Source organism: Lynx canadensis, chromosome C1, assembly GCF_007474595.2.
Source record: "Lynx canadensis isolate LIC74 chromosome C1, mLynCan4.pri.v2, whole genome shotgun sequence".
Taxonomy (NCBI): Eukaryota; Metazoa; Chordata; class Mammalia; order Carnivora; family Felidae; genus Lynx; species Lynx canadensis.
In genome coordinates, this window is record NC_044310.1 from 149,896,466 (window position 1) to 150,040,644 (window position 144,179).

Genomic DNA, 144,179 nt, shown 5'->3' on the forward strand with positions numbered 1-144,179 from the left:
CTTTTATTCTTTACCCTCTCGTTTTAGGTATGTAGGCATTTAAAAAAAGAAAAGAAAAGAAAAACTCATCTGAGGTTTCAGTCAGAGAGAAAAGCACAAGAAAAGCATTTTAGACGTAGTAAAGCAATTTTTCTATGAGTGTCATCAAGGTACAAAGGAGAGAGACAAATTGTGGCATGTTTTATCACTTCAAGATAATTAAGCCAATTTTCACTGATGCTTATAAAAGTTTGCCACTGAAATAAGAAAACTCTCTTAGAGTCAAGTTTTGTGTTAAAACCTTTACTGTATGTGTTCTGCTATGACAAGAATGGATTTTTCATCTCCTTTTTCCCACCTTGGCTCAGACCTGCCTAATCTTGGTGACCACATGCACTCAGGCGGCCAGATTTAGCAAATAAACATACAGGACACCCAGCTCAACTAGAACATCAGGTAAATAAATAATTTTTTGTACAGGTGTGTCCCATGCAACATTTGGGACATACTTAAACTAAAAAAATCATTCTGTTTATGTGAAATTCAAATTTAATTAGGCAACTTCTATTTTCTCTGCCAAACCTAAACATGCTGGGATTTTCTTTATTTTTTTAATGTTTATTTATTTTGAAATAGAGAAAGAATGTGTGGGGGCAAGGGGCAGAGAGAGAGAGAGACAGGGGAGAGAGAGAGAATTCCAACCTGGTTCCAAGCTGTCAGCATAGAGCGTGACATGGGGCCTGATCCCATGAACTGTGACATCATGACCTGAGCCAATATCTTGAGTTGGAGGCTTAACTAACTGAGCCACCCAGGCACCCCCATGCTGGGATTTTCTAACAGACCTGTGGGAGAGAGGCGTCATCAGAGTTTGTCAGAGTTAAAGAAACTAAGGCTGGATGCCTCCCCCCACAAGAAACACCTAAAGGCTATAGTTACCCTTTATTGTGTTCTCACATTTTAAATTTCAGTGAGGGATTATTATTATTATGCTCATATCGTGTTTGATATTTCACCAGTAAAAGAAAAATCAAGATTAAAAGCACTGGCTTTCAAGTCAAACTGACCCAGCTTTGAATCCTGGCTACACCTTCCAACTGTGAGACTTTAAGTTGTGTGAACTCCCTGAATTCAAGTCCCTCATTTGTGAAACAAAGGTAATAATACCACTTCATAGGGATGTGGGCAGGAGTAAACAAGTAATGTCTAAAATTTTTAATATCGTGTCTGCCATAGAGTAAGATCTCAGTAAATAGTGCCTACGTGTTATAAAAAACTTTTGTGAGGGTCAAATTCTTAATCTGAACTGATTATTACACAAGAAGCCTGTTCTCATTGTGGACTTAATGTATTCATTGACAATCTCTGATAAAAAATCCAGAGCAAGTGTTAGACTGGCCCTAATCATTATCATCCTATTAGGGCAAAAAAGCCATTCTAGTCCAATGATTACACTTTCTGCTAGTTAAGCTACAACCCCATAATTACTAACAAGAAAAACCTTCTCTAATGAATGAGCTCTAAATGAAGAAAATCCTTCAACTCAATATAGATATTTGTATTGATCAAAATGAGCTATTTCATTGATTCTTCAATAACACTATATCCAAATGTAAATTCTGCATGATCATAATATTACTGTGAATTTTTTGACAGCTCTTGGGTTTCAAGACTCAGCACATGTAGCACAGTGGCCCTTACCCTGGCTGGACAGAAGCATCATCTGCAGGGCTTTTTAAAAAAGTAAAAACAGGGGCACCTGAGTGGCTCAGTTGGTTGAGCGTCCGACTTTGGCTCAGGTCATGATCTCATGGTTCATGAGTTCAAGCCCCGCATCAGGCTCTGTGCTGACCGCTCAGAGCCTGGAGCCTGCTTCTGATTCTGTGTATCCCTCTCTCTCTCTGCCCTTCCCCCACTCATGCTCTGTCTCTCTCTATCTCTCTCAAAAATAAACATTAAAAAAAATTAAAAAGAATAAATAAAACAAAAACAAATAAGAAAAGGCACCCCTCCCAGACCAATTTAGATTGGAATTAGAACCTTGAGATAAGGCATGAACATCAGTATGTTTTAGGAATTGTCTGATTTTAACAAGAAGCCAGTTTGAAAACATTGGGTAGAGGAAGGAACACGAACTTTTGAGTCTTCCCAAGTTGACCTGAAACCCAAGGCTCTGTATTTGTTAGCTATGACACCTTGTACAATTAACTAATTTCTCAAATCAGTTCTAAGGATCTGTAGAGTTCCTACAAAAACGGAAGTTACTATTTTGGAGTTTCTATAAAGAAGATGGTCTCCTGTAGACAACTCCAGCCAACCAGAGCATTCCTTTCTTTCCATTCAAAAAGACTGGCAAGTTACAGCGTAATAATTTCAAATTTTTCCAGTATTTTTCTTCCTTGACTTTTTTTTTTTTTTTTATTGCATGCTTGGAATCTGCTTCTTGCTGAAAAACAATGTCTTAGTTGAATTATATACTTTTTTCATGTTGCTTTGTTATCTTGGAATTTTCCAGAGCCATTTCTAAAGGCTGGCCATGAAGTGGTACAAACTTTTATTTAAAGAAATTTAAATTGGTTTCACCACACTATAGTTATCATTTCCGTATGCTTCCTTCCTTTGGTCTTAGAGCTGAAGAATTTCTCCTGCTGTGCAATGCTTACCAAAGAGCTTCCACTTTCTCTCTTAATCTCCAATTTCCAAAGTTTGGAAGTTGATTCTAATACTTATCATTTTACTTTATGGTAGTTGCCCTTGCTAAAATTGCTGTCTAATACAGGTTTATTTTAAGTTTTTAATCAATTTTTATATCAGAATATTTTTGCAGAGGTGCCTGGATTAAGTTGGTTAAGTGTCTGACTTTGGCTCAGGTCATGATCTTACTGCTCATGAGTTAGAGCCCCGAGTAAGGCTCTGGGCCAACAGCTCAGAGCCTGGAGCCTGCTTCGGATTCTGTGTCTCCTTCTCTCTCTGCCCCTCTCTTGCTCATGCTTGCTCGCGCTCTCTCTCTCTCTCTCTCAAAAATAAACAAACATTAAAAAAAATTTTTTAAAAAAGAATATTTTTGCAATTTTCCGTGCAGCCCTTGAGGTTCGGGGGTCAAACAAAGGTGTCACGTGGTCAGGGTTAGAAATCCAATTTCCAACTGTCTTAGAGATAAATGGATGTAAAGGTTGTAAACAGACTTGATATTCAAAATACTTAGAAACCAGCTCTATAATATAAAAATAATACAATTAAAAAGAGAATCCCACTTATTTTTTTCAAATGTTGCCATATTTACAGTAAAACTAATTTTTTAAGTTTATTTATTTATTTTGAGAAAGAGAGAGAATCCCAAGCAAGCTCTATGGTGTCAGCAAGGAGCCCTACACGGGGCTCAAACTCACAAACCGTGAGCTTGTTTGCTTGACCGTGGCTGTCACTAGCTATATGACAACCTCATCTGAGCCATAATTTGACTTTAAAAACTTCATCAAACTCCTCCAATGGCTTCTCCATTAAGTAGACTGCCATTAAGTCTCAGGAAAAAAGAGATTTTTTCTTTTTATTTTTTGAAGTTTAGTTATTTATTTTGAGACTGAGAGGGGGCAGAGACAGATTGAGAGAGAGAGAGAGGGAGAGGGAGAGAAAGAATCCCAAGCAGGCTCCACACTGGCAGCACAGAGCCTGATGTGGGGCTCGAACTCATAAACAATTAGATCATGACCTGAGCTAAAACCAACAATCCGACACTTAACCAACTGAGCCACCCAGGCACCCCGAGATTTTTTCTTAATATTAAGGTTATTGCCCATGGGGCTGAGTCTCACAGCCTCAAATTTTTACATTTTAAGTATGTTTTTTAAGTAGTTCTATAAGAAACAGTTAACGTTTCATTAATTATTGTTGTAACTTCAATGTCCTGATTTATAAGCTTTCCAGAAAGTTGTTTCATTTTGGTAGATAAAGGTTTTGCAATAACTAGGAACATAATCACAGATTATCATAATTATCACTTCAAACTCACTTTTTAAAAATTCCATTCAACATCTGTACTTTCTCAGTTTTTTCTTTTAAATTAAGTTTTTAGTTTGGAATAATTTTTGATTTGCAGGATAGTTGCAAAGCTAGTACAGATCTCATACACCCTTCACCCAGTTTCCCATCTTATATAAACATGTTCCATTTGTCAAAAACAAGAAATTAACATTGGTAAAATGTTATTTACCAAACTACAGACTTTATTTGGCTTTCACTGGTACAACTCAAGTCCCCTTTCACTACCAATTCCACATTCCTCCATCAAGGTAACTATAATTACCACTTCCATTTGTGTGCATATTATATACATATAGAAAGACCTACAGAAATATAGTTTTGCTCTGGGATTGTGCTGGATTTTCTTTTTTCATGGAAACATTATTGTATTGTTCAAGTTTTCTTCACTCGAAGACACGTTGTCCAGAAGCAAATGGCTTTTCTTTGTTATCTGTCCCCCAGAGGCCTTAGAGGTGAGAAGTTTCACTGTCTATACCCAGCAACTTAGGCTTTTGTTTCACATGAAAGAGGGCACAGGAAAATGAGCAGTGCTGCACAGCTGGTAACCAATCACACCCTGCAAATTGATGCCCCCGAGGGGGGGAATCTCTCCAGTTTCTTTCCCTACCCCTGGTTTTTCTCATGAGCTCCTAGAAGAGACCTGGGGGAAAGACCTTGAAACCGAGTGTGAACTCCTCTTATGTCTGGGCCTTCCAGGTATTTTAAATTGATCTGTCGGCCTACATTTGCCTTTAGGAATTTGTAAAAATTGTAGCCAATTTTTCCTTATTCTCTTCTCTGGTGGCTACTTCTTCCTCCCACATTCTGCCAAAGGTGAAATAATTCATGTGTATTCATGTGTGCTGCCTCTGAGACTTCAGCCCTGTGATAGCTTCTAGAAACGTTATGATTGAATAAATCATTTGACCTTTTTAGGCTTTTATTCATTGCTAGGCAGGAAGTGAAATTTTCTTGTGACTTTTACATGTTAAATGTAAAACTGAGAATTGGGTAGAACATTCATATACATATTATTCTTTTTCATTGTGGCATTGAATTCTAGAATAATATGTATCATGGCCCAAATGAGTTTATCCCAAATGGTTTAAATAAAGAGACTTTAATGAAGGACTATTCACAGAGGTGTGGACGGGTTTAGGGGAACAGGCAACTTTTGTCAGGATTATAGTATTTGTATTCCTAGATGTATGTGGAAACAGGGACATCATGAACATAGAACAAGTAAGCCTTCTGTTGACTGGATTTCTTTTATATCAAGGCAGTTTTATTAGTCAGGTTCTCTAGAGAAACAGAACCAATAGGATATGTACGTATATGGAGAGATTTATTATTAGGAATGAGCTCACACAGTTATGGAGGCTGACAAATCCCAAGATCTGCTGGGTGAGTCTGAAGGTTGGAGTCACTTTATGCTTTTGTTCCAGTCTGAGTCCAAGGGCCTGAGAACTTGGAGAATCAGTAGTGTAGTTCCAGTCCAAAGACTGGCAAACTCGAGACCCAAAAAGAACAAATGTTTCAGTTTGAGTACAGAGACAGAAAGAAAGCCAATGTTCCCGTTTGAAGGCCAATAGGCAGGAAGAATTCTCTCTTGCTTGGAGATCAGTCTATTTATTCTATTCAAGCCTTCCACTGATTGGATAGAGCCCACTCGTATCAGGAAGAGCAATTTGTTTTACTCAGTCTACTGATTTAAATGTTAATCTCATCCAAAAACATCCTTACAGTAATACCCAGAATGTTTGACCAAATATCTGGGCTCCCTATGGACCAGTCCAGTTGAAACATACAATTAAATATCACGACAAGGAATAGGCCAGCTGCTCATTTTAATTCATGAGGCACTTTATTTGTGAGAATTGTTATTCTTTCCAATCTAAGAGCTGGTGGTGACGTCCTATTTGGGTAATATGTGCTTGTATGCATACAAGGTTATGTGCCTGTAATACATAACATATATGCACATATACATAGCTACAGTTTTTTACAGGAAACACAAGATCTCTGGATCCGAGAACAAACCATTTATCATTCAGTGAGCATCTCAGCCATGAGCTTCAATCCCCATTGAGCAATTCAATGCGGGCCTGATATCACCCCGAACATGCAGCGGAATTTCATCACAGGAAAGGAACCCTTAAATTATGAAACTCGGAGCTTTCATAGGTTGCTCACACATTTGTTCACTTCCCCTCCAGAGAGGGAGTGAGACCTTTACTCTGGAATGTAAACAAATCTTCTCTGGAGAGGAGAGAGAAAGGTCTCTACCTTTTCTTCACTATCCTGGAGTTAAAAAAAAAAATGGTGCCAAGAAAAGTTTTTTAAAAAAAATGGTGCCAGTGGAGGTGAGTCTATAATTTCTCCAGAGCAATACACTGTCTGTCACTTCCAAGTCATGTTTGTCTTTCAAACTTTAAATGCAATGATGTTTCCTGATTTCCTCAGAGTGATTATTAATTACTAAGATTTCAGTTCAGTTAGCAAAATAATCATCTGTAAGATGCTAGAGATCTTTATAAAAATCATAAATAAAGATTTGTTTTTCTTCAGTTAGTTTTCCTAATCCTTTTCCCCACTGATGTGCAATGAATGTAGGTGGCCTTTGGAGGTTCATCTGATTTCTTTCCATAGCTTAGCTGAGAGCTGGCCTAGCCGGACTGAGCCATCAGAAGGATAGCAAAGCCTTTGGTTGATGTCAACATTCTTGGTAGACAAGGTTGTTCCTAGTGTCCAATATGCACACTCCCTAGGGCTTTTTTTGTTCCTAGAGGTTCCTTGAAAGATATATTTACTGCAACTTAGAAAACTTAGATGTTCCCAACCCTTCCTAGGCTAACTTACAAGTAGGTACTATGGTGTGGGGGTAGGACTCATTATTGTTCTTAGAGTGCTTTTTGACTGCCAGCCAAGGCAGGCCCTTCTCTGCTGGGATCTTGTCCATGGTAGATACAGAATATTTATGCCAGGAATGTTCTGTGGAATAATTGAGAGGTCAGGGCTGCATGCTTTTGCTACTTCTCTGTTTTTAAATTTTTTCTCCCCATGAACACAGTTCTATATCTGTTCTGTGCATTGCTGGTTGTATATAACCAAGACCACTCGGCATGACAGTAAATAGTGCAGGTCTGTATATTTTGAATGTCAAAGTAATTTTTTTCTTTGTTTTTCCCAGTACCTTTTTCTGGGAGGCATTTCCTTGTGATCAGAGAGCCCATATTCTTCCTCTTCAGGCTGAAACTGCTTCATTCTACTTACCCTAAATGGAAGTAATGAAATTACTGTTCCCGCTGATACTCTCATTGAAATACTTTGTCATTTAGTTTTCATCAGTTTCTAGAAGGTTCTATGAGTGAGAATTCATCCTTTTGATGGTCCAGTTTTGTGGAGTATGATTTTTTTAAGTATAAAGTTTTTCTTTATGATTACAATTAAGGGCTATCTAAATGTGCTAGAGATAACTGAAACAAAAATCTGTATCATAGCTCAGAATTAACAGAAAATATACTTAAAATGCTAATGCACTCACCGGGCAGGTGGTGTTTGATAGCATTACAAAGAAGTATCATGATAATCATGTCTGCCCAGTAGAAAAGAGGAAGGCCCACTTTTCATTTTATATCCCAAAGTGGAAGCTATTTTTTCTGTGAAAAGGAAAGGATTTATACAATTTTTCCACAGTGGCAGCCAGAGTAAAGGGACTAACTTAAGTTTAGAGCATAAAGGCAACTTGCCCAGGACCACGGAAAGCTCAGCACAGCAAAATAGATGTTGCCAAAGACAGAATCTCTCAAGCAGAAAGAGAGGCTAGACCTGAGTCCCAGCAACATATGTACAGACACATTTGCAGAATGTTTGAAGAAAGAATAGCCCTTTTAACAATAATCTTCAGTTCAGGAAGTGCATGGAATTATAATATTCCTCTTGGTTCCTAAAACCTAGTACAGTGGCTGGGTCACGGTAGGTACTTAACAAGCGCCAGCTGAATGAATGAATGAATGAATGAACCTGAACATACGGCCCAAGGGGTAGCTTGTTTCTCAAAAGAGATTATTCTAAATTCCTTACCTTTCTTAGGCTACATGTTTGGTAGCCTCATTCTTAGTGATAAAGTAAACTTCACCATACACCTACTCTTCCAGGAACAAGTAACCCATCATTGATCCCTCATTACTAGACCAGGACCAGTACCAGAAAGATCTTGGATTGATAGTATTGTTCTAGGAAAGCCACAGAGAATCCTGGAGGACCAATTGGTTGGGGTGAGTTAGAACAACTAAGTGATTCATGAGTAGGGCTGTAGGAACATTCTGGACTCTGGCTAAACTTCTACTGCTATAGTTGAGTCATTCTGAAATTTCAGTGTTGGCCTTGGCAGCAGTGAGTAAGGCACCCTCCCATAAGGAGTATATGTATGTGTGTGTGTGTGTGTGTGTGCGTATGGGTAGTTGGGACATAATTGTTGCTATCATTCCCATTGAGTTGCAAGTCATACCACTCTTGAGTACTTGCTATTCTCCCTCACCTTCCTGAAGGCATTGGTTTCTCCTAGTGTAAGTTTTTTGAGTGCCATCTGGGTGCCAGGCACTGTTCTAGGCTGTTTCTAAGGCATTTGCAACCTTGTGTAGTGGGATAATTAGATAAGATAATATCAGTTAATGACAAATCCCATGAAAAAATTTTAGAAAGGATAGAGAACAACACGTGGAATAAAATAAAGAATAACACTAAATAAGGTGGTTAGAGAGTCCTCCTTAAGCTGGTGCCATTTGAATGGTGAGAAGACATCCATGGAAACGTATCTCAGATGAGAGATTGGGTAGCACCAAGGCCTGGGATGGAAGCAGCCTTCTAAAATGCCTCTGACTGCACTACCATTCCTCTACATGCACCCAGCACCCAGCACTGTCTCCAGCCAAAGCTCATTAGTGCTCCACCGGCTTCCAGGAATCTTTTCCATGACACCTACCCTCCCAGTCACAGAATCCACCCACAGATGAAGTTTTCCAACAGGAAGTGGAAGAGTTGCCCCATGTTAGGAGCACAGAAGTGTGCCCATCAGGCAGTTGCTTTCCTCTCAAAGACTGACCCTTCTGTAAAATTTAGTGAGAGGCTGGTACTCTCCTGGATGCTGTAAACTAGGCTAAATGCTGTCCATTCTGCATCTCATTGGAGTCTCACAACCCCTTTGAAATTGTTTCTATTGTTGATTTCCTTCACTGATAAGGAAAGTGGGGGCGGGGGGGAGGTTAAATAATGTCAAGAGCTCAGAATAATAAGTGGATGGGGCTGACATGGAAAACCATGTGATTCTAGCATGTGTTCTTTTAAGTAACACATAATTCTCTTATGAGTGAAGCCTAGAGAAAGGTTCCTTCAATGCTCCCTTCCTCTCATGGGAACCTAGGTTCTCTTTCAGTGTCGTATCCACTGCCCCTAATTCCAGATCTTCCAAATCAGGTCTTGGAAGTTGGGTTTTTCACTAAAACATAACCTTATTCATATCTAGAAGGATATTGTGCCATGTATTTAACTACTGTCTCTCAGATTCAAATCCATTCTTCTGCATTCTTCTTTGGGATGCTGGGATTCTGATTCAGAAAAACACTTTCCCCAAACAACTTTGCCACCTAGTTCTGCCAACAAGAGGCACTAAGCAGTGGATTGTAACCATCAATCTGTGTCAGAATACCTTGGGAACCTTTGCAAGCTATAGATGACTGGGCCCATACCTCGACAATAGTTTTCAAGTGGTCTGGGGAGCCTAGCTATCACCATTTAACCTCTTTCACAGGTCATTCTAACACCCCAACAGGTATCAGATCTACTGCACCAGAGGGAGATTGGAAAGCAGGAAAAGGAAAGCAGAGAAAGGGACTTCCTTCTTTCTATTTGTTTGAGGTTCCTGATGTCATGGCCCAACACTGGCACTTGGCCTCAGCAACATCAGTGGTTTCAGTGTCCAGCCAGGCAACTATACATTGTAGATGAGGCATCCCCTGTCAGGAAGGGCAGCCCCAGCTGCAGCACAACATCCAGTTATCCTGAGCTCTAATGGTTCCAACTGGATTCTGTGTTAGTTTTTCCACCTTTAACACTCTCTTAGCAGATAATCTCCTCAAAGAAGGAACACCAAATACTGCTCCTACATTCTAAGGATATAAAGCCTTATCTGCCTCTGTCCTTACCTTGACCTGTCTCAATCCACCTCATTTTTACAGCTACCAGTTTCTCCAGCAGTGATAGAAGTCACTTACTACAAGGGGCATGTCTGCCCAAGCTGCTTCCACTTGGACTCTTTTGGAGAATCTAGTCCCTTCCTCATTCCATGGGGACTAGAAATTACTAAGAATCAATAGGACAGATAGAAAATAAGAATGTTGATCCAGAAGAGGGAAAATTGCTGAGAGCTGGGTAGTCCGAGAAGGCTTCATGGAATGGAGGTTTCGGCTGGGTCTTGTATGGGTAAGTGGTTTTGACAGGCAAGGGAAGGGCATTCCAGGCCATGGGAAATAGAGGGGGAAAGTTGGGGACAAAGGCAGGATGAAAATGTTGTCTTCTGAGGAAAATCAGCAGATCAGTCTGACAGATATATGTGTGGGGCAAGAAAGGGAGGAATAGCGAGTGTAGGGTAGGAAAGGTTAAGAGTGTACGACTCAAAAAGGGCTCCATATTTCAAGCTAAAAGGTGAGACTTTATTCTGTGAGTGAGCATATGAAATTTTCAAGTGAGTTTCACAACTAAAACAAGTCCCTTAATAAAACAACAGGATATGATTAACGCAATCAGTAAAAAAAATCCAAACTTCTTACCATAGCCTCCAAGACCCTACATGATCTGCCTACCTCCCAATGTCGTCTCTCCCCAAGGAAGGCTGTCAGTTGGGAGGCTTCTTCCACCGACTTTTCAACAGCTTGGAGACAAATCCTTTCCTGATTAGAATGGGGTATTGCATCTGGATTAGGTATCACAGTGTTCACCACACACATCAGCTTCTGGTTAGTGTTTACCTTGAGCTGTGGGAAAAGGGATGGAGGGATGTGGAACATTAGTTGGACATTTCTTTTAAAGAAAGAAAAGACTAGAAAGTGATCTGGAGCAAATATGGCAAATATGGCAAACTGCTAACAAAGGCAAACTGCTAACAGAGGCAAACTAAGGCAAACTGCTCTTAGATTTACTGATTGACTCATTTCATTACTGAAATCAAGACTTGTTGGAGTCCATTAAATTATTTTCTCTGCTTTTCAATATGCTTGTATACTTGGAATATTTTATACTTATAAATATTTCAGTATTCAGTCAAACACATTTTGATCAAATAGCTAAGTAGAAACTATTAGCAACAAAGCAAAATGATTCATCCTTATAATCAATATCACAGCCATTCATAAGAAATTAATATTCTTCCCAATTTCACTTTTTCTTTTAATGGATATATCAGAAAATCACAATAATTATTTCTAACTTTGAGTTCCATATAACTGGCATCTTTTTTCCCACAAATGTGCTGTGTTCCCCTGGATGGAGCTGTTTACCTGGGGAGATAAAGGGCTATTACAGGCTGAATGTTTGTGCTCCCCCAAGATTCATATGTTGAAGCCCTAACCCTCGTGAGGGACCTTTGAGAGGTAAGTAGGTTTAATGAGGTCATGATGGTGGGGACACCATGATTGAATTAGTGCCCTCAGAAGAAGAGGGAAGACAGAGAGCTCTCTCTCTCTCTCTTCCCGTGTGAGCACAAAGAAGAGATCATACACGCACAGGAAGGAGGCAGCCACCTGCGGGGCAGGAAGCAGGCCCTCACCAAGAACAGATCAGTCAACACCTTGATTTGGAGCTTCCCAGACTCCGGAACTGTGAGAAATAAGGCAGGCAGACTATAGTATTTTGTTGTAGCAGCCCAGGCCGACTAAGAGAAGAGAGTTGAGGTACAGTGGGGAAAAGGAATGCTTCATTCTTTCTCTCCCTTTAAGACACACACTGTGGCCTCTGCCCTTTAAAATGGAAAAATCCTCCTTCCTGCCATCTGCCCTCTGGTTTCTTGCTCTCTTTTGCTTCTTCTTCTTCCCTTTGGATGCCCCTTTTCCTTATCCTGCACAACATTGTGGGGTGAGTATGTGTGTTTAGGATGGGAAGGCAGGAAGCATTTTAATATTTACATTTTCCCCAACTTCCAGAATGGCCAGCAACACTGACTTTTGTTTTCCCAGCTCACTCTTTTATGTTAGTAACCAGATATTTTTGTCATCTTTCTTTGCTAGTTCATAAATGACACAGTAGGTACATTGAGTCCCGTTATATCCTGCTTACTTGTGAGTTTCTTTGGTAACCACATAATTATCTTGGGGAATAATCTGTAGTTTTTTAAATGGGCTATAAAAATCTGGTATAACAGGTTTTCCTTGAATGTGAGTTAAGGTCCCAGCCTTATGAAAGTGTAATAATTGGCACTTGAAGATGCCACCAACTATTTCATGGACTCCTTCTCATTCATCATTGTCAGCTATTTATTGAACACCCAGAGTTCATAATATTGTACAATAGAGCCTAGCACAGGGTCTTAGGCAAAAGACAATAAATCCTGTCAGCTTTTAAAGGGTGATTTACAAGATGCAGTCTCTTAGGGAAAAACGGGTGCCACTTTTTTTAATAGTTTATTTATTATTTGAGAGAAAGAGAGCAGTGGAAGGGCAGAGAGAGAAGGAGAGAAAGAATCTCAAGCAGGCTCCCCACTGTCAGTGCAGAGCCTGATACAGGGCTTGAACTCATGAACCGTGAAATCATGACCTGAGCTGAAATCAAGAGTCAGTCACTTAACCACTTAGTCAACTGAGCCACCCAGGTTCCCCGTAAGGATGCCACTTTTAAGTCAAGTGAAATCTCATAAATTCTACCTTAATTTGTAGGTGTAGTATATGTGTTTGGAGGGGGTGAGAATGTGGTGGGGACAACATGAAAAAATCTGCCTAAAAAGAAGAAATCAACAGTTGAGAATAAATCAAGTTCCACATTTACTTTTAAAAGGTTATTAAACTTTCATTTGAGACTAGTTAGAAATTGGTTAATTCTGCCAGCAGTTACAGGTTTATTTTTTTAATTTGTTTTTTAAAGTTTACTTTTTATTTTGAGAGACAGAGCACGCGCACATGTGTGCACATGTAGGGGAGGGGTAGAAAGAAAGAGAGAGAGAGAGAGAGAGAGAATCCCAAGTAGGCAAATCCTACATGGGGCTCAATCCCATGAACTGTGAGATCATCACCTGAGCTGAAACCGAGAGTCTGACCTATAATGACTGAGCCACCCAAGTGCCCCAGCAGTTAAAGGTTTAAAGCCTAAAGCCATTTTACTTAATAAGTCTTTTTAACATGGGAAATGAGGAAAAGGACCAGGGTTTAAGTACCTCGAGGTACCTTGTACGCTTGGTGGGGGGGGGGGCGGTGCAGACAAGTAGACACTCAAGAGGTTGATTTGATATTTAACAAGGCTATAGGAAGTCTTTTGAATCATTAATTGGGGGGGTCCAGGCCTTAAATGTGGGCCTCAGCAGGGTGTGGTTTTGCAGGATAGGAGTTCTGTTCATTGATGGGCTGGTAATCAGGGTGTGAGTGCTTGACGTCTTCAAGCAGCACTGAAGGATGGCATGGTCTGAGGTTATTTGAGTCCTAGATGACCTTGAAATCCTAAAATTCTATATTCTTTTCATTATTTGGAACAATGCAGAGTCCTAAAATAACAACATATGAGAGGTGGAAAGAGATTTGGGGCCTGTAGGGTCCAACCTTTTCATTTTGAAATAAAGAGACCAGGGCCAAGAATGGGAACCAACTAACCCAGGGCGCCTTTGGTAGTACTGCAGGGTCAGGCCTAGAGACTAGCTGGTGGTTCCAAGGCCTGTGTTCTTCCCAGTCATGCACAATAGGGATGGAAGCACGTGCAGCTTCCTGTTCAGAGCACTCCCGGAGTCCAGTGCCAGTATCCTCCTCCTGCTTTCTCTCCTAACTGGAAAATGTATATGCATAAAAGAAGTACCTAGAGGGGGGGCGGGGAGAGGAATCAGAATTTCTTCTCTAAATCTGTCTTCAGGCATCTACCTGGGTAGACTTTTAATCTCATTATGAAGCCATAACTGGCTGTGATCGAAGTTTATCTTAATGTGGTTATTATAACGGAGTAATATTCTGGTGTGATGAGATCACCTTAATTCACTGTAAAACATCTGTGTGTGGTGCATTGTCTGATGCTCCTGAGTATGAATATTGCTTCTCAAGGTAGAATTCTCAGCATCTCAATTTTCTGTCTGGGTTTTAAATTGTGTCTAATTAAAGGATTTCACATTCCTTCACAATATTGCCTCCTCAAGCAGAAATAAAACGACAGAACCACATTTTGTGTTTTTTCTTATGAAAGACATTCTGTTAATATTTGGGTGGGTTATTTTGCCTGAAGTGTGTTAATTACATTAATTAGCCTTACTTCAAGAACAGTAGCTAGGAGTTGGTGGAATGAGTCTAAGCTGGATCACTGTCATTCAAAAACCTCCTTTCCCCGTTCCCCTACTCCCACCCTGCCCCAGCTTTCCCTACAAAATCACCAGGATATTGGAAAGCCCTACTCACTTGGAATGGCTCTCATGCGTGTTATTTTTGAGTTGAAAGCGCAGACACTACAGGAACAATATTCAATAATTTTATTAATCTCATAAAGAATGATGAAGCTCACAGGATGAGAGCTCCTCAGGAATCATGGACACATTATACAGGATTCTAATCTTAATGAGCAAGGCCACATTGTTCTCTTATTTTCTCCCCATGTGTATTCTCAGGGTCACCTACCTGGAAAAGGGAAGAAAAAATAACCCTCTGTGTGGTGATAGCACCAAGCAGGCTGGGGACAGTGAGATTTCAACCAACTTTATTGAAGCAGAAAATACTGTGTGCTAAACTCGCTCCCCAGACATCACAATTTTGTGGAAACTAGAAAGGACCACACATTTTTTTGTACCCTGGCTGCTGATGGAAAACATTACAAAATCCTGAAAGAATAAAGAACTTGCCGATGTAAACTCTATCACCGTTTCCGCAGCAGCCATGCCCTATGGACTCTGACAAGGGTCACCTCCTATTAAAGCAGGCAAGGAAAAACAATCGTGATGCCAGGTCTCTATTCAAACTTTGCAAAGGTCATTGCCCTCATTCCGGCTCTCAATGAAATGCAGAGATTGTATTTTATCCTCTTGCAGATTCAGTGAAGCCGTCTGCCAGGAAAGTGCTTCTCAGGCCTCAATGTACACATTAAATCATTTGCGGATCCTGCTTAAAAATACAGATTCTGGTTCAATAGGCTTTGGGGATGGACCTGAAATTTTGCATCTCTACCAAGATACCAGAAAGCTGATGCTGTTAGGGCATAGACCATACCTTGAGCAGCAAGAGTCTAGGACAGTGGCTCTTAAAATTTTTTGATCATGACCAACAGTAAGAAATATGTTTTATGTTATACATTATATTTATGCATCTTATGCCATAACTTTATATACATGCATGTTATATATGTCTGAAAATGGATATAAATGGATGAAAAACAGAAACAGCAGCTTCATGGAACAATTCTTACCTTTACTAGCTGTGACATTTGTGAAACTAATTTTATTTCTGGAAATACCCCTGGTTTAGTCGGTGGTTACATGAACCTACACAATGCGATAAAATTGCATACATCTATACATATACACATTCAAATAGGTTCATGTATTGTAAAATCTGTAATGTCACGCAATCTGAATAGCTCTGAACATTGTCCTATGTCAAGACCCTAGTTTTGACATTGTACTAGTCACGCGAGATGTCAGCATTAAACACCGTAAAGGGTCCGTGGGGCCTCTCTGTGAATTTCTTTGCAACTTCCTGTGAATCTAGAGCATGAGTGGAATGTGAAGAGGAAAGGAGGAGACTGGGAAGAGGTTTTCTGAGGGCCTGTTAGGTGGAGGGGGACACAGATAAAGTATCACAGCGCAAGGGGGTAGCCCACAAATGCAGGGGAAATAAGAAACACCAGTATCCACTGGTGGTCCAAATTTTTGTCTCTTGACACTTCCAGCCTTTCAGAGTGGAGCCCATTAAGAGTTTTGTTTTTGTTTTCGTTTGAATGTGTTTTTTAAAATCTGTGGTAATGCAGTGTAAACACAGAGCCCAAGAGGATTTGAAGATGTTTGGAGAGAGAGAGAGAATCTTCGGGGGCTCTAGAGCATCCAGAGTGGGAAATACTTAAACAAAGGCAAGCCTGGGAGAAGGGGGTCAGGACTTGCCATGATTATTAGCCCCAAATTCAGACTGAAGGAATCCAGGAGGCAATTTTATGTATTTAACTTGTCGGGCATTATAACAGAGCAACAGTACTGTGCCAACCACAGAACTGTACAGCCTCATTTTTCTCGGGGTAATATAAATCACAAGAAAAATACAGAGGAAGGAAAGGCTTATTCCTTGGCCAGAGGCTTGTGAATGTAGAATGCGTGAGGGATGTATCTTAATTTCATCAACTACTACCTCAATGTCACCAAATGCTGAAAATATGAATCATACAATTGTTTCAAATTAATACCTAATTGATCTGTCCAAATGTAAGAGTGAACTTATACCATCTTCGTAAGGCTTCCTTTCTTCATTCACTTCTTTTTTGCTAAGATGCATAGTCCTTTTCTAACTAGATAATTCCGAAGCATTATTTTGCTCTTGTAATCCAATTGCAGGTAAATCAGAGATATCTGCAAAGTCGAATTTGGAAGAGAAGAAGGTTTTTTCTGTATGGAATAATAATTCATTTCAATTAGCATGATGAAACAAACTGCAGAGCCATTTTTCACTGAAAATGTTGTGGTGGAGTTCAGGGAAATATTAAAGACATTTCTAGAAGCACAAACAAGCTTACACATGCACTTAGTTGCCCTAAGGAAGAAGAGAAGATTACAAATTATCTCATCATACAGATTAGAGTGCTCTGTCCTCTTCAACACTTTAGGTGAAACAGAATGATCTGTGATTTATTTATAGTCATTCACCGTGTGATCCCAGGACATGTCCCATAAAGCTATCCTTTTACTTGCATTATTTTTCTTTAATGCACTTATCTAAGGAGAAGATAAAATAGAGTCTATTGTGGGTTTTAATAAAAATGTGATAGAAAAATATCCATAAGAACAGATATTGCTTCCAGGAACTGAATGATATTGAATAAAACTGATATAATTAAGGGTTACCAAGAAATTTCTGATACGAGCTTAAGGGGATTTCAAATTTTGTAAATAGGAAATGTAGAAAAATCAATCTATGAAAGATAGAGGTTGTTTCCTATGTGAATGCGCAGGTCTGTGAAGCCTGAATATGTTCGGCCAAATGACTTGGAACAAACTAAAGAATGAAGTAGAAGGAAGCTAAGAGGAGCTGTAAAACTAATTGGGGTCCAATATGTTTTGGGCTGCATTTAATTTTCTTGAGGGGAAGAGAGGTCAGGAATGGAATGAGGCCAATGAGAAGGGGAATAAGACTCACAGGAAAAAGTGAAAAAGCAAAATAGCCAACATTGAAAGGTCAGTGAATATCCTAGAGACAGGAAATGAACTTTAAACAAAATAGAAGGTAGTATTTCTATCTGTGTTTAAGAGTTGTTAAAATTGCTATTTAAAAAGGCAACGTCAATCGCCAGGTGTTGCTTGCATAGAACCTAGTTTGGGTATGTGTTTAACTTATTAGAAATATCAAGATCATAGATATTTTGCCCTGGGCAATAAAATAAATATTTAAACTCACAGCAAAATGCTTGCTATTTACCAAGACTTACTTCCTATTTTACTGTAATATCTTTTCTTGAAAGAAAACAGAAAAAAAGAAGAAAAAAAAAACCCAGCTTCTGAATCATCTCTCCTAAGAAGTCTTCATTATGCTAATGACTATTAGTATAAAACTTTGCCCATAAGTGTGAAATCAAATAAGGTAATTTTCTTCTTTTGTTAAAAACCTACTGCCAGTCAAAACCCTTTGGGGTTGATATTTTACATGCAGCATTTTATACAGGGAAAACGTGATTGCAAGTTTGGTTGGTAGTCTTTTGCATCCACTCTCTTAAGCAGTAGCAATGACTGAATAATGCAAATTCTGAATTAGCATCCAAATGCTTTCCAAAGTAAAACTAAAGCAAATAATTGCTGCTCTGAATTGCCACAACTAAAGGCATCTTTTGTTTCCACAAAGCCTGAGTTTTAAAAATAAATGTTCATGGTCCTATTGAAGGTTAATAATCATTAAAATTAACAACAATTGTTAGGAGGAATAATCTCCTTGAGGAGGCATTCATAATTGTGGTGTATTGGTGCCCATGTCTTCTCCTGCCTTCCTGCCTGATGCTATGAGATTCTGGGAAAGACCATATGATGTAGCAAGATGATGCTGGGGTAACAGACAGTATAAACAGGCTTGTAAAACTCAAACAGGTCGCCAACAGACCGGTGTTGTGCCTAGAGCTTCCAGTAACACTCGTGTTCTCTCTTCCCCCCGGCCCCCCCCCCCACAAGCATTCTGTTAAGCTTTTCCTCATATATCACTATTGCATGTAAATATTTGGACTGGCCCTTTCTGGCACTATACACCTATGTTATGCTTTTAAAACTGTGACTCGTCCTCTTCCACCCACTTGTGGAAAAGACTGTTTTGCCTACATTTTTCCCCCAGTCACACGTATTCTGAATTTTTTTGGCATTGCCGCACAACAGTTTGCTCTAATTTGGCTCTGCAATGGAGTGTTACCAAGGCTTCCTTCCCCCCTCCCTCTAAGTAGAGGAATGAGTTGGAGTGTGTGCTATACTTTGCTGTGTTGGCAAGAGAGCAGGAGGGTCAGAAAGGAACCAGGATGTTCTTTACCCAGGCATGTGGCACTCCCGGCCTTGCTTCCAGAAGCTAAATAGGAAGTTGGACTAGGCTACCACTTCAATGGAATACTGGCCCTGGTGGCATTCATTATAAAGACACGCACCCCAAACTCTCCATAAGTGCTTAAGGGCAGCAATTTAATTGTTGAGGGGACAAAGGGACTTGCCTTGAAGTTGTATTTGTTCCACAAGTGGGCTTTTTTACTTTGATTGTATGTTTATTTAGAAGAATGATGAGGTTTGTGGGGGGAGGGGGAGTTAAAGACCTAGAGGTTTCCCCTCTCCACCCCACCACTGCAAAATAGATTCCCTCAACCCCAGATTCGGCCTGCACAAAAATTTAGCGACATGTGTTTATAAGGTGCTTGAACTAGGAAAATGCAATGACTGTTTACAAACTCTACATATTTTCCCCCTTCGATCCCTTGTCAAGCACATGAATGGCAAACAGAAAGAACTTATCTGAAAAATCAGCAGGGTAGCACTAGCTGGAATGTAATTTTACAAAACCTGGCCATCTTTCAACAAGAGTGGGTGGATTTTTAGCGCTACAAATGTTTGTGTATTATGAAGTATTTGCCATGGTGACAAAGCTGGGAGAAACATCCCATTAGCCACAGACGGGCTACAGATTGTTCTGATTATCCATGTCCAAAATTCAGTCTGGCTATGTCTTTGTGTTATTTTCAGTGTTTATAAGTGCTCCATTCTTTTTTCAACATACTAACCTACAAGTATGTAGGTATTTAAAGTTACCTTTAAGCATGTTGGTAGGGCTTGTTTGTATGACCTGTGTGTAGATTATGTGTGTGTCATCATTACACTTACAGTGGACACGCGTATAGTGTTAAAAAGAATAACCTCTGAAAGAATGAAAGACTTGTGAAAAGTATCCTGGAGCACTCATTAAAAATAAAAAAAGGGTCACGGAGAGAGAATTTGAACAAGGAGCAATGAAATGTCTGCACTAATTTCTTTGCAGGTATTTCTGACGATTGATTTCAGTTTTAAAAATGATAGCTTCTATTTTTAAAAGTGACTTTTACCTCAAGTACATGGGGAGAAATGTGAATTATAAATAGCCAAGAGAAAATATGCCACTGCATGTAAAGAATCCACATTTTTCCTCTTCCAAACACTTCCCTGCTAAGAAAAACATGGGAAGAAAATTTTAATGACTTTTGTTGCCCCTATTTTTGGGCAGAACGTTTATAAGCAAGTGGTGTTTTATGTAGTGGAATGAATCGCCATGCAATAAAACCTAGCATCCGACAGAAGTGCTTTGAAGTTACCCATGGCTGGGCAAGGTAGAAGGCAGGCAGCATAAGGGGAAAAGATAGACAAGAGAGAAAGAATGAAAGAACGAGAGAATGAAAAAAAGAAAGAAAGAAAGAAAGAAGGAGGAAAAACAGAAAAAGAAAAGCTTTAGGGTCATATAAAGGTTAAAGAAAATAGGTCACAGAAAATTAAGCCTTATCATCTGAGTCGCATTGCTGCTAAATTGACCCACAGTGGAAGCAGGAACAGTCTGAAGATTTAGTGAAAAGACATTACACAATTAATTCTGCCACTGCCACATCTCTCAAACTTTCTCTTACTTTTCCGGATGACTTTTAGTGGAGGTGCCGCCGATGTTTCTTTCTCACGTAAACAAGGAAAAACAATTCTAATTTGCTTATTTATCATTCAGTTTTTCAGGGCAGGCGATATAGTAGATCATTTCATGAAACAAGACTGAGGAGAGACATTTTAATGAGGAAGTAAAATGCCTATTACAGGTATTTTGAGCAAACAAAGTTTTGCTGACTCCTTCCAAAAACTGTGCTTTCTCGATTCATTTTGAAAAGTACTAATTCGAGTGCACATCTGTGCAAACTGAATGGTTGTTTCAATAAAATATAGTAAGATTTTCATACTCTCTAAATATGCTTGTGTTCAAAAGTAGATGTACCGATACATTATACAATTTTGGAAGAGGCAAATTAAAGAAACTTAGTTTTATAAAGGCAAAGGGTTCTAAAGTCTTGTTTCTAGGTTATGGAATGGGTCTGTATTAAACATTTCTAACAATCTTATTTCCAAGATTGGTCTGTGTTTGGAGGTCTGATTCTAACACCAGTTATATTTGTTCTTGCCAATATGCATTGGGACTGTACATTCACGACTTCAGCATGTAAGCATCCCAAGTTCCTAACACTACTAAACAATCTCAGTGACCAGGCAGCAGAGAATAAGAATGGGTCACGGGCATCGGGGGCAGTATTTTACTTAGTATTTGGCCATCATCATTTATTTCTAGCCTACATTTGCTTTGGAGTTCACATTTGGCATTTTCCAAAAGACAATCTGGACCACTGCCCTCCAAACTTGAGCTGAGGCATTCGTTGGGGCTTTCTCTATCATATTTTGCTCATGACTAAATAAAACTAGACAGACATAAAAGGCTAAATTCCTGACACATCTCTTATAATGGCAAATTTTCATATTTAAAGAATGCCTGGCACATATTTGTGTTTCAATGGAGCCCTACACATCTGTTACTTATTTTGGAGCAGCCTCTATCACATATGCAAAAGTCTTTTGCAGAGAAATTACTGCATTTCAATCTAAAATTACATAAAAAGGATTTCATTCTTTAGAAGAAAATTCTTTACACAGTTATCACAAAAGGATCATGAGGGTTCCCCACAAAGGAAATAAGCATCACACTGTGTGTGCATAAATGTGCGATCAGTTATTGGAGTCACTGCTATGATAATAGTATGCATGCTTTCTTTATTTGAGGGCACAGATGCAGAGCAACATCCACTGAGGGTATAGGCAAACAAATGCTTCCTATTTGCCGTACAACTCGGGGCCTAGAATTTATAGAGGTTTCTATTTGGAAAATGCATCAGGTACCCACTTCATGCCGCAACTGCTTTCCCAAGGCTTAGTGAGCATCAGCTGGGAGATACTTGCAAGGACTCTTCCTCTGCGTTTGTATTTCCTGCACGCCAGCTTCTCTGCCCCTCCTTCGCACTCAGTAAGCAAAGTACTATTCACCTACCACCCAAAAGGCAAGCTTTTCAAACCAAAGGGAATTTTAAAACCTTGGGAATAGTTCTAGGGGAAATGGCTTCCATCCCTTCTCTCTACTCCCAAGGGAAGAGGAGCAACTTAGCCGATTGGTGAGATTGGAAACAAGGCCATACTGCTTACTAGAGATCCAGCCCGTTTGAAGTTTTCTGGACCTGACTGCCCACACACAACCCACATTCTCCCTTTTGCTTCCTGCTTCCTTGTCGACGCTAACCAGAGCTGCTGCTCTGCCCACCAGCAGACACGGTCAATTCAGGGGGAAGTAAAGCCTACTGGCTTCATGTTTGAGTCACATTCTCCAGTCCATTACTGGCGAGAAAGCCTATTTTTTATTCCTGTCTGACCTCTTTTATTTACTCATCTACCACAAATTCAGAGAGAAGAAGAGGTAAGTTATCCAGGGTCTTGCAAACACCAAGGGCCCTTAACAGCAACTATCCTACTGTTTCAATGTCTGCCTGGCCACATATCTTCTCGCTAGACCATAAGCAACCTGACAGCAAGACCTGTATGGTTTTTTCATCTTTGTAAGCCCTGGCCTAGCATAGAGCACAAGATTCAATTAATGTTGTTTACATCCATCAATCAATGGCACTAGCACCTAATAAAATAGTAATGAAATGATAACCTAGTTTTAAAAGACTTCACTCAAGCAATTACATCAGCTGTATTAATCATCATCAGAGGGAAAGTGCTATGTTGTTTGAATGATTTAATCTAATGAATATTAGAAAGACTGAAGTGTGAGGGTTAAGGCCCCCTCTTGATACTCCCCCTACTCCCCAGTTCCCTCCCACCACACAACACTATTCTAATTTATAGAATGCCTTACTTTTCAACTAGCCATTGTGGAGATTGAGTAAATAATAAGGAACGGAGTATGTAAATATCTCATATATCAGGAATCTCCAGGCTTTTCCTGAAAAATAATACTTTGTCATTTCCCTGAAGTGTTTTCAATTATTTAGGACCCAAGCACTGAGCTGGGAGCTTACTTTCCTACTTCTGACTTCACAAAAAGAAGGGAGGCCCCAGAAGCAAGATGGCATGGATCTCTGAAAGCCTTCACAATCCTCATGGAATTTCCCAAAGTTATACAGACAAGCTTGAAAATATTCTTGACACAAGATTTGAGTCATGCAAAACACCTTTCTCAGAAGTATATGCCGCTTTATGTATGGGCTAATTCAAGCAAGTTGTTGTTCTTAGTAATAAGCATTAAATAGTCATAACTGAACTAGAAAACTTAATTTTAGAGTCACTCTAAAACAAACAGGAGAGTGACCCACTTGAAGGGAACCAAACCAACAAGCATTATAATATCCAGAGAGAGGGTTAAGCAACTGTGAATGGAAAATTACCCTTTTTTGCTTTAACTACTCATGGATGAATCTCCATCTTCCATTTTGTTGTTTTTGCTATTGTTGTTTGGGGGCTTCACACAGTTTCTGACAACAGGTGGGTGTGATAAAGACCCTTCATCATTATGCAAACCTGTGATGCACATATTCTCTCTCAGATAATTAGGATAATCAACAGTTAATTTTTTTCTTGTCAAAAGAGACTACTAAATAAACCTTAAAACCCATGAGCTGCACCAATACTTTCTTTCTCTTGTGTATTATGACCCATTAATTTGACTAAATCCACTCAACTAATCCACTAATCTATTTAACTAAATCAAATCTTTTCAATAACTTGTCTCTAGTCCTCTTATTTATTAGAAGCAAGAATGCATTTGGTTATACAGCTTCTGAGCAGAAGAAAAGATTGAGGGAGTAGAGGTGTTTACCCAAAGAATGCTTTAGGAAAATGGGGGAAAGGCTGCAATCACGGAAGAGGTAATAAGAATAGAAGGGTTTGGAGACTGAGGAAGATGAATGAGAGAGGCCAAGTGTTGAGAGGAAGATGGGAGGCACAGTCAGTGATGGGGACAGGGAATTCTGGGCTGTGACCTGTTGTTAGCAAGGAGGGTTTGGGATTGGCTGACACTGGTGTTCCAAATAGAATGAGCGACAGATCATTTCACAGCTATAGCAAATTCCTCCTAGGCCACCTTCATACTGATGTGAGACAGAACTCCAGTTGAGGGAGAAAAATCAAGCCAACTTCTTTGGTTTTCAAAACAAGGTGTCCCTTTTGCTGCCTGATATTGAAAGTACATGTATATGGCTTCAATACAAAATATATCTACACTCTAGACACTTGTCAGAGAGCTTTACCTGGCCCATTGTGTGTCATTTTATTGTATTTTACTTTGAGTTCTTGTCAGCAGTAACTAAGATATAAATTATAAATAACACAAACTTAAAAACAAACAAACAACCAAAACCCTCCTGCTCTAGGACTGACAGCATGATTAGATATCCCTGGATCAAAAAGAAAATATTCCTTGTACTTTCTTTGCTGTACTTAAGAAGGCAAGAAACTATTGTATATTTTAGAAAGATTTTCATCTACACTTTTACCTTAAAATGTAAAAGTGTTGGCATGAAAACGAGTTGGCTCCAGTTATCTGGAAAACGTGTTTATGTGGAACACTTCATTCCCCAGCAATGTCAACCAAATGATGTGTCATTACAAGAAGCAATGATGCATAACATCAAAGAGAGTTGGACCCACCACATTTCATCACACTTCTGCTAGCATTCCAGAAGACCTTCTTGTTCTGCCTTCTTCACCATTGCTGCAAGAGCTGAATCAAATATCCAGAGCTACCCCAGGGCAATTAAATTGGTAATGTTTTGATTTTTAAATCTCCATTAGAAATTAATGCATGGCAATGTGACAAGAGAAAAGGAAGCAATCATGTGAAAAGCCTAGGTACATTGTGGTGTTATCATTTTATATAAATGTACTTCCATTTTAAAATAGATAGCAATGAGTCACTTGAGCAAAGATATTGTGTCTTGGTATTACAGTGTTACTGAGCTTAATGCTGAATATCTTTTCATCAGCCACAGAAAGCAAGGGAGAGGGCTGGGTTGCTTTTCATTGACCTCCAAGCATTATTCAGGACTATGGCCACATCATGCAAATATTTAATCAGTCCCTGAAAATCATCAGCAAGAGGCAGCATTCTTCGTTATTACCAGCATTGCTGTAATAGTACTCAAGAAATATAGAGGGGCACAGTAATCCCCGTCCCTCAGCTATACTACTGGGAATTCTCATTCCATCAGCAAAATGTGTCTGCCAAAATCAAGATATAAGGTCTTGCAGATCATTTCATTTGCAAAAACATAAAAAAAGGACTAAATGATGGACAAAAGCTATCTTGAAATCTTTTATTGGGGCAGGGAGAATGGAGATTCTCTCAAATAATCCCACTTCCAGGGAAGACAATTTTTAAACCCATGGTATATGAATTATAAATTCAGGGAAAAAAATTAATCTGAATTCCAGCAAAATCAACACTGATAGAATTCAGAATTTGTATGAGAATGAAACTAGTCTCAAAGATGGTTAATTATGTTTAAAGAATAAATGATTGAGAGAAAAATTGCCACATGTTCGGCTGTATAGGGAGAGGATTTGTGCTGACAACTCAAATAAAAGGAGGGATGGAGACCAAATGTCCAGGGAGAAACCAGGCCATGGCATCTGAGCCAGCTGGTCTTCAGGTCAGGAGAGTTCAGTCTACAGGACTGACTTCCTAAGAATCACCACAAGTTAGGGACCTCGAGTATTTAATTGGCAAGCCAGGCAGCCTGGATTAGTCCACAGCAAAGAAGGATAGTCCTTTGCCTTCCCATTTAAGATAGACTCCTGGATGAGGCTCCAGGAAGGGCCAAAGGTAACTTATAAAGGGTTTTTGCTACCCCGTAAACATCCCCGTTGTAATGAGAATATAACAAAGCTCTCATAGCGTCAACATGTCATTATTTTTTCTGGACTATCCGGGATACCCTCTCCAGACCATCATGAACCATGAGGGTACTTCAAACAAATACAGGGGCTTCAGGCCCCAAATCTCAGGACCCCTCTTTTTCATGGCCTTCTTGCAGGTTTGGGCAAAAGCTTTGGGCAACCATGTCAGATAGGGAATAAAAGGGGAAGGCAAAGCTATGTAAAAAATAGGGTTTGCAAATTCAGAGAGTTCTGTTGACCATGAATCCACAAATGCAGACAGGTCACTTAAGAATAAGGAGAACAGGGCTAGCCTGGATGGCTCGTTGGTTAAGTGTCTGACTTTGGCTCAGGTCATGATCTCGTGGTTTGTGAGTTCAAGCCCTGAGTCAGGCTCCAAGCTGATAGCACAGAGCCTGCTCAGGATTCTCTCTCTCTCTCTCTCTCTCTCTCTCTCTCTCTTTCTCTCTCTCCCTCCCTCTCTGTCTCTCTCTGTCTCTCTGCCCCTCCCTTGCTCATTCTCTCTCTCAAAATAAATAAAGAAACTAAAAGAAAAAAAAAAAGAATAAGGAGAACATACAAACTGATCTGCCCAGGACAGTGCCAATTTATAGCTTATATCCTGGAATAATTGTAAATAGTGCCTCATTACCCTTAAATATCCAATTTGGGTTCTATATTATCTGGGCATGCTATTAGAGACACCATTTACAAAAATTACCTTCTGGCTGAAAAAAATGTAAGCAAAAAATATAGATAGCTAAAATAGGTTCTCTTCAGTAAAGAATAAGCTCTCATAAATTGGTAATAAAACGTAGGGTATTAGAGAAATGTTGACCCTTTTAAAAGTTCTATCTTAATTTCTTCATCTTTGTGTGGGCAGTAATGGTAGTAGTGGGGGGAGGTGTGGTATGAGCATGTGTGCATGTGGCGGTGTGTGTGTGTGTGTGTGTGTGTGTGTGTATAATTATTAACGCCTCTTGAAAGGCCTTAGGGCCCTATAAGTAAAGATTTCATGCAAGGTAGTATTATTACAACTTGTCACAATTGATTAAAAAGAATTAAAAAGCAATAATATAAGTTCATTTGAAAAATTCCCAAGCAAAGAGCTAGTCAGGGAAATGGGGGGAGGAGGTAAGTTTGTGAATGGCTGTCAGACATCTCTTCTGTCTGACAGAGAATATAGAACTGCTCTGTGTGGGACCGAACACCCGGGCATATACATACATCCACAATTAACCAAAACCCCACAGGTGTATCAGGGAACAATGAGAAAGTAAACATTTTGTTTAGTGTCTTTGTTTTTTAATTGAGGGGGTGGCAGCAGGTTTAGTGGGACATTATGAAAATTGTGGCAAGGGGAGAAACCTTAACAGCTTTTCGTTCTTTGCAAAGGATGTTCTGCTTTGCCCTGGAGAGTGGGCTAAACTGATAGCAGATCAGACAGCTAAACTACCAGATCAATGTGGGATCGAAGAGTCAATGGTGGTGCTTCAGAGCCCAGAAGCAAAGCAGGAACGCTGCTCCTGGAAGAAGAGAGGTGAGATGGTGAGCCTGTTTCAGTCTTGCTGGGATCTCTTTCACATCCCCTAGTCATTCTGTAAATCACAACTAGCGTGGAAACCACTTTACAATAGCCGTTTTATTTCTCCTTTTGTGTCTATTGCTAAAAAAATGCATGAAAACCTTGTGAACTATAACATGAGAGGATCTAAAATGATGGTGATTTTGTTCCTCTTCATTCAAGAGGTGGGAATAAGCCCAGGAAAGGGTAACAAGCAGAGTGGGAGGTGGGAGGCCCCATTTATTTCCTCGTAATGGCTCCAGCCTAAGTTGCCTTTTATCCACTTAGGCCCACACCACAAGTTCACTCTGGAAATCTCTTCAGTTTGGCTACGTGCAGATGTAATCTGACCTGCTCTGGGCAGTCCTAATTGCAAACACATTTCTCTCCTGTGGCCATTCCTAAGCAAGCGATGGTCAGAGCCTTGCCAGGGTTTTCTGGCATCTTTTTCCTTCTTTGTTTCCAAATCTGCGTTTTTCTATGCGAAAAGATGCACGAGAGATTGTAAACAGGATAATTATATGGCAATATGATTTCCAATGCAGTCTTTCCTTGTGGATTATTTCGAATGTGTAGGGGTTTGTTTTGGTATGTTTTTTTTTTTCCACTCTGCCTGTGAGTCAGGGAGATAAAATGTTGTTTTGAAAGCACCAGTATATGGATCCACTAGGAGCCTCCTACGATGTTGTTCAAAACAATTTGCGAAAGATTATTGAAAGGAACAGCAAACAAGAATGAGAAGGAAGAGCAGGGTAAGGTGCGCAGGTCTCCAGCAGTCAGCCAGCATCACCGTGGACATGGGGTCTGTGCAATGTGTCCTCTTTTTTCTAGAATAGTGTGGAGAAAGAAGAAAAACTATGCACAAACAGCTGCAAGTTTAGATATTACAAAGTTACCGAGTTATCCTGTCTGAGATGACAATGTTTTGGGTGGGGGAGGGGTTGAATGTGAGTCTTTGAAAGGACATGTCCTCCTGTCCTTCCCCTATGTCTCCACTAAACTCTCCACTGCATTTTGTCAAGTCAGATGGCTCAGAATCTACAGATAGATGGATGGGGTAATGTCAAACACATGCCCACCCTTCAAGTTGCACACATAGACACAGCACATTTATTTATTGTGGTACATAAAGTCATGATTTGTGGCAGTTTGAGCTAAGGGGCACATGAGGGCCCCCATGGATGGCCATGCAGGCTGTGTGGCCCAAGTCCAGGCTGTACTGGGCACATGGACTTAGGGTGGAATTGGTGTGCCCCAATTCCCCAGCAAAAAAGCTGGGGATGATCTGTCTTTTGTGCCTAACACACTACCTACCATTATATATTATGTGCCCAATAAATTTTGTTGAAAAAATTGCTAGTCTGCCACCAGAAGGTTGAGCTTTTTAATCATCAAAGTACCCCCAAAAAACATACTATTGATTCATTCTTCCAACAGCCAGGGACACAGGAATAAAGGAAGTACCGTCCCACTCCCGGAAAGCCACAGTTTAAGGAGAAAGGCATATGTACAAGAGTAACGTGAAGAGAGCACACTGATCACCCAGAGAGAAATTAGGAAAGTTTTGACATAGAAGATGATCTTGGCAAAGCAGACTTTGCATTCTACAATCCCAAATATCAAAGAAAACAATGCCAATGTCTGATCTCTGACATTTCCTTCATTTTCAGGAAGAGGGAAAGATTGACACGTTGGAAAGGAAGGATTACTCCAGATATATTAGAATCTCTTCCAGTTGTGAGTAATAGAAACTACCATAATCTCCCTATGTATCTCATTCAAATGTAACAGGTTCTTTTTTTGAAGAAATCTTCTTTCAGATATTGTGAGATAAGCCTCATACTAAAGAGTCAGGCAACTGTAGACTGATGCTTATTAGTTGAGGGGCCTTAAGAACAATATTTATTATATGTGGCGGTCCCTTAACCATCAAATGGAGATAGTATATGTCAAGTGTCCATGAATGCCATCCCCACTTTTACCATACCCCACTTGAAGATACACTTGGCATATTGAGGTGTTTGTAAATAACCTACTTAACCATTAGAATGGTTGGTAACCTTCACATGTAAGCAAATGCAGTGAAGATTCTTAGATTGCTCATAGTTTGCCTCTTTATCTTCTCAAATGTAAAGAGGAGCAACACTATTTCTTTTTCAAGAGCTTCCTGAGGGAGGCATTGAGTGAGACTAAAAAACATCCACCTGAAATATCAATTGTTTACCATTCTTCAAATAAAGAGAATCTTAATATTATCCATAACCACATCAACAAGTATTAACTGACAATGTATATTTTTGTAACCAATAATATTCTTTAGGCACTCCACTGATAACATTAGTAAGGCAAATGAAATTTTTCATGGATTATTTTAAAAATTAAATGTATTTAATATGTTTATTATTTCATGACTCCTAATTACATCTTCATTTTAAAAGTTCTTGACTACTATGTGTATTTTCACTCTAGGAGCAATTAAACATTTTCTGAAGAGTTTCAGGAAAGCACATTTGAGGGAAACACTTGAAAGATGTTCAGCAATCTATTATCCACATAACTAGAGGCAATAAGAAAACTCAGATCAATGACATTTGAGTTGATTCCCATGACACATTTACAGCAAGTTAGTTGACTTCACTTCAACTTTCTTCCTAGAAAACTTTTCTCACAGCTGCTAAGTAACACATTTCCTTTCTTAGTCTGCTAGGTATGGTATTAATTATCAACAGCATCCCCCCACCCAAAAAAATAATAAAACAGAGTAGGAAGAGAAAGTAGAGCCTTATGTAATTAGACTCTAGCTAATACATTGGCTAAATAGCTCGGCTATGACTAATTCTACAGTTAATTCTAGATTACCCATCTACAGATAATGCATAAGGCAATAATTAGAGACCATTTATTGTGTGACATCTGCTTTAGTAGGTACTGAGAAACAAAAACAAATTAAGACTATTACCTCCCGGAAGGCATTTTTTTTTTTTTTACTACTGTATCTACCCTCAGCACCTAGGATGGTATCGAGTACATTGCTGAGTCCCAATAAATATTTGTTAATGTGATAGATGGATTAAAGAAATGACAACATTCCATATTTTCACTGTCTAGGTGGGGAAATTGCCAGGTAGGCCATTAATTCAATATTGCACTGTCCATGGTGGTTTCTTTTCACCCCCTCTTCACAATCTCCAGATTTCCTTTCAGCCACCTTACAAAGTCTTTTTTTAATTAGAGAGTAAAATGGAAAAAACATTTAAAGTAAAAGAGGTTTGATTTTAATTTTCTGTTCCACTACTAGCTGTGTGACTTCAGACAAATTATTTACCGATTTTTATCTTTAATCTTTGATTTATCAAATGGAGGTAAGTCATAGCAATAGGGTAGTCTAGGGAATTAAGTGACATTGTATAAAATCCATCACCCAGGGTTGGTCACACAGTAATTACTTACGTAACTGTGAATCCCGCAGACTGATCCCTCTTTTTCTTCCTTTCTAGCTTTCTCTCCCAGACTGCATCAGCCTGTCCTCAGGACCACTGTCCTCCCAATCACTCTAGTCCAGAGGCTCCCTACCACAGCTGACTTCAGAATCACTGAGACGAGCCTAATTCTAATTCTATGGAATTAGAAGCTTCTGAGTGGGTCTAAAACTCCATAGGAAGCTCATGCTCACCCTCTGATTCTGATCAGCGGTTTGGGAGTCCCCGCTCTCTGTCAGTCCCTCTAGCAGTGGGTCTCAAACTGGAGTGTGTGTCAGAACCACATGGATAGATCGCTGAGTCTCACCCCCGAAATTTCTGATTCAGTAGGTCTAGAGTGGGGCCCAAGAATTTTCATTCCTGACAAGTTTCCAGGGGCTACTGATGCTTCTAATGAGGGACCACACTCTGAGGTCTTGTTTAAAGGTCTTGCCAGTCAAAGTGTGATCTGCTGGCCATCCATACCGCATCATCTTGAAAATGCAAAATCTCAAACCTCACCTCACATTTACATTAAATGAGAAGCACAGGTTTAGGGAAGAGCTTTGTAAAGGGATCTTTTAAAATGGAGTTTCCTGGGCTCCATACACTGGACATTCTGATACAGCCGCAGAATCTACATTTTAATAAGCTCCCCCATGTCATTTGGATACATGCAATTCTTGAAGCACACCTAGAAAACACTGCTCGAGAGGGTTGCTGCAGCAGGTGATTAGCTGTAGAATCAGTCATAGTGTTTCCTACAGAGTATACAACATTGAGTCTGGCCAGCCTTGCTAGTTGTCTTGCTCTAGCAAGGATCCTACCAACCAAGCAATCACATTGTACTTATTTTTTTCTATGTATCAGACAAAAAGATTGTGTGTGCTTCCCAGCAATCTAATTATGACCTACTAGAGTAAGATAAAGATTGAAATGGATTCACTTTGAGACAGATGTCAAGTTTGGAGAAGAATGTCTGCAATCATTATTTATACCCATTAGTCAAGGCTATTGTGATGTTAAGTAACAGAAGCCCTCTCTAGCACGTGTGCTCACACACACAAACACACAAAATGAAAAGACAAGTTTTCTAGAAAGATAAAAAGATACATAATAAAATATAAGGGAAGGAAGTACAGTTGGATCTCATCTCCTAATGGTCCAGAATTGAAGTCATTTATCTAGCAGATTGTATTATCTCAAAATGGCCATAACAATATTTTGTAGCAAATGGCCACAAATGCTCCTTCTGGACTTTGCCACTCTTACTCCAAGAGTTGGGGTCTATGCCCCCCTCTCTTGAAAATGTGCAGGTCTTTGTGACTACCTCATCTAATAGAAGACCATGATGGAAGAGTGCTACATGACTTGTGAAGCAAAACTATGCCATAAAAGGTGACACGGCTTCCACCTGGCTCTCTCTCTTAGAATGTTCCCCTATAATCCTGAGCCTCAATGTCAGAAGTCCAGCTTTCCAGAACTGCCATGTGGGAGAGACCACTTGGAAAGGCCACATGGAGATAGAAAGAAATGCCCAAAGAGCCCAATGTGTTCCAGTCCCTACCTAGCTATTTGAGTCTCCCTACTCCAGGAACCAAAGATGTGAGTAAGGAAGGCCTCAAAATATTTCCAAGGATACAGTCTGACTGCAACCACATGAGGGATTCCCTGTGGAACTAAATCCAGAACCAAGAGAGACATTAATAATTTATTATTGTTGCTTTTACACCCCCATGCAGCAATAGTAATTGAACTAATCTCTCTGTTTGTCTAGAGCTCTGCACATCTGCTTTATTCTCCTCTTTCTGTCTGTAGACCAAGCTCATGCATTTGTTCAGGTACATAAAACAATATGGCTGTTCAGCCAGACTATAAGCCCTACAGAGTGCTTCTTAAGCTTTAATGTACACGAAAATCACATGGACATTTTTTTATAAGACAGATTCAAATTCAGTAGTTTTGTGCTGGTACCTGAGTTTGCATTTCTTAAAAGTTCCCAGGTGATGGATGTCTCTGTGGCTGTGGACCACTAAACTAATCCTTACCATTTGCTCACTCTCTTTCTCATGCTCTCCCTCTCTCTCGTTATCTTAAGTCACTTAAAAACAAGTTGTATGGGGGGTGGGAGGGAGGGGAGGGTGGGTGATGGGTATTGAGGAGGGCACCTTTTGGGATGAGCACTGGGTGCTGTATGGAAACCAATTTGACAATAAATTTCATATATTAAAAAAAAATGAAGATTAAAAAAAAAACAAGTTGTACACATCATGATAGTTCACCACTAGGTCCTTCGACATAACTCTGCTAAGAAAAAGAACATTCTTCCATAAAATCAGGATACTATTATATATGCCAGAAACTTAATTTATAAAAACGGCCTCATCTAAAATATAGTCCGTATTAAAATTTCCTCATTTGTCTCAAAAAATATCTTTCAGAGCAGTTTCTTCCATTTTGATCTAGGATTCAATCAAGGATTATGCATCTCTGTTACCCGATAGTCTAAAATAGCTGCTTTACCTTTTCTTGAAATGTCTTTTATGAAATTGCTATTCTTGAAGAGTGCAGGTCAGCTGCCTGATAAAATGTCCCATAACCTGCGTTTGATTGCTTCTTCATCAATAGATTCGAGTTACCCATTTTTATCAAGAATACTTCCCAGTCACTAATTATGTACTTCACATTGGAATACATCAGGAGACTCATGATATCACTTTGCTCCTTTTTTGGTGATGCTGGGTTGGATCACTTGATTATGGTGTTCTTTTTTTAAGTGCCAAGAAATGTTTTCGAGAGAGGCCCCAGCTGACTCCCCCTCTCATCTCATTGGCCAGAACAGATAACATGGTCACCACTAACCCACTCATTGACCAAGGAGAAGTGTGTCCTCTCACTGGCTTAGGTGAATTATGATTCTATCCCTGGGGATAAGGAACACCCCAGCTTCCCTGGAAGTGGAGGTCTGTCAACATGTGGGAGAGGGGAGCTATTAGCCTGGAAGAGTGGCATTGGATAGACAAACTGCAGTGTTTGCCACACTTACCTAATATTACAGAGCTAGTTAGAGGAAACACTGCTCTCTGATTCTTATTCTAACATAGCATGCTGCCTCCTCAAGAGATTAAGGATTTATTGCTTATAAAATACTTCATAGGCCTCCTGTGAGAAATCCAATATTTATTTGCCCTGTAAGGTAAAAACAGAAATTTATTTTTTCTTATTTTCTTTCAAGCTTTTCTCAATCTATGATTCTTCACAGTGTGATAATGACATGGCCACATATGTCCTCTGAAAAAGAAATAAAAAGCTTTTTTTCCTTACAAAATGAGCCAATAAGTTACACACAGAATAAGTTTATGGAATGTAAGTAGTTTAATTTAAAAACATTTTCCACTCTATTATTCTTTTAAAAAGTTCTAGAGATAGAAAATAAAAAGGAGTTATAATTCTAACAGGACACGAAGCCAAAATTGTGGATGGATGCTTTTACAAAGTTTATCAAGACTATTAATAATAGTCATCCAAACTTTTGGCATCTGCAGAATTGGGTTGGATATGTGTAAAATGTAGTTTTCTTATGAGAATTCTGGTACTTTGAATCTTGTTCCAGCTGGAAATTAGATATGGAAAACATGAGGTTGATTCTGAATCCCAAAAAACATGTGGTTTAATTCTGAAAATCAAATGTAGTGTCTGGGGGCTGGCTACAAAGGCCATTGGTAGAGTCAACCAAGTGATACTTTCCTCCCAGCAATAGTAATCTTTTGTTCTGTGCCTTCAGAAGTAGGAGAGGCAACTCTACAACCTGTGATTTAAGGGGTTCAAAGGCAGGTCTTTTACTAGTTTGTACAGTGCCTGTAAGTTTTACCATAGAAGCATTAAAGTCATTCTTCATCCCACTTCCAGTAAGGATCTCTACCCCCACCCAACTCTGTTGTCACTGGGCCAAAGCTATTTCTCCCTTTTTACTTATATAAGGGACCTCAGAGTTGACTCTGTATGGGCCAAGGCCATTGTTACCCCCACACCTCCCTCTCAAGCATCAGCCAACACTTCAGCAACAGAACTTCAGGTTCCATTGAAGCCTAAGGACACAGAAGCCCAGATGACTGTATGGAGAATGGGGTGTAGGTAGAGAATGAAGCACAGATGTGTGGGGAAATGAAAACGGGGAGAATAATGAAGTCAGTATTTATCTGCTTCCGAATTTTGCCAAAACCGAGCTACCATTTTTAAAGCTCACCAAACTTTCTGTTTTCTACTGACCTCAACCCTTACCAATTTTTTTCTTTCTTTGCTGTAATGTTGACACCAGTAGAATGGCACTTGTGATTTTTGTAACCTTGTTTCACCCCACAACAAAAAACGGGAGATGGCCAAATACCACAGAGAACTGTGGGGTTATTTTTGTATGGGCACCAAACAAGGTTTCTACATAGATTTGTCATCTCTCCCATGCAATGAATGAGTTTTAAAAATGTGGAGAGATTTCTCAGAACTATTACTCCAGCTATTTTGCTCTTTGGCATTTATCCACATACCCCATGAGAGGTAAATATGAAAAAACAATATTTGACCATGTAGCTATAGTTACAAGCCACAGACAGCCAAGGGTGCAGAAATTTAAAGATGAATGTAATATGCAATTTTGCCCTGATTCTGTCTCCCTAGATAAACTCTGCTCACCACTTAAATCTAAGTGTTCCCTAGTCCTAGGTAATTGACAAGAAGTGAGAAAAGGTAAAATCAAGTAGAAATTGAACACTGAATAGAAAAGGACCTCCTTTCCACAAACAAAAATGCCATTTTATTGTGGAATGATGAAAATACCCCATTCTTTTGTTTAGATAAATTTCAATAGTATTTATGCTGATTTCCCCACAGGGAGAAAAAGAGACTATTTCTTTGAAAAGCCATTGGCAGAAAAACACTCAAGTTCAATTTGGTTTCATCCTGAAGGTTTGAAGTAAAATAATTCTTTGTAAGGATTTATAAATAAGACATTCATTAATGAAGTTTCACAATATCACTTTGAAGTGAATACTACTGAATTCATTTAACTAGTGCTGAGACTCCAGCAGAGAAATTGAGCAATTGGACTTATTCAGTAAAGCATGTAAAAGTCTAGAGAAAGAATCCAGGAATTCCCAGTGCCTCATTCTCCATGTTGAAGTACTCTCAGATATGGAATCAGATATGCAACATATATAGGGAACAACATCTGTGACCCAGATACGACTAGAAAGCTAACCTAGACAATTACTCAGAGTATCACCCTTCCACATTTGGAACAGCTGGCCAATACATGTCACATCTATAAGGAGAGGCTTCTGGGAAGTCCCTGAGTGTTTTCAGAATCCTTGCACAGAACTGAACATCTGCCCTGACCTCTTCTCTAGTTCTGAGGTAACCTCAACCCCCCAAGTCAGTGCTGCTACTAAACATCCGATGTGAATGGCCTGAAAGCACCTTGGATATCAAAGCCTTCTCCCCAAGGTCAGCCTAGTGATCTGACTTTGATGTAACTCTGTCTGCCTCTGATTCCTCTCTTTCCACAGCCCACCAATATTCTAACATGTCAGCTCGTTGTTGGCCCCCAAGTCTAGCCAGTTTTTGTTGACACATCCCTTTTCGGTCTTATTCCAGACCCAACTATAGTACTTTGTAACCTACTTCTTCAACACTCCTTTCCTTCATGTCTGTCCTTTGATCTCCTGAAAAAATTTCTGTTGTCTTAGCAGGAAAAATACCTTTACTGCCTGCCCATCACCCTCTGGTCCAAGTCACTTTTTCCCTGAAGTTTCAGGGTCTGCTCCCCTGATGTCTACTATCGCTTTTCTCGTCTCTTACTCAGACAAGCAAACCATCCAGTAGCCCACGCGTCTTTCTTTCACCTTTATGTCTTTGCTACAATCACACATCCCTCTAAAACTTTTTTCATGTATTCAGGATCACTTCATCTACTAAACCTAAACGGAGCCTAATGCCCCATTTCTTGTCCATGCTTTCCTTGTGCCATTACACACATTAATTCAATAAATATTTATTGATAATCTTTTATGTACAAAGTACCATATATAATAAGGAAAATACAAAAATAATTGCAATACGCATCCTGAACTTGAGGACCTTACCATCTGTAGAGCAGTAAGATGCAGAGGGAAAACATAAATCATTCTAATACACAGAGAATATTAAATGAAACTAGAATGATACTGACAAGGTGATATGGTAGTTCAAAATCAGGGAAAATTAGTTCCAAAAAAGAAGAACATGAGCAAAATCAGGAAGATTTCATGGTAGAGGTAGCTTCTTAGTGTAGCCTGTAGACAGATATTTCAGATATAGAAAGGTATTTCAGGTGTTAAGCCTATACCAGCAAAAGCATGGAGTGGGAAGGAAACCAGGATTAACAGACAGGACAAAGTTTAGGCTGGCTAGAACATGGATGGTAGAAAAGGATATTTGGGAAAATAACTATGGAGCCTGGTGCACAGCAGTGGAATGATATGCTAAGGTGTATAAACCGTCGTTTTGAAACCATTTAAAGCTTGTGATGAGGAATCAGATGATCAGAGCTGGACTCTAGAAGAGTAAGCTGGCATTGGTATAGGTGAAAACAAGAAGAAAGAAGTTTTAGGAAACCATTACAACCAACTCCAAGGGAAAAAATAATAATAATAATCAAGAACCTGAACTAGAGCAATGACCGTGGGAAGGAGAAGGATGAAACATATCAAAGAGTCCAAATGTAGAATCAACAGAGATTGGCAACTGACTGGATTAGAAGGGGAGAAAATGACTCCAAGTTTTCATAATAACGTTGGTATAAAGATGCACCAGACAGACAGCTGCTTTTTTTATCCATCAACAAATACTTCTTGAGCACTTACTGTGTGACCAGTGCTAGGCAAAAAACTGGAAATACAGTAGCAAATGAAAAAAAAAAAAAAAAAAAAAGACTCCTGCCATGAGGGAGCTGCCAACCCAAAAGAGCTAGATACATGGAAAAGGTGTTGGAGATACTATGAAAGGAGCTGGCTCAGAATACAGAAGGAGCCCCAGGAAGGGTTGGTTAAGTCACTGTTGGATGGAAAGGTTCTCAGAAACCAGGTTGTGTAAGGCCGGCTGCATATGATCGTATGCGCAACTGCAGAGAAGTCCGCCTCCCCTGAGAACATTCCTTTCCAGCTCCGTGGGTGCCTGCGTCTCAGCTTCAATTGAAATAAATACAAAGATTACACTAAATTCTTTCTTTTATTGTTCATTGTTATCCAAAAAATGTCATTTCTATTGCACTTGTGTTAGGTAACAGTATCAGGTGATGTCGCATGTGGTAGGGAATTAAGACGACTGGCAGGCTGATGCAGTGCAAAGAGCTCTAAATTCAGTCATTAGACTGGACTTGTTTTCTGGCTCTCCCACTGACCAACAGGGTGAACTTGAACGCGTATAAAAACTTCTCTTGGCCTCAGTTTTCTTATTCATAAAATGGTGATTTTCTTTAAAAAAAAAAAAAGCCGCTTTACTTATATCACATTGTATTATAAAGGTCAAAAAATACATATAAAAGCAATTGGCAAAACATAAAATATTATTAGTTATAAAATATTGCTACATATAGTTCTTTCAGATTCCCACTGAAAGCAAATGACACACTCACATTACATTAAAGGAGAGTTTGACAAAGAGACTGCTTACAAAGTATAGGCGGGGTTCTGGGAATAGTAAGTACTCCAGCGCAGGTACATCAAAGGAGCTGTTACCACATCTGGGACTAAAGGGCTGAGAGGCTGAGTCCTTGTAGGGATAGGGAAAGAAAAAGTGGTATCAATCAGAGAAGTCCGTCCGCGGGCAGCATAGCAAAGAGGAAGCCCAGATTATAAATACCTCGGTCATGCTCTTTCTTTCCTCTAATCAGCTTCCAGGGCCCACTGGTCAGAGCCAACCAGAAGGCAGAGATCTGTAATCTGTCTAGGTCAGGCTCTGGGGTCAGTGAGTTGAGTGGAGAAGATATCTGACCCAACATCAGTAATTATCTATTAATCTTCAATGGATATAAGGATCATCAGTGGGAGCTTGTTAGAAATGAAAGTGCTATGCACCCAGTAATGTGGTGTTTCACTGAGCAGCCCACAGATTCTCACGCACATGGTCGATGGTCGCATTTTGAGAACACTGAAGTAGATAGATTAATAAGTCATTTTTAATCAAGTTCTTTTCCCTTTATCATGGGGGTATCTTAGGAGTAAGGTCAGACTAACTCACCAGGAAAGAAGGCACTTGCTCCTCTTCCCAAATGACTTGTATTGGAGACTGGTGTGTGAGCCATGGGGTTTTATAATTTTGCTAGGACTTACCACCTAGCATGGTTCTAACACCTTCCTTTGCTGCTAGTAGGACCCAAATCAGCCCAAAGAGACTCTGGCCACAATACTGTTTCCTCATGCATTTGTTTAAACCAATTGTATAGAATGTCACTCCCACAGGGAAGAGTTTTTAATTTTTTACAACACCCTATCGCACTGGAACTCACTGTGTTTACTCTTTGTATCCCCACTACTGGTACACTGAGTGGATCATAAGCACATCAAAAGCCATCATTTCATTACTGGACAGAAAGGAAAACTGAATGCAGTTTAAATGGATGTTGTAAATTCTATTATGTGTTTCTTTTAAAAAGCAAAAAAAAACCCAAAAACAAAAAAAAAGACTTTCTTTGGAACTTTCATTTAAAACCAAATCCAACAGGGGTGCTTGGGTGGCTCAGTTGGTTAAGCGTCTGACTTTGGCTCAGGTCATGATCTCAACGGTTCGTGAGTTCGAGTCCTGCGTTCGGGTCTCTGCTGACAGCTCAGAGCTTGAAGCCTGATTCAGATTCTGTGTCTCCCTCTCTCTCTGTCCCTCCCCTGCTCACGCTCTGTCTCTCTCTGTCTCTCAAAAATGAATAAATGTAAAAAAAAATTTTTTTAAACCAAATCCAACAAAATTCAAACAAGTTTTTAAGATCATATGCAATTGCAATGTTCATCAAGCATACTGAGTGGGCCCCTGGGAAAGAGAACCCTGAAAATTGCAGTCTTCCATCCTCTTAGGCTCCCACCTACTGTTTTTGCACTTCTGTTTTGTTGTTATTCAAAGTAATTGAAATTTTTTAGAAAGTATAAACTTTTTGCAAATGGCAAGATCTTGTTCTTTTTATGGCTAAGTAATATTCCATTGTACATATATGTATCGCATCTTCTTTACCCATTCATTTATCAACAGACACTTGGGCTGCTTCCCTATCCGGCCATTGCAAATGTTTTCATTTTCCTGGGTAGTAGCATTGTATGGAGATGGGTGTTAGCTACATTTGTGGTAAGCATAGCATTGCACTTACTGAATTGCTATATTGTACACCTGAAACTAACGTCACATTATGTGTCCACTACTCTCAACTTTTTTTTACAAATGATAAACTTGTGAAGATAATGCCACAGTAGAAATGCAGGTTTCTCTTTTTAAGAGTCATTCAACGTTTTGTCATGTATCTGTTTTCCTACATGTGTAACTCAAAAAAAAAAAAAAAAACAAAAACAAATCCTCACAACTAGATTACACAGCTTCAGCCTAAAATGAATTTTTTTTTTTCTCAGCACACACTGCCCATACAACACCTGTTCCCTGCAGAAGATATTAAACATTTTGTGCACACCTACATACATTGTTGGGGCAGGAATCACAGCTGTTTGTAATTTAACTGTAACTCTAATCCAGAGTGTGAAACAGAACTAAAATAGTCAGTTATGAGACATTAAAAAAAAGAACCATGCAGATGATCCTTTGTTGGTACAGCCTCAAAAGTGCAAAATAAAGAAAAAGATAGTTATTCAATAATTTACAAAAATATTGAGCATGGTTTCACTATTTTCTGAATATTAATAAGATTTTCAAGATTTCCTTCCATAAAATGAAACAGGCTATTACCACAGGAGATCTCTTTATGGCTCCTCTTTTCCTATTTGTGTATCAATCCTATAGAGAGATAATAAGTAGTGTCTAAAGTCTTAAATGTACTCATTTAGTTGGACCTTCTAGCCAGTGAAAATAAGTTCTTTGTTATCTGAAAGAAAATGATCAAAATACCAATCTGTCATCATCTTAAACCCTCTGTGGTTGACTAATTGTGATTATTTATGGTACTGTTTTCTGACTTTTTTAATGTTATGGTTGTTTTCAGCTTCAAGTAACAGAAGACCCAGTTTAAAATGGCTTAAAGAATAAAAGGATTTATTGTCTCTCATCACAAGGAATTCCAAATAAGGGAGGCTCCAGAACTGACTAATTCAGAAGTTTAATCACATTCTCAAAGACCCAGGTTCTTTCCATGTTTTTACTCATTCATCTAAATTTCCATACCAAAAAAAAAAAGAAAGCAGTGAATCAGTTAGGATTGTCTGAGAAAAAGAACAAGAAGGATAGCTGTCTATCTATCTATCTATCTATCTATCTATTCTTTGACCTATTGATCAATCTGTCAATCTATCTAATGACTTATCTAGGGAAATTTCAAGTAATTGGCCTATGTAGTTGTGGGTGGAAGCTGGTGAATCTAAAATCTGTGGGAAAGCATAAGAGACTCTTAAAAACTGAGAACAAACTGAGGGTTGATGGGGGGTGGGAGGGAGGGGAGGGTGGGTGATGGGTATTGAGGAGGGCACCTTTTGGGATGAGCACTGGGTGTTGTATGGAAACCAATTTGACAATAAATTTCATATATTGAAAAAAATAAAAATAAATAAATAAAATCTGTGGGAAAGGACAACAGGCAGGAAACCTTGGACAGAAGCTGGTGGTGCAGTCTTGAGGCAGAATTTCTTCTTCCTCAGGGAAACAGTTTGCTCTTAAGACCCAAAGATCAACTTTTTCAGCAACTCTTAAGGGCAACTCTTAAGAGCAAAGGAGTCTTTCCCTGAAGCACCTCAACATACTTCTTCTCAATCTCTGTTGGCCAGTTCTGGGACTCACACTCTTCATGAAATCAGTCCCTTGCAAGGAATATGAAATCAAGACTGGTTTAAACCAATTGGGTTTTAGCTGAGCCATATGGAGCCAGAGTAGATGCGAGAATTCAATTTGGGCTATGCCACATGGAAGGAGGAGAAAGTTATCGTTGGGTAGGCAGAAAGAGTATCTGGAACATAGTAGGAGTTCAATAAATATTTGAATGAGGGAGTAAGCCAATGAATGAATGGTGATACATGTGGAGGAGGAGGATGAGTACTGGTGATTTTCTCCAAATACATATTCCAGGCAAGACATGACTTCATCAGGTAAACAGTGTATATATTGTAGCCATGACATATGACTCTTGTTTACATGATATCACATTCAATCTTTGCCACACACTGCTAGGCATTGTCATTCATAAGACTAAGCGAATGCTAACTGTGCTCAAGGGGAAGAACTGGAAAATAAAGGAAGAAAAACAGTATTCTAAGCTTATAATCTATTTAATTTAGTACATTAAGTGCAAATGCTTTCATGCTGGTGTACTTAAACCCCTAATTCTAGAATGTTCCAAAATACTGTTTTTTTGATAAATAAGTCTTTGATTTAGAGAAATCTCCTGAGAAAGCAGAGAGCCTCACCTGGGGACTATGCATTTCTCCAGGGAGTATCAAGTTGTGTTCCGGAAAAAAAAAAAAAATGATGCTTTTTTTGTTGCACTTGTGTTGAGTTCTTTATGTTTAACTATCTTGTTAAACCAAGACCTTTGACCAAGAGTCTGAGTTTCTATGACATGTGATATAGGCACAAGATAGAAATATGTTCAGAACAGATGGAATGTGGATTGATCACATCTGCATGCACACCGGCACAGGCACACATACACAAACCACCACCACACCTGCCTTTAGTTTTTTATCACCACTTTCATGATTGGGGACTGTGTTATGTTCCCTCCATATTAATTTTTCAGGGAAAATACTCAGCTGGTCAAGAAGAAATTATTATTTTTCACTTGTCTGACCAAAATTCAACTTTATTAAAAAAATATTGCCAGAACTTGTGAGAAGTTTCTGTGAATAAGAGGAAGTCTGTGACTAATTTCTCCTTGTTAAGCACTTTGAAAACCACTTCCCTCCCTCTCTCTTCTTTTAGTGTGGATCTCGACCAGCTTGCCATTTTTAGTCTTGTAACCCTGGACAGTCCTTTTTACTCTTTCTAAGATTTAGCTGGTTTCTTTCCAGGCAAAATAAGAACGATAGTTTTCTGAAATGCCTTAGAAGTTTCTAGATATCTGTTTCCAATGTCAGTTTTCTCCATTAAAATATGATATCCTCGAGGGCAGGAATTTTGCCATTTTCACCTCTATCCCTGGGTGCTCAATAAACGTTGGCAGGTCGAGGTAATGAAATATCCATGTCACATCAATTAATGCTTGTACCCCAAGTATTTTTTTTAATTTACATCCAAGTTAGTTAGCATGTAGTGCAATAATGATTTCAGGAGTAGATGCCAGTGATTCATCCCCTACATGTAACACCCAGTGCTCATTCCATCAAGTGTCCTCCTTAATGCCCCTTGCCCATTTAGCCATCCCCCCACCCACAACCCCTCCAGCAACCCTCAGTTTGTTCTCGTATTTAAGAGACTTGTGTTTTGTCCCCCTCCCTGTTTTTATATTATTTTTGCTTCCCTTCCCTTATTTCCAAGTATTTTTAAAGCATTTCTCTCTACCAAACTATTTTCTGACTATTCACTTGAGCTCTTGTTATATCACTTTTGTATTGTCTTCCGTAGTTTTGTTGAGTGGGAATTGTGTTGAGTGGCAAACACTTGAGAAGACTGGTTTGGGACCTTGCTTTTGGTCACCACATATTACTGTTAGCTGAGATTGGTTTAGGCATGGATAAGAATGCTGCATGACGCTTGTGCAATGTAGAGGGTTGCTAACAAATATGTATGATAATTATATTTGATATGTATTGACAGTGAATCACCACACATTGCCTGTCATGACATGGTGGTTATCTAGGGGTTTGAATAAGAAGTTGAATATTTTACCGGAAGACTAAGATTCCCTCGGGAAAACAGCAAAAAGTTGTTTACTTCATTGTAGACCAACTGAATGTGGGAAAAGCCGTGGTAATTGAACAAAACTTCTATGCACAAATATTTCCATGACACCAAAACAAAGTAGACAAGAAAAGTGGTAGGTGCGTATTTGTTAAAGTGTGTGGTTTGAGCAAAATAACTCCCCTTTGATTAGCTGAAAGGCTTTCTGGAAGTGGTTAAATTATTAATGCCATTTTAATGAGATTTGAGAGAGTCTGATGACCTAGAAGTAGAACTAGGGCTGAGAAAGGCAATCCTCATTAATGCTACCATCTTGAATTTACTTCTCAGAATTTTGAGCACTTGGAGGTGAGAAATATCCTTAAGTTAATTTCCTGTTAGAGACCAAAAGGAATAGAGTGTTAAGATACAATCATTATGTCCTTTTTGGTAGCTGTGCCTCTAAAAGTGCAGAAGACAACATGGAGGCCCTAATGCTGCAACAACTTATTGTTGAGACTTTGGGAAACAATTGAGGTCTCCTGGTCATTTTCCAAATCGGAAGTGAGAAAGTTTCCCAAAATGCAATGCTAGAGGGTGAGGGAGTATCTTTTAACTTGCTAGACTGTAAGCAAGCAGCAAACATTTTTCTAGTAGTGTGTTGCCAATGCAGAAAAGGCTAAACTATTTGGTTTCTCTAAAAGTTGACAAGAAGGCTTTGTAATTGTGTGGTGGGCAATGGACCCTGAAGTGGGGAGGAGAGGGCATGCGGTGTGGTACGTCATGGCTCCCCCTACCTGGGAGATACGTGGGGATAGTGAAAACCTGCCTCCCTTGCTTTGAGTTTGACTTATTGATTACAGTTACAGAATGCAGGCAGCCCCTAGCAAATTGTTATTTGGACTCCCTGGGATTAGAAGTGTGCATACACACCCAGTACCAGAGTATAACTTGACATCTGTAAACTCAGCTTGCTGTTTTTCCAGATTCCACAGGATTTGGAGTTCTGGTCTCTACCTTCAGATTTCCATCTATGGTATGAAATAATCTCCAAAGATATGGCTAAGACAATTTTGCCCTTTAAAACAAAGCCCACATAGGTCATTCTAGGCATTATGAAATATTCTTCTCTTGGAAGTACTTGAGATAATATATGTGAGTGTGTTTCACAAACTGTAAAGTGCTGTCTAAACATAAGTTTTGTGGCTATTGCATGGTTAAACTGAGCTTGCAATGAACATAGAATTGTGATTGTGCCGCACTTCTCGGTGTCTGGAGCCCACTTTCAATTAGGTTTACAGTGTCATCAATTTGCTATTTAATTGTTTTAAACCATCCAAGTGCCGGGCAATATTCTTGTCTTCTTTCTTCAGTGGGTTAGCACGGATCCTTGACTAAGTTTAACATAAAAGCTGACACAGACAGAGACAATATTTTTGTTTGTAGGGCATTAAAGGGCAGATATTTGGGGAAATACTTTTAACAGATTTTGGTATCTGGCTAATTCCATGGCTCTCCCCAGCTGTCCCCCTATTTGTCACCCTCAGCTTCCTCTCACATCTCCAAGGAGGCTTAGAGAAACACTCCTTACTGATTTGAGTTGCGCCAGCAGGCTCCATGCATGGTCAAGGCCGTTAGAAGTCTAGAGAGGCCCGTGGCCACTTTATTTTTAGATTCTTACTGACTTATAAAATTAAGGAGTACCATAATAGGTTTAACAAAATTATGGCATATTTTATGTGTTTACACTTAAATGAATTCCCTCAGAACACATGAATAGATCCATCAACAACTTAAGTTGATGCATTTAAATTTGATACACTGGGCATAAAGATGAATAAGACACGATACTCCTCCTCAAGGAATTCTCAGTCCAGCAAACTGTGAAATGTTATATGAGAAATCGTTGCACGCAAGTGTTGATAGGGTCATACAACCACAAAGTACTTCATGAATATTCTTTTCTCGCAGAGAATGTCAAAACTCTGGCATTCTCCCCCTGTGTGGAAACCAAGGCCAAGCAGCAGTCCTGACCCCCTTCCCTCCAGTGAGTCCTGAGCTCACTGGTCTGGCAGCTCGCCCCCCCCCCCCCAGGCACCCGCTAGCTGGGCCAGCAAGGGTGCAGGCACATATGCAGCCATACCTTGTTCATTGCTGCCCTCAAGGCGATGGAGCGCGTTGCCATTCCACAACTGGGAAAGTCCCATTTTCTCCTGGCCCATCAGCGATGCTGAAGCTCTTTTCAAATTGGTTCTTTCACTTTGAAAGCTCTTTTCATGTTCAAAACACCAGCGAGTACAAACTGTTGCTAAATTGGGTAGACTCTAGAGCAATCTGTCTGACTGGGGAAAAAAAAAAAGTTAGTACTGCTATTTTGTTCCAGTCTGCACGGATCACCCTCAACATCCTAATGGAAGTAGAGCACATTATTGTCTAGGAGAGAGACAGAGGTGGAGAGAGAGAGAGAAACTACAATACCATGAAGTCAGTTTTCCCTTCTGAAAAACTCCATTTTGAGAAGACACGTATTCTACCCAAATCCTAGTTCCTGCTTGCACATTGTAATGTCTCAATATACCTGCAGATCCTTTGACCTAATAGGCTCCTCCCCAACCCATGATTCACTCCACATGCCCTATTTATCTTCTGTCTTACCATCAACGCAGAGCAATCGGGAGACTAAGAGATTAAATTCTGAAAAACAAGCCTCATCATTATGGAAAATCCAATTAACTTTAGATATAGAAGCCACGTTCCTGCAGCAGCACTCTAATTTTGCCTTCTATGAAAATGGTTTAGCTGTTCATTAGGTAGCATGTCAAAAACTAAAGAATGCCAGTTATTTTCCTGATCTTGAGATCTAGCATTATCTGGGGAATTAGAAGACTGACTACGGATATACATTTTAACTAGCCCTAATTCCTAGCATCTTTGTTTTTCCCTGGTTTATCTTTTCTTGTATGTCCTGGTGGGAGGAAAAATAATTATCTCTGGGGAATCCAGACTGAACTCCTGTTCAATGGTTTGTAGATTGTGAAATGATGATGTTGATAGGGTTGATGTCATTTTTAGCTTTCCTAAGTGAAAACTGATATTAAAGAGTGATATTATCATGCTTACTCTCTCAGCTGCTTTGTGAGAGAAGTAAGAAAGCGATTGTTATCCCTGCTTACGGGGAGATAAACTGGAGGCCACATGACTTGCTGAAAGTCTCCTATGTGATTATTGGTAGAGCTGGAAACAAAAGCCAGGTCTTGACACCAAGCTCAATGTTCTGCTTCCAGACTGTGCTTTCTCACTCTGGCAAAGCTGACAAACCCTAAGTTTCTATTGCATGCCTTGTTTTTATTACTTTTTATACACTTGACTTAACTCATAGTCAAAAACAAAATCCGTTCTTTACCACACAATTCTGAAGGATAGAAACATGGTAATTACCTAACCCCTGACCTACAAACACAGAGAAGAGGACTAATTGCTAGCATACTCGACATATGAGAAAATTAGAATCTTTATGAAAGTGGGCACCTTAGTGTAGGTGTGTGTATACATACTTCTATGTGCAAGAGGGATGTGCAAGTGAAAGGACATCTCATTTGGTTGGGGGTAAAGGAAAATCAGGGGGAGCAAATGAGGAAGGAGGGGAGGAGGGTTGGGTTGCACTCCTCTCCCCTGTGCTTTCATTTGGTTTAGCCAGCTTGCTTTTCCCCAGGCAGAGTTTCTCCAACTTACTGGTGTGCGTCAGACTTACTCAGGAATTTCTTAAAATTGCAGATGCGTCGATCTGATATTGAGATATCCAGATCCCATGGTTATGCAGTGGGATCCTGCAACCTGCATCGTTAACAAGCTTCCTGGGGCTCTGGATCAAGCTTTGGACAGGAACTAGGAAACAGTACTGCAAAATCATGTCACGCAGCAGTTTTAAAAAAGGAGAGCGCAAACTTGGAAGACAAGGATGATGTAGGAGTCCACAAAAGATGGTCTTTGTAAACCCTGCCTTACATGTGGTAGAGGAGAGCTAAAGGAGGAAAGAAAAAGAGAGTCCTAGGCAATCAACTAACACAGGCTTCTTCCAGCTCAAGTACACTTGGGCACAGCCCCATCTGCCTGCATCAGAGAAATCTGACTCCTGACAGAACTTCCGCTTCCCCTGTCCATCTCCTGCATTTCCTCTGACCCTCATATTATGCTCCATCTGGGGCATGGCTGCTCTCATTTTCCATTTATGAATAATTTGGGGCTATATTTAGGCATCTCCAGTCATTAGGTACCCATATTTCTGTATACAGCCTATCAGGTTTTATTTTTTTAGAATTTTAGAAATTCATGAGCAAAAGCTCTTAATATTAGGTCACTTAGTCAATTACCTCCTTTCCTGCCTAATGCAAGATTATTCCCACTAGTCCTGTTTCCAGTGCTCTGTTGCCTATTTTTAAATGTACTAGCTGATGGTGATTCTGCCACTCCCCTCAGGAGACCATTACCCTGGCTCACCATTCTCAGTGTCAGGGGGCTTCCCTGGTAATTAGCTCCAACTTGCTATTTCTTCCCCTTCCCATTATCCTCGGTTATCAATTCCCTTGCAACAACATTACTTCTCTCACATTCGTTATATATTTTTAGATAGTTTCCACAGTTCCACAAGCCACTGTTAAAAAGAGTTGAGCCGGTCGGTACCAGCCCATGTCTTAATCAGTTGCACTGTGCAGGGATGAAAATAGAGCCTATGCGGGTGGTCACTGGGCTCTGTGGTGGGTAGCCACGTATCCCGCTGTCTTGTGCCTGCGTCTCCATGCTTGCGCACAGTGGTTTCATCAGTCTGAGGTCATCCTCCTCCACAAAGCAGCATCTCTTTAAGCATAATGTGTGTAGGTCATATGAAGGTGTACAAGAAAGGGCCACCCCGTTATCTGAAAAATGGAGATGAGACTGCCTACTTAATTAGATTTCTAGGAACGTTAAATGACACCAGGTATGCAAATAATTTAGCCAAAGTTCTAGCATGCCATAAACATAATAAAATCTTGAGGCATTAGCTATGTGCTAAAATGAATATACATTTGGAAGTCAAATAAATCTCATTCCATTTTTAGCCCTGTCGTTTGCTGGTTGTATGACTTCATCAACACCTATGTGCAATTATTTATTATATAATACTTCACATTTTGCTGGACTGAAAATTCCCTGAGGGGAGGTATTGTGTCTTATTCATCTTCATGCCCAGTGCACCCAACTTAAATGCATCAACTTAAGTTGTTTAACCTCCCTAAGGCTCAGTGTTCCCTTCAGTGCAATGAGTGCATATTGTCTACCTCTGTATCACACACATTTTATGCCCTGGCTCATATCTTCTTAGCCTACCCCCTTTTTTTTCTGCAGCCATTGCTGTAGCTACCCCATGTGCACAGGAATGCCTGTGCACTTCACCTTAGCAGCACCCTGAAGAATCCTGCCATCACCTCACAGAACCTGGATCCTGTCACCCAAGCGGCGATTCTCACCAAGGAAATTTGGTTATCACAACTGAGGGAGAGAAGTGTTATTGGCATCTGGCAGATAGAGGTCAGGCTGCTAACATCTTACAATACACAGGATGGCCCCCCAAATAAAGAATTATCCAGCCTAAATGCCAATAGTGCTGCTGTTGAGAAACCCTGATAAAGAGACACTGCAAAAGCTTTATCTGAGGATAACACCTCATAAGATATGCTCTTCGTCTTGTATTCAAACACATCGCTTTCACAGCTCCAGACTGGACTCATCTGAAGTTTATTCCTCCACTCTCTAAGTGCTATATACTAAACAGCTAGCAGAAGCATGCCTTGGTTCCTATCCTGTGGAGTAAGAGCTATAATGATAGGAATGTATGATAGGAATGTTTAGGTCATAGCACCAACACAGGGGATATATACTCTCCGCTCTGCCAGAAAACAGCACAGCTAAAGAATTGCAAGGCAGAAATCAGGGGAACCAATATGGTGACAGATTTTGAGGGTGCTTATATATGAGGTTAGAGTCTAAGGCAGACGAAGGGGAGAGTTTACCGACATTGGAACATTCTTCTGTGATACAGTGTTCAATGTCTTAGCAAGAACAAAGTTGGTTCTGATACACTGCTGGGATTGTTCCTTGAAGCTTGGACCTTACAAAAGTAAATCAGGTGTAGCACTGCTTAGGCAAAGAATTGGGGAAGAGACTGAAAGGCTCAGGAAATGTTGTAGTGTATTAATGTTAGACAAAGAAACCACCACCTGACTATGCTCCCTGAGGAGGTCCAAAGGACACTCTTCCAGTCAGTCAATAAAGAATGCATGATGAAGGGAAGCGCCAACATTGTAGAGAAGCTTGTTTGTAGCTGTTGACTCTAGAAGGTACTGCATTGGAACTGGTTTCCCTGGTATTGCTGGAATTGGTAGAATTCTAAAATGGCTGAGGCTGTTTTGTCTTTGCAGAAAGAGAGTGGATATAATTATTGAAATGGGCAGGATGGTCAGAGGGACAGAGTGCCTTGACCCATAAGGATCTGTGGCAATTATTAATAGATCATGGAACCAAGAGGGAAGGGCAGCCAACTAGAGTTTTAGCTGTATAACCACAAGGTGCAATCTGGCAAGCAAAAAAAAAAAAAAAAAACTGGTATCAGCCACCAAATGGAAAATCACACTCACTCACTCATTCTCTAGATCTAAGTCAATTCTCAGACTCAGAGCTCAGTCTCAGATCCAGAGCTCATTGACTGATAAAGAGGCTGGGTCCCCTTGAGGAAGTAGCCTGCACCACCACTGCAAATGTATACAATAAATATCCCCTAATGTTTCCCCAAAGGACCTGAAACTAGTTATCAGAATAAGTATGTACTGGGGAAAGAATACTCAGACTATTCAAGGGCTATTGGGCACGGGGTCTGAGCTGACTCTGATAGCAAGGAATCCGAAGTGTCATTGCCCTTCATTAGAGCAAGCCTTATATAAGCCAGACAATGAATGGAATCCTGGCCCACATCCATCTCCTAGTGGCCCCATGGGTCCACAGACCATCTGTGCAGTTATTGCCCATTACCATAGTGCAATCAAGATTAGTTCCTTGGCCAATGGAATAAAAGCTACTGTGTTTGAAAAGGATAAGGAAAAGTCCCTAAAACCGCAGTGCTACATCACAGGTGGAACTGCAGAAATTAGCACCACTAACAAAGATTTGAAGGATGAAGGCATGTTACCATTCAACCCACCTATTTGGCCTCTTCAAAAGCTAGAAGGATCATGGTGAATGACTGGCCCAAAATAAAACCAGGTGGTGGCTACAATCACAAGTGCTATAGTAGATACGGTCTTTACTACAACTGATTATCACAACTTCAGCACGTAACACACAGCTTTTGAGCAGACGAATGCATTTTCTCAATCCCCATGAATAATAAGGAAAAAAAGCACTTTGTGGTCATGTCAAAAAGACAGTAGAGTACACTGCTATCTTACCTTAGGACTAGGTTAAATCTCCTGCTCTCTGTCACAATATAGTCCACAAGGACCTTAATGGCCTTGATATTCCACAGAATCAGCATGATTCTGGGTGACCACACTGGTGGTATCACAGTAATCGGACCTCGTGAGGCAGAAGTGGTAAGTATTTAGGGTGCCGTGGTCAGAAACATACTTGCCACAGCTTAGATAATAAAGCCTTCGAGGTTTCGAGGACCTACTACATGGGTGATGTTTTTGAAGATCCAGTGAATCAGAACATGTGGGAAAAATCTTGTTTAATACAAATGACAAATTGGTACACCTATACCTCCCACCACTAAGAAAGAGGCACTGCACAGTAAACTTGTTCAGATGCCAGTGTCAGCTCATACCACACATGGTAATACACTGTGGACCATTTATTGGTGTCTTGGAAAGCTGCCATTTTTAGGTGTGATATATACTGCCCAGAGCAAGAGAAGATCCTGTAGCAGGTCCAGACCATAGTACAAGCTGCCCTGATGCTCAGACAGTATCACCTAGAAGATGGATGGTGCTAGAGGTATCCTAGGATGCTGTGCAGAATCTCTGTTAATGAGGAAAGCCAAACATTCAAAGGGAGAGAACTACTTACCTGGCATGCTTTTGGGCCCTAGTAGAGGCTAGGACATCCAATGTGACTATGCAGCTGGAGCTGCCTATGAGAAGTTGGAATTATGAGACCCACAGTCATCAGGTCATCCAGGGACAGAAACAATCACTGTATATTGTAAGTTATACATTGAGGATTGTGCTGAGCAGGGCCAGAGAGCACAACGAAGTTGCATAAGCAGGTGGCTTCAACTGTCATGTGACTTTACATGCTGTCATGGAGGCTTCCCTATGACTAACTCATAAAGAAGAAAATATTTGAGCCTGGTACACAGATGGATTAGCCCAAAATACTTATGATAAGTGATAATAGACTGCCACCACAATCAAACCCCAGTCAAAGGTGTCCTGAAGGGCAGCAAAAAAGACAAGTTTTCCCAATTGGTATAACTCTAAGCCACACACTTGGCTATACACCTGTCTGCAAGGAGAAACTGCCTAAAGCTCAGATACACACAGACCTTGGGGCTGTCAGAGGGCTTTGCTGATTGGTCAGGATTTTGAAAGAAACACAATCAGAGGCTTGAAAACACACAAGGAAGTCTGAGGAACAGGTTTGTGGATGATTCTTTGGCAGAAGGCCCAAAGCATGTATGGGTATTTGTGTCTTATGTTAATGCCTACTGGAGAGCATTCTAGAGCATTCATAGAGGTACTGGGAAACTAGGAGAATAGGCTGACTTGTCCAGTGGCTATCAGTCAGCCTCTGACTAGACACCCCAGTGCTTGCACTATAGTCTTATGAATGAAGCAGCCTTGATGACAGAAATGGAGGCCATGCATAGGTCCAACAGCATGGGCTCTCTCTCACTAAGAGAGAGCTATTGCTGAATTTCTGCAGCACAGGTACAATATGGTGCCTCAATATAGAAACATCCCTCAAGATGGCCAATCACTTGGGTGACAAATAATTGACATCTTACAAGGGCAGCAATATATCCTTGCCAGAGTTTACACCTACTTTCATCATGACTTTGCGTTTCCTATCCATGCTGCCTCAGCTAGCATCATCTGAGGCTTGAAGAGTATATGATATACCATCTTAGGATCCCAATAAAATTGACTCAGACCAAGGGACATATTTTATAGCAAAAGCAAATGAAAAGAGTGCATGACTAGAGAATCCTCAGATCCCACCTTACACCACATCACCAGGAAGAAGCCAGCCTAGCAGAATGATGAAATCTCCCTATGTTAAGCCCAGTGAAGGAGCCTCCTCGAGGACCACATTAGGGAAGATTGAATGCTGTCCTCCAGGACTCTGTATATTTAGTGAACCTCTAGCCAATACATGGTGAAGCATAACTAGAGTAAATGAGTCCAAAAACCAAGGGATGGAAGTAAGATTAGCTCGTCTCGTCATCATTCCTAGTGACCCACTTTCAGAATGTGGGCTTCCCATCCCTATAGCCTTAGGCTCTGCTGGGTTAAAAGTTCTGAGTCCTGGTACTGGGGGTGAAGATGGAGGGTAGGGGAGGAGGATTCCACCAGAGAACACAGAAAGGCAGAAGGGCTTCCACTTTAAATTCCACGGAATTTAAAGCTATGACTACTATTTTGTCATTTAGGGCTTCTCAAACAGATGCACCAACTAAGAAGGGAGTTGACACACTGACCCTGATTAGCATTCAGAAATTAAGTATTTGCTACACAGTAGTGGTTTGAAGGAATAAAGCTCTAAACCCACAAAAGTCACCGGGGCTTCTGTCAGTGCTTTCATGCAATTTCAGCAAGCACAGCCTAACGAAGGTAAAACACCTAACTAAGAGACCCAAAGCCTGGGGATAAATGTGCAAACCCAGACGTATGAGGACAATATGACGCAACCTTTGGCCAATGGGGGCATGGAAACTGGTGGATAAATACTTTTCTTCTCCTACCTTAGGTGGATAATTCTGAGGCACAGCCTCAGGGGGATTAAGCCCTAGTTGCCCTGTTGGTAACCAACTAATAAGGCACACTGAGACTGGCTTTCCTTCCAGGGAAGGAACATTTTACTCTTCTAAGTCCCCTCATCTTATTCTCTGTGATAATTTCCCCAAAATAAACGACACCAAGTCAACGTCTCAGGCTCTGCTTTTTTGAAAGAACCTAAGCTAAGACATCTCCAAAAGTAGTATTGAGACTATCTGATGAAATAGCCTACAGCTGGGGTAGAATACTGAAAAAAAGAAAAAAAAGTACAAGTATTTAAATGCATCCTGGTAAAATTTCTGAGTCTCAGGGATAAAGACAAAACCCTTCAAGCTTCCAAGCAGAAAATAACTATAATAATAACAACAGTTCACCTGGAAAGGAAAAAAAAAATCAGGCCAGCACTGAAAAATCTCATCTGTTACACTAAAAACTAGAAAACAGTACTGTTTGCAAAGGACGCAAGCGAGAAGAATGTGACTCTATGAGTCTGTAGCCAAACTACCCTGGTGTGACAGCAAGTGACAGACATTTTCAGGTATGTAAGGATTTCCAAAAGTCCCACAACAGCATAGACTGTCCAGTAGCATTGCTTGAGGAACTCTCTAATCAGAGGAAACTGCAAAAAGAACTCAAGGTGATGGAATACATGGTATACAAAACACAGTGGTAAATATTAAAACCAGTAAAATGCATAGGTAAGTCTAGCTATAATGATGATGTTCATTAATTTTTATAATATTTAAGAAAAAAAGTTTTTTAATTTTTTAATGTTTATTTTTGAGAGCGAGAGAGAGAGCGAGAGACAAAGCAAGAGCAGAGGAGGGACAGAGAGAGAGAGGGAGACACAGAAGCCAAAGCAGGCTCCGGGCTCCGAGCTGTCAGCACGGAGCCTGATGCGGGGCTTGAACTCACAAACCATAAGATCTTGACCTGAGCCAAAGTCGGATGCTCAACCAACTGGTTTTCTCTGGCTACCCTTCCTTTAGTCTCCATCATTTGGCATGTCCTCTTTCACTCTCTTTACCTTTAAAAACTGTGCTCATTAATACACTATTTTCCTTGTTTCTCCCTTTTAAACATCCAATACAGGAATGAATGACCACTGAGTCCGAAATATTGCTTGAAAGAAAAGCTAAACTATACAAATATATCTGTTGCAAGGTGCTGGCAGTAAATTTTCAAGATAACTCTGCCATGGACAGAATTAACTTTCCTTTTACTCTTCTGGCAATATGTCTCTGTAGAGCCTGCAGAGACATTTAACAGAACAGAACAAAACTTTATTTTCTCCTTGTACTGGTGTGATGCTGTCAGCCTGAGCATCTTTTGGAATGCCCTGGTGCTCTCGGAATGGACTCTGTGCGCTCACAGGAGGCAGGAACAACGAACGGCCTGCAGACTACTGAAGTGGGCAGTGCTGCAACCTGGAGCCACACCAGCCCTGCTGGGAAGGAAGCCTGTCCGTTTATCAAATTGACACCACGGCAGCAAAGGGAGCATCTGAAGCATCCTTTGCCAAGGACAGGCATAATGCAGAAATATACATCAACTGCTGCTAGTGACTGAATATATATATCTCTGGTTCAATTGTTGGACCATACTACTAGTCATCTAAAGTAATGGACAGTAAAGAATGACCAAGACTTACATCTTCCAAACAAAGCTGAAAATAGGTTTATCTAAAGTGAGTTATTGAGTTGGAGTCAGACTTGCTGGTCTCATAAAAAAAAAAAATAGAACATAGACTAATATCTTACCTCCATCCCAGAATCTATGCAAAGCCTCAAGATACCATGATATCTTGGTCCAAGATACCATGGCCTTTTGCCCATCATGCGTTGAGCACACTCGGCTTTAGATTAGAACATCCTCTTTTGCATACGGTTCAAACTACCCCTAGAAGCTATTACCGTTTAGACAGATTTCAACTATTACAGTCCTTGGTACGCAAAACATAAATAAAACATATTTGTTGAAAGAATATTTAGCCAGATCATTTTCAATGATTTAATATTAGTTACTCATACTGATGCTAAGAACTGAATAACACATAAGGAACCAAGAGTTTAGGCTTTAGTCTCACGAAGTTTTCATCCAAGATCATTCTAGGTAACAGTGAACTACTCAGCACCCACACACCCTGCCCCAGCATCCTCTATTTCTCTCCCTTTGCATTTATCCCTCCTGGCATATTATACTGTCACTTTTGGGGTTTTGTTTTGTTTACTGTCTCCCCTCATTAGAATATCAACTCCAGGGGTTCCTGGGTGGCTCAGTCGGTTGAACCTCTGATTTCGGCTCAGGTCATGATCTCACTTGTGAGTTCAAACCCCAAGTCAGGCTCTTTGCTGACAGCTCAGAAGTTGCAGCCTGCTTCAGATTCTGTCTTCCTTTCTCTTTGCCCCTCCCCTGTTTGTGCTCGCATGCTCTCTCTCTCTTTCTCTCTCAAAAATAAACATTAAAAATTCCACATATGAATGAAAACATATGATATCTGTCTTTCTCTGACTGACTTATTTCACTTAGCATAATACCCTCCAGTTCTATCCACATTGTTGCAAATGGCAAGATTTCATTCTTTCTCATTGCCACGTAGTATTCTACTGTATATGTAAACCACATCTTTTTTATCCATTCATCAGTTGATGGACATTTGGGCTCTTTCCATAATTTGGCTATTGTTGATAGTGCCCATGGGGGAAAGAGAAGGGGAAAAAACAGTTTCAAACAGAGAGGGAGGCAAACCATAAAAGACTCCTAAATACAGAGAACAAACTGAGGGTTGATGAGGAAGTGGGAGGGAGGGGAAAATGGGTGATGGGCATTGAGGATGACACTTGTTGGGATGAGCACTGGGTGTTGTATGTAAGCGATGAATCATGGGAATCTATTCCCCAAGCCAAGAGTACACTGTATACATTGTATGTTACCTAACTTGACAAATTATATTTAGAAAAAGAAAAAATAAGGGCGCCTGGTTGGCGCAGTCGGTTGAAAATCCGACTTCGGCTCAGGTCATGATCTCGCAGTCTGTGAGTTCGAGCCCTGCGTCAGGCTCTGTGCTGACAGCTCAGAGCCTGCTTTGGATTCTGTGTCCCCCTCTCTCTCTGCCCCTCCCCCGCTCATGCTCTGTCTCTCTCTGTCAAAAATAAATAAACATTAAAAAATATTTTTTTAAAGAAAAAGAAAAAAATAAACATTAAAAAATTTAAAAAAAAAGAATATCAACTCCAAGAATAGGAGTTTTTCATCTGTTTTGTTTATGTATATTGCCCCTGTGTCTAATAATTATACTAATTGATCATTTATTTTTCTTTTTTTTTCAATATATGAAATTTATTGTCAAATTGGTTTCCATACAACACCCAGTGCTCATCCCAAAAGGTGCCCTCCTCAACACCCATCACCCACCCTCCCCACCCTCCCACCCCCCATCAACCCTCAGTTTGTTCTCAGTTTTTAAGAGCCTCTTATGCTTTGGCTCTCTCCCACTCTAACCTCTTTTTTTTTTCCTTCCCCTCCCCCATGGGTTTCTGTTAAGTTTCTCAGGATCCACATAAGAGTGAAAACATATGGTATCTGTCTTTCTCTGTATGGCTTATTTCACTTAGCATCACACTCTCCAGTTCCATCCACGTTGCTACAAAGGGCCATATTTCATTCTTTCTCATTGCCATGTAGTACTCCATTGTGTATATAAACCACAATTTCTTTATCCATTCATCAGTTGATGGACATTTAGGCTCTTTCCATAATTTGGCTATTGTTGAGAGTGCTGCTATAAACATTGGGATACAAGTACCCCTATGCATCAGCACTCCTGTATCCCTTGGGTCAATTCCTAGCAGTGCTATTGCTGGGTCATAAGGTAGGTCTATTTTTAATTTTCTGAGGAACCTCCACACTGTTTTCCAGAGTGGCTGCATCAGTTTGCATTCCCACCAACAGTGCAAGAGGGTTCCCGTTTCTCCACATCCTTGCTAGCATCTATAGTCTCCTGATTTGTTCATTTTGGCCACTCTGACTGGCGTGAGGTGATATCTGAGTGTGGTTTTGATTTGTATTTCCCTGATAAGGAGTGACGTTGAGCATCTTTTCATGTGCCTGTTGGCCATCTGGATGTCTTCTTTAGAGAAGTGTCTATTCATGTTTTCTGCCCATTTCTTCACTGGGTTATTTGTTTTTCGGGTGTGGAGTTTCATATTTCTTTCTTTTTTTTTTTTTTTTTTTTTTTTTTGAGACAGAGAGAGACAGAGTATGAGCAGGGGAGGGGCAGAGAGAGAGAGACATGGAATCCAAAGCAGGCTCCAGGCTCTGAGCTGTCAGCACAGAGCCCAACGCGGGGCTCAAACTCACAAACCGTGAGATCATGACCTGAGCTGAAGTTGGATGCTTCACCGACTGAGCCACCCAGGCACCCCTAAATACTTCTGTATTTCTGATCTGGGCACCTTTTCTCTTCTACTTTTATCTCCTACCTCCCTTACTCCATTCCAGCCACATGGACCTCTTCATTGTTCCCCAAACAGGCCAGGCAGCTCCTGCCTTGGGGCCTTTGCACTTGACTGTCGCTTCTCAGCAGGAGGCTTTCCCACTAGTTACCCACCCTCCACCCCCACCCTCTCCCTTACCTCCTGCAGATCTTCGTTCCAAAGTCACCTTGACAGCAGAGTCTTTCCCATACTCTTATTTAAATTTGAACTCCTCCCCCCTTGCCTACAGCACACACACACACACACACACACTCTTGGAACTTGCTATCTTCCTGCTCTGCTTCTTCTCCACACCACTGCTCACAGTCTAATATACAATATTAGTATTTGCTGTCCGTCTCTCTTCCTCCCCACCCCCAGACATACTAGAAGTCTAAGCTTCATGAAGGAAGACATTACACTCTCCTCTGCTCACTGACATATCCCTGATATCTAGAAATCTGTAGAAATATTGGCATTCAATAAATAAATATTTACTTGTTGTTGAATAGATGAATTACTGTAAAAGCATTTTTTTACTTTTTATTTTCAATAGAGAGAGAGAAAATGTGTGAGCAGGGGAGGGGCAGAGAGAGAGAGGGAGAGAGAGAATCCCAAGCAGTCCCCATGCTCAGTGTGGAGCTCAACGTGGGGCTCAGTTTCACAAACCACAAGATCATGACCTGAGTCAAAATCAGGAGTTGGATACTTAACCAACTGAGCCACCCAGGCATCCCTAAAAGCAATTCCTATACATAAAACACCAGATTTTAGAATGTTCCACCTCTGTTCAGAAAGCGGACACATGATTATAATAAGTTGTTTGAATTTCAAATAAGAAGTTGAATATGAAATAAAAAATATAATAAGAAGCAGGTGGTGTGGAAAGGTTAAGTAATACAAGTCATACATCTTTGCTTTTTGATGAATACACTGCTAGAGTTTAGGTCATTGATAAATTTTGGCTTGAAAAATCTCTAAGCAGTTGTTTGCTATTGTATACTATTTTTGAAGGCAGCAATCAAAACATACAAACACAACACACACACACACACACACACACACACACACCAGCCTTTATGTATAAGATTGCCTCTGGTGCCCAGGGAAAATGAGAGGAAATGACTTTTAAATGGCTAAGAAAAATATTCATGATTTATTAGTTCAGTGAAATAGAGCAGAGCAGACCAGGCACCCACTTAACAAAGCGGGCAGAACCGACCTTCACTAGGTGGATGTCTATGTGGAGACTCTGACCAAAAAAAAAAAAAAAGCCTATAGTTACATCTGTGTGATTATGAATGACCAAGAGAATCAGAAACTTCAGAATAACACCACAAGATCTTCCTCTTCTCTTCCCATAAGCCTGGAGATAGGAAATTTATTGGGAATAATCTTCTCCATGTGAAACTCAATTCAACGTATACATTCTACCTTCCATTTAGGGATTCCCAAGTAAGACTTGGAGAGGTAGAAATGGTTGTTTGCTCTCTTTGTGATCCACATAGAATTGTGTCACTTCAGAGCACAAAGAGACTTTCATAATCACACCCTCTGATCGCATTTTATGAAGGAAAAAAAATGGAGCTAAGGCAAAAGCTCCCCGGTGAACTTGGAGGAAATACTGAACTAGCCTCAAGATCTCTGAAGCCCATACCAGAGTCTCCACCCCACTCCAGAGTGTCATTGCTGGGGTCTTAGTTTTTTCTCCAGAGCAAGCACTCATTTCAGCCCAAAATACTGCATGCATTCAAATCTCTATATGTATGCATAGGAAGGACATAGAGGGATAGATAGAAATACAGACATGCAATATATAGAAAATCAATCATAAACTTCACTCATCATGCTTGTTATTTAATAAAAAGAAAAATGAAGGAGAAAATAAAGTTTCCCATAATCTCATAGCCCTGATAACACTTGCTGATATTTAAATCTTTCTATTTTTAATGGTTTTATGTCTTCCATCTTAATACTATAAATATAGTCACCATTTCTTGATCAGTTACCATGTACGAGGTCCTGTTCTAGTTGATTTATTTACTCAAATCTCACAACAACCCAATGGCATTGGTATTATTATCCCCAGTTTATAGAGGAAGGGATGGAAGCTCAAAAAGTTTTCTCAGAAAGTAAATTAGCCAAAGTCAAACAGCCCAGGTGTGACTGAGTCTGTCCTCAAACTTGAACCAGTTAATCTTCAAGGCCATTGCTGTTCATACTGCCCCACACTATAGCTCTGTCTTCCCCCTGGGAATTGAAACCCATTTCCTTCCTCATCCATCCAAGATAGATACTTAAACCCTGTATTTATGGGGATAGTTAACAATCCCAGTTACAGTCACTCTACTTAGATAAAGATGAAGTAACATTGTTAATATTTAAAATAACAAAGTTTATTGCAATTTTTAAACCATTCAGGATGATTTTATTTCTCAACCAGGTATATGATAATCAACCTGATGATTTTATTTCTCAACAAGGTGTATGATAATCAACCTGAGCAAACCCTTTGGGCAGAGAGCTGTACTTCTCCAGAAGCCAGTTAAAGAATTTAGTCTCATGCAGAGACAGAGAAGCAAGCACCACAGTGATTTTTCTTGTCCATTGCCTGCCTAGAATGTCTTATTCAAAACAGAACAAATTTGTAGATTTGTACAAAGGGAAGGTTTGGCTGAACCGGGCCCTACATAGTGGCTCTGCTTGGAATGAACAGGCAGAGATGGGAGGATACTAGGCTATGTTCTTCCACAGAGGTAGTGAAGGTGAATCACCAGGTTTGGCCCAAAAATGCACCTGAGATTCCAAGCACAGCACCTCTCAGGAAAAGGACACTGGGGCAAGCAGAAATGTTCATGCTCCTTTAGATAATTCATTCCTTGGTTCTTCACCTTGTCCCAGGTCAAAGAAAGATTTTGTGTCAAGATCTTTAACAGTCAAATCATATGACTTAAAGAAGTTCTTTGAGTCTTTCCAGAAATAGCCAGAAGGCCAGAGTGAGGCTGCCAGTCAAACTCCCAGGATTCAAACTCTGAAAGAGTGGGAGATTAAGTTTCCAAGAGCTCTAGCCTCCCAGCTCTGATCTGCTTCTGCATTCTCCTCTCTGGGGAGCCTTGCTGGGTGGAGGTTTGGAAGACGGAAGGGAATCTTTGGGTCTGTTCTTTATCCATTGTCCCATCATTCTGGCGACTGCTAGTCTTTATTTCTTTTTTAAACATTAAACATGTAAATAACATTGCTTTATTTTTCTTTATAGGAGATAATGCTCCATTATGAAGAAAACAATTTGTTTGTTGCTTCTGAAGGAAACATGATGTTTAGTTTTGACTTCAAACTGAGAGGTTCCAGAAGGTACAAAATGAGTTTGCCTTTCTTAAGTTATCCTGTTTTTCATTTTCTTATTTTCCCACTGACTGAGAAAGCAATTACTGCCACCCTTTCTTGACTAGCTAGCCGGTTCTTTCTTATGAAAATGTGAACCATAAGTTGAAGAGACTACTTGAAGTTCTGTCTATGATGAGCTGTTCCATGCCATAGGTCACTAAAATACTTTTGGTGAGATTTCCTTGAAATTTTTCTGTCGTATTGTCCTCAGAAGCCACAATCCATTCAATTGCCTCTGTGGGACTACACAGCATAATTCATTTCAGGAGACTTCCTTTTTTAATAGTTTTTGCTTCAAACCATCTTATTTCTAGTAGTTACACTCAAATGTGTATGTGTTTACAACTCACTGTTGACCCCCAGCAAACAAAAAGCTCTAGAGATGCTACCACCATGTACATTCATACATAAATGTGCATACATACATACGGATCCAGTAAAATTAGTGCACTCAATTATCTGGCACCAATGGTCTCTGCTTTGAAGAATTCAGAGTGCTATTTTTAGAATGTTTTCATAAATGGGAACATAGATGACAGTCATTCTGTAGAATACAAAATGTTATACCTCTATTAACTAGAGAACAATATGGATGCTAATAAATACAGTTCACTGAAGTTCAGCGTTATTGATGTTCTTTTTCTTTTCTTTGTCCAGTCTCTTCCCCAAATTAAAATGCTTGCTAAATATGGTCTTGTTTATCAACTTCTTTCTCAGTCATTTAGATTGTGGGTGTACATGTTCCTGTTTCCTATTTACTAAATTCAATCACAGGAATTTAAACATGTATAGAAACTAAGGGAGAAAATAATACCTTTTAGAATTCTTAAACACCTGGTCCTTCTAGAATCCATTTCATCACCAAATATACTTAGAGCTTTTTGGAACAGAAAGTATCCTCTTCCTTATGGAGAAAATGAGTCACAAAGAACTCAAGCAAGTTGTTATACAGTCATTGATAAGATAACAGGTAGAACTCAAAAGTCCTATTACTGTTATACGTTTTCTCCATAGTAGACCATGGAAAGCTATAGCAAACGTGGGTCAAAAATGTGAACTTTCAAGGAGAATAATTTTTAAAGGGTAAAAGCCTACATCTGATACTTTGTTCCATATACAGCTGTGCTTAATGCTAAAAAGAAAACAAAATGTTCCTTTATGTAGATATATCCCTTTTCATTCTAAATAATTCATGTTCCTTAAGACACATGTGGACCAAAATCTAACTTTCCTTATTAAGTACACAGTGTTCCCAAAGCAAGTTGTTTGGCTTTGTAAGGCCATGAAAGCTTCTGGAAGATTTCATCTGTGACACCTGCATGCTATACTTAGCCATATGGCAGCATACTATTGCCAATGAAGACATTTGGAAAAGTAATTGTTCCACAGGCTCCCAAGCTCTGCCCTGCATAACTCACTTCTGCTGGACCACTAGTGGGAAGAGAAGAGACGATGCCAGAATTTTCTGAAGGGAATCACAGAATCTTAGATTGGAAAAGACCTTAAATTTCATCTAGTCCCACTCCCCATCCCATGTTATGAAGTAACCTGCAAGAATCCTTGAAAAGCATTTTATTAAAGTAAGATAATATCACAAATTCAGGAAGGCTAATGGCAGACACACCACCACGGCAACTATAAGTTAAATGTTTTAAGTACACCAAAGGGAACGTGTCTGGAATCAGAAAAGGCGCACCAAAAGTTCTTGTTCTTCTTTGAAATTTGAGAAAACAATTCCTTCAACACTTTCCAGTACTTCTATAATTTAAGAACAGGTGTTATGGATTTTGGATTGCTTCTTTCTCACTCATGTATTCAATAATATTTACATAATGCCTACTATGTGAAAGATAATCCATCAAAGTTAGGATTAATACTTTTAAGCATTACTAAAGTAACTTGCATTCACAGAAGACTCCTCACTCAAACTTTTTAATCATAGTTAACATAGGTGACTGCAGATCGCAGATCCCTTTTCAGAAGAGAAAAAAAGTCCCATAATAACAAAGACTGAAGGAAAATCTCAAGAAAAAAATAATACACTTTAGAAATCCTTAATAACTCACTAGTTGCCACTACTAGAGTAAATAGGCATCAAAATCTGATACATGTCTGAGTTCAGATATAAATACCAAAGTGTTGGTTAGTATAAGTGAAGAGAATAAAGAAATGAAATCATGAAAAATGTTAAAATTGGTGCTGTGGAAAGTTTCAATTATTGATCTGTAGGAAGGGCATTATGAGAGGGCAAAGAGTTGAGAGAGGGAAGCGTGTGAGGGGGTTTTCTCTGGCACAAGCTGAGCCCTGTATCCCCATCCTTCTCCCCTTCCCCAACAGAGGGGGTTGCTGACTCTTCTCTCCCAGACTAGAGCCAAGAAGGGGGAGAGGGGGGAGATGTATGTGCTCTGAATTTGAAAGGCTTGGTGGACTAGAACCAGACTCACCTGATAAACTTCAAGTAACCCATGGGACACAGAAAGGGTTGGAGCCGAGATGTAAATGTACTTCTCTCCGATGTCAAGTCAAAGAGGCATATCCCAGGGACCAGCTGTAGAGCCATGATAGGAATGACAGGCAGAGGGCATGCGCAATGGAATTCTGCCTAGGAGAGCAGACTGCCAAGGTGAAGGGACCACAGGAGTAGAGGTGAGAGCAGAATGTGGGGATGTCATGGGGTGTGGGGTCTCAGCAAGTAAATGTGCTAAGAGTCTTAAAAGTTTATCATAAATGCTCCATGACTCTAACTTGCAGACATTAGAGTCAAGACCATACTGTCATATTGGCACCTCCAGAGACTGTGGGATGTAGCAGTAATGAGACCATTGAGAATGTCAAGTCAATATTGCAGACTGAACTGACAGGGAATGACTCTCTCATGGAAAAAAAATTAAACTCTACAGAAACAGAATTTGGATACCTAGCAAATTTCAAATGCAGAGTGTGAAATCCCTGAGTGAAAAATGGAGCCAAAAGCAGCAAAGTGAACAGGAGCTTAAACCAAATCAGTTCATAGTTTACACCTTTAATGGGTATAGAACTTAATAGGGGCTTTGGAGCCATCACAAACAGAGGGTTTCAACATGTCATTCCCAGGGTCCCTGGGTGGCTCAGTCAGTTGAGCATCTGACTTCAACTCCAGTCATGATCTCTTGATTCGTGATTTCAAACCCTACATCAGGATCACTGCTATCAGCCTGTCAGTACAGAGCTTGCTTCGAATCCTCTGTCTCCCTCTCTTTGTCCCTCCCTGGCTTGTGCTCTCAAAGATAAATAAATGTTTTTAAAATATGTCATTCTCTGCGTGCAGACACACAAAATAGACTGACAGAAAACGTCCCCTCCATTGGTAACAAGAGATGCCAGAATGCAATAGAGTAAATTTTCAACGTGGTAAAGCAAAGTTACTATCCACCAGTTAAACTATATCAAGGAAAGGTAAATAAATAAAAAGACTGAAAGGGTCTACTATTTATAGCAGTTTACTGAAAAAAAATACTAAATAACATCATTCAGCAAGAATAATGGTAAATCTGGAGGAAGAGTGGATGAAATAATGAGATGGAAATAATGAATAATGAAATCCATGGGAATAATGAATAATGAAATAATGAAATAAGAGTGGAGGAAATAATGAGATGAAGAAGCTTTAGGTAAGCATGCTGATAGATCTAACTGAACTTCAGATGCAAAATAATAATAACATTAACTAATTTTGTGGCTTAGAGGAAAGAAAAAACTAAAATCGTACATGATAATTTGGAATATAGGAAGGAATAGTCATTCTAACTTCTTATACTGCTCAGGAGGGAGATAAGGATTTGGTTAACTCCACAATTCGTTAAGTCAGAAGGAAAACCTGTAAAAGGAATAAATATCAAATGTATAATTACCAAATGAGTTGAGAGGATATAAAGGGAATAAAGAACATATGGTCAATTCAATAAAAACCCAGAAAAGAGGGGGGAAAAACACAAAAACATAAAACCAGATAGTGTAAATAGGAATTAATGTATTAGTAATCATATTAAATACAAAAAAATTTTAATCACCTCTAATTAAATTAAAAAAAAAAAAGAATACCATCCAGCTACTTTTTTAAGAGTAATACACAAAAACATGTTGATACAGAAAGAGATGGACAAATATGAGCCAGGCAAATACCGATCAAGTGATGGTTGGTATTACTACATTCACATCAAACAACATAGAATTTTAAGCCGAGAAGCACTGACAGAATCATAGATAAGTAAGATAAAAAGAACAACTCAACAGGAAAATAAAATCGTCATGAAATTTTATGTACTTAACAATAGAGCCTCAAAATACATAAAGTAATGAGAGAATTGTAAGGAGGAATTGACAAATCTATAATCACAGTGGGAAACTTTCATACACCTCTCTCAAACCAATACATGAGGCAGAGAGAAATAGTATTAAAGATTTATAATTATAATGTTATAATTCTTGTAATTTAAGGATTTATAATTATAATATATATCTGAACAACACAAAGACGTAACCCAAAAGACTATAATGTAGAAGCCTGCACATAATGAATAAAAAGCATAAAATACACATTCTTTTCAAGCACAAACAGAACTGTCAGAGAAACTACATAGCAAGTCACAGAGGAAATTTCAAGACATGCCAAAGAATCTATATCACATATCTGTATCATAAAAATAACCTAGTAGCCAAAGAGGAAACCCCAAGAGGATATTATGAAAAAATTTAAACTACACAACAATAAGTGTCATATGCCAAAATTTGGGGACGTTTCTAAATCAATAAATACTTTAGAGTTAAATTAACTTATTGAGAAACAAGAAATCCTAAAAATAAATGAGCTACAGATTCTATTGAAGAATGGGGGGAGGGGGGCGAGAAGAACACCCAAAGAAAATATAAGAAAGGATGTAACAAAGAGCAGAAAGCAATTAACTTGGACACAAACAAACAAAAATCACTGGAGATGACGAGGCCATCAAAAATATTCCATTTGGCCCCTACGTAGTCCCTCAGCATCCACAATGAAAACCAAGCTGTCTCATTCCTCAGCTGCTGTTAGTATAGAGTACCTACCAGAACTTCCTGATAGACACACAATGTAAGCCACATTTGCAATTTAAATTTTATGGTAGCCACATTTTAAAAAATAACAAGAAACAGGCGAAATTAATATTAAAATATATTTTACCTAAGCATATGTATCAGAACTATCATTGCAACATGTAATCAATCTTTGAAAATCATTGAGATGGATTACATTCTTTCTCCATACTAAGTCTTTAAATCTGGGTCTTATTTTATACCTGCAGCACGTGTCAATTCAGACTAGCCACACATCAGTTGCTCAGTAGCCACACACTACTGTCCAATGGCTATTGAAGCAGGCAGGACAAAGCTGTACTCAAATGGCATGCCATATAATATCAGAGTTCTTTGGCCTTTGCAGGCATTCTTTTCTCATATTTGTTTCTTAATTTGGCCTTTGGGACAGGATAAAGACTTGTTTAAGCATTGTCATTTGGTCTGCATTTTAGGTCACGCAAGATGGTGGTAACGCTTCAGTTACTTTACTGCTTATTTCTGAGTTTTTTCTAGCCCTGTGTAGTGGCATCAATCTAGCAGTCAAAGTTGAGATGACCACATAGGTGATGGCATCTCAACGAGTTACCCGTGTACTTTTCATATTAGTATTTGCACAACAGAGATTGCCTACAGTCATCTTCATCCCCCAAGAGTTTCATGTTGAACAACAAAATGGCCTAGATCCGTCTGAAGATAAATTGCTTTAATTATTAGGCAGAATGTGAAGCTCACCGTTTCAGATATCAGGTCAGTGCAATGCCCAGCATCGGCAGTGGTTTCACTGTGATATTTCTCCAGGTGCTACTATTGAGCCATCATATCAATGAAATGCCTCCGTGTAGGCCCAGCTTTGTCTGTGGGATGTGTTCATTTCTTCAACAGAAAAAAAAAAAAGTGATCTCAGTAATTGTGGAAGTAGACCATTATTTTCCAACACTGCAATATTTGCTGTTTGACATTTTAGTCTAATTGTCAGCACCGTTGTTAATATGTATGGAAACCTCACAGGGTAATTATTTTTTAGGTCTTAGAATTGACATAATGAAGCTATACTGATACTTCTCAACTCTTGCATTTTTAACACTTTTTGTGGGATCATAGAAGGGAATTTAGTGGTTACAACTAACAGCATCAAAACAAACAAACAAACAAAACTAGCAGCACATGGACTGAAGCCAGACTACCTGGATTTGAATCCCAGCTTTACTGTCTACCAGCTGTATGTCTGAACTCCGCTTCCTCCACTAGGAAAGTATGGAAAAATATTAAAGTTGCAAACAGGATTGCACAAAGTAACATACAGGGTGCTTAACACAGTGCCCAGAACTCAGAAGTATTTCATAAACATCACAGTTGGGTCATCTGTAGGTTCCTAATTCCTCCAGACAAATTTGGGAGCATTGACATGTGATGATGTCGACTTCCATTCTAGACACTTACTATGCAACTGTGCTAACGTTTTGGTTGGACAACTCCCTGCTCAGATCCTATTACCAAGAACCAAGTCAGATTAGAGCGCTCTACACGTAATTGACATCAGCTGGTGGAGTGACCCAGTTCTGATATGCCACTTGCCCTAATCTTTTCATTCTGAATCAGGAGGAGGCATTGCGAGGCCGAAGATTTTTTAATATTCTTTTTCCTTACTATATGGTTTTTTAATAACACTTTTGCTCAGGGTAAGGAAGGCCAAGTCTGGACTGAACAAATGAAATAACTGGGTTTATGTAAGCAAGATGCTTAGATAGGAGTTTCAGCCCAAGGCATTTCCTCCTCCTCCCTTTTCTGTGAGAGTGCTGTTCACCTCTAGACATTCACCTTTCTGGGTAGAAAATTCTCCCCATCTTGATATTCCAGTCTATACCTCCTCTTTTTGAGGCTCACATTCATCAAAACTATAAATTTCATGCCCACACTATCCTTCTGCTGACGTTTTAGTATTCTGGAGCTAGAATTGCACTTTCAGAGACTTTTGTCAATTAATTAAGAGTGTGGTATAAAAGCAGACAAATTTTTACAATTTTTCCAGTAAATCTACTTTAATGTTAAAGTATTTTTTTTAATTTTTTTTAACGTTTATTTATTTTTGAGACAGAGAGAGACAGAGCATGAACGGGGGAGGGGCAGAGAGAGAGGGAGACACAGAATCTGAAGCAGGCCCCGGGCTCTGAGCAGTCAGCACAGAGCCCAACGCGGGGCTCGAACTCACAGACCGTGAGATCATGACCCGAGCTGAAGTCGGACGCTCAACCGACTGAGCCACCCAGGTGCCCCAAAATATTTTTTAAATATTGATTAATAGTTAATACAACAATCAGTGTGTGCCAGACACCATTCTGTTTTGTTTTACATTTTAAAAATGCTATTAATCCACACAATAGCCCTAGGAGGAGGATATTCATTAGTATTATTGCCACTTCATAGATGAGCAAAGATATAAAGAGGCTAAGAACTTGCCTATGGTCTCATAGTTGCCAAATGGTGAAATCAGGATTCAAATGCAGCTCTCGTTCCAGAGCCTATGCCTGGAACCACTACGACATTCTGCCTCTCACAGAACATTGTTAGTAGCATACCAAAACGAAAAAGAAGACTTTGTGCATTAAAAAGCAACTTAGTCACATTTTAACATATCTCTGAAATCAAAAACATTTAAGTAACCTTAATTTATACATGTCTCAGAAACCATATGCCTTATGAACCACCAGGGACACAAGCAAGGATATCAAATAATTATGAAAATTAACCGAAAGGTCAGTGTAGCTTCCACCACAGTTACTGTGTTACTTTGGTCATCTTATTTGCAAATTAGGGGGTACCCTTCTTCCTCTCCCCACGTTCCCAAGCTGTAAAAAGGTAAGGAAGAGATATTGTGCTTTGGAAGATGTTTACTTTTTTTTTTTTCAACTGAGCAGGAAATCATTATCCAAGCCCAGCCGCAAATATGTGCTACAAAACAATTTATCTACCAAGAGTTCATGGGCAGCTGGATTGGGAAAAAACACATTAATTATCATTCAAGTGGAAATGCCCCCATAGACATACCATTTAATTAACAGAGAGGCCAGTATTGGAAATGAATAATTTGAGGCGAGGCAGAGATGTGTGAGTAAACCCTTAGGTGATTTAAGGCTATTATCTGCAGATAAACACAAAAAATACATGAAATAGGTTTCTATCTTATAAACTCCTTAAAAAATAAAAAAGATGCCTTAGAAAAAAAGACCCTTCTGAGCCTTTTCCTTGCCTGTATTAAAAGCCATCACCTGTGAGCAGGCAGCTAGTTGGGTTCTGTGGGAACATCAATTCCTTTAAAGGCTGGAAGATCTCCACTCCCTTGAATTCAAGCTCTGAAAAAGATGAGAGCTAAAATCACTTCATGTAACAGAGTTCCCCCGTCTCCGAAAACCCTTGAAATTTGTAGCTCTGCCAAGATTATAAATAGAAGTGATATGGCAGCAGTGGATTGATCATTCTGCTAAATGCGCTCATCCCATTTGGGATGGTTTTATGAAGCATGGCGGCAGCTGGGGCAGTGGCTGCTGCCACCGCCACCACCACTGCTCCTGCCCTGGCTGCAAAGTGCCTTTCCTATCATTTTTTTTTTCCTTTTCTTTACTGAGAAAAGCCAGGGAGATTTTCCTAAAGCATAAAGAAATAAAATAAAATTACAGCCCAAAGGCTGTTTTCTAGAACAGTCTGAGAGACAATCAAAGAGTCTGAAATGAAATCACACACACCCATTGACTCCCTGAAAATGAGCCAAAAATCAGAATGCAGGGACCCAGTTTGGCATCATATGTGGGCTGCCCTGGGTTGTTGAGACACTGTCAGCTTTTGTGTTATGATTCTAGAAAATAACAGTCTTAATAAGTCGAATGCCATATGTAGCCAGCTGGGGGAGGATAGGTTTTCATTTCTGACCTTGGTAGTTCCTTGAAACCATCTGTAAAGAAAGACAAGTTCATCTTCCACAATCTTTCCTTTTTTGTATTCTCCCCCCAATGTGCAGCATCTCTTTAACAGCTCTAAGGTTCTTAATTTAATTCAAGAAGTATTTATTAAGCACCTCCTGAGTGCCCAGCACTGCACTAGATATTTAAAAAAGAGAATTCACTTTAAAAAAAAGGAAAAAAAAAAGCATCTTTATAATAAACTCCCTTTAGCAGTGGAATAAGAAATCGGGACAAGGAGAATGGTGGGGAGAAGGAGCTTGGTGACCTGATTTCTGCCCCCTCTCTCAGGTTTTACCTTCACCTCAGAGGCCACTTCCTCTGGTTTTCTCCATTACTCCCATGGTCATCTCTGGAGGAGATCTCAATGTGAGAAAACCTTTTCCCATAGATCAGCTGAGATATTTTCAACCAAGTTTTGCAAGATCCCAAGAATCAATAAAGAGAAAGAAACATTGAAAATGTAGTGATCAAAATAACCTACACTACAAACAAGATGGATTTTTCCCCCTAATATTTTTCCATCAGGAAATCCTATATTTCAAACAGAATCTTATACAAAGCCCTAATAGATAACACAGAGACTCCTGGAGCTGCTTTAGTAAGTACAGAGGAGGGACAGTCCTCCTGGCTCTTACTGCTACTGGCCTGAAGTCTTAAGAAGTCTCTGACCTTAAGAAGTCTCTGACCATCATTCAAAAACAACCTTAAGTAGACACTTTCATGTGACAGAATCACATCCTTCACACACCTTGTGATCGCAACACCCCCGCCAAAACACACACACATTTCTAACATCCCAACCCCTCCTTCAACTTCAAGACCAAGATAGCACCCCGTTCTTCTCCTTCACCGTCAGTGCTGGTCTACTACATGTTCCTTCCACAAGGGACAGACACTGGCTGTGAGCTTACCTTTCAGCTGCAACTAGGTCCCTGCTGTGGGTGTGGCCTAAACCAAATATAGGACCACAGTAAAATGCCATCCTCCTACAAAATAATAGCCTCAGCATTCCCGTAACAGTGAAGGGATGCAGAGGAAGCAGTTTCCTCACAAATAGAAGTGGCTCCCATCCCCTGCAGGAGTATGTTTTAGAGGAGACAAAAATGTGTCTCCAAGTGAAGTATTCTGACTTGAAACAGAAAATCAAACGAGGCAGAATGAAAGAGGTTTCTAAACTGAGAATTTGTATCAAGTTCCCAACTGATGCTGATGCCATAAGTCTGGAGACCACACTTTGAGAATCACTGCCCTAGGCAATGTTGTAAGGCATTCATAAGCAAAGAGAAGAAATGGGATTCTATATATCTTTATTTTAGTGACAAAGATGAAAAAGAAGACCCCACATTCAAATTTGAGGAATTAAACAGAATCAGTTTGAGATACTCTCTGAGTTTGGGCAATAGTACAATACACTGGAAAAAACAGTTTGAAAATGTTGGTGTGTTTTACCCCTAGGTATCCAAAACTACAGCCTCAACTGGATATCCTTGGTGTCCCTAACTTCATTAGCCAATCTTAGTCCCAGAAATTCTCTGATGAGATCACATTGGAGAAAGACATCTTAGGTCACTTAGGTGTGCTATTCCAAGTGGAATTCCCCAGCCCAAATGACATGCATGTTCACTGAGGGCCTGGCTTCTTTCCAACTAGATAACACTTAGCAGAAGGAAAGTACTAAGATCTAAGTCTCTGGGTCTCTGTCATTCTTAAATGGGCACCAAATATGTCTAATTCCAACTTGAGAGTTTGATATCTGTGCTATCTCATCTATGAATCAAAACACAAGGCAACAACTGACTGAGCAGGCTCTAGGGTTACAAGGCTTGACTTAGAATCTCAACAATTGCACTTATGAGTTGCACGATCTTAGGCACATTTCATAACCTCTCTGCCCTCCATTTTCCTTATGTTAAAAAAAAAATGGCAGGTACTTGGATGGCTCAGTTGGTTGAGCGTCTGACTCTTGATCTCAGCTCAGGTCTTGATCTCGGGGTTATGAGTTTAAGCCCCACGTTAGGCTCTGTACTGGGCGTGAAGCCCACTTAAAAAGGGTGGGGGGTGGGGGGTACAGTGCCTACCTCACACAGTTCTGGTGAAGATTAAATGAAATGTTGCTGAAGCATTTGGCAAGGGGCTGGCTCATAGCACATAAATAGTGCCGGTTATTATTTGTAACAATGCTTGATATAATGCCTTTCACATAATGAAGCCTTTAATAAATGTTTTCTGGCTAGCTGAATTGTCACCAAGTTTTGACAATCTCAAAAATAAAGATTGTGTATCTGTATCCACCCCTACCCCGCCCCCCCCCCAGCCCGCCCCATCTCCCCTGTTTTCCTGCCTACACCTTAGCAATGACAGGACCAAAAAATTGTCCTCTGGGTTATACTGCCTAGGGCTTGAGCACGTTTCGCTTTAAACCCACTGTTCCAGATCCTGCTAATGAAATTTAAAGAATGTCAGGCAGCAGGCCTCTGTTGTTAAGGAAAGGAAACCCGGAGAGGCAGCTCCCAGAGATGTGGTCCCAGTAGGCATTCAAAACTTCTAGTATTCTTAGCTCCACTTATCTTGGTTGAGCCTTTGTTAGGATTTTTTTTTTTTTAAAGCCAAGCAGTCTTGTGAAAACCAGCTTCTTAGTAAACTATATAGGCACTTCCTGGTTACCCATGATATGAGAATAACCTTTAAACTATTTCCATTTCAGATCCCAGCTGGAAACAGGAAGCGCATGGGGTACAGCTTTAAACAAAAACAAAAGAACCCAAAGATAAACCAAATTGTTCCAGGGTTCAGAAGAGGTTTATGCTAAGTGTTAGAAGGTTCACATGTAGCGAATCCTCTCCCAGTTTCTGCCATTCCAGAAATTCCTTTTGCGGGGGTGGGGTGGGGGTGTAGTGGAGGAAGGGTTGTACTAAATTGCACAGCACCGCCATCTCCAGGACCAGTGGAGAACATTTTCTCAGGGTCAGTCAGATAAATCATCTTCCTAAACGCTTCATTTAAATATAATCAGATGGTTAAAAATTTGACAGCAGACAGACTGGAACAGATTTTTCTACTGTTTCCAATGTTTGAAAAGTCAGTAGACACAGCTTTTTTGTGGTGTATGCACATTTAAAAAAATATTTGCTGATTGAAAAGCCATTTACAATAAATAGGAAAGTTTAAATAGCTCATACTGCATTGCCAAATGATGGGAGTAACACAGACACAAACATATTGTTCTGCAAAAAAAATTCCTTAAAAAGAAAAGTATGAATCAAATGATTTAGAAGTGCTGTTTGAGCAGATGGTGTGATTAACAACTAGTATGTTAGCCATCTCAGGAGCTTACGGAGAAGTAAACAAATGCAAGGGGAAAAAATCACTTTATTCCCCCGAAGAGTATGTAGTTCACTTCATTAGGAAAATTTGAAAGCCTGCATTTTGAAAGTTTGATATCCCTAGAGGATATTGGGAATAAGGAGTGAGGGGAGTCTTTTTGGAAAAAGACCACATCAGGACAAGTGCTGATGCTCCATGCATGGCCTGGGATGAGATGGGAGAAGTTGACATCGTCATTGTCATCCAAAACGCTGGAGGCAGGTGGCAGCTGGCTGAACACACTGGCCTTGGAGTGAGAAGGCCAGGTTCTCCACCTGGCTCTAGCATTAGCTGCCTCCAGCCTTGAGGCCATCTTTGCTCCCTCCCAACCTCAGTTTCCTTGTTTGGAAAATAAGAGTGAGAGCCTGGGCACCTGGGTGGCTTAGTTGGTTAAGTACCCAACTTCAGCTCAAGTAATTTCGCAGTTGGTAAGTTTAAGCCCCATGTGGGGCTCTGTGCTGACAGCTCAAAGCCTGGAGTTGCTTTGGATTCTGTATCTGCCTCTCTCTCTGCCCCTCCCCCCCTCAAAAATAAACATTTTTGGGGCGCCTGGGTGGCGCAGTCGGTTAAGCGTCCGACTTCAGCCAGGTCACGATCTCGCGGTCCGTGAGTTCGAGCCCCGCGTCAGGCTTTGGGCTGATGGCTCAGAGCCTGGAGCCTGTTTCTGATTCTGTGTCTCCCTCTCTCTCTGCCCCTCCCCCGTTCATGCTCTGTCTCTCTCTGTCCCAAAAATAAATAAACGTTGAAAAAAAAATTTTTTTTAATAAAAAAATAAAATAAAATAAAATAAACATTTTTAAAAAAGAGAGAGAGAGCCTGATGACTAGACAGTTGTGCTTCAAAAACTTTAATGTGCACCTGGAGATCTCATTAGAATGTAGATTCTAACTCACAGGCCTGGGGTAGGGTCTGAGAGTCTGAATTTCTTACAGACTCCCACGTAATGCTGATGGTGCTGAGGCACAGACCACACGTTTACTATCGGGACAAAATATCCCTTCCAATGATGATACTCTATCATCTTCTCATATGCGAGGTGCAGGTCAAAACAAGGTAAGAAAAGGACAAGTGCTTACCTTCCAGGGCCATATGACTCGGCAATGTGTGTGGATAAAAATGCATAACAAACATGCCAAATGTTGAATTGATTTTAAAAGCAAATCAAGTATTTATTTACATTATATAATTTATATTTATAAATACACATATATAACATATTTAATTGAATTGACTTTTGTGAGTAAGTGCAGTGAGGGGACAGACCTGGGAATTGGACATGGAGACCAAATATGTGGGAATTAGATGAAAGGGAGGTTGGGAGATTGGGCAATCAACCAGCATCCACATAGAGTATTCAAGACTGACCCCAAGATAGGATGCCTGGGTGGCTCAGTCAGTTAAGCCTCTGACTTTGGCTCAGGTCATGATCTCACAGTCTGTGAGTTTGAGCCCCCGTGTTGGGCTCTGTGCTGACAGCTCAGAGCCTGGAGCCTGCTTCGGATTCTGTGTCTCCCTCTCTCTCTGCCCCTCCCCTGCTCATGCTCTGTCTCTCTCTGTCTCAAAAATAAATAAAAACATAATTAAAAATTAAAAAAAAAAAGACCAATCCCGAGACTTCACCAGGATTAAAATCTCTTTCTCTGTGAAAGACACTGTCAAGACAATGAAAAGACAAGCTAAAGACTAGGAGAAAATATTTGCAAACCATGTGTATGACAAAGGACTTGTACCCACAATATATAAAGAATTCTCAAAAGTCAATGGTAAAAACAAACAAAATTTAAAGCAGGCAAAAGACTAGCAGGTAACCTAGCCAGAGAGGAGACATGGATGGCAAGTAAGCAAATCAAAAGATGTTCAACATTAGTTCCTAGTGAAATGCAGGTTAAACCCGCGATAGCACCACACACCTATTACAATGGCTAAAATAAAAAATACCGAAAACACCAAGTGCTGACAAAGATGTGAAGAAACTGAATCACTCGTATATTTGCTGGTCGAAATATAAAAATGATACAGACTTCAGAAAACTGTTTTTGGCTGTTTCTTATAGAGTTAAACATACATTTACCATATGCCTTAGCAATTCCACTTCTATATATTTACCCTAGAGAAACAAAAACTTACATCCATACAATAATCTGTACAAGAGTGCTTATATAGCAGCTTTATTCATAATTGTCAGAAATTAGAAACAGCGCAAATACCTTTCAATAAATGAGTAAACAAACATTGGGTGGTACATCCACCCAATGAAATTTACTCAGAAATAAAAAGGAGCAAACTACTGAAATATACAACAATTTGGATGAATCTGAAAGGCATCATGCTGAGTGAAAGAAGCCAGTCTCAAAAATTTCATGCTCTATGATTGCATTTGTACGACACTTTAAAAAGACAGAAACTAAAGTGACAGCAAATCAGTGGTGGCCAGGGTTGGAGTACATGGGGGTAGTACAAAGATGTTTAGTACTATACTTAACCAGTAGTACTAAGACTACTAAACTCGTAGGACTATAACCGGTCCACATTCTGATTGTGGTGGTGGATATACAAATCTACCCATGTGTTAAAATTCATAGAATCACACACCCAAAAAGTCAATAATATTACTGTGTGCTAATTATTTTTTTTAAACCCCAACCTTTAAAACATTAAATGGTTAGCTCATTTTTAAACTTAGAGCAGAAGTGAAAAGTTTTTGAAAGTCTGATTAGTAAAGTAAATGTGTCCCAGCCACTACTATAATACTTTACCAGTGAACTTTGATGGTTAGCTACCACTTTTCTATCGCTGTGCACAGCCTGTCAGCATAGAGCCCGCTCCCAACCCTCTGTTCCCCCATCTCTGCCCTTCTCCTGCTTGTGCAGTCCCCAAAATAAATAAATATATATACCAAAAAAATGAGCATCACCTCTGGGATAGCAATTCAACTTCTTGGAATTCATCCTAAGAAAGAATCAAGCAAGGATGCTCAGCTTAGCATTGTGTTAATAGTGAAATATCGAGTGCCAGGGCTCTAAAATCCTTTCCAGTGAATGGGTAAAGATACTTTGTCATTCTCTGCCATGCTAGATGCTGCACAGAGCATAATATTACAGTCTGAGAGTATAATATGATCAGAAATATACATGGATTAATGTGCATAAAGAACATACTGGGAGCCAAATATTGAATTGATTTTAAAAGTAAATAGAGACGCCTGGGTGGTTCAGTTGGTTGAGCGACAGACTTCGGCTCAGATCATGATCTCAGGGGTCCTGAATTAGAGCCACACATCAGAGTTCGCTGCTTTCAGCACAGAGACAGTATATGATCTTCCGTTCCCTTCTCCCTCTGCCCCTCCCCACTGTGCCTGCGCACTGTCTCAAAAATAAACATTTTTTTTAAAGTAAATAAATTATTTATTTAAATTATGTAACTTACCTATATATCAAAAAAGTAAACTACGTAATGTCCAGACATTTAAAAAAAATGTATCTGGGGGCGCCTGGGTGGCTCAGTCAGTTAAGCGTCCGACTTTGGCTCAGGTCATGATCTCGCAGCCAGTGAGTTCGAGCCCCGCGTCAGGCTCTGTGCTGACAGCTCAGAGCCTGGAGCCTGTTTCAGATTCTGTGTCTCCTTCTCTCTATGACCCTCCCTCATTCATGCTCTGTCTCCCTCTGTCTCAAAAATAAAATAAACTTTTAAGAAAATGTATCAGTATTTATTGACATAAAAGACTTACATTTCATACGTTTCTAAGTAAAAACTGCAGACTACAAAATAGTACTATCTCATTTTATACAAAATTTACAAAAAGACAGAAACCATATATATGGCAGAAAAATGCATAAAGTACATTTTAAGATATTATCATAGGTTTGTTGAGTGTGGGGTGATAATTGATTTCTATTTTCTTCTTTTCTGCATTTTCTAGGGTTTTTTTTTTCAGTTAGAGTATATTGCTTTTATGATTGAAAAAAAATCCAATAAGACTAGTTCTAGAAACAATTACCAGATTAATCAAAGACAATTTTCTTTATATTAACTCTGTTTTCTTTCTCCACAAGAAGGCTATGCCTCTGAGGTGTTTAGAATTCTGCCTTTCTTCACAGATTCCACAGGCTTCCCAGGGGGTTCCAATGATTGCCCCATGGCATTTAGTGTCACAAGGTCAATGTCCCAGCTCAATTAACAGCTGATAATATATCTTAAGCAACATCCATACATGAAGTGCATTCAGACTCTGGGTGGGGATCAGCCACTCCCAGTAATTTTGCTGCACCCTGACTTTTTCCTTTGTAAATCTCAACTGTCTGCTTCCAAAGCTAATTTGGAAATGAATTTAGCCTTAACATCATTCCATAAGAGCTTTCTTTGAAATAAAAAAGGCTACAGAACTTTTTTCAAGTAGTTTTCCCTAAAACTGGATTTCATCAAAAATTTGGAATCTTTCTGATTTTTTCAGGTAATAAAAAGTCAGACATCGAAGGAAGAAAATATGTCTTTTCTTTTTTTGTTTTTAATCTGTCTTTCCTAAGTTAATTGTGGTTGTTGTTTTTTTTTTTTTCCTTTTTAGAGGCTGTTCACATTTCTACTCAGGAAAGAAGAATAAATGAATTCATTGGATTTTATATTTCCTTTGCATCTACATGCATCACTTTTCCATATCTACATAGCTTGCTGATTTGATGTACTTAAAAGCAATCCTGTCATCAATAATTTCAGAAAATCTTGTAATGTGCTTCTAGGATTATTTAGTCATTTGATTTCTATTTATCCTTCATACGTGGACATTTTGATTTATCTGTGGCAAACAGTGTTCGCTTATTTACAACAATGTCTTTAATTAGCCTTCAGACTTTTTAAAAAGTTGTTTTAAAATCTATTTTGGGGGCGCCTGGGTGGCGCAGTCGGTTAAGCGTCCGACTTCAGCCAGGTCACGATCTCGCGGTCCGTGAGTTCGAGCCCCGCGTCGGGCTCTGTGCTGACGGCTCAGAGCCTGGAGCCTGTTTCTGATTCTGTGTCTCCCTCTCTCTCTGCCCCTCCCCCGTTCATGCTCTGTCTCTCTCTGTCCCAAAAATAAATAAACGTTGAAAAAAAAAATTTAAAATCTATTTTGGCCAAGTTTGTCTGGGATCAGTGTTTGAATTTTATCTAAATGGGTGTTCTTGGCTTTACCCCACCTAATAAAATGTCAGGTTTGATTGTGCCATGATTATCCAAAAGATCACTCATACACCCCTGACTAAATCAGTTTCTGTTCATTCCACACACACTCTATGCCATGTGGGGCCATTCTACCTTGCTAGAATTAGTCATTTGTCTCATCCTAAAATCTCATATCTTTATTTCATCTTGAATTAGGTAGCCTGACAACTGACAGGTAGATAATTGAAATTTTTAATTTCTTACCCGACCTAACATTTCAACTTCACCAGTTTCACTGGGAAACTGATTGTCAGTACCCTGGTCAGGCACTTTTTTTCTACTTTTTTATTATTAAAAAAAAATTATAATTATGGAATTTATGCTGGCAGAGATTACACAGAGAATACTTGCATAGAAAAATTTTGATGTCATTTCTAATGGCATTTTTCCCTCACAAAGACTGATAGAATTCCCTGAACTCCAGTCTAGATACACCATTTGTTACCCATCTTTCTCCAATTATCTCAAGACCACTTGTTTCACACTGGCCCCTCCCTCACATATCACCAAGCATTCCATTTCATCCAGTTAATGGTTTCCGCATTTTTATATTTTGACCTGACTTTTCTCCCATTTCCCACAAATGTCAAATAGCTTTCTACTGATAAATTGGATACCATTTTCCTCAAATAAATCATTGACTTCCCTCCAATGACATAGCATCAAATTCCTTTCAATGACTCTTGCTGCTTATCATGTGCTTTTCCTAACTTGCTGGTCTCTCTGTAATTTAGAAACCATTCTATCGACTTAAAAAATTCTAAACCAACTTCCTGATGTTCTTGCTTCCTCATCTATTCTCCGTAGCCCCCAAAGTCTTCTAGTTAACAATAATAGCAACTATTTGCCAACTACAATGTACTAACCCCTTCTGAGATGTTATAACTTATCCTCACCATGCGGGAAAAACTGTTCTTCCAGTTTTACAGATGAGGAAACAAAAGCTTAGGAATTCAAGTAACGTGCCCAGGCAAGCTCAGCTAGTGCCAGCTGGAGTTCAAATTCAGGTCTCTCTGATGCCAGTGCAACTTCTGTCTTTATGCCATAGTGTCATTCCCACCAGGGCACCCATGCCTGACCATCTTATCTGATTCATGCACCATTGCTTCTGTGTAGCCCATGACTCAGCTTCCTGCCTGCAGTACTAACCTACGCAAAGTGAGACTGGCATGGGACTAACCATACACAAGTTCCTCTCAAATTGCTATTGTGTGGCCATCTCTTAGGTCCTCAAAGTTCCTCCCAAATGCATTACTGTTTTTCCCTCAAAAACGTAATTCTTTTTCTGAAGGCTTCTCTGGTTCCTCAAGCTAACACTACTTTTCCCTCCTTTCTCAACAAAGCTGGTTATTGATTTATTACTTTTTTAGTGTGGCAGCAAATCAATACACCAGGAAGCAGTTTGTCAGATGATCCTAAGATTGCAGAACAATGATTTTCTTGGGGGAAATGAACACCAGGGCTTCCTATTTGAGAATTGTGGGTGATCCCTTCTTCCCAGCCCTTCTTTTGTTCTAAAGCAGAAAAAGCGGGTCTGGTGATTACTCACATCACATTTCCAGCTTTGCCATTCCCTTGGGCACTAACTTATTTTCTGGCATTTGGAAAAATTACTCCCTCAGGGTTTAATTGCAATTAGAGGAACAGGTTGGAGAGAACATCAAAATGCATTCTGGGAAAAAAAAATTTTTAATGTGGAGGAAAGGAGCTAGGTGGTAAAAAGGAAGAAATTATTAATGTCAAAAATACATTTAACATAAACACAAAGCTAATAACTTACACTTAGAGTTCTTTCTATTTTTGTTATTTGGCTCTTGACAGGCAATTTTATTTACCTCTTTCTAAATTAATTATTAAATCAAACTGTTGCTTGGCATGTCTGCTTCTTCCCCAAATCATCTCGGCTGCCTCCAGCTGACAGTTCTGACATGCGCAGATAGCCCCTGACTGTGACCTGCTCACCTACGCTAAGACGTTGACAGCCCCTTTCTGACCCTTTAGGACACTGTTAGCCCTTCTGCAAAACAAATCACTGCTGTCTTAGCCACCTAAACTTTCTGTGGGGTCTCTTCAGCCTTTTAGGCTTTCTCTGTTTTAAAGAAATAGCTTTTTAAGAAATCACTATTCTTTTTAAGGCATTTTTGAGTAAGAAACTTCTTTTTTTGTGTAGTAAACTATAAAGGAACCCTTTTAAAAATACTTTATTTATTTTTGAGAGAGAGAGAGGGAGAATGTGAGTGGAGGAGGGGCAGAGGGAGAGGGAGAGACAGGGAATCTTAAAGCAGGCTCCATGCCTAGCGCAGAGCCCCATGTGTGGCTCCATCTCTCGACCGTGAGATCATGACCTGAGCCAAAATCAAGAATCAGACACTTAATGGACTAAACCACCCAGGCACCCCTAAAAGAGCTCTTTTTCACATACCAAACCTGAGGTCAAATTCATTAATCAAGTGCCTAAAAATTAGATTCAATCGCAGATTGCATCTTTGCTTACTCTTCAGAACGCTAAATTACCTACTCCTACATGCTGGAGTCCCGGCTCCTTGAAATGATGCCCGTCACTTCCTGTGTGTCTCATATTACATAGTTATCTTTTAAGAATTTTATTCTGCTGTATTGTTTTTATGTCAGTAAGCCACTTTAAATTCTCTTTGGAACAAAGCAGGGTATATATAAAGAAATTAAATGTCTGGAAAGGATCCTAGACCCGGGAACTAAGATGTGCCACTGTTACCTGTAGGATCTGGAACAGGTCACTCAAAAGTTCTGAGTCTCAGTTTTCTCATCTGCAGAATTATAGGGTTAGCACAAAATGATCTCTAAGGGTTTTTTTTTTCTTATTCCGATCTTGGGGTGCTAGAATTGCCAGTCAATGGAACACATAAAAATCGAGGAAATATCTAAACAGCCACAGGACTGAATATACTCAGTCGGCACTTAATATTCATTCCCACTTCCTTCCAGTGTGCATTTCTGTACTGCAGAGGCTGCAAAACTAAAAATTACATTATCCAGTCTCGCAGCTAGGGTCCTGGATACAAATGAGGACAGCTAGATGCATTTGCATGAGATTTTAAAGGTGGAAATGAAAGAGGAACTATCTTGGTGCTTTTGGTTGCTGTTGGGAAACAATCTCGTGGAGCGGCTAGTATCCTGTCTCCAGCTTCCTGGAGCAGGAGGCAGCTGTAAGGGGGGTAGATGTTGCACTCCATGCTCTAGACCTAATCACTACCTTCCACTGAGGGTTGTCAAGAAACATTTGTGAAAGCAGTGTTCGTGGCTTCCCAGGCCTGGCTTTCTTAGCACCCATCTTATATTTTGTGATTGAGATTACAGCACCTTGAGAAGGTCATATCCGTGATGTTCTACAAGCATTGCTTGTCTCCTGTTACAGCCTGATTCTCCATTCTCCTAATGGTTTTGTGAGTAACCAGCTCCCTGTATTGAATTCCTTTTTCCTTAAACTACTGAAGGGGATCAAAATATTTTACCCCAAAATATTCTATGTTAGCATAAGCATTATTTTGAATTGAAGGCAATTGAGAAATAGCAGACACAGAAAAACTCTCTACTCTCTTCCCTTATGCTTAAAAAGCAGGGTATAAATTTCCCTTTGAGAAGGTGTCTCCTCCCCCCTCTCCAATACCAGGAAAAAGAGACAACTCTTTGAGGCTGTCAAATGCAACACTAACTTGAGTCTACAAAAACAAGTCTTACTAAAATAACCTTAACTTCCATTAGTCTCCCCTCATATATTCACTTTCCCACAATTTGCCACCCCTAGAAGCCCAAAAACTTTGTCTTTGTCTTACCACTTCTTCACAGATTTATCACTTTATTGTTAAAATGGTATGTAAGCTCTCAGGCCTAAACATATCTTTGGGTTTTCACTTCCTTTTCTGTGAGACCCCCATATACACATAAAAATTAAAATATTAACATCAAGGGGCACCTGGTTGACTCAGTTGGTTAAGCGTCCAACTCTTAACCTCAGCTTGGATCATGATCTCACGGTTCATGGGATTGAGCCCCCACGTTGGGCTCTGTACTGATGGCATGGAGCTTGCTTGGGATTCTCTCTCTCTCTCTCTCTCTCTCTCTCTCTCTCACTGTGTGTGTGTGTGTGTGTGTGTGTCTCAGTCTCTCCCTCTCTCTCTCAAAAATAAATACATAAAGTTTAAAAAAATTAATATTAACATCAAATAAAATTTATGTGCCTTTTTGCCTGTCTTTTGTCAGTTTAATTTGCAGGATTTCGGTCAATGAACTGTTACAAGATACAGGAAAAAGTTGTGTTTTTTTAACCCTACAACACCTGGAGTCGTTTTTGATGTCTTTCTTCTAGCCTAATTTATTTTCAGGTTCTAGTTTCTTCTTCCCTGGTTCTTGCTAAGTTTTATTTGTCCATGTATAATTTGTTTACATGATGCAAACCTGGTTTGACAAGTGAAAAATGTAATCAAATTGGTCCTTTGAGACCTTTTATAATACCCATTGCAAGGACTTGTTTTTCCTTTTTTTTCCCTTTGAATCAAGTCAAATGTTCTTCCAAACTTATTCAGCACTCAGTGTGATTATCTCTGTGCCATGGCACATAATGACCTAGGGATTTTCTTTGGAAACTATTTATAATGTTTCTTTCTGCATTTCTTTGCCTCTGGTTTAATCTGCTATTTTGAGTTCAGGCTTTTCTCCTGATATCTGAATTAATATATATATATATAAGATCCTGAAAAACAGGGGGGTACCTTGTGGCTCAGTCAGTTGAGCATTCAACTTCAGTTCAGGTCATGATCTCCTGCTTTGTGGGTTCGAGCCCTGCATTGGGCTCTGTGCTGACGGCTCAGAGCCTGGAGCCTGCTTCGGATTCTCTGTCCCTCCCCCACTGATGCTCTGTCTCTGTCTCTCAAAAATAAACATTAAAAAAAATTGTTGAAAGATCCTAAAATACATTATCCACTATATATTTTTAACTTTTTACTTTGACATAATTGTAGGTTCACAAAAAGTAGCAAAGAAAGTCTCTAACTTTTCTAACACACATCATGCCACATTATTTCCCTCTTCAAAAAGCTGAAGTCAGAAGTGACATCATGGAAAATGGCAGAGAAGGAAATTCTATGGCTTCATCCCTTCATAAAAGCAATTAAGAGTGGTGATGGTTGCACAACAATGTGAATGTAATTAATGTCACTGAACTACTAAAAATGGTTAAAATGTCAAATTTTATGTGCATTTATATACATTTACTATAATAAAAAATTGAATTATGCATGAGACAAAATCAACTTAATAAAATTGCTTAACAAAATTGTCAATCAACTTTTGCAGAACTCTGGAATCTAGTCAAAAATTAACAGCAATCAGGGAAAACCTAATGATGACAGAAGCTACCACACTTTAGTAAAAGCATTGTGGTATTTCAGGTTGCCCATCTACCGTGGCCCATCCCCAGAGTAGTAATGCCCAAGAAGTTAGTAGCATGCATTCCTGGTATAGGTTGGCAGTGTTGGAGGGAGTGATATGGATATGAGTCTCAAAAAAACTGTGGTAGTGTGTTTCAACTTCTTTGGTAGCTCCCTAAAGGACCAGCCAAGGGCCTGTCTTTGTTTTGCTTGACTCCGAGCATTCCCAGGTCTGGGGTGACTTCCCAGGCAGCATTTGCAGAAAGTATTTAAAAGCACAAGCATTGGCCATGGGAACCTGGAGCAAGGGATAGCAGTCAGGACAAGCAATAGACAAATGAGAAAATCCCAAGGGGAAAAAAAAAAACATAGGGAAAAGTGATACATGGAGGATAGGGCTTTTAAAAGCTCCTACACAGTACTAGGGAATTGATAAGACCAGGAACATTCCCAGAGCTGGATATATGGTCAGAAAAGTCCTGAAAAGACTTGAAGCTTTTACTCCTGACTGAACTTCAGGCTCTGAGCAAACAGGAAAAGGCAGAGTTGTAAATGGCCTGCCTAACTGTTTAAGAAGTATTCCCACACAGAGCCAATTTTCAGACTTGGAAGAGTGTTTTTCATTTTTCTTTTTTGCCTTTAGGCATTTAAGGAAATTCTGTCAAAATACTAGATGACCATTAAGCTAATAGAACACAGATTTCTGTAGCCACACACAACAAAGAATACAGATTTTATTAAAATTGTTTAGAAAGGCCACTAAACAAGCCAGCAACAACTCAAAAGAAGCCTCATTAACAAAACTCAGGAAGTGGAGAGAATCTGATCTTCAAAGCTGTCACATTATAATATTAAAAATGTTCAGTTTTCAACAAAATATTGTGAGTTATACAAGGAAACAGGAAAGTATGGTTCACTGACAGGAAGAGAAAAAGAAAGTAATGGAAACTGTCCCCGAGGAAACACAGGCATTGGATTTACTAGACAAAGACTTTATATCAACTGTCTTAAAGATGCTATAAGAGATTGAGGACACCACAGACAGAATCAAAGGAAACCAAGAGAGTGATGTCTCACAAAAATGATCTACACATTCAGTGCCATCCTTATCCAAACCCCAACAGTACTTTTTACAGATATGGAAAAGTTGATCCTAAAATCCATATAGGTTTGCAATAGCCAAATCATCTTGAAAAAAGAAAAATTTCCAAAAAGGCTGCAAAAATCATCCAGTGGAGAAAGAATAGTCTCTTCAACATATGATGCTGGCAGAACTAGATGTCCCCATGCAAAACAATGATGTTGGACCCTACTTCCCACCACAAAAAATCCACCCAACATGGATCGAAGACCAAAATGTAAGTGTTAAACCTGTACAATTCTTTGAAGAAAACGTTGAGGAAAATCTCAGTGACCATGGATTTGGCAGTGGATCTTAGACATGACACCAAAAGTGCAAGGAACAACACCAATAAAAAAGATAAATTGGAATTAATCAAAATGAAAAATGTGCACCAAAGGACACTGTCAAAAGAGTGAAAATATAACCAGAGAATGGGAGAAAATATTTGCACGTTATATCTCTGATTAGAATCTAGCATCCAGAATATGTAAAGAACTCTTACACCAACCCCAGGAAGACAGTAAAATAAAATAAAATAAAATAAAATAAAATAAAATAAAATGGATAAAGGACTTAAATAGGCATTCTTCCAAAGAAAATATACCAATGGCCAACAAGCACATGAAAATATGTTCAACATTACTAAAAATTAGGGAAATGCAAATCAAAACCACAATGACATTCCACTTTATACTCACTAAAAGGGTTATAATTTTTTCTAATGGAAATAGTAAGTGTTAGCGTGACTGTAGAAAAATTGGAATTCAAGTACTTTACTAGTGGGAATGTAAAATAGTGCAGTTGTTGTGGAAAACAGTTTGACAGTTTCTCAAACAATTAAGTATAAAATTACCATATGACCCAACACTTCCAATCTTAATTATATCCTCAAAGAATTGAAAAGAGGCACTCAAAATCTTGTACATAAATGTTCATCACAGCATTATTCACACGACACTAGCCAAAAGGTGGAAATAACCCAAATGTCCATGAAATCATGAATGGATAAGAATGTTGGTTTATCCAAACACTGGAATATTACTCAACCATGAGAAGGAATGAAATACTGATACATGCTACATACGACATGGATAAACATCAAAATCATTACAGTCGGTGAAAGAAGCCAGACACATAAGGTCACAGGTTGCATGATTCCATTAAATGAAATATCCAGAATCCTTAGAGACAGACAGTAGATTCAGCTGCTGCCAGCGACTAGTGGGGAAGCAGAGTAATGAGTGACCGTTCAATGGACACAGGGGTTCTTTTTAGGTGATGAAATATTTTGGAACCAGACAGAGGTGACAGTTGCACAAAATTGTAAGTGCCCCTGAATTGTTCATTTTAAAATTGTTAATTTTATGTTATGTGAATTTTACCACAATTTAAAAAAGCAAAAACTGAAGCCCCTTTCCCTTGTCTACACAATAAAGTACAAACTCCTCACTTACTCTGGCATTCTACACTTTCCATTATCTGACTCTGTCTCTTTCCAGCTTTGTCTCCTTCCATATCCCAAACTCATCAGAGATGTACTGGCAAATGTGTGAATCTTTTATGCCCTCACTCACCTCCACACCATTGCACATGAAATATCCTTTCTTTCTCCTCCCTACTTTGCTTGACTAACTCCTACTTCTTCAAGGTTCTGCTCAGATTTACCCTCTCTGGAGAGCATTCCCCACCCCCCACCCCCCAATCTTACTCCCTAGCTCCAGCTGGAGTATAGATTTAACGGTAGGATCCTACAACACCCTTTGCACACTACAGTTGTCACACTGTCTTCTAATTACCTCCTCCTCCAAACTGTGAGGTTCTCAAGAGCAGAAACTGTGCCAGAAATATCTCCTGGCAGTAGTCCTGGCACACAGCACATGCTCGTGAAGTGTTGAATTGATCAATTTTCTCCGGCATGCTTTTTGAACCTAACTTCTGTTTCTTCACCTTAGACTATAGTCTAATACAGTCAAGTGTCCTCACCATCGTGGGCCACTGGTCACCAGGAGCCTCAGAGAGTGTGGATCCTCATAGACACATGACCTCTGAAGAAACATCCCAGCATTCATGCCCTTTTTCTAGTGGATCAGTAAAGCCAGTTCTTTATTCAATGAACACAAGGGGAAGGACACAAGGACCTTGAAGTCAAAGGCATAAAATCCAAGTTCTTGTTGCACCATTCACTTGTACAACCTTGACCAGGTCATCTATGCCCTATGGGATTCATTTTCCTCATCTATAAAATGGGGATTAAAAATAACTGCCCTGTCTTATTCACAGAATCACTTGAGGATTAAAATGAAATCAATGTATTTGCATAGATTCTATTTTCTAAAATTTATAGCCCTCAACACTTTTCAAGTCCATTCACAAGAGGAATTTAGAGTCAACCAAAATTGACCATCTTCCCAGTCAGGGTCAGCAATTTTTTATTGAACACATATAACTAAGTAAAAATTCTAACACAGTAAAGAAATACGAACGATTATGTATTCATCTTCCTTGTCTCTAAAATAGCATTCTTGAGACTTATTCTTAGAAATAGTCATGTTCTGGGGAGTTTCTGTCCCACATACATGAATAACTGAGGTAATAGGGATAAGCTGGAGGGTCTGCCTGATCCTGCTATCCTGGTACCTGATCTGTGACTGCATGTTAGGAAACAGGATGCTGGGGGGCAGTTACGCCCATGCTCATGACACAATGAAAGCTGTTTAAACTCCTACCCAGATCTGACAGTATAACCAAAATCCACAATAAATCACTCCCTAGCTTGAGACTGGAGTAAATTCTTTAGAGAATGAAGTTGATTTTAAGCTTTATTGAGGAAAGATTGCCTTATACTTTCCAATGAGCTATGTTTTTAAAAATATCATTCTTGCCCTGATATATTCATGACCCCATTTCAGGACTCCCACTAGTGATGTGTTAAGGGTCACTTTAACCTGTCCATTCATCATAAAAACCTAGAGTCAATTAAGATTGACCACCTTTCTCAGCCATCGTCTACAATTTTTTTCTTTGCTGTTAATGGCTAGCCCATAACAATAGTAAAATGGATAAATAAAGGCAATCATTAAGTGGTTACTTTAGGCTCCTTTTGTATTTGCTTGCTATGAAATAAATAACAAATCCAATGTAAATAAAGTTATTCTTGTCATAACCAATTTTAGGGGCATGAAATGGTCTAGGAAAAAGTTTCAGGCCACGTGAGTCACGAAAGCTTGATAAAGTGAGGGGATGACCACTTCTTCAAATAGCAGAAATATTGTCTTCTACTTTCAATTCGCAATAGTCTGAAAGCTGTTCTCTTTTCCATCAAAATTAAGAGCTGCTTTTATTGCTTCCCTCTTCCCTCAGACTGTCCTTACCAACAAAGCAAAGCATAACTAGAGAGAAGAAGGTGAAAAACACCTAGACACAACTCTTTCCTGGGCAACAGCACTTTACAATCTGCACAGAAGATTCTGAAGTAAAGCCAAGTTTCTTAAGTTCTAGTTGTGCTTGAATCCGTGCAAGAGTAAATTAAGGACAGTGATAGCCTGAGCAAGGGACAGATGATGCATGAAGGCTAAGTCTAAGTTTAGATCCAACTCTAAACATTGAGCCATTACCAACTGTCCACAAAATTAATAGTAAATTCTTATGCAACCTGGCACAGAGCAGGGAAGAACGATGGAGTAGAATGACCGAAGGAGATGAAAGATGTAGATTTCCTAAATGAGGAGAGACTGGAAGTTAACATCCCAACCCAACCAACCCAACCAATCACAGCCACACTGGCCTGAAACATGTCTTTACCCAGGCCATATCCCTAGCAAATTCCTACTCTTTCTTCAGGACTCAGTTCACTTACCATCTCTTCTGTGAATCCTTTCATTCCCCAGATGTTCCACTTCCTGGTGTCATAGATCTTTGTTCATTTCCCTATTAAAGCACTTACCACATTGAATTGCAAAATCTTGGCATACTTGCCTGTTTCCCATGTCTTATAGCTTTGTGTTCCTTGAACTCAGCAAACTGTCCAGCATTGAGCAGAGGCTCATAAATGTTTTTTGAACAGTTAGTGAATCTCCCATTCCCCCTCTCACCAGCCAGCTATCTACCTCCACCATAGCCTTGAAATCTCAGGTCTTATTTCCTTACACAAGGTCCCAGATTATAATCCTCTTTGAGATACTAACATAGGGAACTAAGTTTTGGCTGCAAGATCTTAACAGCATCATTAATTGTGGTCATGGGGAACATGTAGGTTGCCTAACAAAAGCCAGAATGTACGGCCTTACAGTCTTGGCTACCAGTGAATTTATATCAAAGACCAAAAAGTAGACCAAGACGTCTAAATATAAGTTCACGCATGCTCTGCTCTACCCACGGTGGTAGAAGAAAGATAAGACAACTACACAAAATAAATACTACCCTGCATGCTTTAAGATTTTTCAGCAGACTTTCTGGTGAAGATGTATTATGAGGATGGATAGAGAAGGGAGGAAATAAATATCTGATTTGTTACAAGTTTGGGTTTATGATAGCATATATACACTGCGCTCTTCTAGCATGTTCTGTTGTGCCTGGAAGCCAGGTTGCATGGCTTAGTTTTTTCCTTGCCACTCCTTATCCATTTCCTACCCTTCTGTGTCTTGCTCTCTGTCCTAGGAGGCTGCCCAGGATTGATGCATCATTGCCCTCTGGGAATCACCAGCCAAGATCACAGAGCAGAGAGAGACTGCAGTCTATTTCCCCTGCCTTAGGGGCTCCATGACAGCTCCTCTTCCACACCCCAGCTCTCCCCAGACTTGTAATCCTTTTCCTGGTGGTGCTGCCTTCTGTTTCCTGGAGAAAGCCTGACTGATAGAATAGTCGCCTGCCCGCAACTGGAAAAACATGTGTATAAGCCCATTGATTTTTGCCCATTTCAGAAAGATCACAAGCTTTGGTAGAACAATAGATGGTTCCTCCTGGCAACTGTTTTGAACACCGACAATCTGACCCCACCAGGGACAAATGTCTGAAGCTGCACCTCTCCTTACTGCCACAACTGACCTCTTCATGCACAACCATGGCTCACTTCCTTTCACTTCAGTAAACCTGCTGTAAGCATCCTTACTGGTTCTTCAGTGTCAATAAAAAAAAAAAAAAAGAGAGAGAGAGTGAATATCTAGGAAGGCTCTTGTGGCCATGTGTTATCTGTGTCAGATTTTACTTGTGTTCTTTTGTTTAAAAACACTTTGGATTCCCTTGGGATTATTACTGATGCAGAACCACATTTTCAAAAAGATTCTTTAATTCTTGACAGAAAAGCAGCTCACCTGTTCTCTGACCATTTTTCAAAATGGATTGAGTTTCATCATTACTTGCACCCCTCCCTTTCCAGGTGCTGGATGCTTAGAGTAGATCCCTCAGGCATAAGGATGGTGTTGTCTGTCACTTCTAAGTGATACTTCCAAGTGCTTTTCTCTAGAAAGGCAGACTCTTCTGGGAGTTAAAGATGATGAATGCCAAAAATTGTTTTTCAGATGTTTGCGGTTTAATGGAACACAGAATGTGCATTGTCGGGAAGCACCAATGTTCATTTTTAAGCTTTCCTTATGTTACCATATATTTGCCTAAAATATTATGTAACTTTGGCTTTCTATATGCCTACATTTCTGTGCAATGTTCTTAAGACTCCAGACATTCTAAAGCCCATTTTAAAAATCACCACCACCAACAACAACAACAAAAAATTTAAGTCCTTCGGCAATTGCATTCAGGTAGGAGCGAAGAATTTAATTTAAGGCTCAAAAGTAAGGATGCTTACAGGAATCCCAAACATGGCCCAGTACTATATGCCTGAGAATTGCTTCGTATAAATACCCTTCTCATTGTATTAAAACAACTGTTTCGGATATAAATAATATCTACAACATCAGCCATATTCAGAGACACAGACCCTGGTGTTATTGAGATGAATAGTTATTCTCAGCGGTGGGTCCCTGAAAACCTGATTTTTTAGAGTCTGATGGCTTTCAGTCAGCAGATATTTTCTAGGTTTCTACGGCATTCGTGGAGGCTAATGTCCCCCACCCACCTCAGAGGGTCAGAAGACAATATTAACTTATCCTTTGTTCTGTCTAGAATTTGCCATTAAATCGTTAGCATAACAAGAGGGAAGGAAGAAAGAGCAACACCCCTGCCCTTGGGGACATCTAAGAAGCCTGAGCACACCAGGCAAAGTAAGCCCACTAAAGCTAGGTCCATATGAAGAGAATGTTCCCCAGCACTATTAGAATGGCCAAACAGGAATGCAGCCTAAAGAAGTTTATTTTGACCCTCTGTACTGTATGTTTAGGAGAAGAGCTGATCAAAATGAATTTGAATTCACTTTACCACAAAGCCCTTCTACATTGTCATGGCTAGAAGCATGTTAATTAGTCATGAAGACCACTGGAGTCCATATCATTGCCTTTTGAGCACATTATATTTAAGCTAATTAAGCAGTTATTGAACCTATAAAACTGTATCTACCAAGCACTATACCAGATACCTGCATAGAGGCTTACAGGAATACAGATAATCAAATATGGGGGGGGGGCAGGGATGGAGGGGCCCCTGGGTGGCTTAGTCAGTTAAGCCTCTGACTCTTGATTTTGGCTCAGGTCCTGATCTCATGGTTCATGAGTTTGAGCCCCACATCAGGCTCATGCTGACTGTGGAGCCTATTTGGGATTCTCTCTCTTTCCCTCTCTTTCTCTCAAAAATAAATAAATAAACTTAAAAAAAAAAGTCAAATATGGTTCCTGATCTTAAGACTACTACCTGGCTGGGAAAAGCAATCATAATCAGATTAATATGGTTGGGGAGAAATAAGTTCATGCCCAAACAGGTTGATTGTTTGGAGTAGGGGTTGACTCCTTTGGAGCTAAGGTAGACAACCATGTCAGTAACAAGAATGAGCTTGAGATGATCAAAATGCTTCCCATCTAGCTGTTTGGTAGTATAACCTGTCTCTCAGGCAAATCCTAACTGTCCTACCAGATCCTTCCAGAGCTGCAATTTTACTCCTTTTCTTCAGGAGGAACTAAGCTGTCTGGGATGCTCAGTTTACAGAAATGCCTTATGGAGCTTTAAGATGGACGTGATTTCTATCTTTTTAAAAAACTAATTCTACCTTACTCACAATCCAATGCAAGTTCCTCCAGACCTAAGGAAATAGTTTTCAAAGCACATTTTAAGGGTCTCTTACATCAAAATCAACTAGGTACATGTTAAAATTAAGTTTTCTGGGCTGTACTAACCTCTAAGACCTACTAAACTGGTAGAATAGCTCAAGAATCTTAATTTTAATAAGTATCTCAGGTTGTTATGCCTCTACCACCAACAGTTTGATAACCTGTGTTAAGGGGCTTTGTTTATTTTTTTTGGCATCTTCCTAACCTTATTCTTACCAATTAAATGTATATTAAGAATCATCCTGGCTCGGGGGCGCCTGGGTGGCTCAGTTGGTAAGCATCTGACTTTGGCTCAAATCATGATCTCAAGGTTCATGATTTTGAGTCCCACATCTGGTGAGCATGAGCCCCACATTGGGTAAAACATGAGCCCTGCTTTGGGCAAAACATGAGCCCTGCTTCGGGTGAACCCCACTTCTCTCCCTTTCTCTTTCTCTCTCTCTCTCTCCCTCTGCCCTTCCTGGGATTCTCTCTCTCTCTCTGCCCCTTGTTCACTTGCACCCTCTCTCTGTTTCTCAAAAAAAAAAAAAAAAAAAAAAAGAATCCTCCCTGCTAGTTACGCTGTTTTCTATGTTGCAGGAATTACTAGCCCCAAGGCCCTTGGATTTCTACAAAACCCCTGGATGGACTTCAAGACAAAAACCCCTGAACATATACGCAGAATTGTATGCAAGGGTATGTTTTTTTCTGGGGTAAGATTCCATAGATATCTTCAGATTATCAAAGGAGCTCCAAGACATAAAATAGTCAACCCACTGCTTTATGGAACTGATTATATGTAAACCCTAGGTCCCCATTGTTGAAATTAGTTTCCCCATGGAGTCAATACATGCATGCATACAAAGCAACCTAAGCAACAGAATTCTCAAGCTAATAAAATGAATCGACATTTATTGAGCATCCTGGGTGATTATGATGCAGTGAACACATATTCATTTCTCACAACAACTCTTCAGCTCCTTACAGTGGAAAGTAGCATTCTCGCTATTTATGTTCCTAATAACAATAATTTATCGAGCATTTACTATTTGCCAAATTTATTCTAAGCACTTCGCATAGAGAAGCTCATTTATATCTTACAACACCTCTATAGCTAAAGTGGGTTCTACTATTACCTTCATTTTACAGATGAGGAAACTGAGACTTCCCATGAACTCCTTTCCCCTCATTTCCACATCCTTAATAACAATAATAGCAAAAGCAGTAGTAGTAATAATAATAATAATAACAACTAACTTTCATTGAACTCATTATGTGCCAGGTACTATTCAAAGCACTCGTTTTAGAGAAGAGGAACCTGAGGCCCAAAAAAGCTTAGTAGCCTTTCAAAAGCCAGCCAACCAGCAGTAGAGAGAGCCAGGATTCAAGTTCCAGCCTGCCCAGAGAGCCCACATCCATCAGGCTCTCTACTATCACAAGTTCTGGACTCTGCCTTACTGAGGAATTAGTGATCAGGAGGGCCTGAGTTTCCGTGGATGCGCCTCTCCAGTCTAATGGATTTCTTTTCTTTCCTCTTTTAAAGCTCGATTTACAGGCTGCTGGGACTAGCCCTCCCCCCAGGTTTCCACCGGCATCCTACTGCCACCTTGCACTGCAGATGAGTCCCAGGTGACAGTACACCCAGCCACGCTCGCTCGGCTCTACCCGGGTTCCCAGACCACACAAGGTCACACCAGTTGCTCCGGGATGTTGGAGCTCTCGGTTACAATCACAGACACAATAGGACCCGACAGCCCTGCCTGCTGGCAGGAGAACTGGGCAGTATCATATTTCAAGTCTTGCCTCTGCCTAATGCTTTGAGACCATTCAGAGCCCGGTTAAAAAAACACAGTCACGACTCTCCTCGAGGCTGGGGCTGTTGATTTTGTTAGGTGAGATCACTTGAGGAATATAAAACGCAAGAGAAAGAGTGGCAAAAAGGAAAAACAATAGGTGGATAGATAGGGTCATACAAAAGTCACAGAGCAGAGGAGGAAGAGCCCAGCACAGCGTTCTGCTCACTTTGAACCTAGGGTTTAAGAACCTAAGGAATTAATTCTTATTTGTTTGAATCCCTTCCCAACTATACAATGTTTACTTGCACAGTGGCTTTTAATTCAGCACGTGTGTGTGTGTGTGTGTGTGTGTGTGTGTCCGTATGTGTGTGTCTATAAAAGAGGCTAAACTATGACTCTCTTAAAAAAAAAAATCTCGACAGAGCAGTGTTTCAGAGCCCAGCATACACACTGCAAAGGTTTTGTGTTCAAAGCACACAACATTCGTATGGCTGACCATCTACTTATGCTGGGCTTTTAATGTTATGCAAGACTTTTTCCTTCCTTTATTCACCACTTAGTGACCATGCTGATTCAACATTTTATAGATGCATAAATTTTCCTTTAGAAGCTGTGCCGAGAATGTGCACCTCCCTGGGCCAGTTTCTTATTGAAATCAGATGATGCAGAAAGCATCCTCTCACATTTCGGTGAGAGGCTGCCCCCTAGTGAAAATTTTCAGCTACACATTCAGCCTACAAATTTATTGTTGCAAACACTGCAGAGGTTTCTTGACACAAAGGAGAAATGTCCTTCAGTTGCCAGGGATGTGACAGCGTTGTGTAATTTAACCATCAATCAGATGTTGCTTTCCTTTCAACTTCCCCAGCCTATTTTTGGTACGTCTCGGTGTTCTGTAAAGTTTTCTTTGATATTTCAAGATGTCTCTGATTTTAAAATATACATACAAGATAAATACAAAAACATAATATAAATAAAATATTCTGAAATATAAACAAAAACATCTTCATGAAACAAAGTGAAAGATGATGACCAGTGCCCTTTCCTTGTTGTTTTGACAGTGAGCTGTATGTGTATTTCCATTTCTACTTATTTCATTTGGCTATCTCATGGTATTCTTTCCTATCGAGGGTAGCTACGTAAAGTAAATGATTTTTGCCTTTAGAAGGTGACTGTATCCATATTCTAAATACTTTAGTGGTCAATGCCTCTATTTTTTTTTTTAATTTTTCAATGTTTATTTATTTTTGAGAGACAGAGAGACAGAGCATGAGCAGGGGAGGGGCAGAGAGAAAGGGAGACACAGAATCCGAAGCAGTCTCCAGGCTCTGAGCTGTCAGCACAGAGCTGGATTCAGGGCTTGAACTCACGAACCGAGCCATGAGATCATGACCTGAGCCAAAGTCAAAAGTCGGACACTTAACTGACTGAGCCACCTAGGCGCCCCACCTCTATTTTTAATTGAAGTCTAACATTTGTCCTCATGCAGGTCTTGGAAATAATTCAGATGAAGCATTCTACATAGTGCCTTACAAGCCTTAACTCGTTACTACAAAATTATCCAGTTTAGACAAAAGTTACTTTGAATGCTAAACAAGAATACGGTTAATGTTTTGTTTACGGATTATTTCTACATTGCTGTACAGAGATGAAATAGTTTTCATGACAAGGTTAAACATAGACTCTCCATTAAAAGCTAGTGTTGAGAAACTTTAAAAAAGTGGCCAATTTGACCTTCTTTGTTATTGTTTCTCCCTCTCCCAGTACTCCCATCTATCTAACATCAGTAGAAACGATACTATGTTGCCTGAACTAACCTTTTTGAAACTTTTAAGACTTAAAGATTAAAAAAATCAGTGACTGTGAACAATTGTTATAACATCTGGGTGTTTGGAAACACTCCGCTTTGCTCTTCTGCTGTCTAATTTTGTACAGATGCCATCCAAGATTAGAATCAAAGGGTGTTCTTCATTTTATTTTGGTGATTCTTCCATGGATTTTAAGCTCTTTAGAATCAAAGTTCTTTTAGTTTCTTCTACTCATGTACACTGATGAATATCCTCCATTTTGTAGGTGGTGAGGACTAATTTGGGTGAAACTCACAACAACGCTATGGCAGAGGTATCAGTATACTGTCTTTAGAGTTAATGAGACTTGGCTCAGAGAAGTTGGGTCACTTTCCCAAGGATACACAGCTCATTAATAGCCATCAGAATTCAAACCCTAACCAGTTGAGGCCAAGCCCTGTGCTCTTTCTCATCAAGATTGTTCTACATCCTGCTTTGGCTTGTTGTTTACTAAATCTTAAAGGCATAGGCCATACTGTCCTTACTTAAGAGAGAAAATTACATCAAGGAAGACTAAAAAGCCAGGAGGTGCACACAAATGTCAGCATTTCTCTGTTAAGGTCAGTCAGATGTGCTAAATTTAGAAAAGCTACTCTTGTTGATTTGGGGGAAGAATGAATGGGAGCTGTCCCTAAGCAAGTGAGAAGTATTGGTAATGCCTCTCTTCAGGGAGTCTCACTGAGGCTGCACCCTTTTCCCCAGTCGTGAATAAGTTATGAAGGTGAAATTTCTCTACTTACACAAAGACATTGTCATAATGCAAAAGAAGGGGGCTTCAGATAGACATTGCTAAGAGCAGATGGCATTATCTGAAACAACAAACAAACTGCCCCTTGTGGGATTATTGTATCATGGGAGCTCAAAGAGCTGCTCAAACAACAATATCCATAAATTGTGATTCAGAATTGGATTTGAAATTTCACGGCTGAGGGAATATTGGCAATATTTTTTCCTTCAGTTATTAAACTGAGTAGTTGGTTTTTCTTTGTTTTCTTTTTTGTTTTTTGTTTTTTGCCTTTTTGTTCTTTTGTTGTTTTTTGTTTGTTTTTTGTTTTTTTTTTTTGTTTGTTTGTTTTTTTTTTTTTTTTGTATTTTGGGTTTTTGGTGTGGTTTTTTTTTTTTTTTTTTTTTTTTTTGCTTTCTTTTGTTTTGTCTTGGTCCATTACCTACACTCAGGATGAACAACAACAAAGAATTGTTGCTTCTGGAAATTTCTGAATCTTACAAGAATGCTTAATCTGCCTTTTAAAAAGTCATAGACAGGTGATACACAGTTATTTTTCTTTTTAAAAAAATATGAATTCAGTTATGCGAAGAAGCAGACAGTGGTCAATGAAGTAATTGTTCAGCAAATATTTACTTGCTGTCTTTGGGAGAAACATCCTTACTTCCCTTCCTGGTGGTTTTTCTTGACCATGTGATTTGCTATGGCCAGAGGAAGGTGGGTGTCAGAGTATGCCAGGTGCAAGCCTACGCCGTGAGAGACATCACATTTCTGTGCTCAATCCCCTGGCCCTATCTGTTCACTGACACCTTCACGCTTATTCATAGGACAGAGTCCCAGTAAAAGCCTATTTACTATTATCCTAACAGGCCCTGTTATCTCATTTCCCAGCTACTTTACAGTAGGCAAGGCAAAATTGCTAGATGTAAACTTGCTGGTAACAAGGTAAAAGGTAACTGCATCACAGAAGGAGGAGACAGAAATACCATAAAAAGGTAACACAAGCTTTCAAAATCATAGGAAGCTAGGACAAATTAATAGGAAGATAAAATCCCTAAGTGTGTCATTTTCCCAATAGGAAATAAATAAAATAGAGGAGTTCAATCAATTCCAAAAAATTTACTTCGAAAATTGCTTAAATAGTAGTTCTTAGGGTTTTTGGAGTATAATCCATTTTGAAACACCTGTAAAAAATATGGATTCTCTCTTTGGAAGAAAATGCACGTGAGGAAACACCACAAAATCTTCCATATAATTTTAGGTTGTTCAGTCCCTAGAACTGATTCATGAACACTGGGATTTAAACCACTATTTTAAGATTAAAAAAAAAAAAATTTACTTCCAGGAGGGGTGTAATTTAATTATCAGAATTTTTTTTATTCTTGTGAAACATAATTCCAGATAAATGAGGCATCCTGGAATTCATAAAGCTATAAATAGGTCTTTGCCAATTACCACCCTATTACTGCATAGACTGGCCCTGGAAGAGATTAATGATCTTTACATCTCCTAGGACTTCATGTGATATTCCACATCTCTCAACTTCATTTTTATGAACTTCAAGTTTACAAGAGCTCAATAATTAGATCATTGTTCTATACTTTCATGTCACTGGTCCATTGCTTGTTAGAAAAATAGAAAGCCATTGGATCCATTTTATTCTTTTTGGTAATACAATAAGGGATTTTTTTTCCCACATCTGCCCCTTAACTTAAATTTCCTCTGTGAAATATGAGGCATCCATCTTGCTTTTGCTTATGGAAACCTCTACTTTATGAGTAGATATTGAGTTTTCAATGTCAGATCCTTGAACATTTATTTTTCCAACTCCTTATTCTCTCATTCAAAAGAAAAAAAAAAAAAAGAGCCCCAAACTGACAGTTATTATTATAGATATCACAACAGTTCACCATTTTGCAGCCACAATTGGTAGTCCACAGGATCAAATTCATAGATTTTAAAAACCAAGGTGGGAGGATAGCAACGATTCTTAGTAAGATTACTGGCATCATGTGCCATTATGACTAAGGATACCTTAATATTATTACATTTTCAAATCACATTTATATTTTATTTCAATTATTACATTCCCAAGAAGGGAAGAAACGTAACATTAATTGCATGCCTACCATGGACCAGCACTGAATTTGAGTCCTTAAACACTTATCTCATTTAAATCACCATAACACTTTATAAAGTTTGAATTATTATTCCCATTTTACAGATGATGAACCTGAAATCAAAGAAATGACATGACTTGCCCAAGGTCACACTTCATAAGTGACAGTGAAAACTCTTATACCCAGGTTTATCTTATACCCAGGTCATTTCCATTACATCACTGTTAGAGAATAGAAATGACAGGGAGGTTTTGATACCCTTTTTGAAAAAATCTAAAGGATTATCATGTAGAAAAGAGAATAGAATTGTTCTTTGTAAGTCCAAAAGATGGGATTTATAACCAATGTGTGAATATAAGAAGAGGCAGACCTGGGTTCAATGTTAAAAGAATATTGATGAGTGTCCCTGAGAGGGTACACTGTGCCCACCAAGCTCTGAAATTGATGTTCAAAAATTGAAAATTATTTTTTAAAAAAACCCCACTCGAATACAAAGCTGGGGATCTGAGCAGATAAAACTGCCTTTCGATCACTTACCATCACGGACCCCCTGTACTGCAACAGCACCACGAGGGGCCTGGGGCAGCCTTACAGATTCCTAGTGACCCCTCAAAACATGGGGAACAAACAAATGCCTTCCCTTAAGGCCAACTGTTTGAACACAGCTCAGTGAGGGCTGGAAAAACCATAGGAGCCTTACAGTTAAAGTGAAGAAACTCTGTATTCAGAGCCTGTGTGTCAAGCTGTGGCCCACAGATTCCTGGAGGTCACCGAGGCCCTTTCTGGGCATCCATGAGGTTAAAACTATTTTCATAATAATACCAAGATATTGTTTGCCTTTTTACTGTGTTGACATTTGCACTAATGATGAAAAAGCAGTAGTGAGTGAATTGCTGGTGCCTTAACCCAAATCAAGGTGGAGACACCAAACTAATCTTAGTTGTCTTTGTATTCTTCCTCACCATACACTCCCAGTGTTGTTTATTTTTTATTTTTTGAAGTTATGTATGCCTTTATTGAAAGTATTCTCTTCTCCCTATATTTACCTCTAATTTTTATGTAGTAGTTGCTTTTTTTTTAATATGAAATTTATTGTCAAATTGGTCTCCATACAACACCCAGTGCTCATCCCAATAACCAATATGATAAATATTGATAGGCATAATCCACAGAAACAAAACTATTGGGCCTTCAATAACTTTTAAGTGTATAAATGACTTCTGAGACCAATGGTTCCTGTTTGAGAATGGCTAGTCCAGGTCAATAATTTGAGATAAATGGGGACTCGGATGGTGTAGTCGTTCCCAATATGAGAAGACTCTATGCCCAGGAACCAGGCAGGATTGTGTATTGCAGTGAGTGCCAACATACTACATTCTCCAGGACCAGATGTCTCTCAGATGCCCTGATACTATGTAAACATGCATGGCATTAAAACCTGCCACCAGAGAGATGGATTTGACTGAAATGCTGAGTTTACAACCTGAAATAATTAAGAAGCCTGGAATTGACCAGATTAACTTTTCTGTCACTAGGTACAATGGCAACAAAAGAGAGACAGTCCTGTCCAGTTGTTGAGAAACAAAGAAAACTATATTGTTTGCAGACCTACTTATATGGCTTTGAAACATCTTAGCTACTGGAGTCAATAACAGCCTCTAAGTAGAAGCCAAATGACCACTGGATAGAAATGACGTAGCGGCTTCAGCTCGAGGGGAGATTAAGACAAGTGCTAGAAGTCCTTTGCCGAATCTTCAGAATTCTACACATTTGATGTCACAGAACCCCCTGTCAAATAGATAAGTTGTGATTATTCCCATACAGAAAGAGAGACCAAGACCTAGGAGGCACGACTGTACCAGGGGTGGCCAAGAGAGTAGATCCACCAAGTCTCCATTAATGCAACAGAAGATGTGTGATCAACTGGGGAGACTGCAGTTTGTGAAATAACTTAATTCCCTCTGACCTTCATTGAACAGATATTCACCCCATACTTATCAAGAACAGAGAGAATATTAAGATGAACCAGGATGGTCTCCACTCTCGAGGGACCTCAGTTCAGTTTGGATGGAAGGTATGCTCCACTAAATGTGGAATCTGTGGCACAGAAACAAAGAGCAAAGACAAATTCATTCTGATACTACGAGTTAACGTTGAAATTTCCAACCTTCAGTTACAGGTCAAATAGAAACATTCAATCACTTCTCCATAATCCTCTTCATCCTCTGGCCACCGGGCTGGTTTGAAGACACACACCAGATCTGATGAAATTCAGCAGGTCTTTCTACTCTGCATCTCTGGGGGGGCCCTCCACAGGACTTCACTACAACCCATCATTCACAGCCCACAATGATATTGGTGCCCAAAGTAATTGTGCAAGTGGTTATTTTTCTTTAAATACTCATGAGAATTGGCAGGAAGGCAATGTATTTTGCATGAGGAAATAACAGTCTGTTAAACCAAATTGCCCCAGCGGTAGTCTCTTTTTCCTCTTTTCCAGGATTCCCGACTTTGTGACTTTGGCTCGTGGATGAAGTGCATTCTTTTCCTGAGATGAGTTCCTATTTCTCAGCTCCATCTCCCGACATGCATCAAGGGTAACCAGCAGCTTTGTATTCTGAAAATACACTTCCTGGCTGCTCTGTCTCATCCAAAGATTGCTATCCCGCTGCTTTTCTAAGTGCAATTAATATTAAAGCCACGAGTGTTATAGATGACTGATTGTACTAAGCTTTATGCTTGGGTCCTAGACACTAAATAAATCACAAATTTTTCTTTTGTTCACTAAGGCATGATCTGTGTTAGGAATTTCAGTCAATCATCTAAAAATATATATACATATTGCAATACCTGTTATATTTTATATATTGATTATCCCCACCAACCCAGCCCTCCCCTGCCTTAGAAGAAAAATAAGACACTGTGTCAGTAACATAGTAAAATGAAAAACAGATGTTCATGGTTAATGGTATACCAAAAGAGAACTATGTACATCTGAAAAGGAAGAAAAAAAAGATAACACAAGCCTTGGTATTTGGCTTTAAATGAATATTTGATTCCCCAAAGGTGTGAACTATGGTTTAACAAAAGGAAAGAACTTCTGGGAATGGTGCCCTCTTTCTCCTTCAGATGTGTGAGAATCTAAATGGTTTATTTATACAGAGTGCTATGTATTGATTACATTATGTTGAATATTATGTGATACAGTAACCATTAAATGCATTCTGATTTCTTCTGGTTCTCTTTGGTTCTAAAATAACCTCTCAGTTTTCAGATTGTGATGAAGCAATGTTATCAAAATTGAATTATATAGTTGAGCTATAATTGAGTATTTGGTTCCAGCCTAGAAAGAAGTAGTCCAGAAAGACAGCTCTAAATGACAATTGTGTGTGAGTAAAGAGAAATTTGGGATCTTATTCCTCTAGGCAGAGATGTACCACACTAACACCCTCTCAGGGCATCTCTGAGCAAAATGTCAGAGGTATAAAAGTCCCTTGAAAAGACCTGGAAGTATTATTTCTCTTAGGGGAAATGGGAGCTCTAGGAAGGTGAAAACCATGTTTGTGTTGTTCGTCATTTTATCCCCAGAGTCTAACATAATAGTTTATAGGATTAAATAGGTGATGGGCATTAAGAAGGGCTCTTTTTCAGGATGAGCACTGGATGTCATATGTAGGAGATGAATCACTGGGTTCTACTCCTAACACCAAGACTACACTGTATGTTAACTAACTTGAATTTAAATTAAAAAAAAAATAGTACATAGGAGTTGCTCAATAATTGCCTGTTAAGTGAATGAATGAAAGGAACCACTTAAATGGCAGGGCAACAAACCACAGTGGATCATTGACTCTGACAGTTCCAGAAGAGCTGGAGGTAAAGCCGGCAAGGTGTTGCTGAGCCCTGAGCGACAGAGATGCACGAGAGCTATACTGGAGCTGCCTCCCACTGACCCTTGGGAGCCACCTGAGTGTACCTTTTCCCAACTCTGCATTCAGTGATTTTGAGCTGGCAGCTTGAAATTGGCCCTGGTGGAAGGGAAAGCAGCACAAATCAGCCTTTTTTCTTTTTCTGAAGACAGCCATTTTTCTGGCACGCCACTGGCTTATATAATTACTAAACTTGTGTTACCTTAGAATTCTAACACGAGACAGTCCTCCGAACCCTGACCAAAACAAGGGGTAAAAGAAGGGTAAAACTGGACCAGAGACGATGAAGATGAAGGGCCTTCCCACCCTCCTTACAAGTGATGAAAAGGCTTCTGATTTATCACTGGGAAAGTTAAAATCATCTAGAAAGGTCTCAAATATCCCAAGAATCCTGGTTTTCTTTCTCTTTCAGTCCACAAGAGCTCATAATTTCAAATGTTGAATTGAGAACACAGCCTCCCTTCGGGCCTAAATTTAATGGCTTGTTTTTTAACTGAACAAATATTTTTTGAGTGCTCACCACATGCCAGGCATGAGGGTAAAAACTATAGTGTATCATTTGCAAAAGAGCCCCAATTCTCCACTCCCCCTATATCCAAACCCTTTGTAATTTGACTTTCCAGTCTCTCTACAAAGGGGTAAAGTTTATTTCTCCACCCCTTGAATCTGATCTAGTCTTGAAATTTGCTTTGACCAACTGAATACAGAGGAAATGAGTGTGCTAAGTCTGAACTTAGTCTCAAGAGGTCTTATCCCCCTCACCCTTGTGTTTGCCTTGAGATACAGAAAGCACACAGCCAAGTCATCCAAGCCAAATTTATTCTAGATCGTCCAACCCCCAATCAACCCTAGAGCTAACTGAAAACATGAGAATGAGCCCATCTGAGATCAATGAGCTTCACCCAGAACAACAGAACTGAGTCTGGCCAATCTTGGAGATTCTTGTGAAATCATAAATGATAAATGTTGTTCCTTTAAATAATTTATTGAGGTGAAATTTACATAATTCAAAAGTAACTGTTTTAAAATGAACAATTCAGTAGTATTTAGAACATTCACAATGTTCTATCACCTCTATCTAGTTCCAAAGCATTTTTGCCACCCAAAAGGAAACTCTGCATCCATTGAGCATTTTCTCCCCCATTTTTCCCCTCCTTGCAGCCCCTGGCAATCGCTAATCTGCATTCCATCTCTATGGATTTACCTCTCCTGGGTATTTCACATAAATGGGATCATACAGTATGTGCCATTTTATACCTAGCATAGTATTTTGGGGGCTCATCCACATTGTAGCCCATATCCATACTTCATTCTTCCTTGTGTCTGAATATTACTCCATTGTATGTATATACCACAATTTTTTTTTACCCATTATCCAGCTGTTGGACATATGGGATGTTTCCACCTTTGAATGTGCATGTCCATACACTTGTTTGAGTACCTGTTCCTGTTACTTGGGGTATATTCCTAGGAGTGGAATTGTAAGATCATCTATATTCTATGCTTAACTTTTTGAGGAGACATCAGACTGCTCCCCACAGCAGCTGAACTGCTTTACATTCCCACAAACAATGTGTGAACATTCCAGTTTTTCCACATGCTTGCCAACACCTGTTTTCCTTTTTATTATTATTATCATAGCCATGCTAATGGGTATGAAGTGGTACTTCATTATGATCTTGATTTTTATCTCCCTAATGGCTAAAAATATTGACCATCTCCTCATATGACAGTGAAATTTTAGAGTGGTTTATTATGTAGCATTACCTAACTAATGGGGGGGGAAACAGGTAAGCAAAATCAGAATGCCATGCCCTCATGAGGCAAACAGTCTAGTAATAGTGACAGACTATAAACCGAATAATTATACAAATGAAGGCATAGCTAAAACTTTGGTTAGTGCTATGAAAGAGAGGTCTTCAGCAGGCTGAGAGCACACAGGAGACCTGAAGTGGAATGTCATGGAAGGTTCTTCTGAAGAAATGACCATTGGACTAAGATCTAAAGAATGAGTAGGACTTAACCAGATCAAGAAGGGAATGAAAGGAACATGTAAAAATACTGGGAGGGAGTATGGCAAAAGGAAGGGTTGAATGAGGGCCAGTGGGACCCAAAGAAGACAATGCTAAAGAAACCAAAGATACAGGTAAAAGATGAGGCAGGAAATATAAGTGGAGGCTAGACCATGTAGGGCCTTGAAGGTCAAGAGAAGGAATTTATCTTTGTCCAAGAGCAGTGGGATACCATTAAGGTTTTTAAACAGTGTGGTGACACAAAACAAATGTTATGTTTTAAAAAGATGATTATCATTACAGGCTTGAAAATATATTGAAGGAGGGAAAGAGTATAAGTTGGAAAATCATTCAGGAGATTATTGTAATGGAGCAGAAACTTTGATTTGGCAGTGGTGGTAAATATGGATAGGTGAAAGTATTCAAAAGGTGTTTCCATAAATTCACCTGGCCTTACAGATGGATTGAATAAAAGGAGAAACAAGATATCACAGATGACACCTGGGTTTCTAACTTGAGTAAATGGATATAAGATGTTGCTCCTCCATTGAGACTGGAAACACCGATTGAGCACTACATTTGGGACCAAAGATCTAGAGTTTGGTTTTAGATATGTTGAGTGTGAAGTGTCCTCTAAGTGGAGCTGTTCGGGGACAATTATACATACAAGTCTGATGCGTAAGTGAAAAGTTAGGCTAGGGATACAAATTTGTGAATCATGTACATGGTGGGGAAAATTGAAGCCTTGGATGTGGATGAGATCTTGTAGGAAGAGAATGGAGAATGTCAGCAGAGGAAAGCCAGGACTGAAGCTTAAGGGTCCAGTTGTCTGTGGGGAGGAAGATGAGCCTGAAAGAAAGACTGAAACAAGGCACCTGGAAAGATAAGTGTAAAGCTGGAGTCACAGAAGCAGAGAAGCCAGTGTTTGAGATAGGCAGCATGGTGCGCATTGAAATGCTGATGAGAATTCAAGTCAAACAAGGACCAAAATGCGTCAACGGATTTGTGACAATCGTGTACTGAGCAAGAGCTTGAGCAAGAGCTGTTTCTGTGGAAGTGGCAGGAGCCAGGAAGGGTGAACTGAGAAATGAGTGGAAAGTGAGTAACTCTTTAGAAGTACTTTGACAGTTACAACACCATCTTCCTGAGCTCATCACATCCAATCACTCACAAGTCACTGGTCAGGGTCCATTCTGAGATTTCTTGCCAGCAACTCATTCTGAGTCCTGCCTAGCCTAGGCTTGTTTGGAGGTTAAAGGAGACTCCCACTCCAAGTCTCACTGAGCAGAAGACTGTCTCTCTCTTGGAGAGGGAGTAATTTTAATATATTAGAGTATGAAGTGACATTTGCTGTAAATAGTAATTTAGTCTAAATAGAATCCAACTCGAAAGGATACAGAACTCTTGTTAAGTCGGATAAGTTTCCTCAGTGTGCCAAAAATTATCTGGACTAGAGTAAATTCTAGCCAAGTATGAACTATATCTTCATTCAACAAGCATTTATTGAGCTTCATAACATTGTCTCCTAACAGGTAGAGATGCACAGTAAAATAAGATACAGCCATTTTTCCCAAGGAATTTATAATATAAAAGGGAAGACAGAGAAATAGACTAGTGGTTACATTGTGGAGTGGTAAGTGTTCTCAGAAAGCAAACACAGGAAGGGGAAACTCGATCACACTGAGGTTCCAGGGAAGTCTTCTGGTAGACATCCTTCTCAAGTGATATTTTGAAGGGTGAATAGATAAGTTTGGAGGATGAAGAAGAAGAGCAGGACAGTAAAGGGTCTTCTAGGTAGAGAGAACAGGCTGTGCAAAGGCCCAAAGGCAGAAAGCAGCATGGTGCATTAGGAAACTCAACACAGTATATCAGGATAACAAGGAGATAGAGGTAAGCCTTGCCAGAGCATGAATAACTCTGTATATTAGTGTGTGAGTCAAGAATCTTTTGGTTTTAGGTCTTAGGAAAAACAATTCAAATAGCTTAAATAACAAAATTTGGAATGCAGTGACTCCAGTTACTAGGGAGTTCAAGAGGTAAATTATTTTTCCAGTATAGCTGGTTACAGAACTCATAAGGAATCTCTTTTCAACTCCCAACCTAACTCCCATTGGCTTAGATCTTATGCCCATCCCTCAACTAATCTCTAATAGTATCACTGGTCAGGCCTGGGTCAGATGCCCACTCAGTTACATGGAATTTAGTCAAATCCATCCAAACTATGTGGATTGAGAGTGGGGCATGAAAAAATCATAGGTGTTTAGCTGACCATGCAAAGGACTTTAAACTTTATCCTAAGGACAAGGGCAGTCACTGAAGGATTGCAAACAGGACAGTGGAACGATGAGGTTTTCATTTCAGAAAAATCTATGTAGCACTATAAAGCAAATGGGTCAGAGGAATTCAAATTCAAGGCAATTAGAGCTCCTATAGTTGTCCAAGGGATAGTGGTTAGACCTGAGCAATGGCCATGAGGACAGGAAATCATCTTCCCTTCATGGAATCATTAAAAAATCTATCAGCCAGCCACAATGACATGGATTTTTTTTTCCAGTTTCCACCTAGATTTTAGGCAGCAGGAGTCTAAGATATCAGAGATACAAGTCAGGAATGGTTCTTTGCTGGCAGACACCTCTAAAGGAATAGGCCAGATTTCAAATCCATCAGCTGCCTTGACTCTATGACTCTATATGGATTCAGGACAACTCAACCACACATGCTTATGCTTCCTGTTACCAGTATAAGGGTCCTTATATTTAAGGATACAGTGTGTTTCTTTACAAGCATCTGAAGAGTTATCCTCCAATTTATTCAACTGGAAATAGAAACAGGAGCAATGAAGAGTCATTCATTGCCTATCCCTGATTTCAGCTTGGGGCATCAGCCCACACAACATTGCCTTAGATTTATGGGAAAATTCTACATATGGTGGTGTTAAATATATACAGTATCTTCAGCTTACAAAAGCACTTTCTGATACGTTAATTCATTGAATCTTTCCAGCAACTCTATGAGATAGGCAGTAGCATCCCCATTTATAAAGAATCAGAAGCTCAGGGAGGGGAAGTGAATTGCCCTGGGTTATGTGCTAGTAAGTCACTGGTCAGGGAGGACAGGTCTTTGGGCGAGAGTCCTATATCTTCTATGAAACCTACTTTTAAAAAAAAATTTTTTTTTTAATTTTTTTTTCAACGTTTATTTATTTTTGGGACAGAGAGACAGAGCATGAACGGGGGAGGGGCAGAGAGAGAGGGAGACACAGAATCAGAAACAGGCTCCAGGCTCTGAGCCATCAGCCCAGAGCCCGACGCGGGGCTCGAACTCCCGGACCGCGAGATCGTGACCTGGCTGAAGTCGGACGCTTAACCGACTGCGCCACCCAGGCGCCCCTAAAAAAAATTTTTTTTAATGCTTATTTATTTTTGAGAGAGCAAGAGAGAGACAGAATATGGGCAGGGGAGGGGCAGAGAGAGTGGGAGACACAGAATCTGAAGCAGGCTCCAGGCTCTGAGCTGTCAGCACAGAGTCTGACACGGGGCTCTAACTCCCGGACCGTGAGATCATGATCTGAGCCAGTCAGTTGCTTAACTAACTGAGCCACCCAGGTGCCCCATGTGAAACCTACTTTTGAGTAATGGTTGTGAGCAAAGACTCTGAAGCCAAATTATCAAGTTTGAAATCTTAGCTTGCTATTGGCTACCTGAATGTTTTAAGCAGCATATTTTATATATCACCGGCCCTCAGTCTCCTGAACTGTAAATAGAAATTTGAAAAGAAAAACCTGGTTGACAGGGTTGTTGTGAGGATTAATTGAGTAAATAAAAATAAATAAAGTGACCTTATAATACATTGTCTAAAATAAAATACTTCCGAAAGTGAAAAGGAGCACTAAAAATAAGTAAAATACATGTTATTTCTGAAATATTTATTTACTGATCAACAACCTTTTTTTATTTAGTGGTGGATCTATAAAATAGTGCTATTCAAAATGATTTCAGAAATAAATTTTTTCAAAGAAAATAAAATAACACATATCTGTACACATTAAAGCCAAAAAACATTTTTTTGAACTTCTTTATGTCAATTTTCTGAACATTTAGAAAAATGATATAAGCAGAATACTCATTCCTGGCACAGAGTCACGTATTTTAAACAGTTTCTTAACCGTATTTGTCGCCAGTCCCCGTAGGCTAGTAGCTTCTCTCCCAGGCCTTGGCACGTCTGCCTAGTCACCAAGCGGCCAGTAGGAACAACAAATGGTATCCTGTCCCCTAACTCCACCCAGCCTGGAAAGAGTCAGCTGTCCCTACGTGCTCCTGCCTGGGAGCACTTCATTTTAACAGTGAGCGTTCTGAATGCAGACCATGAAAAGTAAGCGCTACTTATGTGGTGTCTGGAAGATGCTGGAAAAAACGAGATGGGATCATCATTGGTTGATTCTGTCATAGGTTAGCAAAGCAATGCTAGAAAGTTATTCTGACTTATGTTAATGCAGCTATCAATAAAAATACTGTTAAAAGATGAAAAATCCAAGATCAATGCTACACTGACCAGAATACCCCAGGGCTCCCTTCAGGTAAACTGGCCGTATAGTCACCTAAAAATAAAGCACCAGAACAGAGTCTGGCTCACAGTAAGCGCTGAGTAAGTGCTAGCTATTTATATTGGTTTAGCCCTGATTGTTGCTGTTATCCATTTCTGTGCATTTACTATCAACAATGTGCTGTGCTTTATAAACATCATCTTGTTCAATTTTTCCCAAACCTCCCCCTTTTGCATTTATTTACTTTATTTACACTAACTTACTCTTCCTATTCCCTATTCCTGTAGCATTTTTAGTAAGAAGCACAATGTATTAGACAAAATGTATGCACTAAATATAGATTCCAGATGTTTCCTATATGTTAGTCACCTCCAACGCAATACTCTAAACTCCGAGGTCACAGGCAAATGGATCAATCACAGTTCTCAGATAGAAGCAATAGGAACCAACCCTGACCAATTAAAGCAGAAAAAGGAACTTATTAAAATGTATTATGTAGGGCACAGAATCTTCAGGAGGTCTGGAAAATTAGGCTTAGAGGCTATACAGCCAAAAATGAGGCCACAGATCCCACCACAGAACTGGTCGGTCTTGTGAAGACAAATTCCCAGCATCAATGGACACAGCCCTCCCAACGTACACCTCCAACAGCCCCATTGCTGGACACTGGACACTGCAAATAGAACTGTTGCCACAACCACCTCAGAAACCTCTGTGTTGCAGCCGCTGTGACCACCACCCTCCCTAGGGCAAAATTCAAGTGTTCTAGGTTTCTTTGTTTCAAATGGCTTCCAAAAAAGGGGTCACTGCCCCCAGATGGTAGAATCGAGAGATCTTGGTCTGCTCGGGCTGCTGTAAGAAAATACCATGGACTGGGTGGCTTAAACATCAAACATTTACTTCTCGCAGGTCTAGGAACTAGCAGATTTGGTTTCTGGTGACAGCCCTCTTCCTAGCTTGCAGAGAGCTCCCTTCTTGCTGTGTGATCACATGGCAGAGAGAGAGGGAGAGAGAGAGAGCAAGAGAGAGAGAGAACAAGCTCTCTGGTCTCTTACAAAGACACTAAGCCCATCATGGGGTCCCACCTTCATGACCTCTTCCAAACCTAATTATCTCCCAAAGGCCCCACCTCCAAATATCATTACATTGGGGGTTAGGGCTTCAATATATGAATTTTGAGGAGACCCAATTGTTCAGTCCATAGCACCAAGTCATATGCCCATGCTCCAGTTGTAGAAAAGGCCAGGAAAACAAGCATTTGGCATCTTCACATTCTTTGGCGATAGGAAGATGTTGCTTCATAAGATGAAAACTCCCCACACATAGGTAGAGAGTTAAGCACTGGACACTCAAAAATCATGACAAATGTCTTCTATAGCTATGGCTTGCATTTCTTTCGTATCCTTCTCAGAACTGAGCACCATCAAACCCTGAAGTTGCTGACATCATAAATTATCACTGACATTATAAATTACGAATGTGATGCCATGGGGACCAATTTAATTAATTAATTAATTGCCTCTAGCAATACAGAAGTTCAAAGTAGTCTACAAATTTCCTGATAAACTCAGAAAAAAGGAGATAACTATACCTACTGTAAATTACTTTGGTCTCTTTCCTTTAAAGCAAAGTAGGAAAAAAGTAATAGAAGGGAAAATGTGTCTCTGTATCCATTAATTAAATGACTGCTTCCCAGTAGAACACTTGACACCTTAATAGTCATGTTCAATTAAACCTCAAATCTTTCCCACCAGATCCTCCTGATTCAAGACTGCTGAAGCAACAGGCATCAGGGCATGGCATCTTTAGTATCATAGTGCTGAGCAAAAAACACAACAGAAATGATCATAAAAAATCCCAAGGACCATAATCCAAAGAAAAGCTGAAGAACACAAAACATACAAGTTGACCCCGAAAAACTTGAAATGAAAGATTTCAACTGTCATGCATCATACCAGCCAAGGCTGCAATACTAACTGAGACATGTGACTTAATAAGCGGTTGGGAATCATTCCCAGACACCAGGCACCTGCCTTTCATGGTTCCCATGCTAGACTCTGAGAACTCACCAAACACTTACATGCCAGGCACTTTTCTTGGTACTTTGATGACAAATCAAGGTACATAAAATGTCATCCCTAATGCCCCCCAGACTTATAATCTATAGGAAATGAGACATCAAGAATTCAAACTGCTGTAGATAGATAGAACATAATAGATGTCCTAAGGGCTGCACCAAGTGCATGAGGATTCAGTGCAGGGAAAGAACAAGGGACTCAAGAAAGGCAAATGGCAGGACAGAACACAATTCCAAAGCCTCCTTCACAACTGAAAGTCATTTTCACAGGTTATTAAAGAGCAGTAAGGCTAGACCAGATCCTATTACTTACCCAGGACAACCCCCTCTTCTTTGCACTTAAACAAAGGGAAGCTTTCAACTAAGTGAGCAGCAATGCCAGAACTAGAATGCAGACTTCCTGACTCCAGAACCCGTGTGAATCCTCCATAATCATGAGACACTTAAGGAAAAGAAATCTTTCCTGTCCTTTCCTGTCCACATAAACACCACTTGGGTCTTTATACCTAAATATGGAGAAAGGCCATTTGTTCTTGGCACGTGGTGGCGTGGCACTGAGGTGCAAATGTTTGGGGAGGAGGGTGATCACAGGGACTCTGAGAGACTGACCTGGTATCTTGCAGAGACAACTGCTTAGCTTAGCGGAGACACTGACAGACACACTGTTGTATAAAAGCCCCTCAGCACAGAAGTTCCGAGACAGTTGGGAGGGGTGCACAGATTGCCAGCCTCTCATCCAGGGGACTGAGGCTCTGAAGTGAGAATTGAAAATTCAATCTGAAATTGAGCTGATTTGGCTATAGTCCTGCCCAAGCAGGTATGAACTCAGGTGTCTCAGCTTCATGATGTCGTCAGGTGACACCCAAGGACACAGTGTGGGGTAAGCTTGGCAGCAGCATGGGAAAACATGAGAACACCACACACCTTGTCCACAGCCAAGAAATCAGGGCCACGGAGGCTTAATTGGGCTTTGAAATGAGTACTTCACGAAGGGGGAGGTTGATTCCCCTTTGGTTCTGTTCTTTCCAACTCTGGCAAAAGATTCCGCCCAGTAATTAGCTGGTAATATTCCACATCATTTCCTTCCCAGGAAGCTTCAGAGCTTCATATACCCTTGATACACTCATGCTAATTTTTCTTTTTTTTTTTTCTACTCTCTGGGCATGGTGTTTTTCCTGTTTTTGTTTTGTTTCGTTTTGTTCATTGTTTGTTTTTGGTCCCCAAAGAAGTTCATAGTCCTCATTCACTAATCTAATGGAGACTCCTCTCTTGATTTTCACATATTTTCTTTCTTTGATATCATGACCATGAACCAGCTGTTAACATGTACCGTGACCTCAGGCTGGAGTTTGTTCCTAGGTCTCCATAATGTCACTAAGCTACTTGCTGGAATGTAGTAGACATAGAAATGCCCGTGTCGTCACCCCATTGGCATAAAGAGTTGTGACTGCTTTGGTCTCAGTCCTGCTAGCACTTTTGCTGTCACCAAAAACAAAATGATTCTCAACACTTAACAACTGGCTCCAATTATCCCTTCTGCAAGTTCCCGTATCCTTAACTATTATAAACTTTGTGAAGATACCTCTATAATAATTTCCATCATGCCCCGAAGGCTGCATGGCATGTCTTTTTATGGAACATTTCCTAAACCAGGCGTCACACTAAGGTTTCCTTTCATATTGACCAGACTGAATTCAAGAGAGAAGGGAAAAGCAGACTTCTACCTGAAGTCCAAACATCCCTGAATTGTGATGACTGGTGGCGGGGAGACAGTAATCTCTGAGATGAGAATCAGTCATCATGGCACTTTCTAGATGCAGGTACCATGCCAGATGCCTTGGGAGCACCACACGAATTGTTGTTTTTGCCCCTAAATCCTTTGAACTGGTGTGTCAGAAGGGACCAAGAAGCAAACTGATTGTTGTGACTTGGAAAGAGGAAGCCACAGAAACTCCTGGGCCCGTGTCTGACAAGCTGAGTGTGCCTCAGTTTCTTCCATCACCTCCTCACAGGGCAAATAGACTGGAAAAGATCTTACCTTAGAAACTTTACAGTGTCTACAGATGCAAGAATCCTTTATACAGGACATTTGTCTTTGAGTTCCTGGCAGCAAGTGCATTTTCTCCTCACTAGTGATACTCCCTTCTTGTGAAGGAGTTTCAGCTAGGTTCAGAATCAGGACAGAATGATCAGGAGTAATTCTCCTCCCTCCTCCAGCCCTGCAGGCAAGTGCAGTCTATCTTGCTGGCAAAAGAAAGTACACCAAGTAAATGCCACCCTCTGCTCTCTTTATGACTCTCAGGCTCCCAGTCCCCACATCTAGGCCTTTGGTTGGGGGGGGGGGCAGCCTGATCAGCATGATGGTGAGTTTTTTTCACATGTTACAGAATAAATTAAAACCAGAGAGATTTGGGTTAGATAGTAAGTTAGAGTAAGGAAGAGTTTCCTAACTGGGAGTTTGAAAATGAAAACATTGGCAAAGTATTCCTCTGGACTCCTTTAAAATTAAGATTGATAATAATCACCTTGTGTGCAATGAAACCAGACTATAGAGGAAAGAGAAACTCACATTTTTTGTTGAGATGTTATTAATCTGTCACACATGTATACACTGGGCACCATGAGGGAGGTGTGGATGTACCCATTTTACAGATGAGGAAACAATGACTTTCTCAAATTCATAGATTAGAATAGAAAGTCAAAATTCATGATTTTTTCAATATAACAATTTACCCAAAGAGAGCATGTTATCATTTCATTAAACGCCTATTTTACAATTCCTTACACTCCTTGTCTATCACCATCAGACCCTCTAATTCTTTGCCAATAAACCAATATTTGCCTTACTAGAAAACATTAGAGGTTTTTAAATATCTTGGGAATTAAAAGGACTTTAGAAGAACACAAAAAGAAAAACAAACAAAACAATAAAATAACTGGCCAAGTAAAATCTTTGAAGGAACAACATGCAATGGCCTGACAAGGGTGATAGGCCCTGGGGACAGTTTCATGAAAGCTGTCTCAGCCACAGATGCTAGGGGCTGTATGATGAGAGCAGGGAAGAAATGAAGAAGTGAGCAGGGATATGGAGCCTTGACACAGGTAGCAGTCCTCCACTCTACACACTAGAAGGAATGGTGGCGAACTCTCAGAGATCCTGTCTTGCCAACAGAGATCTCGGGAGCTTAGAAATCAAGTTCACATAAACTGGTGCAGGTTCCTCTGATCAGCTCATCCCACCATGGCTCCCTTGATTGCTAGGATCTGGAATAAACAGACTGGGTTCAGTTTAAGAAGGTCCCAAGTCCATGCTGGTACAAGCATGATTTTCTCGTGTCATCTCAAGACAAGGTACTCTTCCGAAGGTTTGGTCACCCAGAATTTAAGATGTCTATGAGAGGACTGGCCCTCACTGACCGCCCATGTCCCTCTAACCCATCCTTGATTGGCTTCCAGAGGGGGCTGGCAGATGGGGTTCTCCCCAGGGCAAATATATGGCCACTTGATGCTACCTCCAGCTCCCTCGCCCTGGCACACAGCACCAATTGATTGTAGGAAGCCTCAGAATCCTTCTCAGCATAGCTCTGGACAGCCACCACCAATCATTTGGAATTGGCATTCAAAAGGACATCAGTTTTGTCAAATTATCCCAGGGTCCACTGAACAGTGTTTCCAATCTCCCTGTCAAATGGTTTTGCGTCTCCATCCTCCCAGAATCGGAGTCATTATCCAAAGAAACATCCAACAGAGGATGAAAGAAGAGCCTTGTTCATTACTACCATAAGAAAAAAGACTTGAAAGTAATTTAAGCGTTCAACAACAAAAATATATTGTGTGCTTCCATACGCCAGACACTGTGCTATTCTTTACAGGTAAAAAGAAGAGGAAGACATAGTTCTTACTCTAAATGTGCTCACAGTCTAAAAAGAGATAGAGACCAGTAAATCATGATGCATTCTCTGATAGCTACATCTCAGTCAGCAAGGCCAAAAGGAGACACAGCCTTATCTCCTGACTCACATACACATGCAGACACACACACACTTCCACACATTCTCAGCGGACTGCCTGAGGCACCTCATCCTTCCCTCTTATTTGCCAACAAGTATTAGTCTAGCTTCGGAAAGCTACCAGCTAACTGAACAAGAGGCCCCCATGACCTCGGGCTGACTAGAATATATGGAAACGAGGGATTAACACATTAACACATGATTTGGTAAAGAGTTCCACTTGGCTCTCCATTTTCCAGATTTTTCTCCTGGACTTCTTAAAACTTCACAAAGAAAATTTTTTTTTCTCAGTCCAAGTATGTTGATTTCAGCATCCCTGCTTTGGACTAATTTCTAAGGACTCATCTCAAGCTTTATGATGCATAAGAATCGCCGTGGGATTTGTCAAAATGCAGATTCTTATTCACGAAGTCTGGGACTTATTACATCTCAACATTTCTTCCATCTCTGGATCTCTTTGTGCTGCATTTTGAGGAATGTGAGGAATGCTGGGAGTCAGTATTATAGTGCAGTGGCCAAATACAAGGGCTTTTCCTGAATTCAAGACCAGTTGTGTGACTTCTGACAAATTACTTATCCTTTCTTTGCCTTAGTTTCTGAATCAATAAAATGGGGATATATATGGTTCTTGTAAGGATTAAATAAGAAAATACATGTTAATTGATTGAATAATGCCCAGCCCATAGCAAGCACTCATTTAAATGTTAGAAAATTTTAGTATTCCTTCAAGTCAATTTTATGCCTCACTAATTCACTCTTCTGTTATACCCAGTCCATCATGTTTAGTTTTGTTATTTCAACAAGGATATTTTTCATTAATTGGTTCTCTTTTATACTATCCCATTCTTGATTCATGACATCTTACTCTTATTTGGTAAGCTCTGTTCTTGTTTTATAGACTTTCACTCCTTTATTATCTCTTTGATGCTATCAAATCATATTTACATTTTTAATCATGTAAAACTGCTGCATTTTCTTTACTTACTCAAATGTAAACTCTTTCTTTTATTGCGTTTTCCCTTTATATTTGGAACTTTTTAGCTATGAACTCATTATGGCCAGGGGAGTTTTCAAGGCTTTGTACTGGATTGTGATTTCCATATACGAAGTTTGTGTGGGACACAGTGCTGGTATACATCTAGCTCAGATAGCTGTGCAGAGAACACCCTGCCAGAAGGGACCATTTCAGAACTTGTTCCTGCAGCAACAGCACAGTTATAGCCCTTAGGCTTAATACAGGTGTCACTGCTCTGACTCCTGGGCTGGTGTTGGCTGCTAAGCTCCAGCTTCTAGAGGTTTCCATTTGTAGGCTATCAGGGCAGTTCCGCCCCTAGCCAACCTCTGGCCTCATGCAGGCCCACCTTCTCAGAGCCTCTTCTTATAGCTTCCAGGCTTAGCCTTTATTCAACTGTTCTGGGCCCTCCCTGGGACTTTTTTCGTCGCCTTCATTCTCAGGCTCTTCTTGTGCTCTTTATCTCTTCCCATCCTCACTTGTTCCACATGTTCCCCTTAGCTCTGTCCTCAACATTACAATTACATTTAGTGACAAAAGATATTTGTTATCAGAAACACTTAGGGAGAGTTCGTTTTCCCCTGCCTTCCTCTAGAGCCCCAAGTTGCAGAGGCTTCCAAACTTGCCACACTGCACTCTTTCAAAAACCTTCAATCCCCCAATCCTGTCATTTACCCTCTACTTCCCCTCCCTTGCAAGAGACACCCCCACCAGAAGCTACTTGGGCTTGGGCAACACTGATCATTTGGCAGGACAGTGGGTCTTGAATTCCAGAAGTGGGGATGGGGGACGATAAAAGTGCCAGGAAGTAAAAGAGGTTGCCGTATTCAAATAGATCTCAGCTCTCTGCACCCGTTCTCCTTGCTCTATGGTTTTCTCTTTATAATTACTAAAGAATTCCCCTACAAGATATGAGTTAGATAAAGCACTGCAGAACTTATTAACCATCATGACACTGTCATGGCAGACCCCGTTTTCCTCTCTCATATAGTACGGACTGGACTTGATAACTTTTTCTTCCTCCAATTATGTGTATATGAAAAACTACTTGTGAGTGTGAACGTGTGTGTGTGTGTGTGTGCACCACATACACACACACACACAACACACTTCTCAAGATAAAATAAATTGTATGGTAATAACAGTGGCTGCCTTCTTCCACGATTCATTTCCCCCTTTTCCATATGCTCTCTGCCTACATAAATACCTTTGCCTGTTCATTAATTCCCTGGTAAATGTATTCAATTCTTCCCTCTGTTCCTTTTTTCCAACACTCCAGTTGCATTTTAGAAGTTTTAGCTCTAACCTTATGCTCTCTGTCTCTCTAGCCCTGCAGTGATTGTCACTATCTTTCTGTGTTTCTCTTTCCTCAAAGTCTTGTAAAATATAACATACTGCAAAACAGTGGTGTTCCTGGGATTTAGCATTTGGGGTGGCAGATGGGGTGGTAATGAATCTGCTTGTGGGGGCTGGGTGCATCCCCCAGCACTCTCAACCCATTGCATATATTTTGAACTGGAAATATTAAAGATAATGGAAGTAGAAGCACATTTTGTGCCATTTAATCTATTTAGGAGTAGATAAGAAACTTTTTACCAATACTTATTCCAACACGACTAACATAGCTAAACGAAATCCCCTTGGTAGCAAATAGCCATGAGAGATTTAGCTTTTGTGGTCTCACTACAACTTAACCATATATTCTTTATACTGCATCATGCCACTCAATGCTGAACGAATGCATGATGAGTGATGAATGAATGAATCAATGAATAAGTGAGTGAGTGAGTGAGTCCTGGACCCAAGGCACTTCAGTACTGCCAGTCAACTCTGATTGCAAAATAAACGGTGGTCACTTAACCACAGATCTGAAAAATAGGAGAGTTCTGGGGTGAAAAAACAACACTGGGTTCTAAATTTTTTTAATGTTTATTTATTTTTTGAGAGAGAGAGACAGAATGTGAGCAGGTGAGGGGCAGAGAGAGAGAGAGACACAGAATCTGAAGTGGGCTCCAGGCTCTGAGCTGTCAGGACAGAGCCAGACGTGGGGCTTGAACTCTTGGACTGTGAGATCATGACCTGAGCAGAAGTCAGACGCTTACCCACCTGAGCCACCCAGGCGCCCCACATTGGGTCTAAATGAATATTTTCATCACTTAAATATGTAAAACACTGCACAGCAACAATTCTCCTCATGAGACTAGAAGGCATATCAGTTTATTAGCCCATCTGGCAACGGACTGAATGGAAACAGACTAAAGAGGCCAATGTCGTATGGGCTGTTGTTGTCAATCTAGAATTAGAACCACGAGTCTTTGAAAGTTGCATTCTCTGCTCGGTAATCCATACTTTTTTCAAATACTAATGTACAATTCTTTTCCCCAAGAAGTAATGAAACTGTGCACCAGGAAAAAAACTTTATTATCACTTACTCAATATTGAATACCTCTCTAGGATAGACACTGAACAGGTGCTTTTGGGTTTTCTAGAGTAGAAAAACAGACTTCAGTTCTACCCTCCCTTGTGATGTAACCATAGTGAAGTTAGAGGATTACATCAAGCACTGCAGTTGGTATAGAATATCCTAATTACGATTCCAAATTGCACTAAATGCTTTTCTAAATAGCAAAAATCCCAGATAAATTAATTTGAAGGGACATATAAAATTGCAGTCATAGGGAGGTAAATATTTCATTAGCAAATCTTTCCATTTTGCCTGACCACTTCTAAGTAACTTTTAGATCACTAAGGACACACACACACACACACACACACACACACAGTTCTATGGCTTATGAAAAAAGAAAAAAAAACATTTCCATTATGTTCTGTTTCTTTTGAAGAATTCCCTGAGGAATTCTTCTAAAGTTGAGGCAAATCAGCATACACAAATACATCCATTTACAATCTCCTTGGAAACTAGAATTGCTGGCCAATTCAGGCAGCAAGCAACAAAATGTTTTCTCCAGGTTTACTTGAAGGGAGAAAAATATTGTGAATATGCAAAGGAAGGTATATGTTGGGTTTCAGGGTTTTATGTGCTATCCTCTAGGGGCCTATATTTCCATGCACCAGAAAGACTGCTGCTTTATGCCAAGTCTACCTGCTGTGCTATCAAAATGAAATAAGGCAAAGAAAAATGATGATAATAAAAATGACTACTATCTATAGAGCACTTAGCAGGTGCAGACACTAGACTTATATTATCTCATGTAATTCTCACAGCCACCTTAGGAAATAGGCATTCCCTCCCTCATTTTACAGAACAGGATATTGAGGCTCAGTGACATTAAGGAACTCGCCTAAGGTCACACCACTAACAAGTAATGAGGCTGGGGGGATATCGCCTCAGTTCTGTGTGTTCTCTGACTCTAAAGCCATGCAACGGCTCCTGTGCTCTAAACACAATGCCACATTCCCGCACGCACAGTTGTGTTGTCAGTAAGACCTCCTCAACTGTCCCTCCACAGTTCAATGATGTAGTTAATGCCAAACTTCAGATGGAATTTTCCACTGAAAATGCTTAAAAGCCACTACAGGTTTTCAGCGGAAACACAGAACCACTAAATAAAGGGGCTGTAACCACAGATCACGTGGCCACCTATTTACCTGTTCCTCGTGACTCACTTCTGCACAAATCTATACCGTAAGGAGAAAGCCACAAGGAGGAAAGTAAATTATTTGTGCTCTACCCCTGGGTGGACAAAAAGATTAAGAGGCATCCTGACACACTCACGCACACACAAATGGAAAACACAGATTTGTTTTGACAGCCTATCATACTACAAAAATATTTATGAATGTAAGCTGCAGCAAAGTGCATCCATCCTCCAAAAGCACACGCACCCCGCCAAAGACGGCTTAGATGTGGGGAAGGTGAGAACACCCCTTCAAAATTAACTGCCCTCAGGCTAAGGGGGTGCGCAAGCGGGAAGCCTCCTGCTTTCCATTATCAGGATTTCTTGTAATGTCGTTCTTCTCACAAAACACTCTTATTTTTCACATCCACTGTTAAGTGACCACCCTTTATTTTGCAATCAGAGAGTCGAGCTGGCAGAACCAAAGTGGCTTGGCAGCTGCAGACATGCAACTCAACTGAACAAACAGATTCTTAAGTGATGCTTAGATGGAAGAACTTGGACAGGATTCAGATTTTTTTTTTTAAATTCATTTAAATGTGTGATTGAATCCTGCTCGTTACCCTCTCGGCAGAATATTATATATTCAGCTCTTTATTGTATAATAATGTCGAGGATGGAAAGGAAGAAAGGTACAATATTACCAACTCTTCTTATTATAGAAGGAGAGCAGCTTTGTTTATGTCATAAACAATAGTCAATAAATGCATATAACAAGTTAATTTTTCACAGCAATCCATACCCAGAGCTTGAAACATGTTATTTTATTCTTTGGTCCAAATTTCTTGAGACAAATAAATCCTTCTGTATAGTAATCATACTAAAATCTTGGAGCAAACAGTGTATAAGAGCTTACAGGCCCAATCGCAGAATGTCACTTAGTGCAGATTGGTGACAGGTTAATTTCATTACAGCACTGCCCACACACCTCTAACCCAACTCTTCCTCTCACTGCTCCAGCCAGGCAGAACCTCTTACTTTCCACAACTTTCCCAAGCATGCTCCCTCTTGCTCAGTCTTAGGATCATTGCACTTACTCTTTCCTCTGCCCCAGATAGCCACATGACTTAAACCCTGACCTCTCTCAAGTGTCTGCCCAAATGTTGTTACCTTATGTCTTCACAAATCATCCTCTATCCTCCTAACCCACTTAATTATTTTCTACATATTGGAATCTTGTGATATGTATTTATTTGATCTTCACTTTCTTCTCTTAATCCTTTATTCGCTGCAGCAACCCCAGTGCCAAAAGTGGTACTCACACAAAGCGAGCACTGATGAATGAATGAATGAATGAATGAACGAATGAATGTCGCCAGAACCAATTCAGGGCTGGGAAAGGGTGGGGTGGCTGCCTAAGGTGTCAGTCTATAAAAGGGGGCACAAACATCATTGGAATGGTAAGGCGATGGAAAGTATTCATTTTAGAATTCTCATGAGAAATCTTTCCAATGTTTAGGATTACTTTGATGAACCACATGGGGCAGAGGAAGGATGAGCCTCCCCACATGGAGGTATTAGATGAACTACCCCCTAAGAAGGATAAATACAATTAGCTATAGGGCCTTTCTTCTACTGAGTAGAGTTCACACCATTGGGTCAAAGCAGAATTGCCTGAGTCTAACTAAGGCCCAAAAGAGCCACCAGTGGTTTTCCCTTCCCTCCCTTCCCCATGTCCTGCTCAGCCTGTCTTCTGAATCAGTGTTGCATGAATAGTTAAATAGTGCTGTTGTCAGTCTTCTCTGTGTATCCACATACCTCTCCTCTGTTCAAGGACCTGCAGAGCTTCTCAGTTACTTTTTGGGTCCCATTCAAACTCCCCAGCCTTGGCATGCAACCCCTAGAAGCCAAGTATATTACTTTACATGGCACAAAGGACTTTGCATACAGAATTAAGATTACAGACCTTAAAATAGAGAGTTCAGGAGATTCTTCAGTTGGGCCCAAGGTAATCACACAAGTCCTCGAAAGTAGAAGAGAAAAGCAGAAGAATGAGAGAGATATGGCAGAAGAGGGAAGCATTGGAGTGATTCAAGATGTAACAAAGACTCAAAGTGCCATTTGTTGGCTTTGAAGTTGGGGGAAGGGACCATAAGCAAAGAATGTAGGCAGCCTCTAGAAGCTGAGAACTACCTCCTTCCAACAGCCAGCAAGGAGACAGAAACCTCAGTCGTATAACCACATCGCCAACTCTGCCACAACCTGAATAAGCCTGGAAGTGGATTCCACCCCAGAGCCCAGCTGTACCAACACCTTAACCTTGGCCTTATGAACTTGAAGCAGAGAAACCAGTCGAGCCCACTGGATTTCTGACCTACAGAACTGTAAGATAATTTTGGATTGTTTAAACTGCTAAAGTTGTGGTAATTTGTTATGGCAACAACAGGAAGCTAATTCAAGACCTTTAGCAAACTGAATCCAAGTTGTATATCCAAAACATCACATTGCTCTGAACCATGAATCCACTGCTCCAGTCACCCTGGTCTCCTTTCAGCCCAAAAACATGCTCGTTTGTTATTAATCCCACACTCTGTCTGCATTCAAGCTGTTCTCCTGCCACGCCAGCTCAAATCCAGTCCTCCAAGCCTGAGTCAGACCCACACCCCACCTCTTTCACCTTTTAATCTGGTTGCCCAACAGGACCTTCCACTTAGGGACTTCCAAGTATCACACTACGCTTTATAGAATTATGTAATTTTGTCAAGTGTCTTATCATTTTCTTTCCCAACAAAACTGAGCCTTTCATAAGCTGAAATCGTATCTCCTTTGTGTCTGGCAAGGCACAGAACAATGGATGCACAGTAAACATTTCCTAGAAACTTGCTCACTTCGCTTTAAAATACCCACTTGGAGATTTTTACTTGTAGTGCATTCTCAAATCGGCTAACATGAGAGAATTAGAAAATATTTGTCTTTTTGCAACATAGTTGATTGCAGCTTGTATCACAGATCAGATATGCAGCATCCTAACAGATTTAATCCAATGACAGGAAGCAGTTACTTTCACTTATTTCTATTAGCTGGATGTTCCTTGCCAGGACAGAGTTCTCACCTGATGCTTACTTTTCCATTCCACCCTGATTCCAAGGAATTTAGCTCTAACAGCACGAAAGCCATAATCATACCATGTGGGGACCTTAGTGAGAGCGGTATTGTGTCTCATTGCCTAAACAACATCTCTGACTCCTATTGTGGTAGATAGACCAGAGAAACAATGACTCCTCCTTTCCTCTCAAGAATAAGTTCTCACTTTTCATAATAAAAAGAATTGGAAGATGGTGTCTTGATACTAAGAAGTTTTCAATTAGTACACATACATCGCTCTATAAATCTCATAAAAGCAATCTGAAAGGCAAGCAAGTTGTGAAATATTTATTATACTATCCCATGCTTAAAAACATGTGTCTGTAAATTTTGTTTACCTCACATATAGCATCATCACAGTCTCAGATGATAACCACCAAGTTCATACCTCCATTCGGTAAGAAAACATGATTTTTTTCATAACAATGTCAACAGCTTTTTTTTCTTTTCTTTTCTGTTTTTTAATGCTAATAGCTTTTATTATAAATTGTGCCCATTTTAACACAGTCATTCAGGGAAGACTTACTGTTACCTACTATGTGGTTAAAACCTCTCACCCACTGTGTGTGGTTGACTAAGGGATTAAAACTGTTTTGCCCTTCAGGACTCCTGGGTGGCTCACTTGGTTAAGCATCTGACTCTTGGTTTCGGCTCAGGTCATGATCTATGGTCTGTGGGTTTGTGCCCCACATCAGGCTCCATGCTGACAGCATGAATCCTGCTTGGGATTCTCTCTCTCCCTCTCTCTCTCTCTCTGCCCCTCCCCCACTCATTCTCTCTCTCTCTCTCTCTCTCTCTCGCGCGCGCGCGCGCGCGCGCTCTCTCTCTCTCAAAATAAATTAACTTTAAAAAAAATAAAAAAACTGTTTTCCCTTTCATTTTAGCATATGAAGCACTCTTTTATCTAGTTCCTCCCTAACTTTCCAGCTTTGGTTCCCATCATTCTCTGACCCCAGGGTCTCCAACAGCTCTCTGTAGATTCTTACACATGAATATATATCATGACGTCTGGCCTTTGTGGCCTTGTTCATGCTGTCCCTTTTGCCTAAAATTGTTTTATCTTGTAAGCTCCCAGCCTAATTAACCCCAATTCAACCTATAGAATTCAGTTACATGCCACCACCTCCAGGAAGTCTTCCTTACCCCTCTTTTCACTTAGATGTTCCTATATCCCAAAAGACTACAGCTTTCTTGAGGGGAGGAATGGAGTCTTAATCATTTTTTTTTAGTCTTGGGACCTAAAAAGTACCTGACACGTAGTAAGTTCTTTTTTTTTTTTTTTTTTTTCAACATTTATTTATTTTTGGGACAGAGAGAGACAGAGCATGAACGGGGGAGGGGCAGAGAGAGAGGGAGACACAGAATCGGAAACAGGCTCCAGGCTCTGAGCCATCAGCCCAGAGCCTGACGCGGGGCTCGAACTCCCGGACCGCGAGATCGTGACCTGGCTGAAGTCGGAGGCTTAACCGACTGCGCCACCCAGGCACCCCAGTAAGTTCTTAAATAAATGACGAATGAAAAAGTTTCAAATACAGTGGTTGTTAACAACTCTTTAAGTAGCTCATAAGAAAGCCAAAACATGGATGCAAATATTAAATATCATAATAAGAATAGGATGGGATAAGTATATTAGCTTCCTAGAGCTGTCATAAAAATTACCACAAATGTGGTGACTTAAAATAGAAATGTATTCTCTCATAGTTCTGGAGACCAGAAGTCCAAAATCGAGGCACTGGCCCACACTCCCTCTCAGGTCTCTGGAGTCGAAATTCTTTCCATGACTCTCTCCTGGCTTCTGATGTTTGCTGGCAATCCTTAGTGTTCCTTGACTTGTAGCCATATCACTCCAATCTCCACCCACGTGTTCACATTGTCTTCCCCTCTGAATATGTCTTCTCTGTGCATTTGTCTTATGAGGATATGTGTGCTTGAATTGAGGGCCTACCAGCATAATCCAGGATAAACTCCTCTCTCAAGGTCCTTAACTTAATCACACCATTTGCCATATAAGGTAATATTTACTCTTTATCATATAGCATAATACCCATAGGTTTCAGGGATTAGGAGGTGGACGTATGTTTTTGGAGCCACCTTCCCATTACAATAGGTGTAAGTTAGTGGGGTATCACCCAAGAAGAGTCATAGAATTTCAGAAGAAAGAGTGAACAACAGGTTGGAGTGATGGCCACATGGCCTTAACACTTTAAAGTGTCAAGGTAATTTTCTGTTCTCACCATGGTTCCTCTAAGGTAGCACAGTGATGTTGATCCCATTAAAAAAGAAACTGAGGAATGGAATGGATAGGTGTGTATTACAGAAAGGTCAAGATCAAAATTTAACTCTCCTCTCCTCAAGTCTTCATTTATTATCTATACTCTCTTACCATCCAAAATGGATTTAAGAGGGATTAAATGACAGACACACCACAGAGCTTCTTGCCATTATTTAAGTGATAGTTTTTAATTTGCCTTTGTTTTATTCCAGCTGAAGTTTTCACAGCATAGATGCTAATGCTATACACTGGACAAAAGGAGTGCAGCCAGGGAGGCTAGGTACTTTCCATCATCAACAAATATCTACTTAGAATCTGCCCTTAGTGAAATATTTTGAGGAATATTGAAGACGAATTAAGCAGGCATTCAAGCTCAAGGAGCTACCATGTTGTAGAAGATACATGATCAGGTGACAAGTACAGGTAATGTGTAGCCCAGATAGAATGCTGTGGAAGTTTAGAGCAAGAGAGATCACTCCTGGCTGAAGTCAGCAGGGGAGGCTCCATGAAGCAGATGGCATTAGAATAGGGCACTGAAAAGAAAATACTTCACTCAGTAGAAAGGGAGCTGGAGAAGGTCGTAAAGTGTGCAAGGGCAACTTAAGCAGAAGGGAGAATACATACAAAAGCATGGAGGCAAAAGACTCCGAAGTGTATTGGGAAACAACAAGAAATTCAGGGTATATGCAGGAGGTAAAACAAGAGGAGATAAAAATGAAAAGAAAATTCGTTATATGTGGTCCTTGACTGTCAAGCAAATGATATGGACTTTATTAAATAGGCAAGGAGCTGTCATTAGAGATATTTTGAATAAGGAAAAGACATAATCAGACATAATCAGAGTTGTTTGGGAAGATTACTCTGGCAGTGGTGTGAAGGATGTGGAAGGAGGGGGAGGCGAGATGCTCAAAGATATTTGCAATACTACAGCCAAGAGCTAAATAAGGGTCTTAATTAGGAAGGCAGCCCTGTGAAAGGAACAGAAGAAGTGAGAGCAATTTCAAAGGAAAACTCAATAGGACATAATGACTTATTGGGAACATGTGATTGGAGATATAGGAGGCATATAGAGTTTGAGACTGAATATAGTCATTCAAAATGGCGATGTCAGTGGAAGAATTTGAAAAGTCAGGAGGAGGAACCAGCTTAACAGCAAAAATTATTAACTTAGTTTACAAGTGTTAAATTTTAAGAACTGGCAGGTCATAAGGCAAAGATGCCAAGCAATGACATGATTGGAATATAAATGCAAAACTCATCTGAACATAACTGAAGTCAGAAATTTATAACACTACAAAGGGAGAAAGAAAATACCCTAAAGCTTAAAGAATGTCCATAATTAATGAATAGTAGAAGGGCAGAAGCTAGCCAAGATGGACAAGACCAAAAAGAAATGGTTCCACCAAAGAAGTAATGAGAGTCCAAATACGGAAGAGAAAAGAATTCAAGGTAGAAGAGCGTTTCAGAGACCAGTCATGAATATCAAGTACTGAAAATTTCAAAAATGTATTATCAAGGCACAGACATTGCATTTGTGTGTAGGATGTCTTTTGTTCGATGGCTAGCGAGTCCAAATTGCAAGAGAATAAAGACTAATTGGTAATGAATAAAGATTGCAGATAAATTTTTCAAGAAGTTTAAAGATAGGGGCACCTGGGTGGTTCACTCTGTTGAGCATCCCACTGTTCATTTCGGCTCAGGGTGATCTCAGGGTCGTGGGATCCAGCTCCACATCGAGCTCTGTGCTGAGCATGGAGCCTGCTTAAGATTCTCTTTCTCCCTCTGTCCTTCTCCCCCCTACCCCCCACCTCTCTCTCTCTCAAAAAAAAAAAAAAAGAGGAAGAAAAAGGAAGAAAGGAAGAAAGGAAGAAAGGAAGAAAGGAAGAAAGGAAGAAAGGAAGAAAGAAAGAAAGAAAGAAAAAAAGAAAGAAAGAAAGAAAGAAAAGGAAAAGAAAGAAGTTTAAAGATAAAATACCAGGGGTGCCTGGGTGGCTCAGTCGGTTAAGCGGCCGACTTCGGCTCAGGTCATGATCTCGCAGTTCGTGAGTTCGAGCCCCGCGTTGGGCTCTGGGCTGACAGCTCAGAGCCTGGAGCCTGTTTCAGATTCTGTGTCTCCCTCTCTCTCTCTGACCCTCCCCCGTTCATGCTCTGTCTCTCTCTGTCTCAAGAATAAATAAACGTTAAAGATAAAATACCAGAAACCATTATTAAAGGAAAAAACAAGGTCAGAAGAAAGTTGACATGTTTAGGTGTTTGTGGTTTTTTTTTTTTTTCTTTTTAGCATAAATGCTTATATTCTAATTAGTGTTCATCTAGTGCCTACATTGTGCCATTGTGCTACTTGGTGAGCTCTGAAGAGACTCAGAGTGTGATTCTTACTCACGAACAGTAAAATTGGATAAAATAGAAATGTAAATGCATTGCTCAACACAGTGTGCTAAGTACTGCAATTATGGTAGGCAGAAGGCAGTGGGGGCCCCAAAGAGGGGCACTAGGCCGGTCTGAGGCAAGGAAAGGTGATGGTGCCCTGGGACCTCCTGGGCAGGTGCTGCCCATTGAGTCTTAAAGGACAAGGACTTAGACTGACATATTTAATAAAGAGCAGGGGAGAGAAGGACTGCCTGTGTTTTCTTCAAAAACAAAGAATCATACAGGAGGGAAAAAAACAGGAGTTGATGAGGAAGACAGAAGGTAAATAATGGCAGCTTAGTTCTGCATGAGGTAGGAAAGGATGAGAGTGAACAGACCAGCAAAGGAATTTGCCTTTGCCGGGAGGAGACAAGAAAAAGGAGGCAGAAACTGATAAAGAAACAGGGCCTAGGAAGGCGGTTAAGGAAAGAGACTGAGGGACCCAGGGGTTCTGCCTTGTTCCTTTTGGGGCAACGCAGGTCAACCACACGCCAAGAGCAGGGTGGGGCTGGGAAGGGCGGAAAAGTGATGATTACTAGGTTAATAGGCTTTCATTCTTTTTAAATAAAAACATGTATTCAAATTGAAGATGATTTGAGGCTCAGTCTCTTCCTAATGCATCTTGTGTGAGAAGCAATTCAGTGTGACGGGGCAGGGCTTGCACTCTGGAGCCAGGCTGACTGTGTCTGATGTTTGTCTTGTCTATTCCTCATAGTAGCTGTGTGATGCAAGTGGCTTTATAATATAAATACTCTCCCTGTGCCTATGTTTGCTCATCTATAAGTGGGACCAGTAATAGTACCTAACTCACAGGTTTATGGTGAGGAATAAAAGAATTAACACCTGTAAAGTGCTGAGAACAGTGCCGGGCACATAATACATACTCAAAAATGTTAGCTCTTACTATTACTAGCTAGACCAGTGCTACCTCCTAGAACTTTCTGAGGTGATGGAAATATCCACTATGCTGTCCAACACAGTAGTCACTAGCCACATCTGGCTATTGAGCACTGGAATTATGGCTTTGGGTTTTTGCTCATTTAAACGCAAAGAGCCGCATGTGGCTCTGCAGAGGAAGGAGCAACCATTTTAAACAGGGTTTCACTGGTGCAAAAAGGATGCTGCGTCCTATCCCCTAGGGACCCTGGTCCTGAAATACTGTAGAATAGGCCCAGCCAATTAAAGATACTGTTGTAGCTCCTAAGACTCAGCTTTGTTGGTGCTGATGATCAAAGACAGTACGGAGAAGAGACATGCTCACACCCCCTGTAATTTCAAAGGAGGTTTTAGTATCTGGTAGGATATCTGTTAGATAAACAAGAGGAAAGTGGCATATCTCCAAGTGAACGGAACAGAGGTTCGCCAGCTTCCTGCGTAAGTGGGTCAGTTGAGAGCCATTAAGAAACAACAGCTGGAGTTCTAAGAGAAGCAAGAGCTTCTACCCAGACGCAGTCTTGAGTCCTGTTAATATCTGCTGACAATGGAGTAATTTCACATCAGAGCCACCAAAAGAGCCACTATCACAGTCTGTGCAACAACATGAAACTCGGTCTACACTATTGATAAAACACAAAAGGAGGAGAAAGGTTATCAATGAATAATGCATTTCCTTTTGTGGAAGCAGGAGGGAAAAAAAAACAAATGGATCATTAATGGGCTTAATGCGATTAGGGTCCACAGTAGAGGAGGGGTAGACGAGGGGGTGCAGGGAGCGCCAGCTCCTGCCAGCAAGGCCACCAGCACAAAAGGCTGCTGTGGAGTGGGAGCGGAGGGGAGGGGTGAGGCTTGTAGGGGCGTCAGTTTGGAGTCCTGGCTTTCACTTTCCAGTATTTCAGTCTCTTCCTGAATCCAAAATTGGTTGTGTTATCTCTGTGTTTCTAGAACAAAATATCGTAGTGGTGAAAACGGCGTATTCCTGAGAACTTAGGAAAAGGAATTATCACATTTGAAAAGCTTAATTAAGATGGTAGAGTGAGAGAACACACTGTTACTATTATTGCTTTAAAAAGAATTTTTAGAGCAGGTAAACTTTTTTAAAATATTATATTTTCCTTTTATTTGTTGTATTTTTTAAATATTCCCCATTTCTTTGTGTAAGTCTGAGGTCTTAGCCTATATAATATTCCATGGCCTGAGGAAGCTTATTTAACTTCTTTGTGAAGTAGGTCCTCTGCCAATAAACGCTCTTGTTTTGTTTGCCTTAAAAAAAAAAAAAAAAAAAAAAAAAAAAAGTTTTAAAATGGTCATGTGAGGGGGGCACCTGGGTGGCACAGTCGGTTAAGCCTCCGACTTCAGCCAGGTCACGATCTCGCGGTCCGGGAGTTCGAGCCCCGCGTCAGGCTCTGGGCTGATGGCTCAGAGCCTGGAGCCTGTTTCCGATTCTGGGTCTCCCTCTCTCTCTGCCCCTCCCCCGTTCATGCTCTGTCTCTCTCTGTCCCAAAAATAAATAAACGTTGAAAAAAAAAATTTAAAATGGTCATGTGAGGAAGTGAAGAATAAAGCAACTCAAATAAAAGGACAGGAAGTCATTAAGTGAAGAAAAACTATTCTTTTCTTTTCAAGTTTATTTATTTTGAGAGAGAGAGAAGAGTGCAAGTGGAGAAAGGGGCAGAGAGACGGGAGAGAAAGAATTCCAAGCAGGCTCTGCACTATCAGAGCACAGCCCAACGTGAACTCGAACTCACCAACCATGAGATCATGACCTGAGCTGAGATCAGGAGTCAGATGCTTAACCAACTGAGCCACCCAGGTGCCCCGGAGAAAAAAGCACTTTTTGGCATTGTGAAGAAAACAGACACAAAAGTTGCAGGCTGTAGCAGCTGACTTTATGCAATAGGGCACTTCCCGGTAGAGTGGCATACCTTGAGCTTTTCAAAGCGAAATGCTTGAAATTTACATTTCACTATTTAGGAAAACATGCTTGAAATTTACAACATTTCACTATTTAGGAAAACTCCGTGTTTAATGGATGTGTACATGGGGAAAAAAAAAAAAAACCCCTTTCTGGTGTAAATAATCCTACCTGATCAATATCAAATCAAATGCAGGCGTTTCTCTTCCTGTTCTATAGAGTAGTCACAGGAGGCCAACAGACCTGGATGCAAACCAAGCTCCACTTATTTGTATATGTGATCTTGGGTGAGTTGTTTTACCCGATGGGGTGTCAATTTCCTTAGCAGTAAATGGTGATGCTAACACGTACTCATGGAATGTTGTAGAATTGAAAGTAATGGGGCAGCCCATATAAAATACCCAAGAATGACTGGATCCTAGTCGGGGTTGGATAAGCGCTAGCTGCTCTGTCCGGAGGGGGTCAGGGTGTGGGCACTCTCCTGAGAGGAACCAGACTCCACACAAGCTCTTCACAGCTAAGGGCTAACAAACTTGACCCCTATTTAGACACAGAAACCAAGAAATCTTGGCTCTAGGGGATTCCTTCTCCCAAGGAAGTACGCGTGTTCTGGTGACTCTCTCAGGCCTTCTGGATAAGCCAGAGGAGACCCTGGTGATCAGGAATAAAGGACAACTGCTACTTCAGACTCCAGATAAAGTCCTAACTCCCAGAAATCCCCCCTGAGACTGTTAGGACTCTTGCTCCCTCCGACCAGTGTCAGCATTGAACTGTGACCAATACTGACTCCATCTGCCATCCCAGCCTCCAGCATTAGGCAACTGCTGCAAGCCTTGAATTCTCAACTGGTCTGGTAAACTTATTGCTCCCATCTAAAGCAAGAATCATTGCCTAGTCCATCAGATTTTAGGTTTCTATTTTCTTTTTTTTAATTTTTTTTAATGTTTACTCATTTTTGAGAGAGAGACAGACAGACTCAACATGAATGGGGGAGGGGCAGAGAGAGAGACACACACACAGAATCTGAAGCAGGCTCCAGACTCCAAACTTTCAGCACAGAGCCCAACGCAGGGCTCGAATTCACAAACCCTGAGATCATGACCTGAGCCAAGTCGGATGCTTAACCGACTGAGCCACCCAGGTGCCCCTTACATTTCCATTTTCAAGTATTATCTTTCCTAACATTGAACAATGTGTGTTCGTACTACAGCAGAAGAAGTAAAAGCATGTTTTAGGGAAGCAAGCTGCTAGCCTTGCCTGAGGCAGGCAGTGGAGTTGGATAGTAATCAAGGCTGGCTATGGGTGGCACAGGGGGTGAGCAGAGGTCAGGAAAAGTTAGACACAGTTTGGGACAAGTAGTTGCCCTGGAGTTAGCCAGGCCAAGCAAGACACAGGTTACAGTCACCTGACGGCAGAGCAGACAGAAACCAGAGCTTAGACACTGACCATCAGGCAGGGAGGGCTCCAGGCAAAGACAATCCTTTTCTTATTCTAGGTGTTCATTGGAGAAGGTGACCTGGAAGTTTCATCAGCTCAGATTCCTCCTGGAACTCTCTAGAGGGTTCTACAGTCTTTAAATTTGAGGTATAGTCCCTAGGACATTGGAAAACATCCTCTTGTCCCATGAGTCTGTGGTTCCCCTCAATAGGGAAAACAATCTTCTAGCCTTACTAAAGCCTCAAGAAGAACTTTATCTTCATGTATCTTACCACCCTTAGAAATGTTATGAGTAGTCAAATTTTCCACCATCTCTCCTCTTCCTGGGGCAGGAACTTAACCTCAGGCTAGAATAGTAAAGTATTTAGAAAGTGCATGGTGGAAGGATGCTGAAAACCTGGCTTATTGATGCAAAGCAATTGGCAGGATAAACATGAGAATGTTTGGGAAAGATTGAAAGTAGAGTTCTCTTGACCATCTAAGAGTCCTCTCTACAGCAGCCATCGACGTGCATGTGTGGCTGTGACACCATAACACAATGGCATGTCCTCATTTTAGGATCCAGCCCTAAAACACAAGCACAGTCTCAGTGGTGCAGATCCACGGGAAGAAAGTCCACTGCCCTGACCCTTGAGGATGAAGCCTAGTGTTTCTAAGCATTGCATTAAGGATAGCTCTATGGTACAACATGATTCACTGTTAGGCCTTGGAATTCTCTTAGAGATTAAAAAACAAACAAACAAACATTTCACGTTATCTAGGGCCTGTATGCCATTTCTATCCAGTGCCTCTGTATTTTTCAGAAGCATCCAAGAAAACCATCGCCTCCCCCACAAAATAAATGAACAAGATGCTAAACAGCCTGAGCTGCCTCCCACTCCCCACCTCCCACCTAGAAAATTAATAAGAATTTGAGTTTTATGGTGATCCAACAATGAGTTATATGATCTGGAAGAACACACCCATCTCCCCTTTTCTGAACCCAGGCCTCTCGGGAAATGCATGTAATGTCACAGAGGGCTGATCCTCATCAGGAAGATCTAGAATTTCTAAAACTGTTGAGTTCCTTGTCAGAAAGCCCACATTCCTGTGAAATACAAATAACTATAGAGAAATGCCCTGAACTCAAATTTGTTTCCATTTCAAGGGAACTGGAACAAAGGGTCACTTTGAAATGTAAAAGCAAGATAGGAAAAACAAATAGCAGCCCAGATGTTCTATCCTCCCCCCTCCCCCAACCCCATGCTAGTAGTGAACGTCTTGCTAGTTCTGACTCCAGGTGAGGTCTGCATTACAATAACGGGAACACACCTGTTAATGCAAACCACCTGTGCTCTAACTCACATGCACTCTGGCCCCAGGTGGGCCTCCATCACAGGAGCACTGGTTCTTCCCCTTCGCTAATAGAGCAGCATCATGAACAGATGTGGTCAGAGTAATATCCAAAAAAGGATTAAAATCGAAGTCTCTGGCCCATTCCAAGGGTGTCCTTGCCTTCCCCCACCCCACCTCTGTACCCTAATAAATTCTCCTTTCCACTTCTTCCAATCCTTATCTCCCCCCCCACCCTTGCTTTGCTCTAGGAATTTAAGTGGGACTTGTGGTGAGGGGGGGCCACAGCTCATATTTCAAGGGCTCTGAGCTGGAAAAACACACCAGCTGCTTTCCACCCACTTTCGTCCAACAGAGGCCATCTCTTTCCATCTATATATCTCAATCCCTGTTAATTGCATTTATTACCTGTGATGTACTTCACATGCTACATTTAGTAGAATTCCCTAAGAACTATTCCCTTTAATTCATTATTTTAAAAAACATTTATGGAGCTTTTATTATGCCAAATCAATACATTACAATGTTTCTCTCCACATAGGGTTTTGTAAAACATACAGACAAATATGCAAGACCCACTATCTGAATATTACTCATCTCTGGGCTATAAGAACTCAAAACAGCCCCAAGGGCAATCACCAATTCCTTGCGCACAAGCTTACCTGCAAAATCTTTTTGTTTTAGACATGAAACAGGGCAGTCTAGCCAGCCATTATCTCTGAAGTGAATTATGTGCCTTTTACCAAAGCTTGGCTCAACATCCCCCTTCTTACATTTCTTGGCTTTGTTGTGTGTGTGTGTGTGTGTGTGTGTGTGTGTTGCTGTTTTCTTTTCTTCTTGAAAATTATAGACATGGTAATTCACTTGCGATGCACCGAGAATCTTAATCTGGCACCAGTGTTACTGGTAAATTGCTTCCTTTTAGCATGAGAGAGGGCAGCTTGCACTTCCTGCGATGGATCATATAGCCATCTCCCTGCCTGGCCACAGTAATAAGCAGACGCTCACATTTTTAAATATAACAACCGTGGTTTCTTCTCTCAGAATAACAAATGAAAGACACAGCGGCTTATTTTTGAGCCGGAGGAGAGAGAATCCCCACAAACCACCGAAAAAAAGCACCGCAGTTAGCATGGATATTTGGGCAGACTAGGGGAGAAGGAAGTACAGAAAAGAAATCATTTCCTGTTTATTATCCCCCTATCAAATTACAACAGTTCACTAGCAGAAAGCAAGAACCCTGAATTCTATTTTTTTTTTATTTTATTTTTATTTTTTTAAAAAAAATTTTTTTTTTCAACGTTTATTTATTTTTGGGACAGAGAGAGACAGAGCATGAACGGGGGAGGGGCAGAGAGAGAGGGAGACACAGAATCGGAAACAGGCTCCAGGCTCTGAGCAGTCAGCACAGAGCCCGACGCCGGGCTCGAACTCACGGACCGCGAGATCGTGACCTGGCTGAAGTCGGACGCTTAACCGACTGCGCCACCCAGGCACCCCAAGAACCCTGAATTCTAAACGCTCGGCAGTGAAGGCTGGACAGCACTGTCATCAGGCAGAGTGTCAGAAGAATATGCCATCATTTGTTGTATAAATTTGTTCTCTTTTTCCTGTTTCTTAGTTTTCTAATAAGAATGGCAGAAGGAGGAGAAGAAGGAGGGGACGGGGGGGGGGGGGGGGGAAGGGGGGGGGGGAGGAGAAGAAGAAGAAGAAGAAGAAGAAGAAGAAGAAGAAGAAGAAGAAGAAGAAGAAGAAGAAAGATGCCTCCAGTTAAGCAACTTCTTCAGGGTCACTTAATGTTCTCATTCAGGGGGCTTGGCTGTTGCAATGTTTCCTCCACAACTGCAAATTGGATTATAACAGCCAGCCCTGGAAGGTGGGACTCCCCTTATTCTGCATGCATTTGCCACGTGGCATTGCCCAAGAAAATGAGCATAGTGTCTCTCTCATTTAAGTTTTTTAATGTGAATTTATTTTTGAGAGAGAAAGTGTGAGTGGGGGAAGGGCAGAGACAGAGAGGGACAGAGGCTCTGAAAGCGGGCCCTGTGGTGACAGCGGCGAGCCTGATGTGGGGCCGGAATTCACAAACCCGGCAGATCCTGACCTGAGCCGAGGTCAGACGTTCGACCCACAGAGCCACCCAGGTGCCCCAGTGTCTCTCTCATTTAGAGCAAACTTCCTGAGACCAGTGAAGGACAAGCCTCCTGTTACTGAGGGCCCCTCCAACTTTTGAGTTAAAGATACTAACAGCTATGCAAATGCAAAAGAAAATGGGTTTTTTTTTGGCATCTTCTGCCTAATGTCAGGACGTCTGTAACATCCGTGCCTGGGAAGCCATCGCCAGCGTGTACTGCCTTTGTAGCAAGGCGCCGAGACTTTCGGACAGGAAGGTGCTGTGCAACAGGCAAAGGAAACACATTTCTTATGACATCGGAGCTTTTTGCAAGCGGCTAGTATTTCATATTGTGTGAGGGATATACCTTCAACTCCTTCTGCTTGTCACTTTTGATGTTTTGATTCTAGCTACCAAATCAGCAATTAGGCCACTGAAGAACAGGACCTGCTCTTGCTGTGGTCCCCCTTCATTTTCGCTCACCTGTTCTCAACATTACGAACTCTAGGTTGCCAGAGAGAAAACTGCTGGGGTTTCCTCTAAGCTGGACAACGACCTCACGTGCAGTCACTGCCTCCTCCTCACGTACAATGTTTATTGCTCACGTACGATGTTTATTGCTGCCCTGCTCGCACTCCTCAGCCTGCCTCTGCCTTACTCTGAAAACTGGTCAGAATCTTCGCATTTCCAAGAGAAATGCCCCCTCTCGTGGTCACTACTGAATAATGCAGTTCTCTCTTCCCGCCGGAGCGCTGTGAACTAACCTAGGAACACCAGTGCGCCCAGAGTCGGAAAAAAAAGCTTTAAGCTTTTGCTGTGAGAGCTAAATCCTCTATAACTGCATCCAGCTTTCAGATGTAGATTGAACCATATGAATTGTTGACAGTCAACTACTTCTGACCTGTAAAAATGACAGTTTCATACAGTTCAAAGTCATATGTAAAAATAAGCCAGGCAGGGAAACTTTTACCAACCCCTATGGTTTTAGCTGAGCCCTATGAATACCAGCCAACGATGGAAATCCTTCTATTCTAGTAACTACAGTGAGGAGCTTTAAACACAACAAATAAATAGTTTTCAAGCCCCAAATGCTATGTACTTTGCAAGCCCTGAACTTAACCTTCTGTTTCTTGTCAATTGGAAGTTGATTATAAAGAGCAGGCATAGAAAGTTGGACTTTCCTAGATCAGTCATTTATTTGTTATGGAGCATTTGCCAAATAAGTGACAAAGTTACCTCTAGCCCAGCACAAGTAGCTGGTACTCTGAACAGGCTTCTTTACCTTAGGCAAAGCAAACAGAGCAATGCTAAATAGGGCGTCAGGGTTCTCTCATAGATGTGATTATTTTTGTAAGTGCGACATTTATTTGTTTTTAATATGAGAAATTAAATAATGCGTGATAAATTATGTTAAGCAATCTTTTCCAATAATGGCAATTCATCATGCTAACAAAATTTTTAAATAAAACGTTATGTTTAATTATTCAATATTAAAAAACATTGATGTCAAATGGGAATAAGCCTCTGTCACCTCATATTGGAGACTTTTTATAATAAATAAAGAGGTCCCAGAAATCAATGAGAAAAAAAATCAACAACTCAGTATGGCAAAGAATGTGATCAGACAATTTACACATTTTTTTAAAAATGTGTTACACACATGAAACTAAAAGGCAACCAACGGAATGGGAAAAGATATTTGCAAATGATATATCGGACAAAGGGCTAGTATCCAAAATCTATAAACAGCTCACCAAACTCCACACCCGAAAAACAAATAACCCAGTGAAGACATGGGCAGAAAACATGAATAGACACTTCTCTAAAGAAGACATCCAGATGGCCAACAGGCACATGAAAAGATGCTCAACGTCACTCCTTATCAGGGAAATACAAATCAAAACCACACTCAGGTATCACCTCACGCCAGTCAGAGTGGCCAAAATGAACAAATCAGGAGACTATAGATGCTGGAGAGGATGTGGAGAAACGGGAACCCTCTTGCACTGTTGGTGGGAATGCAAACTGATGCAGCCACTCTGGAAAACAGTGTGGAGGTTCCTCAGAAAATTAAAAATAGACCTACCCTATGACCCAGCAATAGCACTGCTAGGAATTGACCCAAGGGATACAGGAGTACTGATGCATAGGGGCACTTGTACCCCAATGTTTATAGCAGCACTCTCAACAATAGCCAAATTATGGAAAGAGCCTAAATGTCCATCAACTGATGAATGGATAAAGAAATTGTGGTTTATATACACAATGGAGTACTACCTGGCAATGAGAAAGAACGAAATATGGCCCTTTGTAGCAATGTGGATGGAACTGGAGAGTGTGATGCTAAGTGAAATAAGCCATACAGAGAAAAACAGATACCATATGTTTTCACTTTTATGTGGATCCTGAGAAACTTAACAGAAACCCATGGGGAAGGGGAAGGAAAAAAAAAAAAGAGGTTAGAGTGGGAGAGAGCCAAAGCATAAGAGACTCTTAAAAACTGAGAACAAACTGAGGGTTGATGGGGGGGTGGGAGGGAGGGGAGGGTGGGTGATGGGTATTGAGGAGGGCACCTTTTGGGATGAGCACTGGGTGTTGTATGGAAACCAATTTGACAATAAATTTCATATATTGAAAAAAATAAATAAATAAAATGTGTTACACACATGTAAAGAATCTCAATGTCACTCAAAGCAATGAAAACTAAACCTACATCACGATATCAGTTTCACCTCTCAGATTGTCAAAAGCTAAAAACTTTGTTAACATACTCTAGACAAGGTTGTGAAGAAACTGGCACTCTTATAACATTTCTGGTATAAGTATAAATTGGGGCACTCTTTCTAGAAAGGACAATTTAGCAAAAACTATCAACATCACAAATATATATACCCCAGGCTGTGGCAAATTTTGTGTCTGGTAATATAGCCTACAGATATGCTTTCACACATATAACACAATGTACATAAAAGGTTATTAATTGCAGAAGTACTTATGATCGTACAAAATTACAAACAACCAGAAGTCAGCTAAGAAGAATAGTTATATCGCTAGTCATTAGGCAAATACAAATCAACACCACAGACACCACCTCACACTTGTTAAAATGGCTATTATCAAAAAGACAAGAAGTAAATGTTGGTGGAGATGTGGAGCAAAGGGAACTCTTGTGCACCACTGGTGGGAATGTAAATTGGTGCAGCCACTATGGAAAACAATATGGAAACTCACCCACAAATTAAAAATACAAGTAACATATGATCCAGCAATTCCACTTCCGGGTATTTATTGGAAGAAAACAACAATACTACCTTGAAAATACATCTGTACCACCACATTCATTGCAGCATTATTTACAATAGCCAAGATATGGGAACAATCTAAGGGCCCAATGATGGTAAATGGATAAAGAAGATACGATATTATATATTATATATAATACATATCTTAAAAACTCAAAAAAAAGTACAGTTAAACAAACAGAAATATATTCATATAATGAAATACTATGCAGCTGTTAAAAAAGTTGGAAGCTCTCTATATACCAATATAAAGCAATATCCAAGATAAAAGGGGTGCAGAAGTGTGCATAATATGCCATTTTATTGTTACAGAAAATATTTTTTTATTTTTGCCTTATAAATATAAAGAAACTCAAGAGAATACACAAAAAAGTAATAACATTGGATAATGGAAAAGGCAGATTATGGAAAGAAAACATTTACTTGTATTCATATGGGGGTAGTGCATATGAAATTATCACATATACAAAAATTAAGTGGAATAGAATCATTTACGTCAATAGGTTAGGGGGAAAAATCCCTTCTTTTATCCTCAACAGATTTAATAAATTGTATGTTGATGTGTGGGAAGAGTAAGTAAAACTGTTTAAGGGGCGCATATACTTCCTTCCTGCTGACAGACCCTTTGTCTGATCCCAAACAAGCTAAGGTGCCGCTTCTCCGTACATGAACAGGAACAGAATTTGAGACCCCGATTTGAGCCCCTGACCCCAAGATAAGAGTTCTGCTGAGGGCCAACTTTTTCTCTAAGACCTCCAACCACTTTTAGCATAAGCAGATGTCCAACAACAGACAAATGAGTCAGTGTCACTCATTTCCATATGAAATGAGCTTAATACTTAAATTATTTAAGTTATTTTAAATAACATTCTGTCTTTCAGAGCACTTTTCCTCCTGCTGCTGCCAGTACTCACACATTAATTCACAATCATGAGCCCTACTACCTGTTAGGTGCTATTCTAAGAGTGCCCAAGTAGACAGCTCATGAAGTACCCCAAAAACACAGGAGCTTGAATGATGTACCATCTGGGGTCAAGATTTAACCCCAGGACCAGTTCACTCTTTCTTGTTGACCTTCATGAAGTTGGAATTTGTTATTTATGGCTTAAGAGTGAGATCACATACATACCCCTACCTACAAACCCAGAGAGAAATCAAGTTAAAGAGGACCTTATAAGGAGATTGCTGAACTCGGCAATGTGATGAATGGTTCTTGTGCCTTTTTCCCCCTGAAAACAGTGTAGTTTTTTAAATGTAAACACATGCATATACAGCACTAACTAGCTATGGGACTGGGCAGGATTTTCACTCTCTGATTTTCCTAATCTGTCCCCTAAAAAACGGAGTTAGAGCCGTGTGTCTTAAACTTTTTTTCATTATCACACCCCCCCCCCCAAGGAGCCTTTTTAGATCCTTCTTCCCTATCAAGGGGTACCATAAAATGTTACAATTAAACACACTGCATACGTTGTATGTAACTGTATGTATATCTTTATACATAAAGAGTACTTTTTTTTTTTTTTTTTTTTTGCTCCCTGTGATGGTTAATTTTATGTGTCAACTTGACTGGGCTAAGGAATGCCAGATAGCTGGTAAAATGTTATTTTGTGGTATCTCTGTGAGGCTGTTTCTGGAAGAGATTAGCATGGGAATATGCAGACTAAGTAAAGAAGATTGTCCTCACCAATCATCCAACTTGCTGAGGGCCTAACTAGGGGGAAAAAACAAAGTGTGAATGTGTTCTTTACTTGAGCTGAGACATCCATTTTCTCCTGCCTCATACATCAGCCTCCATGGTTCTCAAAACTTCAAAATCAGACTGAATTGCATCACTAACTTTCCTGTTTATCCCACTTACAAACAGGCGATTGTAACACTACTTGACCTTCATAACCATGTGAGCCAATTTTTATATCTCTTTTTATAGTATCTATTTATCTATCCATCCATCCATCCTATTTGGATCTCTTTCTTTGGGGAACACTGACTAATACAACCACCAAGAATCAAATTTGTGCCTCCGCTGAGAATAAATGAATTATATCCCCAAGGAGAATCCACAAGTTTCCTTCTAGTTTTAAAACTGAGGGAGTGGAGCATGCTGTAGAAATGCATATACCTAAGCACTAGATGGGTTTGAGTCCAATTCTGACACCACTACTTGCTTATCATAGGACACTGAATAAGTATTTCACTTACACCCATGTGTAAAACAGGTGTAATGACACCTCGTATGGGGCAACCAAGGCAACTAACATCAACTAAGGCAAAGTGGGTGAAGCCTCTGGCACTGCACCTGGCACGCTGTAAGCAATCAATCATTGGCACCTTTTCATGTGCCTGACTTAAAACAAATCTAAACCTTACCTCTATATCTAAAAAATAAAACACTGATGACAGTAACATGCGCAGTAATCATAAATGATGATTTGATGACCTTTCATTTGTGCTGGCACGGTAGCCTACCCAAAATGCTGACTTCAAAATTCTACCCAACTGCAAGGCCACCATCACATGTCACCTGAAACCTTCCCCAGTTGCACCAAATGTAAATCTTCCCATTCTCTCAAGTCCCATACTATACTTGTTTATAACACCGTTGGGTATCAACCACATTCTCCTTTATGATTTATATAGATTTTTTTAATGTTTATTTATTTTTGAGACAGAGAGAGACAGAGCATGAACAGGGGAGGGTCAGAGAGAGAGGGAGACACAGAATCCGGAGCAGGCTCCAGGCTCCGAGCTGTCAGCACAGAGCCCGATGCGGGGCTCGAACCCACGGACCGCGAGATCATGACCTGAGCCGAAGTCAGACGCCCAACCGACTGAGCCACCCAGGCACCCCTGATTTATATAGATTTTTAAGTGCCTTAAGGACAGGAAGTCTGTTCCATTCGTCTGTGCGACACACACACATACACACAAACTCGACATAATTTTCAGTAAACTGTTGTTTGATAAACAAACTAATGCTGTACATTTGGATCCCAGAGATTAAAAGTAACATGAGTACTTAAAAGTAAAAAGAAATAGGTATCTCAATATCTGTGTTCAACATAATGACCTAGACAAGTAACTAAAATATAGATAGACTTGAGTTTGTTTTTGTCATTATTTATTCCTAAAATCCTAAACATGAATCCCAAGTAAAAGCTCATCTTTTCATATTGTAGAGATCGGTGAAAAGTCCTTCTGGAAATAGTCCATTTGTGAGGCATATACATTTTTTTAAAAGAGGCTCCTGCAAGAGGGTTAGGCTGCTTTCTAATATGTGTCAAATTTGAATTCTATTAAAAGTGTACCGAGTATCTGAGTAACAGTCGGAACAGTGTTTTGATCCCCCATTCTATCACTATTACTGATGATCGCTCTTTGTGGCCTCCTGCCTGGGCTAGGGGAGATTCTGTGATAAAAGAAACACATACGTCAAATGTAGTAGCAGAAAGCTAAGTGGAGCCAGAAAGAGAGAGTGACTATGTGAAGCATTTGTTTTTTAGACCCTATAATGTTTTAAGCATATACCTAATGCTTTTTACACATGCTGAATAACCAGGCTAATTAAAAAGCCCATACAGCTCTTGTTAAAATCTGTTCAAATTTTTTGGAGCACCTGTTATAACAGAATGCCCACAGACTTGATAGTTTAGAGCCAAGACACCTGCTACCTTATGTCTCACAGTATGTTCAGTTTTATACTGTTAGCAAAAAAATAAACACTTTTTGACATTTAGCAATCTTATACAAGTGATATGAAATAATCAGGAAAGAATGATAGTTTAACCCTTCTTGTGCTGCGCTGGGCAACCACACCCTTCTTATTTGGAAGTGGATTTTGATTATTTTCCTGAGAAATTACTTATGATTTCTTTAATCAACCTTAATCATGCAAGGTTTTCTAAAGAGTCTGGGTACCTTCTTGGAAGTATGAAGCAGGGAATTTTCTAGTTAAAAGTTCTGTAAGGCCCTTAAAGAAGCACATTACTGTTTTGACTTTATCAACTGTTTATGAAATTTTTAACAGCTTTGATATTATTATTCCTGATGAAAGTTTTACAAGAACATCTATTTGAAAATGCATTTACTTTTAAGGAGAAAATATTATAAAAATTCTCCACAGCTAAGGAATTTTCATAGTCCAGGCATGTACATAGGAACGTTTAAATACTTCTTAGATTCAATCTTATGGTTGGTAAACAAATCTTATAAAGATAATGTGAGAGTGGTTTTCAAGATACATAATTTATAAATAGCTGCCATTTTATCTATAGTATTTAAGTACCTTGAGGTGGAACGTGTCTTATTTGACCATAAGTCCAGAGTTGGTTAAAAAAAAAAAATTAATTTTATGCTGTAACCAGTTTAAAATTTAATTCATGTTAATGACATTTCTATTAAGAAAATCTGCCTTTGATCTAGCGATCCCACTTCTAGAATTATGTCCTACAGTAAAGTCACACACATATGTAAAGACTTATGTACAAGAATGTCATTTTCAGTATTGTTCATAGAGCTAAAGATATGAAA

General features: G+C 40.1%; 1 long non-coding RNA gene across 2 annotated transcripts; it reads left to right on the forward strand.

Moving 5' to 3' along the window:
• The first annotated feature begins 24,575 nt into the window (after positions 1 to 24,575).
• Positions 24,576 to 79,069, forward strand: LOC116738276. Of its 2 annotated transcripts, XR_004344016.1 has the most exons (4): positions 24,576 to 24,754; positions 27,263 to 27,407; positions 61,696 to 61,790; positions 78,795 to 79,069. It is a non-coding gene; the product is annotated as an uncharacterized LOC116738276 (long non-coding RNA). The 2 variants fall into 2 exon arrangements; XR_004344015.1 differs by lacking the exon at positions 78,795 to 79,069 and having other exon boundaries at positions 61,696 to 62,482.
• Positions 79,070 to 144,179: the final 65,110 nt, after the last annotated feature.